Here is a 106,145-nt window from a genome sequence, read left to right as displayed (position 1 = left end):
AACTTTTAAATGTTTTTAAGACGTATTCACCCCATTTGGGGTTTTATTTTTAATTAAAGGCTTCTTAAAACATGTGTGAATATGTGTATATTATACAAAGAGTCTTATATTGTCTGCTCTGACAAAAATAAAGTATTTTTTAGATTTAGGGGAATTGACTGCGTGTCTTATAAATACAAATTGATAATACGTTTGTTTTGTAAAGAGACTTCTTTAAAGTCACGCAAGAATAAAATATTTTAGTTGTAACTGGTTAAACTTAAATCTGTTATTATCTATTTAACTATAAGCTGTATTTTTCTGATAAGACACAAAGTTTTTGATGATGAACTTATGACCGTGTGTGATAGATATTTCACAGCAGGGTCGGTTTGTAATCTAGGTAGAGTCTTTTAAAACTCTAATGGTAAAATGTAATATGGACACTCTGTCAAAAATAAAGCATTTGTTTGTAACAAATTATTTAATGAAATATTCAGCAGTGGTATAGCGATGAACAGTGCCAAAACCACCGGGGACACCAATAACACATTCTTTAGACTAAAGGTTATTTATTTTAAACTAAATAAAAGTTTAATCTTTTCAGACATAGTATTCTGATCACACCATTAGATCGCGCTCCGGCGTTTACAATAGAGAACATAAGCGGATGAGTGTTCATATCCACCGTTAAGAAACTTTTAAACGATTAAAAACACTTTCATATCATTTTCTGAGTTTGTTTTAAATTAATGACATCTTAAAATCAACTGTGAATATGTGTTTATTACACAATAAATTGTAATTCTGTCCGCTCCGGTATAATAGGGGTTTTATTTTAGATTTGGGACTTTCTTTAACCAAGTCTCTGATTAAAACATGTGAATGCGTGTACCAACGTTGCCAGAAAACGTACGCTGATGCGCTCATATATCTGGTGTTAAGAGCCTTTTAAACGTTTTAAGACATTTCACACTCTATTCTGAGTTTAATTCATTAATGTCATCTAATATCCAAGTGTGTACATGTCTATTTACGATAAATGTAACACGGTAAACATTGTCAAAATAAAAGGGTTCTTGAACATGTTATTCCAGTGGGTGTTTCTTGTTTTGCGAGTGTTCGACATATTTATTGATGTGGAAAAAGTTTGTTGTTTGGACGAACAGTTTCAGTCTCTCTCTCTCTCTCTCTCTCTCTCTCTCTCTCTCTCTCTCTCTCTCTCTCTCTCTCTCTCTCTATCACCAGTCCGCTATCAACCAGCAGACAACCCCCCCCAGATGTCTGGACAGAGGGAGTGTTGGTAAAATAAAAGAAACTCAGCCCCCATTGACAAAAAGTAATAGGTTTATTTAGATTTCAGGCTTCATTACTCAGATACAGATTAAAGCATGTTATTTCTTATTCGTAATTTAAAGAAACTTAGAAGTTTTAAGACATTTCATCACACATCCTATGATGACATAAACCCTTGTGTTAGCCCGTAGAGGACAACAAAACGGGTGCAAATATTATTTATCAACGTTTGATGTTGTTATAAACCAGGTTGTCACATACGTGACAACAATCATTGCTTTAAAGACAAAACATTTAACAAATTTGACATTTTGTTAAACATGGTTGTGTGCGTCCATAAACAACAACAGTTAGGACATGGTTCTACATAATATTAAAATCACGGGCTTACGTTAAATAGGTAAAACTTAATTTTTACTAAATAAAATAAAAATAAACTATTTGATCATATTATCTGATATTAGGTTAGGTTTAAGATCGTAACATCGTAAAACCCCCAGCGGATATGGTGTGTGCGTGTGTGTGTGTGTGTGTGTGTGTGTGTGTGTGTGTGTGTGTGTGTGTAATGGCTGTTATCACGTGGTGCGGACCAAACGACCAACGCTGCGGGGGTTGTGAAGCGAAGAATGTTCTGTATAGATGAGAAGTTTTTCCTTCTGAACACAGAATCTTTACCAAAAACGTAACCCCGGATTAACACATCACAGAACAATTTGAACAACCGTGTCGGATTCGTACACACCAGAGGTCTGTTTTATGTTTTGCAGAAACTGTGGAAACTTTTGATGCTGCAAAGGTGTCCGAATTCGCAAACAAACTATCAAACGCAATGCGGCGGAAACAGTGGACACGAGCCTTTTGTTGCTGAGAAGGCGATTGAACTCAGAAACAAACAAGCAAGCAAAGTTGTCTACGAAACTACAGATTCTTGAAAAAGATGGCACAAAGATCATTCGAACGACTACGCAATGGCCAGATGGGGGTATGTGTATGGGACCGACCTTTTTAAAGATATGCTTAAAAAGAACTACAAGCGCGAGATGTCCAATCTACTATGTACTGTGATATACAAAGAGGCCAATGTGTGCATGCCTCCAAACTATTGCGAAGCTAACGCCGAGTGTGTAACCAGACTCAAGGAAAAACAGATGTTGTGAAAAGTATAAATGATACGCTGAATAGCATGGTGCAGACGGTGGTACAGGCCCAAGAGGAACCCAGTGTGATTATTAGAAAGGCCCTAGAGATATTTTATGAATGTGACGAGGTCGAGTTTTACGTTGTCAATATCATAATAATGATAGCATTTGTAATTGATGTATGCATTGATATGCTTGTAAAGAAACGAGAAATTAATGTGTGGGAAATCATAGAAAATGCCGTAGATTTCATGTTTTGAAAAGGGTCTTGGTTCATGCATGCACGTTCTATGGTATCTAGACAATATCATAACGTTTAATAATGATGATGCCTAAAAACCAATCGTGTGAGCCAGTGGCATATCTTACGCAAGTTTTTACAGTTGTTTTTTAGTTTTACCAAAAGTTTTAATCTGATTTTATTTTTTACTCAACATTATGATGGCAAGCCATGTCCGTCAACAAATGTATACTTTAACAAAAACTACGTTCTAGTAGTTTCAATGTATGGTAACTGTTGTTTTTTTCATCATTGATTTTGTATACTGCTTATGTTTTTGTATGTTTTGCTGTACCGGATTCATAAAAACAAAATATACAAGGATTTATGGTCTTAATGTCTGTGTTGTTACCATTAGAACATTTAGACATCTTGTTCAGACAACGTGTGACATTGCTCATTCTTCATATGTTTTTGCAACACCACACAGAGAAACGTGAAAGATTAATAGAAATTACATGTGACTACATCACATGTCTTTCAGAGGCGTAAAATAAAGTCACCAATGTTAGTATGGGATGCTAAAACAGCACAGGCACAAGCTGATCCTAATTTTGATACCTGCCGTCAGTCACATAGTCAAAGCTCATATACTTCATGTCTCTACGAATCCTGACAGAGTTTTAGTTTCATATACACAACACATCAAATGTAAACCACGGTAAACTAAATACATTTGACAGCAAAGAACTCTAATTTTCTGACAACCCCAAAAAAGATGACGGGGTCATCATCAAACATCGCTCACTTTTAAGGTACCGAAAGGTTTTTGTTTATTTTAGTATAACTCGACACTGAAATTTTTGTTAAGCACACAGAAATGCACAGATTTTACGTTTTCAGTATACATGTGTACATCACATTGTGATCTCAGTCTCAACTAGATCGATGATCTATCAATATTAGCCACAAATGTTAGCTCTGATTTCACAAAACATCCATTTACATTCCAAACCTTTTGGATTCAACGCCTTAAAGTCATCAATTTTATTTCGTTCACATCAAACGCACCAAAAATTTTGAATGTGCAAACTGTTTTACTTCGTTTTAAACATGTTTGTGCGTTTTCGGTCTAGATATTTATAGAAAACTTCAGAACATGACACCGTTTTAACATTTACAAAATGATGAAATATTTTACTTTTAAATGGCTCCCATGAGTATGTGTTGCTGTGACAAATACTTTTGATTGTTTGGAAATTATATGAATGCAGAGAAACAACGCAAAAGTTTTGAACTTTAACATAATTTTATATGGGTCCTGATTTTTAAAAACAGTAAGCTGTAATGTTTCTTACACACAAATCTAAACACATCACAAGTCTGAATGTTTATTAGTATGCAAAGGGTTGTTGGCGTATTTTTAGACACAAGCTGTTTATTTTCATCTTTAAACAAATGTGTATGACAAAAGTTGTCCTGCCTGAACTGACACTAAGGATCGATGCCGAAATGTTAAATCTAAGTATTTGCAAAACAACATTCACCGCCATATAGATGTTTTCAATCTAATGGTACCGGTTTTAAATGTGACCAGACTATTTCAAACATTACCAAGTTGTAGTTGGTTGCGTTTTACTTTACAAGGTTTTAACACACATTACTGTTTGTCACGGTGTGTTTCATCGCATTGCTGTTGTATGCAACAGACTCTCAAGTTTTATGTTAAAAGGATTACTAAAAATAAAAACCTAAGCATTCTGTATTATGTTGGTGCTGATGATTTTACAAGTTTACAGTTTCAAACATTTTTTGCTATATTCGCTGTGAAAGATTTAGTAAATAAATCTAAAACATAAACAGTGTTGAAGAGTTACCGCAATCTTCTAGCAACAATTTTCAAGAGATTACCAACATGTATGATGTACTAACTGTCAGGGGATCTGTGATATTATTTTCTGAAGTAATTAGCTATCTAATGGCTACTGCACAATAACTTAAGCGATAAAGAGTTTGACAAATGTTACATAAACTATAGAAACGAAACAAGATAAATTACAAAGTCACTGGCATGAGGTTTACACTTAAATAAATCACGCAGATGTTTAAAGTGCAGTTGTTACCCCTCAGAGAGGAGTGTTCCTAACTCCAGGACTCCTATCTCCACCTATCCGTTACAGTCATTAAATCGGCGCCAGTATGATTCATTCAAACACAATTGCCTAACAAGTTTCAAGAAACTATGGACTCCTACTGCTACACCAACACATTCGCGCTACCCACCCCACAGCAATATGTATATGAGAGAACCTACAGTTGGACCTGTGCACTCAATAAGTCCTCCACAGTATCTGATGGGGGACCATCAACCTACAACAACAACACACCCCTTTGTACGACTCAAGTAATGTCTGATGATGTTCCAATGGACCTGTGTCCCCAAGAAGGATCCGACAAAGCCTGATGAATCGATATACATTGCGTGTATCGATTCCACAGACTGTTTGGTTTCAAGATCATGAAACAGGCTTCGTGATACATCTGTTACAAACTTGATGACAAAAAGCTAATGGTATTCTGTAGAATCTTTAGAGACTATTACTGTGTGTTTGTGTGTGTTTACAATATCAAATAATGATCAAATTGCTGTTTGTGAAATGAACCGGTCGTGAAAAACGTTGTGATATTTCTACACTACAATGATAACAAATTATGTATTTCTATTACTTGATAAGAAATAAAACACATGTACCACTTTAAACATCTGCGTGATTTATTTAAGTGTAAACCTCATGCCAGTGACTTTGTAATTTATCTTGTTTCGTTTCTATAGTTTATGTAACATTTGTCAAACTCTTTATCGCTTAAGTTATTGTGCAGTAGCCATTAGATAGCTAATTACTTCAGAAAATAATATCACAGATCCCCTGACAGTTAGTACATCATACATGTTGGTAATCTCTTGAAAATTGTTGCTAGAAGATTGCGGTAACTCTTCAACACTGTTTATGTTTTAGATTTATTTACTAAATCTTTCACAGCGAATATAGCAAAAAATGTTTGAAACTGTAAACTTGTAAAATCATCAGCACCAACATAATACAGAATGCTTAGGTTTTTATTTTTAGTAATCCTTTTAACATAAAACTTGAGAGTCTGTTGCATACAACAGCAATGCGATGAAACACACCGTGACAAACAGTAATGTGTGTTAAAACCTTGTAAAGTAAAACGCAACCAACTACAACTTGGTAATGTTTGAAATAGTCTGGTCACATTTAAAACCGGTACCATTAGATTGAAAACATCTATATGGCGGTGAATGTTGTTTTGCAAATACTTAGATTTAACATTTCGGCATCGATCCTTAGTGTCAGTTCAGGCAGGACAACTTTTGTCATACACATTTGTTTAAAGATGAAAATAAACAGCTTGTGTCTAAAAATACGCCAACAACCCTTTGCATACTAATAAACATTCAGACTTGTGATGTGTTTAGATTTGTGTGTAAGAAACATTACAGCTTACTGTTTTTAAAAATCAGGACCCATATAAAATTATGTTAAAGTTCAAAACTTTTGCGTTGTTTCTCTGCATTCATATAATTTCCAAACAATCAAAAGTATTTGTCACAGCAACACATACTCATGGGAGCCATTTAAAAGTAAAATATTTCATCATTTTGTAAATGTTAAAACGGTGTCATGTTCTGAAGTTTTCTATAAATATCTAGACCGAAAACGCACAAACATGTTTAAAACGAAGTAAAACAGTTTGCACATTCAAAATTTTTGGTGCGTTTGATGTGAACGAAATAAAATTGATGACTTTAAGGCGTTGAATCCAAAAGGTTTGGAATGTAAATGGATGTTTTGTGAAATCAGAGCTAACATTTGTGGCTAATATTGATAGATCATCGATCTAGTTGAGACTGAGATCACAATGTGATGTACACATGTATACTGAAAACGTAAAATCTGTGCATTTCTGTGTGCTTAACAAAAATTTCAGTGTCGAGTTATACTAAAATAAACAAAAACCTTTCGGTACCTTAAAAGTGAGCGATGTTTGATGATGACCCCGTCATCTTTTTTGGGGTTGTCAGAAAATTAGAGTTCTTTGCTGTCAAATGTATTTAGTTTACCGTGGTTTACATTTGATGTGTTGTGTATATGAAACTAAAACTCTGTCAGGATTCGTAGAGACATGAAGTATATGAGCTTTGACTATGTGACTGACGGCAGGTATCAAAATTAGGATCAGCTTGTGCCTGTGCTGTTTTAGCATCCCATACTAACATTGGTGACTTTATTTTACGCCTCTGAAAGACATGTGATGTAGTCACATGTAATTTCTATTAATCTTTCACGTTTCTCTGTGTGGTGTTGCAAAAACATATGAAGAATGAGCAATGTCACACGTTGTCTGAACAAGATGTCTAAATGTTCTAATGGTAACAACACAGACATTAAGACCATAAATCCTTGTATATTTTGTTTTTATGAATCCGGTACAGCAAAACATACAAAAACATAAGCAGTATACAAAATCAATGATGAAAAAAACAACAGTTACCATACATTGAAACTACTAGAACGTAGTTTTTGTTAAAGTATACATTTGTTGACGGACATGGCTTGCCATCATAATGTTGAGTAAAAAATAAAATCAGATTAAAACTTTTGGTAAAACTAAAAAACAACTGTAAAAACTTGCGTAAGATATGCCACTGGCTCACACGATTGGTTTTTAGGCATCATCATTATTAAACGTTATGATATTGTCTAGATACCATAGAACGTGCATGCATGAACCAAGACCCTTTTCAAAACATGAAATCTACGGCATTTTCTATGATTTCCCACACATTAATTTCTCGTTTCTTTACAAGCATATCAATGCATACATCAATTACAAATGCTATCATTATTATGATATTGACAACGTAAAACTCGACCTCGTCACATTCATAAAATATCTCTAGGGCCTTTCTAATAATCACACTGGGTTCCTCTTGGGCCTGTACCACCGTCTGCACCATGCTATTCAGCGTATCATTTATACTTTTCACAACATCTGTTTTTCCTTGAGTCTGGTTACACACTCGGCGTTAGCTTCGCAATAGTTTGGAGGCATGCACACATTGGCCTCTTTGTATATCACAGTACATAGTAGATTGGACATCTCGCGCTTGTAGTTCTTTTTAAGCATATCTTTAAAAAGGTCGGTCCCGTACACATACCCCCATCTGGCCATTGCGTAGTCGTTCGAATGATCTTTGTGCCATCTTTTTCAAGAATCTGTAGTTTCGTAGACAACTTTGCTTGCTTGTTTGTTTCTGAGTTCAATCGCCTTCTCAGCAACAAAAGGCTCGTGTCCACTGTTTCCGCCGCATTGCGTTTGATAGTTTGTTTGCGAATTCGGACACCTTTGCAGCATCAAAAGTTTCCACAGTTTCTGCAAAACATAAAACAGACCTCTGGTGTGTACGAATCCGACACGGTTGTTCAAATTGTTCTGTGATGTGTTAATCCGGGGTTACGTTTTTGGTAAAGATTCTGTGTTCAGAAGGAAAAACTTCTCATCTATACAGAACATTCTTCGCTTCACAACCCCCGCAGCGTTGGTCGTTTGGTCCGCACCACGTGATAACAGCCATTACACACACACACACACACACACACACACGCACACACCATATCCGCTGGGGGTTTTACGATGTTACGATCTTAAACCTAACCTAATATCAGATAATATGATCAAATAGTTTATTTTTATTTTATTTAGTAAAAATTAAGTTTTACCTATTTAACGTAAGCCCGTGATTTTAATATTATGTAGAACCATGTCCTAACTGTTGTTGTTTATGGACGCACACAACCATGTTTAACAAAATGTCAAATTTGTTAAATGTTTTGTCTTTAAAGCAATGATTGTTGTCACGTATGTGACAACCTGGTTTATAACAACATCAAACGTTGATAAATAATATTTGCACCCGTTTTGTTGTCCTCTACGGGCTAACACAAGGGTTTATGTCATCATAGGATGTGTGATGAAATGTCTTAAAACTTCTAAGTTTCTTTAAATTACGAATAAGAAATAACATGCTTTAATCTGTATCTGAGTAATGAAGCCTGAAATCTAAATAAACCTATTACTTTTTGTCAATGGGGGCTGAGTTTCTTTTATTTTACCAACACTCCCTCTGTCCAGACATCTGGGGGGGGTTGTCTGCTGGTTGATAGCGGACTGGTGATAGAGAGAGAGAGAGAGAGAGAGAGAGAGAGAGAGAGAGAGAGAGAGAGAGAGAGAGAGAGAGAGAGAGAGAGAGACTGAAACTGTTCGTCCAAACAACAAACTTTTTCCACATCAATAAATATGTCGAACACTCGCAAAACAAGAAACACCCACTGGAATAACATGTTCAAGAACCCTTTTATTTTGACAATGTTTACCGTGTTACATTTATCGTAAATAGACATGTACACACTTGGATATTAGATGACATTAATGAATTAAACTCAGAATAGAGTGTGAAATGTCTTAAAACGTTTAAAAGGCTCTTAACACCAGATATATGAGCGCATCAGCGTACGTTTTCTGGCAACGTTGGTACACGCATTCACATGTTTTAATCAGAGACTTGGTTAAAGAAAGTCCCAAATCTAAAATAAAACCCCTATTATACCGGAGCGGACAGAATTACAATTTATTGTGTAATAAACACATATTCACAGTTGATTTTAAGATGTCATTAATTTAAAACAAACTCAGAAAATGATATGAAAGTGTTTTTAATCGTTTAAAAGTTTCTTAACGGTGGATATGAACACTCATCCGCTTATGTTCTCTATTGTAAACGCCGGAGCGCGATCTAATGGTGTGATCAGAATACTATGTCTGAAAAGATTAAACTTTTATTTAGTTTAAAATAAATAACCTTTAGTCTAAAGAATGTGTTATTGGTGTCCCCGGTGGTTTTGGCACTGTTCATCGCTATACCACTGCTGAATATTTCATTAAATAATTTGTTACAAACAAATGCTTTATTTTTGACAGAGTGTCCATATTACATTTTACCATTAGAGTTTTAAAAGACTCTACCTAGATTACAAACCGACCCTGCTGTGAAATATCTATCACACACGGTCATAAGTTCATCATCAAAAACTTTGTGTCTTATCAGAAAAATACAGCTTATAGTTAAATAGATAATAACAGATTTAAGTTTAACCAGTTACAACTAAAATATTTTATTCTTGCGTGACTTTAAAGAAGTCTCTTTACAAAACAAACGTATTATCAATTTGTATTTATAAGACACGCAGTCAATTCCCCTAAATCTAAAAAATACTTTATTTTTGTCAGAGCAGACAATATAAGACTCTTTGTATAATATACACATATTCACACATGTTTTAAGAAGCCTTTAATTAAAAATAAAACCCCAAATGGGGTGAATACGTCTTAAAAACATTTAAAAGTTTATTAACGACATATATAAGTTTCTCTGTCACCATCTGTGCACGTATACACATGTCTTAATCAGAGACTTGGTTAAAGATTCCCCTAAATCTAAAATAAAAGCCTATTTTGCCATAGTGGACAGAATTACATTTATTAACATTATTTTAAAATGGCAGATATGAACGCTCACCCGGCGCTTTGTCAGGCACCGCCGGATCTTTAATACGCGTGAAACTATAGTGCAGGTTATGAAAAGATTCACGGAATTCCTGAACCGTTTAAAAAATTTATTTAGTTTAGACTATCGTCTAAAGATTGTAGTATTGACGGCTCCGAAGGTAATGGCTCAGGTCATTGCTTAAACTATACCCGTATACGGAATATTTAATTAAATAACTTGTGATGTTACAATCAAAAGTTTTAATCAGAGACATGGTTAAAGATTCCCCTAAATCTAAAATAAATTCCTATTTTGCCATAGTGGACAGAATTACATTTATTAACTTTATTTTAAATGACAGATATGAACAATCACCCGACGCTTTGTCAGACACCGCCGGATCTTTAATACGCGTTAAACTGTAGACCAGGTCATGAAAAGATTCCCGGACTTCGTGAACCGTTTAAAATTTTATTTAGTTCAGACTTTGTGTCTGATCAGAAACTATAGCTCGATAGAAAACATCGGCTTTAAGCATAGCCAGGTACATCTAATATATATATATATATATATATATATGATTAGTGATTGCCTTTAAATAAACTTATGCTGTTGCAAAACTTTAGATTCAACAACACACCCGCGGTGTGAAAGTCTGTATTGAGAAGCGCACGGGGCGAGCAAAGGAGGGAGGATGGTTGAGATCTGACATCAAATGTCAATAAACAGCAAAATGTCGAAACACGAGCCGTCATTAAACATGACACCATACGCTTGACATAAAACACACTCAGGAAAAACAATCACTCTAAATGACCGGCAATAAAACCATTAAATACTCTCTGTCTAAAGTTGACAACTTGTACAGATTTTGATTGATGGTCCCGCCCCCCTGTCAAAAGGTCATAAAAACGACCTGTCAGACAGCAACTGTCACCGGGTGGGGGAGGGGGTCATAAAAGTTTGACGAATGCCGGTCCCATACAACTACTTATGAGGCTTTGAAAATGAGAAGTTTGTTTTCCATGCGTATTAGTAATGAGAATCAAGTTATTTGTCTTTTTGATTAAAATTTTTAAATATTATTTTTAATAAATATTTACAGTTATTTCAGTTATAATTATAATAAAAGCAAAAATTCATTTAAAATGCCATTTCCATGTAATATGACTAACTTCTGGTTTAAGACCCGCCCACTTCCGGTTCCATCCGAATACAGATATAGATACAAATAATTTTGAGATTGTTACAGATACAAATACTGACTCCGCTGCACACCCCTATAATGTACTATTAACATAAATAAGGTACACTTTAACTTCACAACTGTGTTTAACATGGTTACTAAACTTTTACCACAAAAAAACATGGTTCATTTTCGTAAGGGTAATATAAGTGTTTGTTGTTTTATAGTTTTTGAGTCAAATGCATACCGCTTTCTGCTGTACACATTAATTTACTTTAACAGTTTTCATAAATGCGTTTCAGAGAAAAGTGAATTCTAAAATTTGATGAATGCATCTGACGTGTGGGCTGAACCCAGCCAACATAGCAAGGTTGGGCTTCCTATGTTGGCCCTGTATGGGTTTGTCCATGGGTTCCACTATGGCCCCACCTGGGTTAGCTCACATTTGATATAGAAACTGAGTGGGGCTTATGTGGGGCCCAGCTGGGCAACGCACAGGGCCCATATTGCCCCCACGTAATGAAGCCCACATGTTATTTACCAGGGCCCAGTATGGTTTTTAATGGGTACTCTACTGGTCCCTTATTATGTAATTATTATACTTTTAATTCTTAATTGTCATTTACTTAAATAATATTTGTTTAAAATTGATAACCGATAAAAGCAAGCAACATAAATTCAGTTTGGTAAATATCTGTTGTCAGCATTAATATTCAACAGTTCATTCATCTATAACATCACAAAACATGAAGGAGGTGCAATATGAGAAATCAAATAAAAAACGATAAAGGTTCAATATATCAAAATACTTTATTGTCATTTTATAACACTTTCAACGCTGAAATAATCAACAACATTTAAAAACTGCTAATGCAGGTAATGACTAACAATTTAACATAACACTTCACTAAGTTTGAGAATTTTCTAAGATGGTCTGAGGACATCGACAGTTTACACTTACATGATTAGAGTTTTAGACAAAACTCATGTTTTCTTATGTTGTGAATCTCGTCACGTGTGTGTTGTGAGAGGCACTTACAGCGAATCAGACTTAAATCATCAATGGATATTCTCCGAACTGTGCTACAGTGTTTCTTATGGAAGTAAAACTGTGCCGTTGGATTTTGAATTCTAAGGAGCCCCTAAGGGGACATAAAATAAAGTTTTGTTTCATGTGCTCACGAAAAAATTTGCTCAGCAAAAGTTTCACGTGAGCGCGCAATATTTTCACGCGAGCACATGAAAGTTTCACGTGTGCACATCAAATTAAACTTTATGTTTTTTTTCTCCAATGTCACCTTAGGGGCTCGGTAGAATCCAAATTCTTAGCACTGAATTTTTCTACATCGAATTTTTAACACTGAATTTTATTTTGCATCTAAATCAGACTTTGAATTTTAAAAGCCATCAAATTTCTAGCACTGTTTTTCCTATGACATTTATTTAATGTTTTAAAAAATTCAGTGAAAAAAAAAATTCAATGTCTAAAAAAATTCAGTGTAAAAAACTGCAATGTCTCAAAAGATTCAGTGTAAAAAATTCAACGTTTAAAAAAATTCTGTGCAAAAATATTCAGAGTCAACATCCGGGGAACCAAGGTGAAGCAATCGATCCCTGTATCAAATCATTCAACATCCAGCCAATCATTTACACTCCATTGGTCATGTGACGCCGAAACGGGAAGGCGGTGAAGTTCAGGCAAAGGGTTTATTTGCATTAACATACGAAATCTCAAATTTTTCACATCTCGCAGATTGGATCATCAATATATCAGGACACAGCATGTTTACATTTATCAACATCAAATTGGCTTCTGTCTCTGTATACTCCGGCTCCCTGCCCTGCCGGCTTCACTCCGGCTCCCTGCCCTGCCGGCTTCCCCCATGGGTTGTTTCTCGTTCTGTTAATAAATTTTATTTATTTCATTGTGAACTCTGCACTTGTGTCCTAACTTCCTCACTCCTGCATCCCAGTCGTAACATTTCCATTTATTCGTATTTGTTAAACCTTCTCCTTAACTCTTTCACCGCCAGCGTTTTTAAAAAAAGTTGCCAGCCAGCGCCAGCGTTTTTCATGATTTTCACCAAAGTTTAATGCCTTCCAGAAAATGTTCTTCTTTAAATAAATAAACATACAATATACCAAATGAAAGAACAGACCCTCTGCTTTCAAACAAAAAAAACCGTTTCATCCTACCTTTAGTGGTTCTTTTGCAATCAGCTTTTGAATATGGGTAGGTTTTTGCAAAAACACCATATTTTGAGCAAAAAGCAAAAATAATTCCATATTTGTGACGGACTTTTCATAGAGATCCGATTCAGAGCGATCTTTAGAACAGACACGGACATGCAGCAGCTTGCCATAGGGCAATACTTCCGGTTTTAAAAAGTTGCGGAAGGGCGCCACCTGGTGGATAATAGTGGTATTGCGGAAAGACGGAAAATCTCGTCATTGGCGGGGAAGCGTTTTCTCTTAATTGACGAGATATCTCGTCAATGGCGGGGAAAGAGTTAATATAATCGGATCATTTTAGTAATTTGTTGTTGTTCTGTTTTAATAAAAAATAATAAAAAAAACCAAATACTAAGCATTCGTAGTAATTGAAAATTATGTCTTTCATTTATTTGTGTTAGAACGCAGATACCATCCGTCGAGTTTGTTTTATTAATAAACAAGCTGTTTAGTCAGTTTGTCATTGTACTATTTTATTGGTTTTGAGTTTTTTGTTAATAATAATAATAATAACAAACATTTAAAAAACTATTTTAATTCAAGAAATGGAAATATTTAATAATCTGACTTTAAAAGCAAAAGTAATCTAGTACAGATGAACATCTTTGCCAAATATATTTCCTATAAAATATGCTGTTTGTTTAGTTCAGAAGGTGGAAAAATCCTTACCTGTATTTCCCTAATAATACAAATACAACACATCTATGTAAGAACGTAAGTCTCCGTGTTATTTTTACATTATGACTTAAAAGAACAATTTGGAAAATGAGATCAGAAGCGCGTGAATGCCGCAATTACACTTGCTTTGAAGGCAGCTTATTTTGTCAGAGACAGCTTATATGGTAACATTTCTTCAGAAGAAATGTTAGCTTAGCGTAGCGTAGCGTAAGTTCTACCAGGAAACTTAAATGTTACGTCATTCATTTCACAAGGCGCAATCAATCACCCTGAGAGTATATAAGGCTCGTACTCATCTGTCTTTGCGTTCGCAGATACTGATGCCAGCATTTACACGCTCGATGTTCAGTGCATATGTACACTAAAGCGTTAGTTACACGCCGTTTCAAATGTTGAGTGATTTTATCGGGCATTCAAACTATTTTCCTGGAATTTTCTCATCTCGTTCGTTTCACCTGGACCATCGCGAGGAGCTCTCACAGAAGGTTAAAGACTTAAAAAGGAAGTCTGTAAGCTTCCTTAAAAGTGTGTAACCCTGCAGTACACAGGGAAGGATACCACAGGCGTTTCTTTTTATGAACAGTGCAAGAACATTTGGATGATCTGTGAAGTGTATCCATAATATTGACTGTCGCACACTCTGAACGCCCGCAGCAGATGTCACTAATCATCATTGATTGGCGAAGCGCTGCACCTGCACGGGTTTGGAAGAATGCCGAAGATTGATATCTTCCTCATCACAGGATCTTTGTCTTTCATCTACAATACCAAATGCTCCACTTATTATTGGTTTTAAACCGTACGCGAATGTTTTGTGAAGCAAAGACATAGAATCGACTTGGATGAACGACTATTGCTCGCGAAAATTTCACGCATTAAATACGGCGTGTATGCAATGCATGACATGCTGCAAACAGGCAAATGACGCGGTCTGATGTTCGTGTGTTTCATTGGAATAAGGAATGCGCAAAGTAAACGAGCTTCATCTGAACTGTCCCTTTTAGTGTTTCCCTAAAACATCACAATATAAGGTACTATTTGTTCAAGTAACAGGTTCTTGCAGCGTCCTATACCTGCTACGGTACTACAATGCAAGTTGCTTAATGCCTAACAGTATTCATGCAAACTATTCATATCAAATGCAAATATTCACGTTAGATCTTCACTCACCTGACCCTAATTACAGACTTTAAGGATACGGGGATACCCTATTTTACGAACTTTAAATCTTATGGTAGGACACACCATTAATATATCATTGGAGAATAAATCCTGGTTACACAGCGTAAAGTTTTCAAGCACACATTTTGTTGCTGAGCAAATCGTAAGTCTGTGTGTGGTCGAATGGCAACAGTAATGCATATTGTAAGACGCCACCCATTGGCCCAAGGAAGGTACCCAATGGCGTGGGCGAAGGGGTCTCGTGTTCTTTCCCTCCGTAGCGCTTCTAGAAGAATAATTCCATTTATTTAATTTGTTTCTTTGACCTCTGTGGTTAAATTATAATCTGACTCCAATTTATTAGTTACCAATGTTATTCTGATGCTGATCACAATTTATATAATTATTATTATATTTTTGTTCTCTTAATTATTTAGAATGAATTACATTCAAATAGAGAATATAATGTATTCCTGGAGGTGCTTAAGGCAGTTCCGTACAGCTGGGTGTAGAGGCATTTCTCCTTCTTAACTTAAAGTTAGAGGTTTATCCAAACACACTATAAAATATGAGGATCCATCTATATTGAGATTGAGTCATTATAACCTCCAACCTACAAAAGTGGGAATTAACTCCAGTCATATTTTCAGTCGAGGTAATTCCTAATCTACCCCCCTCCGGTATATTTATAAAATATAATAAAAGACTTGACAAGGTTTAAAATGAATAGATGTTAACAATTTATTTTGCCAGGCAGGTTACACTTAAATCAATCATTCATCAATCAAAAATATCCACAACTAAAAAGATCAGCACAATGTCAAAATCATACCTGGCAATTAAAGACACACAAAGTGGTCTAGGAAGATTCTTGTTAAAGATTTCTTCCATGATGTTTGAATACACACAGAGTGTGGAAGCTTCTGGGTACAGAATGGCTCCCCGAACATCTAGCCAGGCCACCTTTTATACACAGCGTGAGACAAAGACATCGTAAAACCACAAAGTCCAGTTTGACCTGCACCAAATGATCCTAAAGAACATCTGGTCAAAATAGCCAGAGGTGTCCTGGCAAAAACCCCGCCTCTCGAAGAAATGCATCTTCTATCTAAACCATTGAACCATCTTATTTTAGATATATAGAAATGAGACCTTTTTACTCATCGCACCATGACCTTTAAAATAATATTACAAAACACAATCTTAGAACCACATAATATGTATACATTACATTATACATTTCAGCAGATACTCAGTGATGTGAGCCTAAAGGCTAACAGTTCAAAAACCTTTGTGATGAATAGATTAAGACATCAAAGAGTTGTATATCTGAAGACCGCTTTCATCTACGGGTCAAATTTGGGTTACCAACACCCCCTGAGGTTTAATTGTTTTACAGTGTCTTTTCATAAATACACTTAGTTTATTGTGTTAACAACACCACCTGTTTACAGTGTCTCTTCATGAATAAACTTAAAGTTGATGAATTATAATCCAGTATTATAATATTGTCAATTTTATTGAGCACGGGGTTTAGCATAAATGTTTCCATCTAAAGCTTTGTGCTTTAAGATCTTCAGTTATTTATGCACATGTATAAAGTACGAGAATGCATCAACTTTTAACTGTACTTTTCAAATGAGACTTTATTCCAGATCTCAGTCAACTTCTTATACGAGCTCGGTCGCGTTGAACATCCCATCTATTTATCTGGATTATCTTCTCCTAAATTAAGCTCTTTTGTTCATTATACTGGATTGGCTGGAAGTGCACATTAAATGCTTTTACAACCGAAAGATGGCAATGACCATGTCTTACAGCGCAATATGGAGACGGAGCTGAGGTTGTGTGGTGTATTTAATACAATTAAAACGTGCATTGGTGGTGTTCCTGAGGGCTTGCCGTTGTTTTGGTCGGTGTGCATTCTGCGGATGTCTCAACAAAAGTTGAGCCTGTTAACCCTTATGTTGAATTTGTTTGTTATGCAGTAGACCTCACTTAAAGTTGAGAAAACGCGCGCCTTGCCTCTTCTAGAACACAACAGGTTGCATCAGTTGAAACCATTAAGCGCATTGTGCTTTGTTTGCGACGCAGGCACACAGAATATGCGCATGGGTAGGCTACAGCGGATGTCTGGATACTGGTTAGAAGATGTAATGTGCATTTTAAATCACAGCACGTAATTCCTATTTAAAGTGCTGTTGAACGTTGGCATCATATGTTTCGCCCGAAATGGTGGTGCCACCAGCTATACAGAATACAAACACAATTCCTTCTTGTTTTAACATGGAACCCAATGGAAATAATGTCTAAAAATTTCTCGAGTGGTGTTATGTTCAAATATAGTGGTGTTCGATTATCTTATGTGTTTCAACTATTTAATCTAATCGTCATATGCTGTTTTAATTAATTCCAACATGACTGGAGAACTGGAATGCATCTGAAATAACTTGTTTCTAATTTAATTCAATGTTTCGTTTAAAGCCTGGAATATACCACAGGATTTTTGCACTCTGACAAGATTGTAGCAGCAAACGCATTGTGCGGTGATCATGCTGAATTTCTGACACTGTCAGAAAACTATTGTAGGCTATCTTGGACGCAAGACCAGAAAAACGTCTGTCTTTAAACTTCTCCCACCGTACGACACTGTACCACCGACAAAGAGGTACAATCATAGAATTCGTGATGATGTTTCACGATGGGAATCTTTTGTCTGGGAAAGCCAAAAAATCATGCAGTTATGATTCTAAATGATAACTTTACAAGGAATTTTGTCTGGAATTAGATGCGTACAATCCACTTACTCTGCATCCTCAAGAAAATAGCGAAACATGCATCAACTTTCCATATAACCACATTACACCGGCTGCTAGGATTTAAACCATTATAACAGCGCGGCTGTAACATGAGGCAAGCTGTTTTAAAACTATATACATGTTTTATATAGTTTTATATATATAAAACATGCAGTTCTATAAGTGCTTTATTTTCAGTGCCTGCATTAACATCAGTGCTCATTATCAACTTCCAGGAACTCTAATTGCAAATGGCTGCAAGGATTTGAACATTCATAATTGCTACATGTACAAGAAATAAGCTTTCGTTAGTATTGGGCCATGCGCACTTGCCGCTTGCACGCAGGTTGTCACGTTTCACGTCCACGGTCGTGTATGGTGCAGACTTCGATCGTTTCTGGAATGCCAGCGTGGCGGAGGATCTTCATTAAACAAATGATTCAGAACTTAAGTGCATATCATGTAAGACTGTTAGCACAAAACTGTCACGTTTAATCATGCTATTATGGTTAGTCAAAGTTTAAGCTGTAAACTTTCATCTAAAAGGCTATTACTTTCGGTGTACGTCCATCATCAACTGCACAACCCTACTGATACCGCTCAGTTTTTGGGGGGTCTTAATTTACATCGTAAACGGATAATTTTATAATCCTCTGTGTGTCATGGCGAAGCAGGCAAGACAAGGCAATGGATCCAAATGCAATGGTTTATTTCTTTAAAAACCCAAAAGTGCATAAAGCAGAACCAGAATGAAGACCAGAATACTGGACCAAAAAGTGATGACAGCAAACTATACTCAACAAAGGACAACTGAAACACAAGGACTGTATATATTCATGTGGGTAAACAAGATATCAAGACACACCTGGGAAACAATCTAGAACAAGGACCAACGAATTACAAGAACTACAGACATGGATGACATTACAGAACTTCAAATAAAGAGTACAAGACTGGGCAAACACAAGACACAACAGTGATACCGATCTTTAGCATCAGTCAGATTTGTTTGTAACCATCTAATCTTCTCCCTACTTTTATAATGACAATATAAAAGCATGTATACATAAATTGTCTCTCTTCATCAGGCCTATGCGGCCTATCTCTATCTGGCATATCGTTGCATTCTATGGCCTACGCGGCCTATCTCTATCTGGCATATCGTTGCCTTCAATGGCCTACGCGGCCTATTTCTCTGGCATATCGTTGCCTTCCAAAGGCCTACGCGGCCTTTTCTCACTAGGCATATCGTTGCTTTCTATGGCCTACGCGGCCTATCTCTGTCTGGCATATCGTTGCCTTCTAAAGCCTACGCGGCTTTTTCCCACTAGGCATATTGTTGCCTTCTACGGCCTACGCGGCCTACTTCTCCAGCCTCTCTCCAGCCTATCTCAATCTGACATATCGTTGCCTTCAATGGCCTACGTGGCCTATTTCTCTGGCATATCGTTGCCTTCCAAATGTTAGGAACTACACAACACGGGGAATCCCAGAGCAGAGGGTTTTTAATAGTATGTATAATAGACAAACACTCAATGACTTCAGATATATGTAAAATGTATAAGAGAAAAACACTCTGTGTCCATGTGAAAAGGTGCGGGGAACTGGAAACACTGGAGAGGTGAATCACAGTGATATCCTCTCGTTGGGCTCAGGTGTGGGAAAACTCCGCCGGACTGCAAGACATCCACAATAGTCCGTCAACATAGACGAGCTCCTGGCGGGGCACAGAGAGAGAGAGAGAAGCGGTCAGAGTCTTCAGCAGAACGCGCGCTGGACAGCGCACTGCGACAGTCAGGGTGAAGAGCAGAATTACGCGCTAGAGCGCACTGCGGCTGTCAGCGTCTTCAGCAGAATTACGCGCACATGAGCGCACTGCGGCTGGACAGCGTAAGGTGTAGATATCGCTAGGAGTTTCCTCTGACCGAGAGTATCCGAAGACTTGACAGATGCCACACCAAACGGGAGAGACTGACAGCAGGGCGGGGAATCTAACGGGGCTAAGGCAGCAGAGAGCACGGTGAAAATATACTAGAATAAACTTAGACACAACAAGAACTGGACTCGACAAGAACTAGACAGAGCTAGCGGGCAGGAACACACAAAGACGAACTTGCAAGGAACAGAGGAAACGAGGGGAATTTAAATCAAACCGGATGGGCAAATAATAAGGATCAGGTGTGGGACGCCGGTGAGAAGAGTCGGAGATAATGAGGTCACCAGGTGGAAGGCGCGCACGTGTGGAGCTGTCAAAACATACAACACAACACATGGTGAAACAAAGACAAAGCGGCCAATAAGACCGAAATCATGACAGGACTCCCCCCCCACGACCGCCACCGGGCGGTCCATGAGGGGGCTCACCCCGTCGCCGGCGGAGATCCTCTATCAGCCCAGGGTCCAGGATGTCCCGGGCCGGTACCCAACACCTCTCCTCCGGACCATATCCTTCCCAGTCAACGAGATATTGAAATCCCCTACCCCGGCGACGCATATCCAGTAACGACTTAACCGAATACACAGGGGCACCATCTATAAGCTGAGGGGTGGGAGGGGTGGGGGCAGAGGGAACAGGGTTGAGGTGGGAAAAATACACAGGCTTCAGTTTAGACACATGAAAAACTGGATGAACCCGACCGAGTGCTGGGGGCAATCTGAGCCTGACCGTCACGGGATTAATGACCTTAACAATGCTGTATGGCCCAAGGAATCGTGGAGCCAGCTTGCGAGAAGGCTCACGGAGAGGTAAATCCTTGGACGAAAGCCATACTTTCTGCCCACAGATAAAACGGGGCGCAGTTCTACGGTGACGGTCGGCTGCGGCTTTGGTTCGTCTGGAAACCTGACGTAATGTAAATCTAGCCTTTCTCCAGGTGCGTTTGCAACGACGGACAAAAGCCAGCGCAGACGGAACCCCCGCATCGGGTTCCTGTGATGGGAATTAAGGGGGCTGAAACCCCATGGACGCCTCAAAAGGGGACATGTTAAGGGAAGAAACAGGGAGAGAATTATGGGCGTATTCAACCCAGGGTAACTGTTGGCACCAGGAGCTCGGATATTGCGATGTCAGACAGCGGAGAGCTCTACCTAAATCTTGGTTAGCCCGTTCACATTGCCCGTTGGTCTGAGGATGATACCCTGAAGACAAGCTAGCTGTGGAGCCTATCTGTCTACAAAATTCCTGCCAGAAACGAGAAATAAACTGAGGACCCCTATCTGAAACAACGTCTGTGGGCAGACCATGTAAGCGAAAGACGTGTTCGATCATAACCTGGGCAGTTTCCTTGGCAGTGGGCAACTTGGGCAAAGGGACAAAGTGAGCCGCCTTGGAGAAGCGGTCGACAATGGTCAAAACTACAGTGTTTCCCTTAGAACTAGGCAAATTGGTTACAAAATCGATGGCGATATGTGACCAAGGACGAGAGGGAATGGGTAGTGGTTTAAGCAGACCAATAGGGGCTTGATGAGAGGCCTTATTACGGGCACAAACCTGACAGGCTAACACAAACTGTCTGACATCGGGGCCCATAGAGGGCCACCAAAAACGCTGACGTACGGTAGCCAACGTTCTCCGAACCCCCGGATGGCAAACAAACTTGGACTCGTGACCCCACCGGATGACCTCGGAGCGAAGCGCATTCGGAACCCACAATCGACCCGCTGGGCACCCTTCTGGCACTTCCCCCTCCCGGCCGGCCCGTCTCACCCGTTGTTCTATTCCCCAGCGCAGGGCACCCACCACCCACCCCTCCGGGAGGATGGTTTCATCCCCAGCGGAACCGGGGCTTTCGAACAAACGAGAGAGAGCATCGGGCTTAGTATTCTTGGAACCGGGCCGGTACGAGAGGGTGGAGTTAAATCTGTCAAAGAAGAGCGCCCAACGAGCCTGACGAGAAGATAACCTCCTGGCTGAACGGATGTATTCGAGGTTCTTATGATCCGTCCAGACCAGGAAGGGCTCCGAGGTCCCCTCTAACCAGTGACGCCACTCACCCAAAGCCAGTCTGACCGCCAGCAGCTCCCGATTGCCTATGTCATAATTTCGCTCTGCTGGGTTTAACCGATGGGAGAAGAAGGCACAGGGATGCACCTTGCCATCCTTAGCAGACCGCTGAGACAAAACGGCGCCTACCCCGACATCCGAAGCATCCACCTCCACAATAAATTGAGCAGCCGGATCTGGAATAGAGAGAACAGGAGCAGAGATAAACCGGGACTTTAAAATATCAAAGGCCTCCTGAGCACTGGAATTCCAGACAAACCTCTCCTTAGTGGAAGTGAGAGCAGTAAGAGGTTGAGCAATCTGACCATAGTTTCTGATAAATCGCCGGTAAAAATTGGCGAGACCCAGAAATCTTAATAAATCCTTACGGGAGTCGGGGACTGGCCATTCGGCCACCGCTTTGATCTTGGCAGGGTCGGGACGGATCTCACCGGGGGCAACAACAAAACCCAGGAACGAAACTGACTTACGATGGAATTCGCACTTCTCCGCCTTGACATACAGCTTATTTTCTAACAGCCGGCGTAAGACTCGGCGAACATGCTGAGTGTGTTCCTGCATAGAGGGAGAAAAGATGAGAATATCATCTATGTACACAAAGACAAACTTGTTAACCATGTCTCTCAGAACATCATTAACCAGAGTTTGGAAGACAGAGGGGGCGTTACAAAGGCCGAACGGCAGAACGCAGTACTCAAAGTGTCCGGTAGGGGTGTTAAAGGCTGTCTTCCATTCATCTCCCTCTCTTATTCGCACCAGATGATAGGCGTTGCGTAAATCTAGCTTAGTAAAGAACTGCGCCCCCTGCAGGAGCTCAAACGCAGTAGACATTAAGGGAAGGGGGTACCTATTCTTAACAGTAATGTCATTTAAGCCCCTATAATCAATACAAGGGCGCAGGGAGCCGTCTTTCTTGCCAACAAAGAAAAACCCCGCCCCTGCGGGCGAGGTGGAGGGACGGATGAGAGCGGCACGCAGGGCATCATTAATATACTGGTCCATAGCCTCTCTCTCAGGACCCGATAACGAATAAAGTCTACCCTTAGGCGGAGAAGTGCCGGGGAGGAGATCAATAGCGCAATCATATGGCCGGTGAGGAGGCAGGGAGGTGGCCCGGGCTTTACTAAACACCTGCGCGATATCCGCATACTCCGCCGGGACCCCGGTCAAATCGACCGCCGGAACCTGAGGAAGAGAAAGAACAGAACCAGAAACAGCAGAACCAAGACATGACACATGACAAGACTGGGACCAAGACAAGATAATACTATGCTGCCAATCAACGTGAGGATTGTGCTGCGCTAACCATCCATGCCCTAAAATAATAGGAGATAGAGACGCATGAAGGACGTGCAACACAATCTCCTCACGATGATTACCAGACACAGAAAGACTCACAGGAGAAGTGCAATGTGTAATCCGCGCCATCTGCTGCCCCTTGAGGGACCAGACATCCAAAGGGGATTGGAGAGGGACAACCGGGACACCCCAGGGGCGAACCAGAGCTTCATCAATGAAGTTGCCCTCCGCACCAGAGTCGAGAAGGGCGGTGGACGGATGATCACGCCCAGCGAAGGACAACACGACGGGGAGTTGGGTACTGGAAACAGGGGAGAGTTTAGAGGAAGTGGCGCCCACCAGGACTCCCGTCTTCACAGATGGGCAGCGGCCTTTTAACGGGCAGGTCTTAGCAAAATGTCCGGATCTACCACAATACAGACACAGAGCCTTCTGCAAGCGTCTCTCTCTCTCTCTCTGTGACAGGCGCATGCGCCCCAGCTGCATGGGCTCAGGCACGGCAGAGGGTAAAGATGATGAAGAAGGGGAAGTGGTGGTCTTGTCCGAAAACGCTCGCAGGCGAATGGAGCGTCGCTGATCGCGAAGCAATCTCCGGGCTTCGATCCGAAGAGCGAGGTCAATGATGGCATCCAGTGAGGGAGGAAGATCATGGACAGCGATCTCGTCCTGGAGATCATCAGACAACCCCTCGACAAACTGCGCTCGGAGAGCCGCTTCATTCCAGTGGCAGGCAGCCGCTAGGGTCTTAAAGTCAATGGCGTACTCGGTGACTGTGTGTCTTCCCTGAACCAGATGTGCCAACCGAGCCGCAGCGGCGTCCCCGCGCACCGAACGGTCGAAGAGCTTCTCCATCTCCTCACGAAACTCCTGAAACGACCGACAGCAAGGATCGCGAGCATCCCACACGGCCGTAGCCCACTCGCTCGCCTTGCCAATCAGAAGGGTGATCACAAACGCCACCCGGGTGAACTCTAAGATATAGCGGCGGGGCTGGAGGGCAAAAACCAAAGAGCATTGAGTGAGAAAAGCCCGACAGGAGGTAGAATTACCATCGTATGGAGGTGAGGCTGTAACATGAGGCTCCGTCTGCGATGGCAGGCTGAGTTGGGTGGCATCGGCACTGAGCTGGTCCAAACGTGAGGAAAGATCCGACATACGGGCAGATAAATCCTCAACCTCCGCGGGATCCATACTGGCAAGTTCGTCCTGTTAGGAACTACACAACACGGGGAATCCCAGAGCAGAGGGTTTTTAATAGTATGTATAATAGACAAACACTCAATGACTTCAGATATATGTAAAATGTATAAGAGAAAAACACTCTGTGTCCATGTGAAAAGGTGCGGGGAACTGGAAACACTGGAGAGGTGAATCACAGTGATATCCTCTCGTTGGGCTCAGGTGTGGGAAAACTCCGCCGGACTGCAAGACATCCACAATAGTCCGTCAACATAGACGAGCTCCTGGCGGGGCACAGAGAGAGAGAGAGAAGCGGTCAGAGTCTTCAGCAGAACGCGCGCTGGACAGCGCACTGCGACAGTCAGGGTGAAGAGCAGAATTACGCGCTAGAGCGCACTGCGGCTGTCAGCGTCTTCAGCAGAATTACGCGCACATGAGCGCACTGCGGCTGGACAGCGTAAGGTGTAGATATCGCTACGAGTTTCCGCTGACCGAGAGTATCCGAAGACTTGACAGATGCCACACCAAACGGGAGAGACTGACAGCAGGGCGGGGAATCTAACGGGGCTAAGGCAGCAGAGAGCACGGTGAAAATATACTAGAATAAACTTAGACACAACAAGAACTGGACTCGACAAGAACTAGACAGAGCTAGCGGGCAGGAACACACAAAGACGAACTTGCAAGGAACAGAGGAAACGAGGGGAATTTAAATCAAACCGGATGGGCAAATAATAAGGATCAGGTGTGGGACGCCGGTGAGAAGAGTCGGAGATAATGAGGTCACCAGGTGGAAGGCGCGCACGTGTGGAGCTGTCAAAACATACAACACAACACATGGTGAAACAAAGACAAAGCGGCCAATAAGACCGAAATCATGACACCAAAGGCCCAACGGCTTTTTCTCACTAGGCATATCGTTGCTTTCTATGGCCTATGCGGCCTATCTCTGTCTGGCATATCGTTGCCTTCCAAAGGCCCAAGCGGCTTTTTCTCACTAGGCATATCGTTGCTTTCTATGGCCTATGCGGCCTATCTCTGTCTGGCATATCGTTGCCTTCTAAAGCCTATGCGGCTTTTTCCCTCTAGGCATATCGTTGCCTTCTACGGCCTACGTGGCCTATCTTTCAGCCTATCTCTCTCTGGCATATTGCTGCCTTCTATGGCCTAAGCGGCAATCCCATGGCCTCTTACGGCATACGTCAATGTCAGTAGATAACAATTTCTCTTATCTCTGTTTCAGGAGCCTCAAAGAAACACTGGTGGGTACCGATCATCGTTACCAATTTTTGGTCATTAGATTCTGGCCTGTCTTCATCATCAGACAGGAACCGCAAGAATCCGTGACCCCCGGATTTGAACTATGGTCGGGACCTACGTCAAAGAACTATACTGTGTTACATTCCAACCTTGGTTGCTAACTACTGTTAAATAAACTCCTATCAATTCTTAACCTATCTTCGAGTCTTTCTGGTAGAATTGCTGAAACCTATTAATTTACTGATGTTTTTATTAGTACTCAGCTGTTCTGATCTTCGAAGGGAATAGGGCATAGGGATGATCATTTTCTATTGGAATACGCCCTTTATCTTTTTGTGAGCGGCAGTCGTGTAACCAATTATTGAACAAATTATTAACAACCAATCATAGAACATTTTACTGACCCTAAAGTGTTAAAAAGATTGCGGGAAAATGTTTTGAAATTGCTTTTAATTCACACATTAAAAATCTCATACATAGCCTACATATAATTAAGAAATTAAGAAGGCAGTGCTTATAAACAAAGAAAAAACCTTTAAAGCTAAAAATATAAAGCTGAAAATGTGAATCACGGTTGTTGGGGTTGCTAGTTATTCTCTGCTGTTTGCTTCTCAGTAGAACTGTACAATACTGGAGTGCGGTTACCGTGACAACCCTAAATCATATGGTTAAAGCCAGTTGTAGCCATTTGTGATTGATCCAGCACGTCTCCCCGCACGGGATTGATCCAACCCTATCTCACGGCAAATTCGTAATAATTCAAACGATTTAACCAAGTGGCTACATCGTATGAAATCATACGGGCTGGCTCGTACGAAATCGTACGATTAGTTCATCGCATTTAACACAGCTTCTCTGTGAACTACGAGTCTGTGTAGTAAATGCCGCTCCATCTGAAAGCAGCTGATGGCGATTTACTTCTAATCACGGAACCGGCTTTACTGATGAAACACGCATGAGAATCGCAGACGATTATTTTGCACAGCCCTACTCTCCTACGTGCACACACACACTCACTCACTCTCTCTCACTCTCCCCCTCTCTCTGTTTGTCCATCTTTCAATTTGTTTTGCCTATTTCTCTTTGCATTCTTTCTTTTCTTCAATATGGCATCTTCAGGTTTTGACCAGTTATGCCAGGAAGCTGCAACTATTTCAAAGCATCTTGAAATGAAAGCTGACAATGCTGAACTTGGAGCAGCTACCAGAGAGGCTGAAGAAATTCTACAAATGTTCAATCCTCCACTGGTAAAGTTAAAGGGACACAAGGCAGCATTTTTATGTTAATAAATCATCTTCGTAAGTCGGTATATGGTTAAATGACTCATTACATGACGAATGAAGACTCTCTCGCCCGCCCCTACCGTCTGTAGGAAGAATACCCCACTTGCAAGTTCGCTGTATCCGACCCGGTGTCCTTCAGTCTGTAAAGTCTCAGATATAGAAAGCATTTACTCCCAGACACTAGGGGGAGCTAGTAGAGAAATTATACTCAGACTTGCCTTGTGTGCCTTTAATTATATTTCAGTTTTCTTCTTCATTTGGTTAATTTTTTATTTACACTTAAGTTGCTTTAATAAATGTATATTTTTATCTGTTCATAGATTTTCCAAGTCCTTACTTTCAATCACTTTTAGCATTTCATTTTAACATGTTTATTTCCAATTTTTTTCAGCTGAAAAAGAAGACCAAACGAGCGATTTCCTGGACTCAACAGACACATTGAACTTTGCACTGCATTTCAAAGGTAATATTGGTTATATAAAATATCCGTATATCCACAGAAATTGACTCAGGTCCGTAATAGTGCCAATATACATGATATAGTTTTATAAAATTGATTTTTGTCTGTTGTTACATCTGTAGCCAGCTCCTCAGCCGCAACACACCGAGAACCAGAGTTGAGGTCAATGTACTGCTGAGAAAAGTGCAAGATCTGTTTAACCAAAATTATAGTAAGCATATGTTCAAACACTTTTTAAGTCTTGATAACCTAATATACCTTGATGTATCCATGGCATTATTATCAAATCAATAACTTATTTGTGTCCGTCAACCATACGATTATGACACATTACCAAAATGACTGTTTACAGCCGATACACTGGCTATTAACAGGATGGGAGAGTCACAATTGTCCGACTGTGTTACAATGTGTAACATGTACATGCATGTGTTTGCCCGTGTCTTTCAGAGGATGCCAGAGGTACTGGAAGGCTCCCCTGGTAAATCAAGGCATGACAGTTAAAGTTGCAGGACTGCCCAACAGCCTCACAAAGCCATTCTATTATGGAAGGAACCAGTTAGAGGCCATTTTGCAAGCTGCTGAGGAGATTTCATTTGAAATCAGTAAGTGAGATTAACAGTGGTTGTGTTTCTCCACCTGTGTTTCGGCAGATCATTTGGCTCTATGCAAAGTGGGAAAAATAAGTTAACTAAACAATAATACGGGCCTACATGTGAGTCTTTGTATAGTGCAGCACTGGGTGGGTTAAGTTTTGACCCATAATGGGTAAATATTGAAAAGAACAAATGCTGGATTGTTGTTATGCAACCATGGGGTATAATAACCCAGCAGTTGGGTTAAAACAACCCAGCATTGGGTCAATATTAACCCAGTACTGTGTTCTGTCCAATATTTACCCAACATTTTTGAACCCAGCCATTTTTAGAGTGTGGGCCACTGTATTTCTCCATGTCTCCTCACCCCAACCAGTCGAGGCAAATGGCTGCCCATTCTGAACCATGGTTCTGCTCGAGGTTGCTGCATATTAAAAGGAAGTTGCCATTGCACTCTCAGAAAAAAGGTATAAAAGTTGTACCTTTTTGTCACTGGTACACTACCTTTTAAAAAGGTCCTAAAATGTACCATTTAGGTACAGATATGTACCTATGAGGTACCAGCATGTAGCTTGGCGGTACCAATGTATACCTTTTAGGCAGGGCCGGTTCTAGATATTTGGAGGCCCTAGGCAAAATTTATGTTGGAGGCCCCTCACACCTCTTTAATTTTCAGAATAATCTGAGAAAGTGTTTTTTTTCTACCCTGTAAGAATTCATTTGACCACTACAGTTATTAAACATGTTTTCCCCATTACTTTTCTGTTTTATTGAGTTAACAAATTGATTAAATTTATGTTAAAATGCATAATGTTTTCATGATTTGAAAACTAAAGTGTAGAGGACTTCCAAGAAATACAGACAGTTTATTTTAGGTAACGCCAGTTTTGTTTGCTGTTTGACTTAAATACAAACTTTTTTAACTTGACTATTTTGATATTCAGCTCCCCAAGCGATGCTATCGTGCACATGCATCTAAACAGAGTCAACAGCTCTCAAGTTTGATCTGTCCTGAAATGACGTTGACACACAGAACAAAGCTAAGTTCATTTTTATTTCAAAATACCTGCATCATACACTGAACGTTCTTTGCATGCCGCTTTTGCTAAGCAGGAATCTAAGGATGTGATAGTTGCTTTCAGCGTCACTCAAAGTCGCTCAACTGCAGAGATTTGAATGCTGTTCATCTAGGCTTCTTTAACTTCATGAGGCACTGCAAGAACCAACATGTGAATGATATCAAAGCGCTGCGAGAGCAAATCGAGAAATCATATAGAGGGGTCTGCTTATCAATCGTTCTTGCGTTACTTTGATGTCATCAGCCTGCGGTTCTTGGAGCGGCGGCTCCGCATAAAGTCGAACTCTTTACTTAATACTGTCAGTAATGATTGTCGGACTAGCGCACATGGATTTAGCAGTATGGAGGCCCCCCTCCAAGCTTGAGGCCCTAGGCATTTGCCTACTCTGCCTATAGCTAGCGCTGGCCCTGCTTTTAGGTACAAAAGTGTACTTTTTGAAAAGGTACTGCCCCAATGTCAACTTTTGTATCTTCATGTACCTTTTTTCTGAGAGTTTGTAGCCTAATAATATAAAGAGTACAGTATGGTCTAGACCTACTCTGTTTGAAAAGTGCTGTGAGGGAACTTTGTTATGAATTGGCACTTTAAAAAATTAAATGTAATTCAATAGACCCCTTCACGGTTCAGGTCACAGGCGGTTCCCACTGCGCATGTCGGGGTCAGAAAAGTAATTACAGCAGATTGAGTTGCGTGTTATTCGGTATCGTAAAAATGCCTACTTACGTCGTGGGCTCTGAAAATCGCGCAAGGTCTTCCGTTAAGTTTTCGCGATTCATGCAGAATCTCAAAAACAAAAAAATACAACATCTGCGGCTGCAAGCTATTAACGTGCAGACTGGAACAATACAAATATCAAAGAGGCTTGTGATTGTAGTGCTCACTTCATTTGAGGTAAGTCATCATTTTTCAGCCCTGTTAGATTAAATTTTAAAGCCTCGATTGTATGAACAGTTTGACCCCATGCTGCGCGCGCACCTGATAGTCATTCAATGTTTACAAACCTTGAAGGGGTCTATTGAAACAGATTCAGTTTATAGATTCTGTATGTGTCTATGACAGTTTGTAAGGGATGTAACACTATTTCTTAGTTGCAGTTTCCTCATTACAGTGGACACATTTTCTAAAAAGGCACCTCTCCAGAATATCCTATAGCTGTTTAGTTGAATTTGACTAGTGATTGTGATGGCCCTTGGCAACAGTTGAATTTTATCTATAAAATTATATTTCTTTATTAATACTGCTGTGTGATGCAGAAAGACCAGTTTTTTGTTATGCTTCTAAGTGTTTCTTTTTCCCTATACATTAATTAGATGCAGCACAATGCAACTCCACTGACAAAGCAGAAGGAATGTCAGAGGCGATGCACGCAGAAGGTACGCTGAGTTGTTTTTATTTTATCTTTAAATAAATATATAACATTAAACTTAAGAAGCATAGTTTACTAGATATGTAATTGTGGTCATTACACTGTACATTTCACCACAGTACACATTATTAAAACAATCAAATCAAAAGATAAAATCTGTGTGTGATAGTTTAATATCTTCAAATCAACAGACACAACAGATGTTGCTCAGAAATTTTAGAGGCCATGTGAGAAAATGGTATTTCTTTTCATTGTAATACATTTTGAATGGTATTGCTTAATTAAAACTACTCTTCTGAAAAGTCTGCCATTGACATTGGACACAAAGAGAAAAGCTCACTTGTTTGAAAATTACATTTTATATATACAATATTTATTCAGGTGACATTTAACATCTTTTATAGACCATTTTGCAAGATGTAAACAACACTGGTCCAGAAGCACTTCCTGTATCAGTTTAACACAAAATAAAGTGAAATAAAGAAAACAGTTACAAACTGAAACAGGAAGTGTTTCTGGACCAGTGTTGTTTACATCTTGCAAAATGGTCTATATGGTTGGTATTCTGATAATTTTACACTTTGAATTGGCTGTTGATATTTAGATGCAAACAATGAATGATACTGTATCTGTATTTAACCTACAATTTACTAATTAACTATTGACAGTATAAATGTTGACACATTGCATTATGAATTTGTAATTTAGATTCAAATGTTGTATTAAGAAAGTTGTTATTATGTTTTATGTTCTTTATAGGTACAGAGCTGGAAGAACAGTCCTCAGAAACAGCCACTACTGTAGCTATTGTGATGACTGCAGATGAAGGTATCTTTTCAAATTGTGCTGATTTTTATGTCCCACTGAGAATAATAAGCTCTTCCTCATAGTAGACCAGGCCAAGTAGACCTGGTTTGGAGGCAGCAACATGAATAAAAACAGGTAGTTTCAACAGATTACAATACTTTAACAAGAACAGATATTGGAACAGAACCATAGACCAAAACATTTAAAAAGGGAAACAATCCACTACACAGTGACACATTGTGACAAATCAGCCTCCAAATTTTTCATTTAGGATCTAACAGCATTAAACTAGATTCACTTTGTAAGTCTTTCAAGGGGCAGTTTTCTGTACATACATTTGGGACCTAATGTATAAAAACATCTTAAAGGGTGTTGTCCAGGACATTGTCTTAAAATACAAACAGAGATAGAAGGTGAGCACACCAACAATTTCTTTTAAAATTATGATGTTCCCGTGTACAAGCCTACCTATGACTGTATGAGTTATGGCATTACAGTTAGTTATGCTAAAGCGGTGGTGAGATTTTTTAAATTGATGATTCTTCTGAATCATGTTTGATTTACATACATTTCTGAAATGGAAAACCTAGAGTTTTCCTTGTTTCTGCTTTCTGAAATGTGCCCCAGGAATTCTTCTTTGTTGACCTGCTTGTATCTTATGATTGAGCATCAGCAATACCCACATTTTAATTTGGCAATAGTTACAAATGAATAAACTGCCTTTGAAATGTTACTTAAAATATGCTCATGAGTATTAATTTCAACTAACTGGCTTGACTTAAATATATTTGTTTTGATAGATGGAGGCAATTTGTGCTGTGTCTGCCACGTCCTTTCGATGACAGGAAGAAGGATGCTTCAAAGAAGTGGCGTTCATGGTCACAGTGCACAGTGTGCCAATCATGGTCACACACTGCATGTGGTTTAAAAAAAACATGTGCCTTAAATGCCAGTGTCAAGACACCATGCAAACAGCCTGTAGCGCTGCATCAGTGATAGGAAACATGCTAGTTACACAAGATGTTTTATGTTTTTACTTTGAGTTGTTTTTACTTTGTTCATGACCCCATCCCTGAAAACACACACACACGCATTTTTTTTATTTTTATGTATTAGGTGCCATTTCATCTTTTTCATGCTAATTTATTGTAATGATTACACTTATAATAAAACAGATTTTTCATTCACTCTAATTTTTATTTATTGTTGTCATTTGTTGGCACCATAAGTGTGGTCCCTTTACCTGGGACATGTGGGGACCAATTCATATCTATTGTACTGAATTTAGGCCACAGGTTGTAAATGATAAGTAGCCTGATGTTTTTATCTTTTATCAATGGTTCGGTAGGTTGGATGTTGGCAAGGACCTCACCATACTTTTCAATACAGTGAGTCAAAGTTTTATTTCATGTTATGATTAAATACTTTACATAACTTTCACTTCTTTTTCGCAGTCTTGCTGTCACTGAGGGGTATTTGGCAAATTTGATATAGAAAAGTTGGTTTATGTCAGAGCAGTAGTGATACTTTGATATACAACTGAACAGTACAATTAAACAACTTTAAATATAATGGTTGCTATGAATGATGATGAGGATGATGATGTTATGTGTATCTGCTTTATCAAAGTGATTTTCCTCCATCATACAGATAAAGTTGAAGCAAATCTCTATTACCACATTTAATGTTATAAATGAACCATCATGACAGAAATATATATTTATATATGAATTGAAAGTAATATAAAAAAATTGAGACCAGAAACACATCATGAGTTAAAAAACTGGCTATGCTCAGTTGTAAGGATTTTTTTGGAATGATTAAGTAATTTCACATTTTGTGTTAAAATTAAAGTGACAACACAAGTAACAAAATGTGGTGTACTTTTATGTGGGCAGAATTTTTATGACTGGACACACCTGGTCCACATTCACACTATAGTTTGCATACTTCTCAGGCCTGTCTTTCTGCTAAGAAAGAAGGAACATGAAACAATACAGGCTTCCTATACTGTACACATAGCTGAAGCATTCAGTTTCTCAAAGTGACAGGTTTGGAAGGAGGGAAATGGTACTCTAATGGATAAACTAAATAGGCCTGTTTACAATTTTTTGTTGAGCTCAAAAAGAAACATTTAAACAAAAATAAATAGGCTACAAAAGATGCAAGAGAGCATACATTATGTACATTATGTAGCAAACATTGTGTATAATGTTTGCTAATTTGGGTTTTGACAACCAATAGGCCTAATAATCATCTACTAGCCTACAATCGGAGATGACTACCCATCAGACTATGATCTTATTTATTAATGGTATGTTTTTAATTATCATAGCAGCATTAACATAAATAGATAGTCTATGCATATAAGCCCAAACAGAAACGCACAGTTTGTGTGTGGCCAACACCAGGTATTCATCAAGGTGTGGGGTCTGTTTACACAGCCAGAAACAAACAAACAGCTTTATTTGATCTAACCCTAACCTTATTGAGCCTTCAAAGTGCTCTCTGAAACTATACCTGAGATGGCTTGTGTACTTGAAATGAGAACATGAAAAGTTTGTTGTATACTCAAAAAAATAAAAAGTTGGATTTACTTAAAAAAACTTCGTCAAGTGGGTTCCACATAGCTTTGTTAAGTAATGTCAACAAATAAAATGTAAGTTGTATTTACTAAAAAAGTTTGTGTAAAATTGACAATTTAAATGTTACATGGACTAAAGAAATCATAGTAAAGTCACTATTATGAAACATTTAATTGATGAAAACTATATATAAAAATAATGATTTAATAACTCCAACACGAATCAATCAATCAGAGTGCAGCCGCTCAGTACAACCTTTATTTAATTACAGTTTATCAAACATATCACAAACATATTTGAAATGCAATGTAACATTTCAAACCATTTGTTGGTTTGTTTTGTTCTAAAATATATCAGAACAAGTTAATTAACTAATACTTGGCCACTTATTACTCAGATACCTATCTAATCGTGCTACACTTTTGCAAGAGGGTAAAACAATTCTGCCAGAACAACAATTTACCCATAATACACTGCAGCATCATCAGCCAATGAGATGCAAGTCTGTATTGGTTTTATTAATCTGTTACTTTTACGCAACAATGTTTTATTGGCTGAACAAATAATTTTGAAGTAAAGCTGACAAGACACAGTCTTTTGTTGAAATTACTAAGTTAAATTAATCATATGCCGTTACTTGTGTTTGTTAAGTAAAGTGAACAAGAAATTATGTAGTAAAACTGACTCCAACCAAGTTCATTTTTTTGAGTGCTAAGCCAAATACATCGTTAGAAAGGTCTTGACCTGCAGAATAACATATGTCAGTATAAAGAATCTACATGACTCTGCTTTGAAATACGGACCTTTAAAACATCACCTTGGTGCATTTTTGAAGGCTTATAATTAGGCAAAAAAAGGGGCTATAGACATGGGACAAACTGTTAATGAGAGCTCTTGACTTCAGTTAAAATGTCAATATAGTCAACAACTTGGGACTCTACCAAATATGGTTAAAATGTATTTAGACATATTTAGCAATTAAATATTTAAAATCTGATTGCATAAGTGTGTTAACAATCCCCCTAAACACCTTACTGTACTCTCAACTCACTATTTACAACCTCTAATTATAAGAAAAACACAAATGTTTTAAAAAACTACAATTCCCTACATGTGTGCAATGCAGCTTGATACAAATCAGCACTAAAATTGTAGTTTTTCTGGTTTGCAAAGTAGGGCTGTAAAAAACATATATCTACTGAATATATACACACCTAGTTCAGGCAAACTATTAATTAGGCTGCATCTAGATGATCTACGTTAAGAAAATGTAAAAAAGTTGTTTTTTAAAGATACTTTAGCAGAAACAGTGTTTTTTGCTAGATGGGATACAGCTACGCGATTTAGGGTTAAGTTTGGGGTAGAATTCGGATGGAAACAGCGGATCTGTCTAGATGTGATACAACTTGTCTTAAATCGCGTGAAATGTTTGGTTTAGGGTTAGGTTTTGGGGATAGGATTAGGATAATAACAGCGCTCATCCGCGAGAGTTTGCTGTTGCTGTATCCCCTCTAGCCACAACGCCGAAACAGCAGAACACGCAAACCCCGCATTCAACACAATGCACTTCTGTAACCTTCTGCTACCAAAAAACTAATTTCTCAGATCGAATTAGAAATTGTTCAAAATGATTATATTGTTGAGTTATCAAGTTTTTGTTTTCTGTAGGAAAATGTTGAATGTCATTTAAAAAGAAAACACGTCATGCAAGCTGGTTTCAGTGATAGCAGCCTCATAGCAACCCCCATAGCAACGAACTATATAATACTAAATATAATGGGAAGAAAAAAGTATTAATCCACATCAATTTAGTTCGGGAGAATTTCAAGCCAATATAATGGTTATGTAAGAACCTACTGTATGTGGCAGTCTGTCTTGTGGATTATGACTGTAAAATCATTGTATAAGTCATTTATTAAGTTAATCACTATTCATTCACCTCTAAAGTGTGCTGTGACAATAGCTGAAATCATGACTATAACTCATTGTGGAAAACATTTTATTCTTTACAAACTTTTACAGTATTTGTTTCAAAGGATTCAAGATTCAATACTTTGTCATTTCAACTTAGCACACAAAAACAAAACACCTTACACACATTGACCACATTTGTACATTACAGTAAATAAGTAACATCACAATGGTAAACACACAATTTTGTCCTCACACAGACTAGTGTGAATATGTGTGCTTAAAAACAGTACCTACGTTCTAAAATAAATCAGATCTAGTAAAACATCATGTTTGCACAAGTAAGGCGAACATTATATTATACCACCATAAAGGTTTCTATGATATGTTGCAACATATACTATACATTTTACATCATTCTTTTTACAGAATACAATATCAGACTAGAAATTAAAAAAATATCTGTAGTGCTAGTTATCATATTTATCCACATTGTCATCATTATCACTCTTATCATTGTATACCAGTGTCTGTATGCTTGGCATGGGGAGGGCCTGACACATGTGGGTGTTGTCTGCAGGAACGAAGTCTGATACATGTGGGTGAAACATCACAATGGCTTGATGTAGTTTTCTTTCCAGCTGTTGGAGGCGTTGAATGAGAGCAGCTTTTGCATGAGTCTTCATATGTAAGGCATCAATCCCTCGCTTTTTTAGACTCCTCGAAACATCATCTTCTTCAATCTAGAAGACAAAAGAAAACTAAATGCTATGTTATGTTACCAGGTGGTTTCTAATATGATTTGCAGGTAGTTAGTTTGTTAGATGGTTACTAGAGTGACTGCTGTGTGGTTACTAGGGTTAAGTAATTATACTTACAGTGTCATCAAAGCAGAAGTAGACATGCCAAGAGGGATCACATGATTCCTGAAAATCAATTGTCGCAGGTAAGAAGCTCATCTGCGGTGACCATTGAATGCTGTTGTATTCTTTTATTGCCTGTCTCAGTCTATTGTTGGAGCTGGCTACCTGCTTGGAGAGTCTAATGGCAATGCCTTGCCCATCTGAAGCAAAGCTAGGAAACAAGCATGCAGAAAAATGAATGTATTAGTTTGTATTATAGTCCTTTTTAAGTTCAAACCTAATCTACTTATCCACTTATAGCACTATACCTGGATATATTCTTCTCAGGTGGAGGACTGCTCTCTCCCTTGATTCAGTTCTAGCCTTGCAGTTGGATTCTGAGCTCACGGTCCACATCTTTAAGGGTAGACTGGAAGTTTGAATCAGACTCTTGCCATCTTCTCCCAATACGGTATTTTTTCTCAATGTTCAGCAGAGTCCTCAATTCTAATATCTACACATTACAAAAAGTACGGCACAAAAGTTCAGTAGCTAGCAAGCAGAAAGCATTACAGTGGTACACCTGACCAAACATACAGTATGTTACAAGTAAGGCCTTGGTGGTAATAGATTACTAATTACATTACATGAAGATTTGCAATAATGCTGCAATATTTTAATTTATAACCACTGGTGACAGTTTCCTTCAAAACTATGCAATTTCTATAATCACACATTGAAGCACATCAGCAAGGCACTTAAAGGAAAACACCACTGTTTTTCAATATTTTACTACAGGGCTATTCAGATCTTACCCTGGAGGGCCAGAGCACTGCATTAAGCTCCAACCCTGATCAAACACACCTGAGCAAGCTAATCAAGGTCTTGATGATCACTAGAAAATCACAGGTGGTTAATGGTACATAAACTCTGTAGTGCTCCAGCATTCCAGTGTAATATTTGAATAGCCCTGTTTTACTATGTTCTTACCTCAACTTATACAAATTAATACATACCTATCTTTTTTCAATGCGTGCACTTTTAATCTTTGTACAGCGCCATGTGAATGTATTAACGTTTAGCCTAGCCCCATTCATTCATATGGCTCCAAACAGGGATGAATTTAGAAGCCACCAAACACTTCCAGGTATTTACATGAGTAAGTATGGTGGCACAAAATAAAACTTTTGTTTGGAGCCATAGGAATGAATGGGGCTAGGCTAAATGCCAACACATTCATGAAGTGCTTAACAAAGACTAAAAGTGCATGCATTGAATAAAGATAGGTATGCATAAATTCATCTACGTTGAGCTAAGAACATAGTAAAATATTGAAAAACGGTGGTGTTTTCCTTTAAAGACGTCTGTAATTACCATAGTCTTACATAAAAACATTAAACTCTTACTTGAACTTGTAGAACTGAATCAGTCTGATGATGTAGTCCCTTTTCCATCTACAGACAGTGTCTGAAGAAAAGACGACATCACGCTAATAAAGTAATTAATTTCATGTTACTTCTAATAAAGTAATTAATTTCATGTTACTTCTGTTTCTTTGCTAATAGTATTCATGACATTCTTACAGTATTTAAGACTTTAACTTCAGTTCCTTACTTATTGGTTTCTGTTGGGCTAGCTTTTTTTCCATCTCTCCATGTCTCCTTCAGAAATCAACACTATACAACAACAATAACAGAAAACAAGACACACATCAATCCTAAATACTCTTGTGCAAAATGCACTTATAAATGGAATGTAATATTCTCCCATCTACAACTAATTGTTACCTGCTTCTTATGTGCATTGTTTACCTGGTGCCTCTCTGATGACAGATGAAATATCTTCTTGAGGAGCGAGAATCAATCCGTCTGTGAGCCCAAACCCATCAAGCCATCTGGTACTGTACTTGATCTATTATAATAATAATAATATGTTTATTTTCTATAGCGCCTTTCCAATGCTCAAGGACGCTTTACAAAGTACAGTTAGAAAACAACAGACATTCAGCACTTAAATCGAACATAGAAATGGGTAGTAGTCATTTGCTACAGACCCAAACTTCAGCAAATTGCAGTTGCACATTGCAGAGTATACAAGACAAAAAGCAGAAAAATTAGAAAACATACATTATGACTGGTAATACTGAGCAAAAAGATGGGTTTTAAGATTTGACTTGAATTCTTGAAGTGATGTTATTGTTCTAAGGGCCAGGGGCAGCGAGTTCCATAGCTTGGGAGCAATAACAGAGAAAGACCTGCCACCCATAGATGATAGTCGGAATCTGGGTATACACAGAAGCTTGCAATCTGAAGATCGAAGAGAACGGGGAGGAGTATAGGGAGAGAGCAATTCAGAAAGGTAGGGTGGAGCAAGACCATTGAGGGCTTTAAAGGTAAGGAGGAGTATTTTGAATGTAATACGTGAGAGCACAGGTAGCCAGTGAAGATGGTAAAGGACAGGGGTGATATGAGAAGAGCGTTTAGTGGAAGTAAGCATTCTTGCAGCGGAGTTTTGAATATACTGCAAGCGGGAGATAGACTGTGCTGTTAAACCATAAAATAGTGAGTTACAATAATCAATGCGAGATGTGACAAAGGCATGAACCAGTGTCTCAGCATCTTTTGAGCTGATGTATGAGCGGAGCTTAGAGATTCGGCGAAGTTGAAAAAATGCAGCTTTAGTGAGGCTACTAATGTAGGGATCTAAGGACAGGGAGGAGTCTAGAGTGATACCTAGATTTTTGACAGTGACAGATGGTGTGATAGATGTACCACAGAGATTGAAGCTCGGAGAAACTGTTATGTTTTTTGTTAGGGTTGGGGGGCCGGTTATTAAGATTTCAGTTTTTGTCAGGTTTAGACTTAAAAAATTTGAAGTTAGCCAGGTCTTTAGCTCACTGACACATGCTGAGAGTGATGTGATCTGGTTAATGCAGGCCGGTTGGCAGGCGGTGTAGATCTGAATATCATCAGCATAGCAGTGGTACTGAAAACCGTGGCGGCGGATAATTTGGCCAATAGGCATGATATAAATGATGAATAGTAATGGTCCAAGAACTGAACCTTGAGGAACACCTTGTTTGAGTATGGCAGTTGGGGATTTGTATTTATGCATAGAGATAAAATATTGCCTGTTTGTCAAATAGGAGGAAAACCAGGACAGTGCTGCTCCAGAGATACCAAGTTCTGAGAGGCGCCCCAGTAATAGTCTGTGGCAGACAGTGTCGAATGCTGAGCTGAGATCGAGTAATAGTAGTAATGTAATGTTGCCTGAATCACCAGATAGGAGGAGATCATTAGTAACTCTTACTAGAGCTGTCTCTGTACTGTGATTGGGTCGAAAACCTGATTGAAAAACATCAAAGTGGTTATTGGTAGCCAGAAAAGATTGAAGTTGGGTGGCCACAACCTTTTCAATTATTTTTGAAACAAACGGTAGGTTAGAAATTGGGCGGTAATTAGCAAAGTCGGTTTTGTCAAGGTTTGGTTTTTTGAGGACAGGTGTAATAGCAGCAGTCTTTAAAGAAATCGGAAGATTAGCAGAAATAAGAGATGTGTTAACAAGATGTGAAATAGGTGCAGAAATGACATTTATACAGTGTTTCAGAAGAAATGTAGGTGCAGGGTCTAACTGGCAAGACGAGGAATTTGATTTTTTGATTATAAGACTTATTTGAGTGGGGTTTGTCAGTGTAAAGTTGTTCAACAGATGAATAGGCTGAGCTTGCTCCAAGGAGGACATGGTCGGCTCTATATCAAAAGCCCCGCATAGGGCATCTAACTTGTCTTGAAAATGGGTCAGGAAGGAGAAACACAAGTCATCAGATTCCTGTAGACTGGTATTATGGATGGGTGAGTTAGTTAACCTGTTAACCATGTTAAACAGGGATTTGGGCCTGTTGTTAGCTTTATTAATGATATTGGAGATGTAGGATGAGTGGGCATCAGCTAAAGCTGCCTTGTAATGGTTTATATGTTCGGAAAATACTTGAAAGTGTATGGTTAGGCCCGTTTTCCTATAGAGGCGTTCAAGTTGTCTGCCTCTTGCCTTCATAGCTCGAAGCGCAGGATTAAACCAGGGACAGGAGCGGGACACAGGGACAGACCTAGTCTTAACTGGAGCAAGCTCGTCTAAAACATTAGCAAGAGCAGATTGATACAAGTCAGATACCATGGCTGGACAGGTGTAATTGAAAACATCAGATATAGCAGATGAAGCAACAGAGTCAGTGAAAGTGACAACATTGATAGAATTGATTTTACGATAAGAGATTTTTACATTATTAATACACTTCATAGGACTGATTAATGTGAAATCGAAAGTGACAAGCCTATGATCAGAGATGGGAGTTACAAGACCACTAATAGAGAGTTTGTTTAAACCTGATGTACAAACCAAATCAAGTATATGACCATGTTTATGGGTTGGAAAGGTGACATTCTGGTTAAGATCAAAGCAGTCCAAGACAGACTTCAGCTGAGAACTATAGGTGCAGGTAACATCAACATGTATATTTAAATCACCAAGTAAGATGACTTTAGAGGATGGAGTACAAGTTAAGGTTAGTAGTTCGCTGAGTTCAGAAAAAAAGTCATTATGCTGCTTAGGTGGCCTATAGATTAGGATGATTATGAGGGGACATTTTGAGCCCACCTTTAAAACCATGTATTCAAAAGACTTTGTGCTATGGAAGACTAACTGGGAGAGTGATATAGAGTTTTTATAAACAGCCGCAAGGCCACCTCCTCGGCCAGATAAACGCGGTTGAGACAAGTACTGATATCCAAGTGGCGTGAGCAAATTTAGATGTAGAAAGTCGTTCGGTGTTTGCCAAGTCTCAGTAAGAAATAACATATCCAGATTACAATCAGTAATTAGTTCATTCAAATAGGTGCCCTTGTCCGTGATGGAGCGACAATTAAGTAATGCACATTTGTTTTGCACCTCGATATGACCGGCTGAGCTAGGGTCGGACTTATTTATGTACGTAAGAGATCGCGGTAGATGAGAGTCAGTTTGTAGGCATTGTGATTTAATCCCAGCTCTATTTTTTGACCAAATACATGGAATCGATGTTGGCGTTGACTGGTAGACATCAAAAAGCCTGCGAACTGATCGGTGCACATAACGGGGTCGACGGAGGATCTCAAGCGACCAACAACACTCGTAAGTCGCAGGGTCAAGCCGTGGGTGTGTGTTAAGTGCTTTAAGATCATACGCCAGGTAACTAGCTGCCATGTTGGGGAGTAATCCAAAGGTAACCGGACCCGGAGAAAAGGCCAGTAGTGGCACTTTTAGCGTATTGACATTAGTCACGAGAAAACCAGCTATCAGCAGGACCACGTTAGCCAGAACCGCTGCCATCACAACATCTATAAAAGCTTACGGAGAGGAAAGCTACCCAACCAGACAGTAAGCTAGGAAACGACTGATAGAAGAGTGTTAACTCACCTTGCAGTCAGTTAAGTTAGATGGAGGACAGAGAGGAGAGGGCTCGCAGCGGCCAACAGCTGAGAGATCCACAGCAGCGACTGAATGGAGACCGGGACGAGTAATAAATCAAATCCAGTATAGCGTAAAAATTAAATCCAGTTTAGCGTAGTCCAAGATGCAAAACAGACAGAGAATAAGTCCAGAAATCCGAAAAGAACTTTGCAGGCCAAATAAGAATAGTGGAACAGTAAACAAACAAACAAACAAACAAACAAGTCCAGCGTGGAGCGGCAGCCAAACGCGCACAGCGTTCCCACAACCGGAAGTCATTCCCACAACCGATTATTAAAGCAAAGTGGTAAAATATCACATATTGTACACTGACACGAAGCATGATCCTACTGCTTATAGTGATCTTATGTTATTTTATCTTTTACTGTAATTTGTAAAAATAGCAAACTGTTCTTTTTATTACTTTATTATATTAATGTAATTATTATACAAATTAGGTAATCTGCATAAAAAGAAACAAAGGAAACCAATTTGGTTATAACAATCCTCTGCTTATAGTGATTAGTTTGACCCAGACAGATTTGAGATAAACGGTTTCCACTGGATTGTCTTACACATTGCATCTCTGAAACAAGTTTAGACAAATGTCAGGTTGGAAAAATGTTAGATTAAAGATTATTTTTAGGCATTTCTGGCTAATTTCAGCTTTGCAGTGCATAGACAAGAAAATTTGATGCCAAACAGGGAGTGAATGATGTGTGTTACATGTCCTGATATCCCTATAAAGTCAATGAATTACCTGGCAAGGCAATTTGTGTCCATAAACATGAAATGTTGGTACGACTAAGGAGATGTTGTGTGGTATGCCCCCTGATTTCTGATTGAATATAGTATGACATAATTTTGAGTTAAAGGTCTTTTCTCAAAATAATAATTTAGTTTTACACAGAAAAAAGGGTACTTACCTGCAAATGTGAGGCAACAACACAGGCAATGTCTAAGACTACTCGCAGGTGTATGTTCTTATCCTCACATCTTTGAAGTATACTAGTGCATCAGTGACATACAGGGGATAGGCTAATCTATTTCAACACAAAAATGTGAAAGATAAAACACTTTATACTGTGGAAAAGTGAAAAATAATTATACAATCTCAAGCATCACATTCAATACCTAAATACTCAATAAGGGCACTCAGAATAATTCTAAACATTTTTCATGTTTTCTTATATAAGTGAATATTATAAAATTGCTGAAAAGTTTCACAATTATATTTGGTGACTAAAAAAATTAATAAAATATGGCTTATGTTAGGGTCATGCTATTATATAAACATAAACTTTGTTTGATTTACCATGTTAATAACTGTGAAAATGCATCATCACAATCTGTGAAAAAGACCATTATAATACAAAGAGCTTTTCAATTGGTAAATGCATGTGTACAAATAAATACCTCTTACAACAGCCTCATAAAGTTTCTGCATGACTGGTACTGAGTGATGCCTCTGAACGTTGACATTTTTAACAAAAACTTTTGTGGAGTGATGCTGGCCTCTCTGCGTTGTAATAGAGCATTGGGGAGAAGTCCAGTAATTCCATCTTACGAAGCTGAGAAGAGAGAACAAAATGTTTTAAACAAGAGTACACAGTCAAATAAAAACTATGCTCTTATCCACTATCTGCTTAAAATAAATATTTGTTTTTTTGTTTACTGAACTGAATTGTAGTTGTAATAATTATAATAAATAAATAAAAATATATATTGTATAAATGAAACTTACAAGCAAGTCCACACAGTTCATAATTTTGTTAGAATTGGCATGTTTTTTTATTTGGCTGCCCACTGATCATCAAATTTTACTTTTGGGGCTTTCAAGTTTTTCTTTTGTATAATCTTTACTCCACAGTTTTTGCAGGTTTTGGAGGCACCGCCAATTTCTTTGTAGCAAGCACTACACTGGCGTGTTCTGGATCCAGGTGCCTTGTGTGTGTCAGTGTGTGTGTGAGTGAGTGAGTGAGTGAGTGAGTGAGTGAGTGAGTGAGTAGGAGAGTGAGTGAGTGAGTGAGTGAGTGAGTGAGTGAGTGAGTGAGTAGGAGAGTGAGTGAGTAGGAGAGTGAGTGAGTGAGTGAGTGAGTGAGTGGGAGATATTTTTTTAAATTCTTTATTTACTAAACATTGTATGTGTATAACTATTTACAACAAACCCCTAGATTTGCCCACTATCATAAGACTATATAATAAGATAAATAAATAAATAAAACGGCAATAGAATAAAACTGACCAAAAAAGAAAGATCTGAATGTCTAAAGATTTCTGAATTGTACATCAAATGTATTAAAAGCATGTTGTTGTTGTTACTGTTTTTTACTATGTATGAAAGGGCTGAACTACTGTGGTTTGCTGTTACTGTACTACAAAATACCACAGTAGAAGTAGACTAACTGCGGTAAAAACATGGTACGATTTGTGTACTAAATACACACAAAATACACACAAATACACAAAATACCACAGTAGAAGTACATTGGTAGTTAACTGTTAATTTCAAAAATATGAATATAATAAAATGATCGAGGATCTGTCACGTTATGAAATGGTGACTAACATAACGTGACTAGCTTTTAGAAAGAATGTAATATAGATGACCAATACATCCCAGCGAACATTTAGAAGCCGATCTGGATTAAAAAAGAACATATAATGAATTTAATATTGATCAAACAGACACTTTATGGTATACTCACCGAGATGTGGCGACGTTTGTAAACGGATGATAAATATCGCGATGATGTGCGAACGAGATTTGGGTCACGGCAGGGGCGTAGCCACGGGTGTGCCGGAGCCACCCACAGTAGCACACCTAAAATGGATGCAGAATATTTATTTATAGTTTCAATATTTTTTTTACCAAACTAGGGCTGTTGTTGTTTACTTGGAAAATATATATATTTTTTAAAATCAAGCCTTTCACGCGTAAGTTAAAAATATTTTATCTGACCCCTTGTGTCCATGGCGACGGGTCATGATTGTCACGTGACACACCGCAACAACAATAATGTATGCTATTAGTTTTATTTCCTTTTTCCTTTTTTTAATTAAAAATATTAACTAACTTGCTTACCATGTCAACTATCTGATATTCCAATCCTTCGTTTAAAGATCTTTATAAATTATCTTGATCTATAATGAGATGAGTCCTGTCCACCGGATTTACAGCACCTTTATTCCCCAGCGTTTCTGGTTATCTTGCCTGCCTGTGACACACGCAGATTTTCAGATGCACACCCAGAGGTTTTTTTTTGGCTATGGGTCACGCTTCTTGAATGCGATGAACAAAATCGTATGGTATAGTACGATTTAATCTATTCGTATTAATTAGCACGAAATCCCTGCAACACAGGGCTGTGTTAAATGCAATGAACTAATCGTATGATTTCGTACGAGCCAGCTCGTATGATTTCATACGATTTAGCCACTTTGTTAAATCTTTTGAATTATTACGAATTCGCCGTGAGATAGGGTTGAAAGTGCAGTGTTCTCTGATTGGCCAGCCGACCCAGTGCATTGTTATTGGCTAAATACCTCAAATGTGTGGTGGAAATATCACGCCCCATACCATATTCGTCTACTTCTGGACTGTTTATGATGGAGATGTTAACCCCGGTTCTAGGCATGGGCAGGGGTGGGCTGGGCTTAGCCCACCTGAAGGTCAGCCTTGCCCACCCAGTTAGAATTTAGTCAAAGACATCATTCATATTTTATTTTACTATAATTTATACATTGGTTAAAAGCAATCTGAGACGGCTATGTTGAGAGGTTTGAGGAAGGGGTTTAGACCAGTGTTTCTCAACCCTGTTCCTCAAGGACCCCCTTCCAGAATGTTTTAGATGTCTCCTTAATTTACACACTTCATTTTTAAATTATTAGCTTGTTAGGGAGACATTCTGGAAGGAGTCTGAAGAGTTAGTTCATGTGTTTTAAATTAGGAGACATCAAAAACTTTCTGGAAGGGGGTCCTTGAGGACCAGGGTTGAGAAACACTGGTTTAGACTGTCCTAACCAATCAACAACAGAAAATGTCAGTATTTTTCTGTTTTTTGACTCATCACAGACTGTCACATGATATAGTATGTATAGTTATTGTTATTTTTATAATGTGAACAACCCTAATGCCTTGTTTGGGATCGTTTAGAGCCCTTTGAATCTGCATTAAAACTGCAAATTTTAAACTGCATTGAAGAGTTAATTATCAGGATTTTTTTTAAGAAAGTGGAATATTCCTTTAAGTAGTGCCTCAGAGCTCGTGGGCAGTGGAAGCATGTGCCCTCATGAAGACCTACGAGTGTGAAGAGCTGCGCATCTACCTGGGTGACCCCACTGAGCAAGAACACCGGCAAAGCACTTGAGTATTTTAGACTTAGCTATACTTTTATTTATTTCTACTAACAACATGTGTTAATAGTACATTCCTATAATTTACAACAGACAGTGTCTCCATCCCAGACGCAAGTCATGACAATCTCACTCTATCGTGCAACCTATTCACCCCTCACCTCCTACACCCATGTCTTTCTCCGTAGGCCTCTGTAACTGCCAGTCAGCTGTCAACAAATCTGTCAAAATGGACTTATTATATGCCTTTGCAACTCAATTGGCCTTTAATATCCTTGCTCTTATAGAGGACTCAGCCCTCGCATCAAACTATTCTTTCTATCACTCTTCTCACCAAACAGGCCAGGGTGGAGGCACAGGATTGCTCATTAACAATAACTGGAAGTATACTCCCCTCACTTAACTATATGCACAAATAACACTTTTAAATACCATGCTGTTAACATCACCTCTCCTACTTAACTTCAGGTGTGGTTGTAGTTAACCGCCCTCCAGGTCCACGTTTGAACTTGATAGAGGAGCTTAATATGCTGCTCTTCTCATTTCCTGAGGACGGCAGCCCTCTCATAGTACTCGAAGACTTTTATCATCCGCAGCTGTACTAAGGACAACATTAAGGTCATACCTCTCCATCTATCTTACCCCTTTCTCATAAATTTTAACATGCACCTTCCTACGACCCACACACCCAGACCGCCTCCAGTACATTTGAGGGGTAACCTTTGCTCTTTCTCCCATTATAACCTCTCGTCATCCTCTCTTCCATTTCACTTTTTTTCTTAAGGTCTCAGTTGCAGAATCTAATGCTCCACACTAACATCATGTTAAGATACTCTTTGCCCTCTGTCCTCCAACCACTTCATGCTACTCCCTCTTGCACCTATATCTGACATTCTCTTTGAACAATGGACTACACTCAGGGTTGCTGAAAGGAAATGGCAAAAAACTAACACCCTGCTAACCTCTATCATTACAGTCACTGCAGTCCTCTTTTTTCAGATAGCGTCACTACAGCTAAAATATCCATTACTTTACTTTAAGGAATGCACCCAACACAAAGCAGCTGTTCCCAACACAAACTCTCTCCTCTTTCCCCCTTCTGCTCCACCCATTCCTATTTTCAGTGGATGACTTTGCTGACTTTTTCACCAACAAAACATCAAACATTAGCAACCAATTTTCTACATCACTAACCTTAAATCTATTAACCACACTAAAATTCTTTATGGTGTCTGCATGTCTGAAGGAACACAATATAATTATATGGTATTTTTTTAGTAATGAGTTAAAACTCTTTTTTTGCCTGTGATCCCAGAGATAAGTTAGTGTCCTGCAGACAATAATTGTTCACCACACAAGTAGGCTTGGTACTGTAGACTTACAGTATAAATGTGCTTATACCTCAGTCCTCTCTTTAACTGATCCTCACCCTGAAACCATTTATAAAACTCTGTTTATCTATCTACACCTACAGTAACACTCACTGTAAAAAAATTCTGTAGAAATGACAGAATTACGGTCAGCTGTTTGCCAGTAATTTACTGTAGATTTAAATGTATGTTATTTACTGGCAACAGTTTGTTCATTTGTGAACATGTAACAAGTCTTTTTTTTATTTACAGAATAAAACTATAAAATAACAGCCTCATGCAAAGCATTCTGGAAACCAAAATATGAAGGAAACAACAGAAAAAGTTGATGAGGATTTCTGGTTCCCAAAATGCTTTGCGTGAGGCTGTTATTTGATAGTTTTATTCTGTAAAGATAAAGACTTGTTAATGTTTAATGTTCATTAAGCTTTGAACAAACTGTTGCCAGTAAATAACATACATTTAAATCTACATAAGTTACTGGCAAACAGCTGCATAACTACAGCTAATTTTAACAGTGTGATAATAAACCAGTGGTTAAAATCTCTCATCCTCCCAGGGTTTAACATGATGACTCTATAACACACACAATTTGCCATCAAAAATGTTCTGAGTAATAATGGTCAAGAATATATGTAAAATATAATTTTACACAATTATTACTTGTACTCCTGTAAATTCAGAAATGCAGATGCTGTTCACCCACCATGCTTTTAGTGACCCCATGTTTTTCTTTCAAGAACAACAGTTCATCTGCAGGAGTAAAGCTGTGCTGCTGATACTGATAGATGTCAGTGCTCTCCTCACTGCCAGTCAACATCATTGGCAGCTAACATTATGAGATTAGACACTTCTAGCATATGATTATGCTTAAATCAACTACACTTCTTATGAACAATATATTTATGTTTTATTTTTTTTATTTTCACCTGTTACTTTTGTTGTCCACTCAAGTTGCTGCTTTTGCGTCGTGAATGTGTTAGCATTTAGCCTAGACCCATTCATTCCTATGGTACCAAACAGGGAAGCCACCAAACACTTCCGTGTTTTCCCTATTTAAAGACTGTTACATGAGGAGTTATACCAGTAAGTATGGTGCCAAAAAATAAAACTTTTTTTGGTACCATAGGAATGAATGGGGCTAAGCTAAATGCTAACACATTCACAACGGGCTGTACAGTGCACGCATTGAAAAAAGATGGGTATGTATTAATTCGTCTAGGTTGAGGTAATAACATAGTTTAATATGGCAAAAGGGTAGACTATTCCTTTAAATGTATTAAAATAATTCATCTGCTAAATATTTATTATATAGGTAACTTAGTAGCCTACATATTGTCTTTTAAAAGTTAAGATCTCTGTTATATTTAAAAAGTACAGTATATAAAAATACAGAAAAAGTAGAAGCAAAATAGAGCCACACAAGCATTGACGGGGATTAAACCTGGATCACTGAATGCGCTCTTAAGAGCACTGACCACTAGGCTATCATTTCTGACGTTGTATCAGGCTTTCATGTGATTGTTTTAATATATGACAATAGATTTTAATTTAGTTGCTGCATGAAAGGATTTAATCCATAATGACTTTCCGGCTATTTTATGGGTTTGTTTATTGCAGCAGTATTATAATTTTCAGTCAGTAATAAATTCTTCATACATTTTTATCACGAATAACCACTTTCTCTTTAACTTTGATCGATTTCAGGTTAATTCAAATCAGGTTTGTAACTTTAATCCTCGCTTTTCTAAGCGAGTTTTATGAAATAGCCCTCTGGTCTTAGGAGGTTAAGTAATGCTTTTCAAAACACTCATGGCGCTGTTTGAGTGCCAAAACGTTTGTAAATTCTTTATTTCCTGTTTGTACAAATAAAGTATTTTTAGAATACAAAAGTTTTCTTTTTACATCGATTACACTGATTATGTAGGCTATCCATACATTTACAGCAATTAAAAGCCTGCTAATTTTACTTCCACAACTGAAAGAAAACTACTTTTAAAGATAACCACTGAATAACAATTTCAATACAAATAAAAACAATGCAATGTTTTAACATCAATCTTAAACTGGTGGTCTTCTTCCTCAGCTTAGTTTTTCAGTTGACAAATCTAAATAGGGAACCGGCATGGCGGGAGCCAACTGGGGCACGTTCAAGTTCAAAACGGTGTGCAACGTTTTGCTCTGGTTTTTGATTAAACATCATGTTTCCTGGAAACGGTGTGCACCGGTATGCAACAGCATAGATATGTATAATAAAGGCTAGATGTCTTACGGCGGAGTCTCTAACATCATCACCTGGTGGCCATCTTACCTCAGACAGCTCGCTCACTCATAGCATTGTGTTTAAAGGTGCATGTACTTTTAAATTATGATTTTCAAATGGTTTGATTTCTTGGCTATAATTCTGGATGCTTCAACATGTTTAATGAAAATTATTCATAAGAATGCAGTTTCATAGGTACATCTCTGATATAACAAACCAAATCATTTGAAAATCTGTAGAAAATTGAGCAAGTTATGATTATTTAAAAGTACATGCATCATAAAACACAATGCTACGAGTGAGCGAGCTGTCTGAGCTCAGATGGCCAGCAGCACGGGCAAGCGCGGGTTTGAGATGTGTTTTCTTTTGTTTGGTGGGTGTGTCAGAACTGCAGTGCAATCAACAGCAACATAAAAATTAACCACTCGGCACTAAAAAGACAGCTCACAGATTGGGTTTAAGTTGTAATTTAGTCTTTCCTTCTGGACAGCAAGTACAGTGAAGAATGGCCTTTCTTAACTACCGTAGTTGCAACTCTTTCTTCATTAGAACAGTGTGATCAAAGCATCACCGTCTCTGTTTAAAACATTGTGCAACATTTTGTCGGGGCTGAACGCAGCCCTGGCTTTTAAAGGGGATGAGAGATGAGACTTTCATTGGTTTATTGCATGTTATGCCCAAAACACACCTATTACTCATTACGAGAATAGGAACAATTATTTTAGACTGTGCGTTAGGCACGCAAACCATTTTTCCCATTGTTAAATTAACAAAAGTGGATTCGGACACACCCTTTAAGACTGCGCATCGTGCGCTTTATACCATGCATTTATATTATAAAAATAGGGCCCAAAAATGTACTATTAAAATAAAAAGGTTGCTATATATGACAAGCTATTCATTAACCATAATTATGATGAAATAAACTGTCTGAATTCTTAAGTCTTAAAAGTCATAAAACGTAAGTAATTTCAAGAAGATATTATAATAAAACTATATAAAAATGCTATGAAAAAAATAAACCAAGTTTTAAAACATTGATTTAAAATTAAAACCCTATTAAATTCATGTAAAACCCACTGAACAAAAGCTGTATTGTATTGTGTTTAAACAAATTCTCATTACTTCATCCATTTGAAGGTACAATAACTGAAATCAACACTTACATAAAACAAAACAATACTAATGCTCAATAAACAGTGAAAGAAGTTTATTCTGACATCACAAGAACAGATTACTGATTGACAAAACCAACAACAATAATATAGAAACAACTTTAAACAGTCAAACATGCATCTTTATTTATTCCTTAATGATTAGTAAAAAAGACCCAGAAAATGAGTATGCTCTAGTTTCTTCATTTGGAATTACTCCAGATGATTCCCCCCTTAACCAAAATAGATTAGATTTTAATATAAAATGTTTTATTGAACCAAAAGTGGTTTAATAAAATAAAAATAATATATTTAAAATCTTGCTGATATTTACATTATCCCTCAGACAGCCACCTAATGAATATATATATATATATATTTATTTACTTATTTATTTCAGGGAGGGCAGACATATGATAGAAACATGTTCACCTCATTAGCAACGATAACAGGACCTGGGTGAATGTTTTCACGCAGATAATGACAGGAAGTCATCTGCCAGATGTCCATGTAGACCACTTGATTAATATCACTGAACATCTCCTTCATTACTGTGTTCAACTGCAATGCAAGCCAGTCACTTTGAAAAATGTTCTGGAACAACAAAAACAGTAATAAATAATTAGCCTGGGCTTATAAAGGAACACTTCAGACCAATGAATTGTTATTATTTCCTTAAATATTATTTACTAAAGTTTATTTAAGTTCTATTTAATGTTTTACTTGCGTGTTGTGTTTCATATGGTTAAGAAGTGGTTGGGTTTATGGTAGGATGAGGTAAATGCTCCAAAATATCTTTAAAACCATATATGTTTATAAAACTATTTCTAATTTCACAAATGCTGAAATTTAAATGCTTCTAATGTAAGGCATAAGGCAGAGGTTTTCAACTTTTTTGACTTATGGCCCAGCAATGATTGTTTAAAAACATTCAGAGGACAACCTTACCAAATATGATAGTCTGAACACAGAATAAGATAAATGTTTCTTGTCATCAGTTATAACAATTATAAATTACATTACAAATGTAAAATAACAAATTAAGACAAAAGTGTTTTAGTTTGCAATAGATTGTTTAACATCTTTCTCATCTTTAAACGTCTATGCCAAACGATCTGCACAGAATGTCAAGAAACCAAACAAACACAGAGCAAAAAAAAAAACAAGCACTGTTTGACAACTGAAGTGCCCAACAGAGTTAATATTAGGCAATTATTTCACAACTTTTGTATTATGTACATGTCATACAATTCCTGAGGTCCAATACCAATAGTCTGTGAAAATCCTCGGCGTGACTGATCTGAACCACATGTATCAAATAAACTTATAATGAGATAATGAGTGGGATGCCGAGCAGACCAAGAGTATAAGAGGGCATCCCAAATAGCACACTTGCTTACCTAGTGTTAAAGCAAATGCCTACAGTGATGCAGGAAGACGCATCTCGTTCAGCCTCTCCCTTCTCAGGGAACGTCTCGGTTACATATGTAACCCTCGTTCCCTGAAGGAAGGGAACGAAGACGTCACGCCGTGACCGACGAATTGGGAACTCGCTGTCTGCATAAAGCCCTCCGGTTTCACTTAAGGAGATGGAGAATAGGATTTAAGGCAGAAGGCCGGGCACTAGATGTCTTTTTAACCCCACAGTAGTGCCAGCGACTGGGAAGCGCCCTATCTGAGTGGGATGGGAATGCTGCGGAAGCCACCGCCCCATTAAGGGCTGATGGTGGGCGAAAGTCAACTGTAGTTGAGAATAGACAGCCGTGGCTGTGTAAGCAAAGCAGTGCTCTGCTGAGGAAAACATGGGCTAGTAGGATTAACCCCACGGAAATAGAACCACAAAGGAACCCGGTGGGACACAATGTAGATGCCCGAGCAAAACACATACGTTTGCGAGGATGCAGCTAGTGAGAGGCTGACAGCGGAAGCTCCGCAACATCAGGCTGCCAGGGCAGCGGAGGAGTGCCAATCAAACTATTACGCATTTTGACTGGATGGCCTTCCATACTGACAGCATTGTGTAGCGTCAGTCGGAGGCTTCAAGCCGACATGCGAGCCGGTGCTTAGTGATCTCCCAGATGAGGAGAGAACATGAGAGGAGACCAGCTCGACACAAACACTGTAAAATCTAATGAACGTATTAGGTGTTGCCCAACCAGCAGCTCTGCAGATGTCTGTTAGCGAGGAACCACGAGCAAGAGCCCAAGATGAAGCAACACTTCTAGTGGAGTTTGCTCTCAAATTAAGTGGGCATGGGGTGCCCTGCAGATTATATGCAAGGGCGATGGTGTTTACAATCCAATGAGACATCCTCTGCTTAGTGACAGCTTCCCTCTCTGCTGACCACCGTAACAGACAAAGAGCTGGTCTGAGGTCCTGAGGCTTTGTGTGGGATCCACGTAGAGGCGCAGCGCGCGTGCAGGACATAATAAAGCCAAGGTTGGGTCTGCCTCCTCCAGGGGCAGTGCTTGCAAGCTCACCACCTGACCTCTGAAAGGAGTGGTGGGAACTTTGGGCACGTAGCCTGGTATAGGTCTGAGCGTTACACTCGAGAGAGCAGGACCAAACTACAGGCACGAATCGTCGATGGAGAATGCGTGTAGGTCCCCTACCCTCTTCACAGAGGCCACTGCGAGCAGGGTCAGAGTTTTTATTAATAAAAACTTCAGACTCACAGACTGCAGAGGCTCAAATGGAGGTTCCTGTAGGGTTTTCAGCACCCAAGGAGGTCCACTGGAGGAATAGAGGGAGGGTGCGAAGGGTTCAGCCTTCGGGCTCCTCTTAAAAACATAATAACTAGGTCTTGCTGGCCGACCGATCTGCTGTTTATTAGAGAGTGATGTGCAGATATCACGGCAACGTCAACTTTAATGGTGGAGGGTGACAGCCTACGCTCCAACCGGTGCTGAAGGTATGAAAGTATGACATTAATGGGCATTCCCGGGGTCTTCGTGTTGCGAAGAGCACCAAATGACGAACAGGTTCTATTAAAGCATGTACGCGTGTCTAGTAGACGGCGCTCGTGCTGCAGTGATGGTGTTAGATACCGTTTGCGATAAATCACCTAAACCTACTGCACGCTCAGCGACCAACGTGGAGATACCACAGGTCGGGGTGCGGGTGCCAACATGCCCCCTCCTCGGGAAAGAATGTCCTTCCTCAGGGGAATCTGCCAGGGAGGGGCTGTCGAGAGGAGCATCAGCTCTGGGAACCAATTCCTGGTCGTCCAGTAAGGCGCAGCCAGTAGAAGGCTCTTCTCGTCCTGCCTTACTTTACACAGAGTCTGTGCGATTAAGCTCACTGGAGAGAGCGCATATTTGCGCAAGCCCCGCGGCCAGCTGCGTGCCAATGCGTCCACGCCGAGGCTGCCTCGGTTAGTGAATAAAACAGGCGACAATGGGTTGTGTTTGGGGACGCAAACAGATCTATCTGCGCTCGACCGAAACGTTTCCAAATTAGCTGAACCGTCTGGGGGTGGAGTCACCATTCGCCGGGGCGCGCTGCTCGTAAAGCGTGTCTACCGCTGTGTACAGGACAGCAGAGAAGATGCAATTGGCAAAATGTGCAATTGGATTACTGCCCGGTGTGCCAGATGGCCAGTCGCCCCTGAAGCCGACGTAGATTTAAGCAGAATGCGAACACCGCTCTCTCTCGGGAGTTTTAAAGCCATCTCTAACACTTTCGTGGAGACACAGGGAGAGAGAGACAGCTCAAATGGAGGTACTTTGTATTGATATGCCATCCCCACGAACGCAAAACGAAGAAACGGCCTGTGGCGAGGGGAGATGGACACATGAAGTACACGTCTACAGGTCTAAGGCTGCAAACCAATCTGAACATTGAAATACGTGCTTCGGCTTTTAATATCCTGAAGGATCTCATTTGGAGAGCCGGGCGCGTAAATCCAAGACCGGTCGTAACCCGCCGTGTATTTTGGGTACTATGAGATAAAGGCTGGAAAACCCTATCATCATATCGGTAAGAGGGACCGGCTCGATACTTCCCGCTGAGGGTGACGGTCGTCTGGTCTCCTGCGCGTAGAGTGCAGACTCCTGAAAAACACCCGCTGGCGATAGAGGAGGAGGAGGGTGAGCTGGTGTGTGCCCGCTCAATGCTCTCTCGATCCTCAGGAGACCTGGAGAGGGAAGAGGAATGCACTCTTAGTGTGGTTATGTGGGTACCGGCTGGACAGCCGGTGGAACAAAATGAAACCAAAGATTTTCCACCCGGCCCTCTTCCGGGGGAGGGAGCGCTGCCTTTACCATCTCCCGAAGAGTGATCCTCTCCAACTCCGGGTCGCCCGACTCGGGGCCGCTTGAACCTCCGTTTGCCACGGGTAGCGGGCTGAGCGGGTGTGGTGAGCTGCTGACGACCGGTTCCCCTGCGCTGCCGAGGTGGAGGTGGCCGCTGCAGGACGCCCTTGGCGAGAGGCAGACTGAGGAGCCGACGTTGGTGGACCAGGGCAGCTCTCTTCTGACCTAGGAGATCGCCTCAGTCTGCGTCGTGGAGCTGAATGACTCACGGACTTGCCGAAGAGGCCGATCTGTGAGACAGGAGCATTCAGGAAGAGTCCGTCGCGTCAGCCAGACACAGCCAAAGGTGGCGTTCTTGGACCACTGTGGTGGACATCGCACGACAGAGGGTCGTGGCCTCCCTCGCGCAGATCTCAAGGCCTTCGCTTGGACCTGCACAGCCCCATGGCATGCAACAGATGACAGACTCCAGACCCGCAAAGGAAGGTTTGACCTGTCCTTCCAGGAGGCAGCGGGGGCCAGACACAGTTGCATCGCGACCCCCGCTCACCGAAAGGAAGCTGACATAACCCTTAGCGGCTCCATCAGCGAGGGAGTTGAAGGGTGAAGGCTGAACGACCAAGAATTCCATGTTCGAGTCAGCTCTTCGTGCCCACGGGAGAGCGCTCCGAAGTACCAATCATGCAGGTGGGACGGTTCGGGCGGAGGGGGGTTAACCCCTCCAACCCTACCGTTTCCGCCGCTCGAGCGGGCACGGCCGGCATCTCCGGGACGACTCAGCCTCAAAGGGAAAGGGGGCTCCCCTCTGATGCTGCTGAAGTGACGGGACCAGAAGGAGGTCCAGCACTGAAAGGGCGCGGGCGTCGTTCCCGTAGAAACGACTGTCGCCTTCGCAATCCAAGAGGGTTATGCTCTCACAGAGAAAACCTCATCTACACTTTATCCTTGGATGCTGTGTTTTTATTGGATGGAGCAAGCTAGAAAAAAAGACGAGAGTTTTTATTGATGACGGCGAGACTGTTCCTGCCGCGCAACGGTGCACGTGCCAACAAAAGGTCAGCATGCTTGAAGTTATGCTGGGACAGATCGCTAACTACTGCCCAGTGATTTCTTGGTAAACTATTCTTAAAAACTTCACATGCATTGATTACATATGGCAGACAATCAGACTACATTTTGGGTTCGAGTCGACCAGTGCACACTTGGTGCACACTCAAGCCACAGATACCGCAAGCCCTGTTTTCACTACTAGATGAGCCACAGTCATCAGAGGATGAGTAAATGCCCATTTCTGACCCCGCCAGACAGAGCTTTCATTGCTAAGGCACGACAGGTTGCTGGCTCACCATGTTACTTTGAGTGTGAACCTGAGTGTGACATGTTGCATAATCCCAAGGCAGTGATGCGTGTCCACATTATGCAGTCACCATGCCTCAAAACCTTTCACAGCCACTTCCCCATTAGGTTAACCATCAACAGCAGTGCAACAGAACATGATAAGGGCAGCTTACGCCAGCAGACTGGGTTTTAAAGTCTTCAGCAGTACACAGTCAGCACGTCAGGCAGATGGCTCCTCATCATTGAAGGTGGTCAGTGAAACACGCAAGCATTTTCAGAGAGACGAGCACAAGCTCTTTTTTCCGACGGACTTGTGGTGGAAAAATTGGATTTGGACATTCTTGCCGGCATCCCCTTTATGGAATGTAATGACCATAAAGCCCTGCTAAACGTCATGTCTGTGTGGGGTCAAACACTAATGAGTATGGCGACAACTGGCTGTACGGAGATGGACATGCTATTGGACGTGCTCATGTACTTCATGCCACTTCATCTAAAACTGTGTGGCCAGGGGACTTTGTCAAACCGGAGCTTCCAGCAGAACTAGCATACGTTAGTGAGCAGCTCGCTATCGAGCCACATGAGAGCTGTATGCACAGGCTTGCCCTGTCATTGTCTGTGGGGATATCGGGTAAAATCAGAATCCCCAAGCTAAAAAATGTACTGCAGGGCAACAAGAAACACGATAATGTATGCCGCATTCGTGTGACCTACATTCCAGACTCACAACCCATGTAGGCCATAGCAGAAGCTCTTCAGGCTTCCAGTGTTAAGTCTGATCCGTCCAACCCAAAAAAATTCTCTGACCAAATCTCATTAGATCCTAACAGCATCATGACAGCGGACATTTGAGAGAAGTTTGAAAAGGTTTATAAGGAATTCGACGAGGTCTTTACACCACAGTTTAAAGGCTATAATGGAGCTGCTGGCCCCTTTCAGGCTAGGGTGAACATGGGGCCTGTCCAACCGCCCCAACAGAAGGGAATGGTCCCACAGTACTTCAGGGGCCAATTACAACATCTGCAAGCTCAGTTTGATGCGTTGGAATCACTAGCCGTTTTCCGGAAGCCCGAAGACATTGACATAGATGTTGAATATGTTAACCCATCAATTCTCATCAAAAAGCCTAATGGGGGTCTCCGTCTTGTCACAGCATTTGCTGACATGGGTCGTTAATTAACTAATTAATTGGCTTCCGTGTGAAATTTAAGCATTGGCTATATCCGCTACCCTGAGGCATTTTGGTCCTTACATCGTCCAGTCTTGCAAGCCTTTGAGAAGATGTGCAGAGGAGAATTCTCTGCAAGCCAACGTTACTACTTCCTTGTCTACTCCTAGCCGTTTCCAAGCATATGTTTGTCATGTTGCACAGTGCGACAATCCCACATGTCAGGTGTAACTTTTTCCGTGAGTCTATGGTCGCTGTCGTGTGCCGTACTGAAGTTGCCGACATCTTGCGGGGAGCTGCAAAAGTACCCTTTGCCAATAGACCCACATGGCTGTCTATTCAGGCGGAGTGTTCTCGCAGGGTGCGTGCTAATCTTCAGCAGGGCACATGTCCTTCAAAGAAAGTCACCAATGTGAGAGATGTAAAGAGATATTTGAACACTGTCACCATGGCCTGTTAGTCGTACGGCATAATACATCGCTATAAAACACAAAACTAAGCATACTACAAACTTCCAAGCAGGTGTGCTGAGGTAAGTTGGAGCAAAACTCTGCAGGACACCAGCCCTCCAGGACAGAGGTTGGGCACCTCTGAAGCAAAGAAACGATTCAGACAGTGTAAATATGCTTTCAGTTGAGAAATGAAGTCTGATATTGTATCAGTGTTATACGCCCCACTACAGTGCGCACACATAGTGTGCTCCAGTCCAGCGCAGTAATATATAAAGTTGATCATATAAACTCTAAGAAAGGATGTGTTCTTTTTTGACACATTTTTTGTGTTATGCTATTTAACACATAATATGTCATTTTGAGTTGTGTTAAAAGTTGTGTTAAAAGTAACACAAAAAGTGTTGTTCCAATAATAACAGAGATGTGGGTATTCTGGGACAACGCATTTAGTGTGTTGTCCCTAAACTTACACTGATGGTGTTGTTTTTAACACCTCTGTTCTAAGAGTGTGCGTGAATCTGTGCCGAAACCAAAAAAATATTTGACCTGTTTAGATTCTACAGAGAATGTTGTATATTGAATCTAAAATTGGACTTAAATAGACTTTATTTGGATACAACTGTGGCTCACAAGCTGTCAAATTCTGTCAATTTGTTCTTTTTTACAAAATAGGGTCTATAGTTCCAAACTGACTTCCTGTTTCAGTTGAAACTAATGGCTGCATCCCAAACCAGCTGACATGTTGTCTTGCTGGCTCATGAGGAAATGATTTCAGCGGCCTTTAATACCAATAGTTTGTTCCAATGTGTAAGTCATTTACAGTATCTTTTACACTTTAGATGTGTTCTTATAATTAATATAACCTGCTACAAAATGTGATAAATCATGGACACACAAATACTTCTTGACCAACTTTACCTTAAAGCCTCCAGTATTGCCAGACTTGATAATCACAGTAGTCTCTGGTGCTCGGCTCAGCAGTGCAAGAACAGCCTGACGAATTTTGGCCACTTCATAGACATAAAATGTTAGTGGGTGAAAAACCAGATGGGCAAAAAATGTGATGACAACGACAGCATGAGCACCACCAGCTATTTCATCAATATCATTGCTGATATAATGCAGATCGGTAATTAACATTTTAGTGAATCTCAAGGGAACACCATGTGGCTTCCAGTGAACAATGATGTTGTTTTTTAATTCTACAGCCATTAGGGGTCCACCAGTGCGAGGAGTGTGGAGGTTCATTCGTTTTAACCCTAAAGAAAGAAATCAAATGAAAATTAGATTTTTTTTGTTATTGATGCATTATTGATAACAAAACTTAAAACTGAATTACTATTATAAAAATGATGCCATTTCTAAAAACTAATTGAGACCATTTAGCAATTACCAGCTGGTGCTAAACTGGTTAATAGAGGTTGTAGGGTGACCACCTGGTTCCCTTTCAGTCTGTTACTACGACGTCACGTCATGACCGACGAATTGGGAACCACTCCGCGGCGACCTATCTACTTTGAGAAACTATAAAAACGGCAATGAACTTGGCATGCAGATATTTGTATAATGCAGGAGCCGCCTCGCTAGGTGCGTATATAAGCCGCAGATGCAAAATACCAAATTAGCTTTATTGCTTCAAAAGCTGGCAGACATCTGCTCATGAGAAGAGTATCGGATCTTCGTAGATCCGGTTCTGGAAAAAAGTCACTGCTTGCCAGAAGTTGGTTGGACTTAAGGCACCACAGCGTAGGCTCGCAGTTTCTCTCTCTTTCTCTCTCTCTCTCAATTTAGGTTTGAGTTCGAGTGAGTGTGTTGCCTCTCCCTGTGTGCTTCATCAACTGGCACAAAGAGTGATTTCCCTAAAAGAGCAGCATGTTTGAGCTTTGTGTCTTTTTTAAGACAGCCACTCACTTGTGTCACGGTCGGGTGCGTCTTTTTAAAGATGGCATTCCGTCCGTGCTCCGTTTCTGGATGCGGTGTGTTGAAGAAAAAAAGGCGGTCAGGGGACGAGTAGGCTTCCCGCGGGTGCTAGATAGGTATGGTAGGCGCTCAGGTGGACGAATATGCTTGCACTAAATGACGAGAGCTCCCCTAGAGGTGTCCATACCTTACCTATGCGGGAAAAAGGCCACTTACCCATGGTTAGGCCGAAAAATCCCGGTCATCATCCAAAACGGCAAGTTTTGGACATACACGAAAGGTGTACGATCCATCGCACCAACTATTGGTACGATGGCACTCTTAATGAATGGGCTCAACTCCCACAAAAATTCTAGATTCCCTTGCACATATCGATTCTCCCCCGCACAGGCCGTTTCTCCACTTTGCATTCGTGGGGCGAGAATATCAGTATAAAGTCCTCCCATTTGGGCTCTCTCTCGCCCCGTGTATTCACCAAAGTAGTGGAGGGGGCTTTAAAACCCCTGAGAGAGAAAGGTGTACGCATTCTCGTGTATCTAGATGATTGGCTCATAATAGCTCAAACGCGTCAGCCGCTTTGCGATCACAGAGACTTAACTCTGAAACACCTCGCTCGTTTGGGTCTTCGGGTCAACTGGGAAAAGAGCAAGCTTTGCCCCGTGCAGAGTATCTCTTTTCTCTGTATGGAACTGAATTCTGACTTGCCTGAGTACATTCAAGGCCCATTGTCGCCTGTTTTATTCACTAGCCAACTACCGACTACGATTCGTGCCTTCAGTTCGGGCCCGCTGCATCCAGCGTAACACTGAGAGCTTTGGGCCCGGCTTCGTGCCCAAAGTTCCCAACACTCCTTTCAGAGATCAGGTGGTGAACCTGCAAGCGCTGCCTTTGGAGGAGGCAGACCCAGGCATGGCTTTGTTGTGCCCTGTCCTTGCACTACATGTGTACATAGACAGAACGCAAAGCTTTAGAACATCAGACCAGCTCTTTGTCTGTTACGGTGGTCAGCAGAAAGGGAAAGCTGTCACCAAGCAGAGGATGTCCCATTGGATTGTGGATACCATAGCCATTGCATACCAAAAGCAAGACGTGCCTTGCCCATTAAGTTTACGTACTCACACTACACATAGTGTGGCATCATCTTGGGCACTGGCTCACGGTTCCTCGCTAACAGACATTTGTAGAGCTGCAGGATGGGCGACGCCTAATACGTTCACTAGATTCTATAGTGTTTGTATCGAACCGTATCCTCTCGGGTTCTGTCTTTAAATCAGTGAAGAACACTGAGTGACGGCTCGTATGTCGGCTTTCAACCTCTATCTTGGTGCTGCACATTTGCACCATTATGGAAGGCCGTTAAGGCAAAAAGTCACAAAAATGGTTTTTGCTCTCCTCCACCGCCTCGATGGCAGATGTTGTGGAGCATTGGCTGTCAGCCTATCACGGATGTATTCTCTGTAAACCTGTGTAGGCAAGGCGCCCACATTGTGTCCCCTACGTGGGGTTCCTATGTGTGTATAGTTCGTGGGGTTAAAATCCTCCATGTTTTCCCTTAGCAGAGCCTGCTCTGCACCTCTCTGTCATACCATGTACGGTTCAGAGACCCCTATATGGGCACCCCTTCGTTTGTTTCGTATTCTTATGTCATCCAGTTTACCTTCTTAGGGGATGGCTTCCGCAGTGTTCCTAACTCCGCCCAGTTTAGGTCGCTTCCCCAGTTCGCTGGTTCACTATCTTGGGTTAAGGACCAAGTAGTGACCGGCCTTCTGCACTTCGCCCCAGGTTCCGCCCCCCACGTGTCTTTTGCAGGCACTGGAAGGGTTTATCTGCAGTGGCATTTTGGTAGAGATTCCCAATTCATCGGTCACGAAGTGACGTCATAGTGACCGACTGAAAGGGAACTTCTTGGTTACGTATGTAACCCTTGTTCCCTGAAGTAAGGGAACGGAGATGTCACGTCCCGTCGCCACAGTTTGCTGTTTTATTGCAGTTACCAGGCCGGGCACTGCTACTTGGCTTTCTCAGCAATAATATAGCTAATTTGGTATTTTGCACCTGCGTCTTATATGCGCACCTGGCGAGGCGGCGCCTGAATTATGCAAATACCTGCATGCCAAGTTCATTGCCGTTTTTATAGTTTCTCGAAGTAGATAGGTCGCCGCGGAGCGGTTCCTAATTCGTCGGTCACAACGGGACGTTTCCGTTCCCTTCCTTCAGGGAACGAGGGTAACATACGTAACCGAGACGTTACGTTATTGTTCTTTTGTAGGTATGCAGATATGCTGAACAATACAGGACACAGGGAGATAGGACTTACTATTTTTAGACTATGTTATATTGATTTGTAGGCCAAACTAGTATTTCAAACTAGACAAAAGAAGTAAATAAAGTAATATAAAAATCTTTTTAAATAAGATGTAATGCAAAACATGAATTTTTAAAGGTTACGTTTTCCTGATCTAATTTTTAAACTTTAGTTATTGTTTAATGTTGCTGTTACAGTATAAATAATACCTGCAAAATGATGAAGCTCAAAGTTCACTGACAGGCAATATATTTTCTTTAACAGAAGTCCCCTTTCAAAGCCTACAGCAAATGGCCGGTTTGGACTACAGCCCTCCACTTCCCAGTTGAATGACGTCAAAGCAAGAGTGTTTAACTAAACTCCGCCCACAAGAATACGTCAGTTGACAGCTTTGGCTCAAACGTCTCTGCTAAGCTAAGCTGCTGTTGAATCACAACACACTAAACAATCTACACAATCAGAACTCAATATGTATTTCTGAAGGAGGGTCTTTATAGAACAAGGAAGACATCAGCCCATTTTTAGGACAGTAAAAACAGCCACTGAATTGTAAGTCAATTTTGTGAAAAAGAATACGCTTTTTTACACGTGAAACATGAACACGTTATTAGAGCCGGACAGTAACAGAGTACATTTACTTGAGTACAGTACTTAAGTACAATTTTGAGGGATCTGTACTTTACTCGAGTATCATTTTTGGGGAGTACTCATAACTTTTCTCAAGTACATTTTAGAGGCAAATATTGTACTCTTTACTCTACTACATTTCTATACATAACCGTAAGTACCCGTTACTTCTTCTAAAGAAGAAAGGAAAAAGAAAAATCTCGGAAACCCTCAATTTGTTGTTTCCCTCAACTCAAACTTGATTGGATTGTGCAGGCGCCACTGATTGGGACAGCCAATCCGCAAGTCACCATGGTCAGATTTAGATAAGAGACGGAACCATGGACAAAATAATGTATTAAAACGCAGCAGGTCTATCCTGTGCCAACCCGTGGCCCCACCCCATGATAGTTTTTGCTTCAAGTGTTTGCTGTGTTTACCAAATCAAAAATTCAACCCCTTGAGCGGCAGGGATCACTGAAGAAAATGTACTCTTGTACTTTTAATACTAAAATTTTCAGGATCCTGTCGGAATCATGTCTTAAATTATATCTAGTCTTTGTGACAGGGTCCTGGCAGTACCATGTTTTATGTGGGAAATGCGTGGTTTTAGTATTGGTTTATTCTGACCACGCATTTCCCGGGTCTCGTCACTTTTTACCCGCTCCCTTACTTGTCATTGATTTCAGCTGTGTCCCTCATTAGTTGTCCCTATTTATTGTCCTTGTGTTTGATGTTCTGTGCATGTTCGTCTTGTCGTATTCCTGTGTAATTTATCTGTGAGTATTGAGAGTAATCTAGTCTAGTCTGTTATATGTTGTGAATAGTTTATTGTTGGGTTTATGTCTAGTTTAGTGTCGGATTAGTGTTGCATTTACCCTGTCTTGTTTTGCCCCCTCGTGGGTTTAATTTTTCCCTGTTTGTTCAATAAATTCCTTATTTTTCGTCACGTCTGCATTTGGGTTCGTTCCTTGTCTAATCCCTCACACAAATAGTTTTAAAAACAAGTACTTCAGTACCTTTACTTAAGTAGATATCTGACTGTAGTACTTTTACTTGTACTTGAGTAAAATTTAGCAAGGGGTATCTTTACTTTTACTCAAGTAATGAAGCTGTGTACTCTGTCCGCCTCTGCATGTTATATTGCGCACTGTAAACACAATCAACGCTTTGAAACACAGGAAGAACGGGACCTTTAAGTATGTATAATGTTATTACATTCCTAGGTTTATTCCTTCATTATATAGTATACGTTTGTTAATTGAGAGAAATAAATAATTAGTCATTACAATACCAAATAAATAACTTGCCTGGCACTTTTTTTTCTAAATACTCAAACCACTGCCTGGTGGTAGAGTCTCCAAACAGGTAAACAATCTTGTTTTTAAGACACTTTCCCAATTGTAAAGGACTGAATTCCTGAGTGTTACATACAAAGGACTTCCAGACATCTTTAAAAAAAAAACCTGCAGGTACTGGTGTAGTCAAACCAGATCTGCATTTCACTGTTTTGCCTAAAAAAAGAGAAACAATGCATTTAATTTAAGGTGTATCGCAATTATGAAAATGCTTTACTATAAAATAATTGTACTTGTACCATTGCTTGCAGTGTTCTGAACAACATTTATGCTTTGATTGTCTCCAGAAATACCAACATTTGTTAATTTTCTGTAGAGGTTAAATGATTTAATAAATTAATGAACAAATCAAAAAATTAATGAATTAATTAAATGCATAAATATGCTTTTGTAGAATTGTGGATTTTTTTAAACTGTCCCCTTACCTTGAAAAAAGTTGTTGTTCAAATTTATTTGATGGGTCTTTCAAAGCCCCTCTTTCATGATGCACCCATTTGTCACAGGAAAGTTGCTTTGGTCTCTCACACTGCCATTCCGTTCCTGTTTTTACATCCTTATATTCACAGCAGCAGTTGCCTTTAATCCAACTTCCATCTGAGCCCCATTTAAGACCACAGTCTACTTTTTCTTTAATCCTTATTCCTTTTGGTCCTGACCCTTCAAAGTAACCATAATAAAGGCTCCGTGGGATTGAGGAGTCCCTGTATTTTTTAATAATATGCACAACTTCGCTGGAGTGGACCAGTCGCACAGACACTTGTGCCTGACCTTCCCAGGGTAGCAGAAGATCAACAGTGTACGTCCCATTGCGGTGATCATCAATTTTCCCATAAACACTTGCCTTTAAGAAGAAATTAATGTTTAATAGGTAATCTAGTAGACATTTTGTAAATGTATACTGTAGGTACATTCAGCCTTAAGGTTGTTATGATTAATGCATTTGGTAATTACTTTCACCCAATGTGACAGATGGGTATATACAGTACTTTATTAGTATGTGTGTTCCTTAGATATCACTCCATAATCTCCTGTAGGGATGCACTTAAGTTAAAGGGGACAGAGAATGAAAAACCATTTTTAACTTGTCTTTGTTGAATAATGGTATTATTCACGAACATACAAAAAGTGCTAGACATGCTAAACATCTCAGTCTCATAGAAATTCCTCTTCTAGAAATGTCAGCCAGAAAACGGCCCAATCTGAAAAACTGATGCTTATGACATCACAGGCATCTAACTGCCCCTCCAATAATTGGCTACATTTTTTGAGTGGCAGCAAAGTCAGCCACACTGTAAAAAATCCAACTTCAGAATGTTCTTTCAACAAAGATAATTAAGTAACTTGAACAAAGATTTTTGTTGAAGGGGATCAATTCATTATTTTGTGTTCACTGAATGAAATGAGCATAATCATCCAGCTAAAAATATTTTTTGTTGACTGGACTTACATATAAAAGTTTTTGTCCAATTAGTTTGCCCAACTTACCAAACTGAGTAATCTGAACAAGCAATAAAAAAAAACAATGGTCGGAATGTTCACTTCTTTGGTTAATATTTACTTAAAAAGATGACTGTTTTAATGTGTTCTGGATTTATTTATGTTGTTAATGTTAGCTATATGTTGTAGTTAGAGTTATTTTAAAAGAATAATGTTTGTCCATTGTTACCATGATTGAGAAGTGTGTGTTCAGTGTAGAGGATGGCACAGTGGGTACTTAGCGTGCATCATTATTGCCTCACAGCAAAAAGGTTTCTGGTTCAATGCTTACTTGAACTGTCAGATCTTGTTTTGGTAGTGGTTTTGTTTTGCATAACAGGCAAGTTCATATGGATTTAAAAAAATAAATTGTAATTATCAGAACATAGTGTGTAACTTATCTGACATGAAAAATAGACTTTTTGGCCAACAAGAAAATTGTATTAATACATTTTATTTCAATTTGGCCCCACAAGCTATGTTTAATCAAGAGACAATATTTAATTGACAGAACATTCTATTTTAAATTCAGTCTACATGCTGGGGTAGTCAGCCCAACACAAAAAAGTTTGTTTCCCCAACCTAAATTGGGCCAACTAACAATTTTAGGTGTAACGGGTCACTAGAAATTTTTATGTTGTAGAGGCATATTTTTTTTTTACAGTGCAATCAGTAATGAGATTGCAAGTTAAGCCAGTAGGGGGAGCCAAATAGGTGCAAAACCACTTGTTTTAAATCACCCTAATAGAGCTATCTGAGAGAGGTTTTTAGGAAGCTTCTAAGGCATTACAGACCCAAACAAAAAAAAATTTGTCTACATGTCACAACACAGAATAAGGATAAATACCCCGTTCAAACATTCTATGTCACCTTTAACTTTTTTAAGCCCTTCCATCACTAAATTTCCTTCATCTTGTTTGCCTTGTTTACTTTTCACGAGTGAGGTCTTAAGCACTTGATCACTGAAGTGGATCAAGTGCTAAATGAATAAATGAAGTGGAATTATTGCGTGTTTGACCTCATCCTGTAATGTGCTCACCGATTTGTACTTATATGAAATAAAAGAGACAAAAAAACTGTGCACACCTTGCGAGTCTCTGTTGTGAAATCATAATTGTATTGCATTGTCTATGGAGCTGCCTAAAGCGTACATATAAGGTTCTTACATAATAGTTGAACACACTTTAAAACGACAGCAGAGATTTCCCCTAATGGAAGACTTAGAAAAGTTTGCAAGTGGTTGTCTATAAGTGGACTTAAACGCAGCCCAGATATTTAAACATACCTTTAATTTGGAGTTGAAAAGCTTTGCTTGGAAAAAATCGCCTCCATATGATTTCAAGTTCGTGTTGTGATCTCTCGCTGTAATAATAACATGGATCTTTTCTCCAACTCTGTAGGTTTTATTAAGTCCCATAATAGAGAATGTTGTGTAAACTGGACTTGTGCTCAGATTAAGCTCAGTTATTTCTTGATTTGAACTTGCCCAGTCAAGAGCCTTTTGGAGTCTATCCCACTCCTCCTCACGGATTCCCATGTCAAGAACTAAATTTGTGGATGACACATTTGTTTGTATTTGTCTTGTAAGTAAAAGGGCTCTTGGACTGGGGGGCAGATATGTGTTTATCCAACCACCATCCAGATATCTCCATACAGTCTGAAAAAAACAAGACATTAGTCAAGATCCAGTAATGAAAGTTGACATCATGCAGTGTGACACACTATACTTCAGTTTAACTCCATTTAATCTCCTCCTCCTGCTTTTACTTTTGTACACATCTTTTAAGCATCAATTGGGGCACACACTGTACAGGTACATTCTGTATGGTTCATATGTTCTTTTTATACATTCAATGTTTTATGTAAATATTCAGTTTCATCAAACGCTCTTCTTGTTCTGTTTTGTCTTCTGTTGTTGTTTGTGAAGTCGGAAAGCTGTGCAAATGATTAAGACTTATTCAATAAACCATTTTGCTAGAGTGACCTACTATTTTTAACCCCAGGTTATTCTAAGCCACAGGGCCGTATTTATAAAAAATCTTAGTTCAAATAGTTGCTGATAGTAACAAAATTCTAAGAAAATTCCTAATGTGTGTGTTCCCCTTAAAATAAAGGAAAATATCCTAGTAAAGAAAAAATAATTCAGAAAGCATCTTAACCATTAAAGAATTGTTAGGAGTATGGATGAGGACTTTTAAGAGGCATAAGAGTTTCTTAAGCAGCAGAGAAAGTGAAAAAAAAATAGAAGAAGAAATGTGTTGCACACAATGCATGACACATGTGTGACACAGCACCAGTAAAAGAAGCAATCATTACATTAACAGTAACATGCTATTGTCACAGGTCGGGGCGGACCACAAACTGTGTGCGTCTCGCTCCTTCCCAAGTTCCAACTCGAGGAGGTCCCAAAAGCACCCCAATGACCAAACAACGAGAGATAAGTATATTAAAACAGTAAGCTTTATTTAAATTATTTTAAAGGTAGTAGGGAGTAGGAAAAGGGGATCTAAAATATCGCTTCTCGCCCTCAGGGGGAACACTACGGGGCCAGGGACGTTGGAGGGGACAAGTCTTCCTGCGGGACCAGGGGATAGCAGGGCAAGGGCCGGGCAGAGCTCCTTCGTCCACGGCCCACCTCCTGCGTGGAAGGACTTCCCGTGGCACGCCTCGTTACTCCTGAGGGCAGAATAAACACAATGTAAGTTCTACGTTGGACACAACGCCTTCCTTCTAGGTGCCTGGAACAGATGGAGTGGACTTGGCAAGGACTCAAGACAAGGTACGTATCTCTTTCTCACCAGGTCTCTAGAGTGGGTCAAGGGACTTCAACTTCAGTCCGCACGCAGGTAAGTATGATCTTCCTCTACAGATTTTCTAGGGCAGGGGGGTCGTTGCTGAGCAAGTTAGCTTGGGCTCGTGATGAGGCAAGTACCTTTCTCTCTATACAGGCCTTCTAAGGCGGTGAGTCGTTGCTGGATAAGTTAGCTTTAGCTCGTGGTGAGGTAAGTATCTTCCTCTCTATACAGGCCTTCTAGCGCTGTGGGTCGTTGCTGGGTAAGTTAGCTTTAGCTCGTGGGGAGGTAAGTATCTTCTTCTCTATACCGGCCTTCTAGGGCTGTGGGTCGTGGCTGGGTAAGTTAGCTTTAGCTCGTGGTGAGGTAAGTATCTTTTCCTCTATACAGGCCTTCTAGGGCTGTGGGTCGTTGCTGGGTGAGTTAGCTTTAGCTCGTGGTGAGGTAGGTATCTTTTTCTCTATACAGGCCTTCTAGGGCTGTTGATCGTTGCTGGGTAAGTTAGCTTTTAGCTCGTGATAAGGTGAGTACCTTTCTCTCTATACAGGCCTTCTAGGGCTGTGGGTCGTTGCTGGGTAGGTTAGCTTTAGCTCGTGGTGAGGTGAGTACCTTTCTCTCTATACAGGCCTTCTAGAGCCGTGGGTCGTTGCTGGGTAAGTTAGCTTTAGCTCGTGGTGAGGTAAGTATCTTTTTCTCTACACAGGCCTTCTAGGGCTGTGGATCGTTGCTGGATACGTTAGCTTTAGCTCGTGATGTCGTAAGTATCTTTCTCTCTATACAGGGCTTCTAGTGCTGTGGATCATTGCTGGGTAAGTTAGCTTTTAGCTCGTGACGTCAACACAAACTCAACTAGGCACAGGAGTACAATCGAAACTGAAACCCATACATCACCATCACCATCTAATGCAGCAAGAGGCGGGGGGGCCTTGTCTGGCACACGGCCGGGGGCTGACACAATAACTTCCCGTTGAATATATTCCAAGCGGCCAATGACCGCACGTCCTCTTCCCTAGACAGGCGAAGATCTAGACGAAAAACAGTAGTTGTCACACAACGTATGTATAGGCACCCAGGTCTCCCCGATCACCCTCGACTCTTCCTCTGCTGCTAGGTGGGCCGATGTCGCTACAGAACTCCTCACAGTACCTTACTTGGTGTTTCCGTCAAGCTCCTGCTGGACACAGTTACAGGGCGTAATTTGTTTGGCTGGGCACGCGCCGTCGTAGCAGCTCCCGATGGCATCCACAGGGGTTTAATCCCTCCTGAGGTGAGTACAAACAACAAGGACACGGCACAACACTTCAAAAGCTTTGTGTACTCACGTCAAATAGATCACTCACTCGTTGCACAGCACACACTCCAGTGAATAGGTTAGGGTCCGTACTCCTCTCCTGGCGGGACTACGCCTGAATCGGGGAGTGGGATCGTACTTTGCTACGTCGTGCAGTGCCTCGACCGGTGGCAAAACTCTCGCTGTCCAGTGTCAGCTCAATACACGTCTCCCGGCTCGCCCACCTACCACACACACCTGGTGGGGCCGCTTAGAAACAAGTTACACTCTCCTTTAACAATGTAAGCATTCAACATTCACCACTGATCTACGGTTACTCACGGTTGGCAGAACTCTAATCAATCTCTCTCTCCTTATTTCCTCCTTTTCCAGGACATACGCCAATGTAAACAACGTCTTCAATGCAGCTCACCCAGTCCTTCATGCAGACAACAATAACAAAGGTGTCAATGTGTTCCTTTCACTACAATGCTCACTCTTACTTGGCTTTGAACGGTGCTTTCTCTCTCTTCACAGATCCCAGAACGTATCAACAGTGACGTACTCCAGCATCAAACGAATCAAACCCAGCAGGTACTCACAGCGTCCATCCAACGCAACCAAACTCCTCTCCAGTAACTTCTGCTCTCTCCCTTTATATCCCTCTCTCACGCAGCTGTACCTTATTACAGCAATTGCGGGGAATCCCCGGGTTTCCCGGAAGTGCCGGTGTCTGTGCAAACCTCTTCACTCTACTTTTGGTTCCGCCCTGTCCAGTCACTCCGTGACATCCTCCCCCACCAATCAGTTCTAGTCCCTAGAACATCCTCTGTCAGTCCACTCACCATATCTTGCCGGAGGGCGTCCTCGGGTCTCCCGTTGGGAGCGACATGGTGGGGACACTGGCTCGGCCGGAGCGGGTGCTAATGCTGGCCTCCTAGGGATCACTGCCCATCCACTTACCCATGGCGTAATGGGTGCAGCCTGCCTCGGGGGTTCCACCGTTGGCCAGGGGGAAGTTCGGGCAGGGTCGAACCATATTTCGGTGGACAATACGTTCTGGCCCGGTCTTCCCCTCCGGCCTGATGGTATATACCAGTTGTCCTGGTCGTTGTTGTGACACAATCACGTAGGGGGTACTCTCCCAGCGATCACTGAGCTTGCCTTTCCCTTGGCGGCGGTTATCCCGCACTAGGACTCTCTCTCCAGGGAGTAAAGGGGCCTCCTGGGCAGTGCGATCGTAGAGCCTTTTGTTTTTCTCCGCTGCTCTTGTAGATGCTTCGTGACCTGTTCGTAAGTGAACCGTAGATGCCGGTGGTGCCGATCCACCCACTCTGTCACATTCGTCTCTCCTCCCAGCGTTGGTGCTCCCATCATCAGGTCAACTGGTAACCTCACGTGCCTGCCAAACATCAGAAATGTGGGGGCATACCCCGTAGTGCTGTTTACACTGTTATTATAAGCCTGGATCAAGGCAGGTAAGGCACTCACCCAGTCTCCTTGGCGGTCTCGATCCAAAGTCCCCAGAAGCCCAAAAAGGGTCTGATTAAACCTTTCGCACCCCCCGTTCCCCTGGGGGTGATAGGAGGTTGTATGGGTCTTGGTACATCCGTAGAGCTGGCACAATTCTTTCACTACTCGGGACTCGAAGTTCGCCCCCTGGTCGGAGTGCAAAAACTCTGGACAGCCAAAAGGCTGGAAGACGGTCCTCCAGAGAGCCATGGTCATTGTATGGGCGGTCTGATCCAATGTCGGGATGGCCCACGCATATTTCGTGAACAGGTCCGTCACTACTAAGATGTTCTGATAGCGATCAACGGGCCTTCCCAAGGTCAGAAAGTCCATTGCCACAATATGTAGAGGGGCCCGTGCCTTCAACGGGGCCTTCGGTTCCCGCCTTGCCTTGAAGAGCGTGCAACGGGGGCAAGCCTGAATAGAGGTACTCACTGCGGCCTCTAATCCTGGCCAGTAGAAGTGCCGGCGTACCAAGGATGCCGTTTTCTCCTTTCCCTGGTGCCCCAGCTGGTCGTGGTAAGCTGTAAGCAAGGCCTGCACCTCTCCGGCGGGCACCACCACCTGATGGACCTCTTCTTCTGTCCCTTGTTTGGAGACCAATCTACATACAACCCCATCTCGCAACTCCAGCCGTTCCCACTGCCCCAGCAACTTACGGACCCCTCCATCCTGGGTCCTCCTCTCCTCTGGCGTCGTCCCTTGGCCCTGTTCCAGCCAGCTACTCACAGTCCGCACTCGCTCATCCTTCTGCTGTCGTTCCCTCCACCGGGCGGGGTCCCACCCCCAACTTGACGGCACTGCCTCCCGGTGACTTCCTGGGGCCTCGATTACGCCCACCAAGTACCCATCCTCCGGTACTGGGGCCTCCCTAGTCGACTCTTCCCCAGGGGTCCGTCCCTCGGGCAGTCGGGACAACACGTCCGCATTCACGTGTTCCTTCCCTGGTCGGTACTGGAGCTGGTAATCATAATTGGCTAGCTGCGCCACCCACCATTGCTCCACTGCCCCCAACTTAGCGGTTTGTAGATGGACCAGAGGGTTGTTGTCAGTAACCACCCGGATCTTGGCGCCCCACAGGTAGTCTTTAAACTTCTCACTTAAGGCCCACTTCAGGGCCAACAGCTCCAGCTTAAATGAACTATAGTTGTCGTCATTCCGCTCTGCGGGATGGAGACTCCGGCTGGCGTACGCAATCACTCTCTCAGCTCCGTCCTGCCGCTGGGCTAACACAGCCCCCAGCCCCAGATTACTGGCATCTGTATATAAAATAAAGGGCAGGTTAAAATCCGCATAAGCCAGAATAGGGGCTTGCAACAGCTCCTTCTTTAGTTGTTGGAACGCAACCTCACATTCAGGATCCCAGGTTATTGAGGGTGACCCCCGGCCTCGGGGTCGTCCTGTCCCTGCCAACAGCTGATTCAGAGGCTTGGCAATCTTGGAGAACCCCTTAATGAAGCGTCGGTAATAGCCCACAAACCCTAAGAAAGATCTAACCTGCTTCACCGTCGCCGGGGCACTCCACTCTCGTACGGCGGCGACTTTCTCAGGGTCCACAGCCACTCCAGCCGCACTCACCACATGGCCCAGGAACTTTACCTTCCTCTGTAGTAGGTGGCACTTGTCTGGTTGTAACTTGACCCCATATCGTTCTACAGCCTGGAAAACTTCCTCTAGATGTTTGAGATGGGATTCAAAGTCAGGTGAGTATACAATAACATCATCGAGGTACACCAAGGTCGACTCCATCAACCGCCCTCCTAGGCACCTCTGCATCCTATCCCACTCAAAAAGGCCGAATGGGGTGGTGAATGCGGTCTTCTCCCGATCTTCTTCCTCCACCCGCACCTGCCAATACCCACTCGCCAAGTCCAGGGTCGAGTACCATGCGGATTGGGTCAAGCTGGCCAGAGAATCCTCGATCCGAGGCAGAGGGAAGGCGTCCTTCTTAGTCACCTGGTTCAGTTTTCTGTAATCGACGCAGAACCGCCAGGCCCCGTTCTTCTTCTGCACCAGAACGATCGGTGCTGCCCAAGGACTACTACTCTCCCTCACAATCCCTCGGTCCAGCATGCCCTGTAATAACGTACGTACCTCTAAGTACAAGGTGGGTGGGATGGGTCGGTACCTTTCACGGCTGGGCCCTGCTTCCCCAGTAGGCATCTGGTGTCGTACGACATCTGTACACCCATAGTCCTCATCATGGGTGGCGAATACGTGCTGCCAGCGAATCAACAATTTCTCCAATCTCTGAGTTTGAGCCTCCTGCAATTCTTCTCTCAACGAGGTATTCCTCAGGTGCCTGGCCACTTTCTCTCCTGTCTCTCTCGGGGGCGTGTCTACCTGGGTTAAAACAACTTCGACCACAGTAGGTCTAGGCCACCCGCCCTGTGTCCTCCCGATCCATCTTCACTTTGGCTGTCTGGATTCGCCGACAATCGGCGGCGACCCTCTTCCACTCCTGTTGCTCGGCTCTAGGGGCAGTCTTCCCAGGTCTGGCCCAAAATAACTCCTCCCAACATTCGGCGATGATATTCATTCCCAGCAAGGCTCGATGTACTCCTAGGCAGCGATTCTGTACCACCACTATCCCCTTCTGGGGGACGAGGATCCCTCCTACTTCTATGTCGGCCACCACGTAACCGATATATGGGATATCCAGCCCATTTGCACCCCTTAGGGTCAGCCACTACGAATCACCTTCTTCCATACTCCTTCCCTTGAACACTTCTCGGGACAGGCTTTCAGAGAAGAGGGTGACTTGGGAGCCAGTATCCACTAAACATGAAATACTCACACCACCAACCTTTGCCTCTATGGTGGGACTTCGTCCAATCAAGGCTTCTGCCGATTCTTTTCTTCCAGGCGGGTCTCCCAAAGGGGAGCCGACCACATGACCCACTGTGGCCAGCCGCCTTAAAAATCCCCCATCGAGCCTCTTCGGGGGCTACACTGTTCAAGGGCAGTCGCCTCCTTCTTTAGGTCTTTGAAGGTGAGGTCTGGGTCCTGGCGGAATTGTACCCGCAGGCTCTGTCGCACGGGGCCCTCACGCAATCCCAGCAGAAACTGATCTCTCAAAAGCGTCTCACCATCCTCCAGACCATGATCCGGGCATTTTTGTAACTGCGTCCGTTGCTCCCGTAGTCGTAGCGCATACGCCCGAATGGGCTGCCGGAGCCCTTGTTTACACCTAAAGAACTGGGCCCTCAGGACCGCGGTGGGGGTGGTATCGCCATACTGCTCAGACAGAAAGTTGAACACGGTCTGCGCTGTGGCTCTCACTGCCTCTGGCGCAGCCTGTACCTCCCGACGCGCTTCTCCCTCTAAGGAACTGTGAACAAATTGTAACTGCTGGGCGGCAGTTAGGCCCTGGAGCCCGGCTAGGTATTCAATCTGGGCCCGCCATCGGACTCGGTACCACAATACTTCTGGATCCAGGGGTTGCCTAACAACACGGGCATGATGCGGGGTGGGACTTCGGGCAACTCGTTGTTGGCCATTGAGGGACCTTGGTCGCTCCACTCGAGGTGGACGCCCTGCAGACTACGCCAAAAATCTGTCACAGGTCGGGGCGGACCACAAACTGTGTGCGTCTCGCTCCTTCCCAAGTTCCACCTCGAGGAGGTCCCAAAAGCACCCCAATGACCAAACAACGAGAGATAAGTATATTAAAACAGTAAGCTTTATTTAAATTATTTAAAAAGGTAGTAGGGAGTAGGAAAAGGGGATCTAAAATATCGCTTCTCGCCCTCAGGGGGAACACTACGGGGCCAGGGACGTTGGAGGGGAGAAGTCTTCCTGCGGGACCTGGCACACGGCCGGGGGCTGACACAATAACGTCTGACACAAATAAGATCTAGACGAAAAACAGTAGTTGTGACACACGGGGAGTGGGATCGTACTTTGCTACGTCGTGCAGTGCCTCGACCGGTGGCAAAACTCTCGCTGTCCAGTGTCAGCTCAATACACATCTCCCGGCTCGCCCACCTACCACACACACCAGGTGGGGCCGCTTAGAAACAAGTTACACTCTCCTTTAACAATGTAGGCATTCAACATTCACCACTGATCTACGGTTACTCACGGTTGGCAGATCTCTAATCGATCTCTCTCTCCTTATTTCCTCCTTTTCCAGGACATACGCCAATGTAAATAACGTCTTCAATGCAGCTCACCCAGTCCTTCATGCAGACAACAATAACAAAGGTGTCAATGTGTTCATTTCACTACAATGCTCACTCTTACTTGGCTTTGAACGGTGCTTTCTCTCTCTTCACAGATCCCAGAACGTATCAACAGTGACGTACACCAGCATCAAACGACTCAAACCCAGCAGGTACTCACAGCGTCCATTCAACGCAACCGGACTCCTCTCCAGTAACTTCTGCTCTCTCCCTTTATATCCCTCTCTTTAGCATGGCTCGCCCAATCGTCGCTCGCCACGTTGCTCACGCAGCTGTACCTTATTACAGCGATTGCGGGGAATCCTCGGGAAACCCGGAAGTGCCGGTGTCTGTGCAAACCGGTCCGGGCGGAACCTCTTCACTCTACTTTTGGTTCCGCCCTGTCCAGTCTAGTGTTGTTTTTGGCGGCCTGTTTTAATTTTAGTTTTAGTCTAGTCTTTGTGTCAAGCTGACATTTTAGTTTTTATTAGTTTTAGTCAGTTCATACTCTTTTTAGTCTAGTCAAGTTTTAGTCGACTAAAAGTCTGGGCATTTTAGTCTTATTTTAGTCAGAATTATCCTTGACTGTTTTTGTCTAGTTTTAGTCAACGAAAACTGGTGTCATTTTTAGTCTAGTTTTAGTCAATGAAAATTGTATTTTAGTCTCTTTTTAGTAATGCAATTCTTTTTAACCCAGTTATAAGTACCTAGCAGTAGTATAGACAAAACCAAAATTTTCTTTTAGCCAAACCTATTAAAAAAAGTTATCTTGTTATAGTATACCTTATAGATATAAGAATACATCCATTTCAGACATGGAAGATGCTCTGATTGAAATTTACTTGATTTGAAGATATATATTTTACTTAATTTTATTTAACCTCTGAGTGAGTGAGTGACTTGACTGTAGGTAAAGAGTCTACATCAAAGTCTACATCAGTGGTCACCAATCCTGGTCCTGGAGGGCCAGTGTCTCTGCAGAGTTTAGCTCCTACCCTAATCAAGCACACCTGAAGCAGCTAAGTAAGGAGTGTCAGGTGTGTTTGATTAGGGTTGGAGCTAAACTCTGCAGAGACACTGGCCCTCCAGGACCAGGATTGGTGACCACTGGTCTACATAATCAAAACAGAGTAGTCTAAGCAGAAACACACACACAGGGCCACTGCTGGTCAGATGGGTGCCTTAAGCTGACTTTTACGGTGGTGCCACCTTTAGTTAAAAAACAACAACAAAATCACAACTATAGTAGGCTATGTGTGAGAATAGCACTTTATTAAAATGTTATTGTTATAATTTATAATTGTATTTTGACAGCAACACAAACTACAATTATACAAATATGCAATATAGTATATCTGTTTGTGTAGCTAATGGCACTATAATGTGACAAAGCTAATTTTACGTGTCAGTATAAATCCAAGCAATTTTGGAGAATTACTAAATATCTTTCTTGTAAGTAAATTAAAAGCCAGCTTTAAGAAACATCAGATGTCTATTAACAAAAGCAAAAGTTTGTATGTATGGTTATGTTCTTAATAATACAGCTGTTTGATTGATTTAACACTCAAGCATTCAGTTAAGCAAGTTTAGTTAATTCAAATAATAAATAAGGACACAGACCCTTGTTGTTAGCATATAAGTTATAAAACAACGTCTTTAGCATATATATATATATTTACCATGCTTCAAAACACAACGCAGCACATGTCATTTAAACGATTGAAGATGCAAACTGGTACATTGTTATATTTTTTAAATCACACAGATGAGTTCGCGGTGCCAACAGTCAACGCTATACATATTAACAGGCTTGTGAACTCACCTGAAAACGATGCACGGGTTTAATTTTGAAGACTTGATGCGGCGGTGTACTCGCGGGCGCAGCTGGCCATCAAACGTGACGTGTCGCGTGTTACTGCGCAAACGGATTGCGTATGATATCAAAGAATCGCGGGAACAGACTGCTCTGCATGCTTTCTAATCGCTCTTGTGGTACGTTTACATATTTCTGCGGATCGATTTGCAGAGCGCCATTGAACACACATGATAGGCTTGTTTGAGATTAAGCTTGCCTTGCCTGAAATTCAGACGAGAGCAGACGGCTGCAGTGAGGGGAGGAGTGAAAAAAGAGCTTTTAAGTCAGACACTTCACCAATCTCGCCGTCCAGTCGACTACAAACGTCAGCAGAGGCAGAGATCACGTTCGCGTATTTTATCGCGGATTAAATGGATGCAACTGAAATACCAACAAATGCATTTACATTAAGATGTTTATAAGGAGAATTAACAAAGGTGAACTGTTCATTACTGGAAAAGGCTTCTTAGTAAGTGTTGGGATGTAATCTAAGTCCAGACGTAATACAAATTCGTTTCTGTGTGAAATATAAACAGCACACAGTACAAATAATACAACACCAATACAAAAAAAGTGTAAAGGAATTCATTAAAAATATGAATGTCATAAGTCAAGAACAAGTTGAATAAATATAAAAACTACTACAGGAAGTCGAGTTTTAAGAATTAAAAAGTCATCAGCTGACATTCCCAGGCAAATGAGCATTAAGCTGTGTCGTCAGCAAGTCTTTTCCCATCGTGCTTTTCGTCAACGCAGTCGGTGGAGAGCAACTGCGCTCGGCTGTAGAATCCGACGAGCCCGCCTCTCCATCGCGAGAGTTATTTTGCACACGTCAGCATGACATCAGAGCAAGTTGGACGTAATTCGGACACTTTTCTAACCGGAATGCATCTTGCGCTGATCACCGGTGATCGATTCTGCGCAGAATTTGCTCATCTCAAACAAGCCTGATAACTTGCAGGCAGGTGGCGGGGTGCCAGGAGATGGCTAGATGAAATAACGTTATAACATTTCGTCTCGTTTTGGTCAACGAAAATGAAGACACATTTTAGCATAGTTTTTATTTAGTAAACCACTTTTAGTCTCGTTTTTATTCGTCAAAAATATTGTATTATACATTTTATTATAGTTTTCGTCACATGACCAGCATTTACGTTGCGTCTCGTCACGTTTTCGTCACGTGATAAAGGTTCATTGACGAGGATATTTCGTCATACTTTTCATTGACGAAGCAACACTAGTCCAGTCACTCCGTGACACTATTTGGCAACTAGAATAAATGCATTGCGAAGTATTGTAAGTTCAGTCAGCAACCAATACAGGGCCGGTCCTAGACAAAATTTATGTTGGAGGCACCTCACACTCCTCTTATTTTCAGAATATTATGAGAAAGTGTAGAAATTATGCAAAACCACGTGTTAAACATTTTAAGGCAGGTCAAATTTGTTGTGGATGCAGTATTTTTTTTTAAAAACCATCTTTTATGGATAACACAGGATAAACACCTCTACATTGCAAAAACCCTAATTGTAAATAACTGTACAGATGAACACCTCCTAGAAAACTTTTATTTTTTTATATAAGCTGGGTATGAAGAGGAATCCCCCTCTCAATATAAAGTATAAAGTTATCTATTATATTATGCATATATTCATATTTATTTCAATACCTTTTGATACCTTAAATATCCATACAAATCAGCTGCCACTGGAAGTTAAACACACAAACTACCAAGCAGAATATTTTTTTTTCAAGAAATATGCATCATGTTTTCATGATTTGAAAACTAAAATAAAGTGTAGAGGACTTACAAGATATACAGACAGTTTACTTTAGGTAACGGTAGTTTTGTTTGCTGTTTGACTTTAAATACAAACTTGCTATCGTGAACATGCATTCAAAGTGTCTAAACAGAGTCAGCAGCGCTCAAGTTTATTTTTAAAACGCATTATTTCAAAATACCTCCATCATGGGCTGAACTGTCTTTGCATGCCATTTTGCGAAGCAGAAAACAAAAGCATGAGGGCGTAGTTCTTTGAGTGACGGGCCGTTTTTCAATGTCAATGATACTACAAGTCACTTCCTTGAAAGGCTAGGCGAGGCTCCTCTTAATTAACCCTGCATTCCAGTAGTGTTGTTTTTGGCGGCCTGTTTTAATTTTAGTTTAGTCTTTGTGTCAAGCTGACATTTTAGTTTTTATTAGTTTTAGTCAGTTCATACTCTTTTTAGTCTAGTCAAGTTTTAGTTGACTAAAAGTCTGGGCATTTTAGTCTTATTTACGTCAGAATTATCCTTGACTATTTTTGTCTAGTTTTAGTCGACGAAAACTGGTGACATTTTTAGTCTAGTTTTAGTCAATGAAAATTTTATTTTAGTCTCTTTTTAGTAATGCAATTCTATTTAACCCAGTCAATATAGTATAAGTACCTAGCAGTAGTATAGACAAAACCAAAAAATTTTTTTACCCAAACCTATTAAAAAAAGTTATCTTGTTATAGTATACATTATAGATAATGAATTTACTTGATTTGAAGATATATATTTTACTTAATTTTATTTAACCTCTGAGTGAGTGACTTGACTGTAGGTAAAGAGTCTACATTAAAGTCTACATCAGTGGTCACCAATCCTGGTCCTGGAGGGCCAGTGTCTCTGCAGAGTTTAGCTCCTACCCTAATCAAGCACACCCGAAGCAGCTAAGTAAGGAGCTTCAGGTGTGTTTGATTAGGGTTGGAGGTAAACTCTGCAGAGACACTGGCCCTCCAGGACCAGGATTGGTGACCACTGGTCTACATAATCAAAACAGAGTAGTCTAAGCAGCAGTGTTAATTTCGTTGACGAAGACGAAAAATTTTCGTCAACGAACCTTTTTTCACGGACGAAGACTAAATAAAAACTAAATAAAAGTCAGATATGATGACGAAGACTGTAACGAAATATAACTGACACTTTAGTCAACGAATAAAAATAAGACGAAAATGTTAGGGAGGGACGAATGGAGAATAGATCCAATCAGAGCTACTCATTTTGTGGGGAAAGTTTTGTGGGATCCAATCAGAGCGAATCTTTGAGGGTAGGTTGATCTACAAAGGCAGCAGGCAGTAGAGGCATTTTAAAAACCCGCGGCAAAGTTCGTTTTCACAACAGGTTGTTTACATTATATTTAGTTGTACAGTCTCCGTTACCCAGCTTTGGCTGATTTCAGTTGACTTCGCTCGTTAGCAACACGCTAACGTGTTGCGGTGCACCCTGTCTGAAGACATGTCTCATTAAAAACAACGTCAGAGCTAGCGTATAATCTGATCACACTACAAATATGACAAGACGACAGCCTGTAAAGACGACTCATCCAGAAAACATGCGAAGGTAAGCATACACGCTAAGGTTATTTTATAAGATAAACCACAGTGTTTTCGCTAATCTTGGAATAACATAGAAACAAATGGAATACACATCTGAACTGTATTGATTGTATTGGATTGTCTGAATTAATACTGAGTATAAATATTCAGTGTCCTCAAATTGAATGAAATGTGTAACGTTACTATTATAGTAGATGTTGTGGTTTTACATGACTGGACAAAGTGCGTGTGTAAGTGCGTGTGTGTGTCTCTGTCTGTGTGTCTGCGTGCGTGTGTATCTGTGTGTGCATGTCATTTAGGGAGAATGCATATCTTTTTCAGGGACCATGTATATTTTTTAGGTAGAGCGGGCCTTATGCTTATTTTATGTGATATTATCTTTTGTGAAAAAGCCACGGTCAGTTTTTTTGACATTAAGAATAAAATAACATACGTGTTTTCTTTAACAACCATTAAATCTGTCTCTGTATTGCATATTCAAACCTTAATACCATTCCATAACAGACTAAAAAACTGAAGACTAGACTAAGACTAAAACTCTTATGATATTTCGTCGACTAAAACTAGACTAAGACTAAAATATTTAAGATGACTAAAATAAGACTAAAACTAAATGGTGTGTTATTCAAAAGACTAAGACTACATCAGAATTTGCTGCCAAAATTAACACTGCTAAGCAAGCAGAAACACACACACAGGGCCACTGCTGGTCAGATGGGTGCCTTAAGCTGACTTTTACGGTGGTGCCACCTTTAGTTAAAAAACAACAACAAAATCACAACTATAGTAGGCTATGTGTGAGAATAGCACTTTATTAAAATGCTATTGTTATCATTTATAATTGTATTTTGACAGCAACACAAACTACAATTATACAAATATGCAATATAGTATATCTGTTTGTGTAGCTAATGGCACTATAATGTGACAAAGCTAATTTTACGTGTCAGTATAAATCCAAGCAATTTTGGAGAATTACTAAATATCTTTCTTGTAAGTAAATTAAAAGCCAGCTTTAAGAAACATCAGATGTCTATTAACAAAAGCAAAAGTTTGTATGTATGGTTATGTTCTTAATAATACAGCTGTTTGATTGATTTAACACTCAAGCATTCAGTTAAGCAAGTTTAGTTAATTCAAATAATAAATAAGGACACAGACCCTTGTTGTTAGCATATAAGTTATAAAACAACGTCTTTAGCATATATATATTTACCATGCTTCAAAACACAACGCAGCACATGTCATTTAAACGATTGAAGATGCAAACTGATACATTGTTATATTATTTAAATCACACAGATGAGTTCGCGGTGCCAGCAGTCAACGCTATACATATTAACAGGCTTGTGAACTCACCTGAAAACGATGCACAGGTTTTATTTTGGACTTTTCGTTTCCATTTGAAGACTTGATGCGGCGGTTTACTCGCGGGCGCAGCTGGCCATCAAACGTGACGTGTCGCGTGTTACTGCGCAAACGGATTGCGTATGATATCAAAGCATTGCGAGAACAGACTGCTCTGCATGCTTTCTAATCGCTCTCGCGGTACGTTTACGTATTTCTGCGGATCGATTTGCAGAGCGCCATTGAACACACATGATAATTTGCAGGCAGGTGGCGGGGTGCCAGGAGATGGCTAGATGAAATAACGTTATAACATTTCGTCTCGTCTCGTTTTGGTCAACGAAAATGAAGACACATTTTAGCATAGTTTTTATTTAGTAAACCACTTTTAGTCTTGTTTTTATTCGTCAACAATATTGTATTATACATTTTATTATAGTTTTCGTCACATGACCAGCATTTATGTTGCGTCTCGTCTCGTTTTTGTCACGTGATAAAGGTTCGTTGATGAGGATATTTCGTCATACTTTCTGTTGACGAAAGCAACACTACATTCCAGTTAGTTTTTTTATGACCTTCCCTCGCTAATTTCCCTCAGTCTCCTTCACTCGGAGGTACGTCATTGCTTACGTTGTATGAGTGCCCACTACTGCTAGAAACCTTGAAGTGGGTTCAAATGGATCGCCCTAAGCCCTTCTTCACATGGAAAGTGAAGACCGTGCCCTCCATCAATAGAACTGTGCAAAGCCCAGTTAAAAAAACCAGCATACCAGCAAGACTAGCATATGTTGTGTTTTGGTGCTGGTTTGCTAGTGAACACCAGCTTAACCAGCACCAGCATTAGCATCAGCTAAACCAGCACCAAACCAGCATTAGCACCAGCTTCCCATGTTGACCAGCATATGTTGTGTGTTGGTGCTGGTATGCTGGTGACCACCAGCTAAACCAGCATAGAGCAGCATAATTCCCATGCTGGTTTGATGCTGTTTTTTTCAGCAGGGAGCGCGAGTTGCTGAAATGACGTCACAATCGTGTTGCATTGTGGGATATGGAGCTGCCTGAAGTGTACATATGAAGTAGACTCGCTCCCTCGATTTTGACCGGGTCTGTCCATACAAACTTCCCTCGTCCACTTGAAGAAGTGGAACGCACTTTAAAATGGCAACAGGGATTCCCCCGAGGGAAAGTGTTTAAGGAAGTTTGCGATTGCGTGTCTAAAACTGTAGTGAAACGCAGCCAGGCATTCGGAGAACACGTAAATGGAACAGGCTAGCAAGTGCATGTCATTGCGTCAATGAAAGGTGTGCTTTCGGCGATGCGGGCATAGGATTGTGGGTGATTTCAGCGCGCGAAGAGCACGAAGGATACACATATGAATCCTTTCCTATAAATGGGATATTTCTTGAACGAAGGACATTGGAACAGTCCTTCGACGGATGTCGATGACGTAGCATCCTCAAAATTCTGGCTTTCGAGGATCCTTCCTTGACATTGAGAAACAGCCACGACTTTCAGCGTCACTCAAAGTCGGCCAGCTGCAGAGATTTGAATGCTGTTCATCTATGCTTCTTTAACTTAGCGAGGTGCTGCAAGAACCGACAGGTGTATGATATCAAAGCACCGCATGAGCTAATCGAGAAATCATACAGAGTACTCTGCTTATCAATCGTTCTCGCATTACGTTGATATCATCCGCAGTTCTTGGCGGCGGTGCCGCATAAAGTCGAGCTCACCTCAAAACTTTATTTATTGCTGACCAGTAATGTAGCCAGAAAAGAGACTCTGGGTGTGCATCTGAAAATCTGGGTGTGCCACATTTATTGTCATATTACTGTGCAAAATTATTAACCATATAGCATATAACCATGCTGTAATGGCACCATATAGGGGATTCTTATTTCTGTGCCCTGAGAATCTGATTTAGAATGTTCAGTGATGTCACAGAACTCCCAGCCATATTGAAACTGCTTTTGTGCGTTGGTTGGCGCTGAGCCAGACGGACGTGCTCAGTGCTTGTCATATATCCAGTGGCTGAGCCGCAGAACTTGACTTTTTTAACGGGGTGGCAAGGGGGTGGCCCAGGCTACTTTAAGGGGTCCATAGTACATTAAAGAAAATTATGTTTAACCATGTATCAAAATGTATCTTGCATTACTATGTAATCATAATGTAAGGGTGAATTTTAAATCTTTCTATTGTATTTCTTACATCTGATTTACTGTCTGTTAAAGGGATAGTTCACCCAAAAATAGAAATTGTTTAATTTACTCACCTTTATGTTGTTCTAAACCTGTATACGGTTTTTTATTATTATTATTTTGACAAACTCAAAAGAAGGATATTTTGATAAATAAGCACAGTTGATTGTAACCATTGACTTTCATAGCAGGTAAAAATATTATGGAAATATTGTGATAAATATGTGTGTTCATCAGAAAAAGAAATTCATACAGGTTTTTAGAACAACATAAGGATGAAAAAAAATTATGACAGAATTTTAATTTTGAGAGAACTATCCATTAATAAACCTAAATATTTAACGTATATTCCAGTAAAAGTTTTTCAGGAAATCTAAACTCCATGAAAAACCTTAAACTTTACTTCAAATAGCAGAGCTCAACATGAATATGGATTAATCTTTATTGCGAAGTTACAAAAGTTAGTCAGGAGCAGCGAGTGATTTTCTTTTCTTTTGATATTTAATTAACTTTGATGACAGACTTCACAAGGTTAGGGTTATTATTATAAGACCAAATGCAATAAAATGTTTATTCGTTAAAGACATACAGTAACTAATTGTTTACTATAAAATCACGGAGACATCTAAAGACGCGAACATAAAGTTATTTAAGCTCTGGCCTGTGTATCCGCGCTATTGGTGGGTATGATGCACGTTGTGCTTTCAAGTTCAAGGTGGCAATCCAATCCAACTAATAATCATACAGTAGCCTATAGAGATCACTTCAAGAATAAAAAAAAACTTGTTGGGTTTTGTGTAAAAAGAAATCGTCCCCTAGGAATTATAAGGTCTATCTGCGTTCTGAGCAGTTTTGAGATATTGAGCTTTAAAGTTTTTGCATTACATATAGGAAAACTTACATGGGGAACAAGTTTCTTTCAAACATGAAAATAACAGGGCCCCTAAATGTATTCTAAATATACAATATCAAAATCCTCTCAAATTTGTAAATGGGTGTTTTTGGAATGGGTCAAATGCAGTTAGAACCTTATAATTCTAAAAAAAAAAAAAAAAAAACACTTTTGGCTAAGAATTATAAGGTTCTATCTGCCAAAACATTATTTGAACATTAAATATAAAATTAATGTTGTAACAGTGTCTCAGAAAGGATTACATTTTATTTTCTAACACATTTTATGGAACTAAGGAAGATATGTAGCGCTCCAACCAAAGAAGTGTACTTAGTTATAAGTCCATGTACTTCAGGTGCGTGGAGCCAAACAAGTAATTGAGTAAAGAGAGTGGCTAACCGCACACTGATCCACTTGTGACAATAAGTCTACAAAAAGTCTACAAAAACTATAGTTTTTATTTGTAAAGTGCAAAGTGCAAGTGAATATAAAAACAGACAGGGCGAGCAAACGTTTCAGCTCTTGCTTTCCTCAGTGCTCGACTGACAAACAAGATTCACCCTTTTTGAACAAGTCAGGAATTGAGGTCAAACAGCTGAAAGCAATTATCTCAAATAAGTAATTGGTGAACAATTATCTCAGGTCAATGATTACCTCATTAATTACTTAAGCAAAATTCACAACCAGTTACAACAACATTTAAAAGGAAATATGAGACATCAACTGTAGAGAATGATTGAATTTTACAAAAAACATGATAGTTCAAGTTCTTCATTCATACCCTCAGGAAATAAATAAAGAAGTCTGCCATCAGACCCTACGACTCAGTTTCAAAAGGAGATTGAGAAATGTATTCAGGAAGCACATGCTCATCAGCTAATCTCTGATAAAGAGTTGCAATATTTACTGAATAGCTCTCCGACCAGACCTGTTTTTTACATCTTACCCAAGGTACATAAAAGTTTGGTTGATCCACCGGGACGACCCATAGTTGCAGGAAATAATAGCCTGACTGAACCACTCTCTAACTTTGTGGATTTTGTGCTGAGACCTTTAGTTACTTCCCTTCCTAGCTACTTAAGAGACACTGCTGACTTTTCACAATGTATAGCAACTCTACAATATGTTCATTGTGATGTTATTCTGGCAACCATGGATGTGACCTCACTTTACACTAACATTCCACATAACGAAGGCCTTTTGGCTTTAGAACATTTTCTTAACCTGCGTTATGATGATGAGGGCCTTCCGACCAAATTTATCACTGATATGCCCAAATGGTGCTCACTAAAAACTACTTTCTATTTGAAAACACATACTATTTACAAGTTGAGGGCACAGCCATGGGGGCCACTATGGCTCCTGATTATGCAATTTTATATTTGGGTTTTTTGGAGGACTTGTATGTCTTCAATAACAATCCTTTCCTTGACTACATTATCTTATTCAAGAGATACATTGATGACTGCTTTGTTATTTACAAGGGATCTGAAAGTGACTTTGAAGCATTTGTCCTATATATGAATTGTCTCAGGCCCTCTATCAAATTTACCTATCATGTGGGGATCACAGATGTCAATTTCTTAGATACCACTATCTCAATTGTAGATAACCATATAGTCTCTTCCCTCTATAGAAAAGATACAGCTAAGAACAGTCTTCTCCATGCCAATAGTGCTCATCCAACGCTCTTAAAATGTGGCTTACCATATAGTCAATTCTTGAGACTCCATCGTATCTGTTCCAGGAGAGACGACTTTGAGTCGAAAGCCAAGACTATGTACATGGACTTTAAATCACGGGGCTATCCTAACAAGTGGCTGGATATTGCTCTTAAGAAGGTCTCTAAAATACAAAGACACGAGGAGACCAACTTGACCAAAGATACAAAAAACAAGAGTTTTTCATGTACTTTCAAATCCACATATAGTCCATTGAGCAATGATATCAAAAACATCATCAAGAAACATTGGCATATTATTCAAAGTGAACCTCAATTATTGAATATATTTTATGATCAACCGCTTTGTGTTTTCTCCAGGTGCTCTAATTTGAGGGACAAACTGGTCCATGCTGATACCCATATCTCATCTCCAACCACTCACATCAATGCCCAAGGCAACTTCCCATGTCACAATTGTTCTTCTTCTACTAAGTATGTTAAATGTAAATCATTCACACATCCCCGTACACTAAAAACATACAAGATTAGACAATTGATTACCTGCAAAAGCACACATGTGATTTACATCATCGTTTGTCCATGTTCACAACTGTATGTTGGGAAAACTACACGTGCATTACGCACAAGAATAATTGAACACACTAGTGCTATTCGAAGACAGGATGATACATCTTCAATTTCTCGTCATTTCAAGTCTGCTAACCACTCTCCAGCTGACATAAAGTTCCTGGACATCGAGAGGATTCTCCCCCACAGGAGAGGTGGTGATAGAGACAGTAAATTACTCCAAAGGGAGGCTTTTTGGATTTTTGAACTAACACATTTTATGACATGTATTTCATATTTATAGCACTTCCATGTATTTAGGACATTTCAAATTAAGCAAGGTAGGTCTAAATAGTTTGTCTAGTGCAGATGTTAATTTTTTGTACCAAATTGGTGGGTATGTAAACACATTATTGCAGAAATTGTTACTTTAGTCTTTCTTTTGTTTATACAGATAGCAGCTACTGTAATACATCTGAGCAGGACTTTATTCCATCTAAAGTGGGCCAGGTAAAATGGCTTTCTCACATCAGTATGGCTGAAATAACATGCTAACATTTATTGTTGTAATTAAGACCCTGTCAGGATTCTGTCAGAATCTTGTCTTGTTTTAATCTCTAGTTCTATTTTGACAGGATTCTGATAGTACCATGTTCTGTGTGGGAACACGTGGCCATGGTGTGTTGATATCAGGCAACAAGGTGTGCGAAAGTATTTTACATTTATTCAGACCCAAATCTAAGGTACGGATAAAGCACGCACGAGCGAGAGATGTGCGAGTATGCACGCAGAATAATATTTTCGCGCATCTTCGCGAGGGCACATATAGGCTACTTCATGAGCGAAACTCTACGGGAAAGCGCACCTCTGCTCAGCCCGCACAAATGCAGCCACACAAGTGCTGGAATGAGCGCTCGCTCGACTCTCTCTGTGTTCTCATAACCGCACAACATTCACTCGATGGTCAAGTTTACTTTAAAGACTTTGGGCTTCACACCTGTGATTGGTGGTTTGGTTTGATCAGTGACACGCATATTTTGTTCCACGCTTTCTCGTAAAGGTATAAACATGAAAACACCACGCAGGGATTTAAATCACATCGAAAATACATAAATCATATTCTGTATCTCATCATTGTCATTTAAATCTCATCTTTAGTGTATGTCTAGTCTATATGCTTGTATCTCACAGTAAGTTTGTTTTTGCAATATGAACATGAGAGTTATGTGATTCCCATCCATAAATTCAAGCAATAACCAACTTACAATGTTGTTTGCTTGTGTTTGTTAGTTCAATTTGTTAGATCAGTCTGAATCATAATCTAATGCTTCCTCTTTTTCCTCATTTAGTTTTTTTAGTAAGATGTCAGTAACTGAAGTTGCAGAATTAATTACATTGTTTTAAATACATCCTATAAGACATTTGCAAGCAAAAGATATATCTGAGGGGGGCATGAAAATTTTTTTTAAACCAAGAATTTTTGTCATACCAAGCTGTAACAATTTAGTGTTATTTTAATCAGTGTAAAACAAAATAAACACGGTTTATATATATCTCACTTAATTCTATATACTGAATATTATTGTTGTGCAATTCAATTGAAAAACCTTGGGCAATGCTGGGGCATGGGGAACCCTGGTTCTTGGACTTTGCATAGGGCCCCAAAAATAGTAAACACGCCACTGCTAAAATCACTACAAGTTTGACTCGTTTATAACGTGCATTTAAAAAAGCAACACTCGTCAAACACAATCATTGGAATCATCCTGGAATAGTGTTGGTAATGCTGCTCCTTCTGTGGCACAAATGGTGTTTCTAAGCGAGAGCGCCCCCTGGCTTTTGGATGTGGCTGCATTTCACCGTAATTCATTCAAATTCATTAATTGAGAAAATGCGCATTTGCCCGATTAATTGTCACAACCCTAATACACACATTCCAGCCTATAAACGCTGAAATCATGTATTAGCAATGTACAATTTCACTTACATAATTTAAAAGTTGACATTCCAAGTAAATTATATTCTAAGTAAACAACAATAGCCCAAGTTTAGTAAACATTTTTATTGAGACTATAAAAATTAGTCTGCATCCATTTTTAGGTGTGGGTGGCACCGGCACACCCTGCACACCCGTAGCTACGCCCCTGTTGCTGACAGTAGTTATTGTCGGACTAGCGCACATGGATTTAGCAGCACATGGATTTATGGAGGCCCCCTCCAAGCTTGAGGACCTAGGCATTTACCTTCTTTGCATATAGGTGTCGCCGGCCCTGAACCAATAAATAAAACGACACGAAAAGATGCGCCGTATAAGTGAACGGGAAGGACTGGCGTTTATATGCACGCAAAAAAGAATTTGGTGCAGGGACGGACTGGGGCTAAAAAACAGCCCTGGACTTTCTCCCAAATAGGCCCATCATCCGGCCATTCACCCCTAGCCGTGCGCAACAGACACAAGGATGTCCTGATACTATGCCACAATACTGTCAGACTATCAGACTATTTAATATTTTGTCAATGTCATATTACACTTTGATGTATAATAAGGCTGTGAAATAATGAAAATGGCTATGCTCTATTAATTTTGTCTGTAAAACTTTCACAAACAACCACCAGGTCTTTGCAAATTTCACAATACTAAACACAAATATGAAGGACAAAGAAAAACTGCACTCTGATGGAAGACAGACAGAAAGTGCAAGCTAGGATTTTTTGGTTAAACTAATATTTGGTCAGTTATTTAGCCCCCTTTCTTGTATATGGACCATTCTACTGAATCCGTGCAAATTGCTGTCCCGGAACCAAAAAACTAATTTAAAAAGCATTAACGTAGGAAAATTTTTGATAATAAACAAATATAAGCAAATAGCAAACAAAACCCAAAGTAATATTTGAGGTAGCTGCAGGCTTTATATACACTGTAAAAAATTTCTGTAGAAATTACAATATTACTGGGTATTACTGGCAACTAGCTGCCAGTAACTTACTGTAGATTTTACATTTATGTTATTTACTGGCAACATTTTGTTCAAAGTTAAATGAACATGAAACATTTTCAGACTTTATCTTCTACAGTAAGTTACTGGCAACCAGCTGCAAAATTACAGCAAATTTTTTACAGTGTATAAAATATCATAATTTATACAGTATGGTGCTTTCAATTGAGAGGTGGTTGTCCCAAACCCCAAGGTCTGAATTTCACCATAGAAAAAAAAATATGAAATTATTTTTTTATATTTTTTTATAATTTTTTAAAGAAGTACCATTTTGAATACTTTTGTTAATTAAAACCAAAAATATATTTATTGGATATTTTCAGTAAAAATCATGAATAATCATGTAAAAAAAACACTGTCCCGCATTTTCACGTCACTACCGAAACATTGCATAGTTTGGTCAATAATATAATACTGCTTTAAGCCACTCCCCTACATTTTGAACCAGAAACTTTGTCTGTGCCTCACTCCCTCGTGGTGGCATGGTGATTAGATCAGTCCCATGGTTTTGAAGTAAATGTGATCAAAAGTTTGGAAATCAGTGTGTGACATTTATCAATGTCACTACCGATCACACATTTTTAATTATTAATAAAAAATAAAAAAATTCTACTGGTCATTTAGGTTTTACTCATGTTTCAATGTCGAGAACTGTGCTGGCTAACTACGTACTAATTAGCATCTTAGCAGTAAGATCAAAGTTAGCTTAAATTGTCACTACCGAAACAGTCACAACCGAAACATGTGTTGACTTTTCGGTTGTGACGTGATTGTTTCGGTAGTGACAAAATGACACTTGTTTCTTTATTTTAATAAATAAATAGAAACTTTCAAGTGCACATATATTCTTTTTCAGTACAAATAATTTGTCAGTCATATTTATGTAATGTTGTATGTGATTTGACTAGGACTACAAACTAAGATAAAAGGAACTAGGCCAGATTAATTTAATTAATTCATAGTAGCTTGACTCATTATTGATATAAATGAAGGCTATATGATTCTACCTCTGGTCTCTAGGAAAACTTTCTGCGCTAATTTAGCGGGACTTTGACTGATTGCTTTATATAATTGATATAACAGATAGCACATAGTATCATAGTAAATTGACATGTCATTGTTAAGTGTAGACAGGGCAGGCTCACACTAATAATGTAAATGTAAATATCTTTGGTTAATTTGTAGAGATAGCTACAGAGAGAGAGGAATTGCCAATATGCATAGACGGAAAGATGAAAGTAGAGCGGACAGACTGAGAAAATAAAGATTGAGGGAGGACCCAGAAAGATACCAAGAATACTTAAAAAAGGAAAGAGAACGAAATCAGAAACGCAGGGAAGAAGGGATGCTGAAAAGTATCAAAGAATTATCTGACAGGGAGCAAAGAAATGTCAGAAAAGAATGGAGGAAAAGACAGGACAAACACAGGAAGATGATTAAAAGACAGTTCTGTGTGTATAGTTCTTTTTAGAGATCGACCCATATGGATTTTTTTGTGCCAATGTCGATACCGATTTTTGTTTCATCAGCCTTAGCAGATGACCGATACAGGCTGCCGATTTTCTTGAGCCGATACTTGGAGCCGATACTGCTTTTGCTCACTCAGTTTACATTATAAATGTCTCAATTTAAAAAAGTAACATTTATTGAACTTAAAAAATATATATTTAACAAATAGTAAAAAAAAGGTGATGGTTCTATGGAACCATGAACTGCACTTTCCACAATGATGAGAAACTATCAGCAAAGGATATTGATTTCTAGCACTTTACTACTACAAATATATATAAATAAAAAAATTATATAGAAATAAAAACCCGCTTTGTCCAGTTATGATCAGCTGTTAGGCCGAGCTTTCAGTGTTGTCATGGAAAGGTTGTTTGTTTTTAGTCACATGACCTGCAATCGCTTGTGGCTTCCAGCACTCTGTCTGTAAATAATGCCAGTGATAATGTCGGTGAACACAGCAGCCACATATTGGCCAATATACACATAGACACATAAAATATACACGATACACATAAAACTCGCAAAAATCGGCTAAGGTCTGAACTATCCGCCATCTCTTTAGCGTAATGTCAGTGCAAAGTGCTTTTATATGGTGTTGCTTTAGATATTTTTTGTACTGTATGTTTTGACTTAATAATACCAATCATTTTTGACTAACTAATTACTTTTTTTTACACAAAATATGGACAATCCAATATGGTCGTCACTACCGAAACATTACTGTCACGACCGAAACAAATAATGTTCTAGAAAAATAAAATAGGTTTTGTTATCAGAAAAGATTACATAATTTTATTTAGTTAGATAAAAATTTAAACTAATGAATCCTTGAATTTCAAATCTGTATCAGTGCATGTATGGCAATTACAGAGAAATATTGCTTTCAAAATGCATTTCATTTGATAAACCACTCTTATAGTTTTGTTAAAAATATATTTCCAATCAATATAACCATGAAACTGTCTTTAAAAAAAATAAAAAATATATTTAGAAGATTAATGTACAGAAAATCAGAATAGGCTATTAAAAACCTATGCCTGATATTTTCCTGTTTAATTCAATACCTTAGTCTTCATTGTAGCAGAAAATGTGAGCTCACTACAACCTCTCATATACAACAAAGTCAATGAAAGATATGAAAACCAATGCAATACGATGAATGTCCACCCACAGACTGTTTTAAATGGGGTTGGATAAATCTTTTTTGCTTTGGTGTGTGTGATTTTGGTTAGACGACAGTTGTAGGTTACAGTTTGACAAGAGTTTACAGTTTGACAAAAGCACAATGTTTTGTTTTATTGCGACTGTAACGTTACACAAATATAAGCAAACACTTTGCAGTTTAAATGATGTCCCATATTAACAAAATGACGGAGTATGTATTGTTTTTACGTTTTCACTGTTCAATCGTGCCTGCGCCTCTATCTCTCTCTCACAAACACCCCCCCACCCCCCCATAATAAAAAATAATGCATTACCAATCTGTGGAGTTTGTTTCTGTACGGAATCATATTAATCAGTACATATGCATATAAATAAATTTATATAATACGTAGGCTATAGACGTATTGTACCTCATACAATAATAGTTAGATCATCCAATAGTTTTCTTTATTTAATGTACTTATAAAAGACAATAAATTTCAAACTGAAGTTACTGAACCAATCATATTTTTATTAATATAAGTACATATGCATATACATTTATATAAAACTTATAGAAGTAGTTTTTTTTAACACAGTGCCCAGTGGCGGATGCAGAACGTGACATATGGGGGGGCATGGATTAAGTCCGGGCGGGCCTGAATCTATGGGTGTCACTTTTGAATAAGAAACTATAACAAGTCTATAAAATTCGTCAAAACTTCAGGAATCACAAGCGTATTGGTGAGAACACTAATTTAAACAGCATACACACACACCCGAACTGCACGTCACATTTTTGACATTATTGATATACTTTAAATTGTAATGCAACATGACATTAATTAAGCCTTTTTGGTAAAAACAAATTATTGGGGTGTCATAGCCTACAAAAACGAACCTGCACACGTGACAAGAAATATAAATAAACACAAAAAAACTAATACTTTTTAAAATAGCCTATTAAAACTGTTTAAATAAATTAAGCTACTAAATGCTTAAAATGAAGCTTCTAACATCATATTCTCTTCATGCAAATCACTAAAAATATATTTTCGTTCTCATATATTTAAAGTAACTTACTAAATAAAGAAAGAAAAAGGGAATTGCTAGAATAGTGTTTGACTCTGAGGTTAAACGAAATGACAAATAAATAAACATTTAATATACTTTTTGATGAGCATAAGAGCAAGCGGGTAGCCTACTCCTGAAGAGCGGAGCCGAGGAGCGCGCATATCAGACGTGAACACGAAAGGAATAATAGGTTTAATTATGCTTTCACTTCATTTCCTGACAGTTTCACTTGTTAGTGGGGATAGTAATGACTAACAAGATGACACCGAATTACATACAATATAATTACCTAACTAAATCTGAGAGAATGCCCGACGGGCAGGGCGCAGATACATTTTTGTAGCCCGACAGGAATTCGCCATAGCCCCGGGATGTCTGGGTAGCAATTTTGCGAGCCCTGCATAGGTTTGTTTTGTAGAAAGACTTTCTTTAAAGTGAATTTCGTTTTGTATAAATTGTATCTTAATATTAATCAATGTTTAATCAAACAATTGCCTTGATTTAATAAATCAGAAACAAACCAAGAACGTCTGTGGTGTGGATTGAAGTGAACCCACTATATTTCCGCAGCCTACGTCTTTCTGCTTTTAATGCATTTCTTAAATTAATGTCTCAATTACACAGTAGGCTTATAGGTTGTTATGATAGGCTATTTGTTGCTTAAAAGCCATAGGCTATATTGTATAAAGTGTAGCAATAAACGTGGCGTGACTTATAGTGCTGGTAGGCTATATCAAACAACAACACTGTGATCAGATCTTTTCTTTCTATTTTTTACCCCGCTATCATATTTGTTGTGTGTTTATGTTATTGAAAGGAAAGCGAGCAGCACATATTGATAACGTGTTGTTATTCGAAATACGTTTTCCACTTGCTTGCAAAAAAAGTTCTCAAAGTGATCATAGCTGAAAGCTGCTCGGGAATATTTTTCTCATAAGAACCATAATAAAACGCAACATTCAACTTCTTTATAATAGTTTTTAAATAGTTATCAGGCTTACTTATAATTTTACTGTTTTTAACATAACATGCAATAGATAAAATACACCATATGAAGTAGTATCCATGTCTAACTATACAGAGTAGTATTTTTTTACATTTCTGATTGGGCGGGCCAGCTGTCTCCGCGCCTGACAGTGCCTCGCCCTCGACCAATCTGACTCCTTCACGTGACTGACTGTCACTTCCTGCACTTTCAACTGTCCTCGCGGCTGCTGTAACTTTCACTCTCTTAATCTACTCTATAAAATAAAATGAGGACAAAAAGCTCATATTGTATTTGTGCATATTGACAAATTAGATAAATTAATAGAAACAATACAACTTTAAATTCACACTTGAGCTATAGCCTACCGAGGTTGTGGAGGCTCGACGCCATCGGAGGTTTTAACTGCAGCTAGCACTCCCGTGCCTTATCAGTGCATATCTTTATATTCGCCTTCAGCCTACATAAAAAACAAAGATGCTGCAGCCAATGAGCAGCCGGCGGGGGCTGGCTGCAGGATGACTCAAACTCCTCGTGCATATTTTATCAGACAATAACTACTCAAGATTTTACATCAGTATAATTTTTAGGGAAATTAGAGCAGGATTCGAGATTAAGATTTTGCTTCAGTATAATTTTCGGGACAATTAGAGCAGAATTCGGGACAGGAGCTTAGATTTCGGGACTGTCCCTAATTTTTCGGGACGTCTGATACCCTACGTTAAATGGAACAGGCTAGCAAGTGCAGGTCATTGCGTGATTGAAAGGTGTGCTTTCGGTGCTGCGCGCATAGGATTGTGGGTGATTTCAGCACGTGAAGAGCGCGAAGGATACACATACGATCCTTTCCTGTATATGGGATATTTCTCGAACGAAGGACTCAGTCCTTGGCTGAGATTTCGAGGATCCTAGACATTGGAACAGTCATTCGACGGACGTCGATGATGTAGCATCCTCGAAATTCTGGCTTCCGAGGATCCTTCCTTGACATTGAGAAACGGCTTCTGTCTGTCCCTTATCATGACCAGGCTGTGGATGCTCAGTCTCGCGAATTCCGGGAATCCGTGGACCAATCACGTCTAGTAGGCCGACTCTTCTTCTTCGTTTTTTTTTTACACGTAGCAGCATATAAGTGATCGTATTAGTGCCCCTGCTGTTGGCTGTACATGTTGCGTTATTAGACTTTTTTGCCCACGGCCGGGCGACGGCCCTCCGTTGAACAGCCGTTCTGGACTTTTCCAGAACGCACAGATTGCCAATCCATGTATGTACTGCGTAGCCTATTGCACGAATTTCACACTGCTTGCTATTATACGCATTTCATGAGAATGGGTTTTATGAATAAACAGACTTGAATAATCATAGATTAAAGTAAAACATGCAATCATGAAAGAAAACAAAAGAACAGCTGTTAATTCTTGCTCAACTTGTTCATGAAAATAAGGCAACAGCCATTTTAATATTGTTTGGGATTTGGTAGTGACTTCCGAGTCCTCTTGACTACCCATAACTTTTAACAGATTTAGAATCTATTTTTAGCACTAAAACTTAGAGCATTATATTAGGACTGACGCATTATTTTTAGCAAGCTATGAGCTACCTTTAGCCTTAAGATGCTTAAAATCTTCATATGACAGTCCTGTTTACAACGGCGCCCTTAAATATTTCGATTTTTTTGTGATGTTTAAGTTTCTTTCTAGTAGCATTTATTTCATATGAGTTGTTTTATCATATTAGTTATTGGAGTATTAGGATTTGATGTCGGGTCCCTTCATAATATATAAATGTGAAATTAATGTCAGATTAAATGCATGTAATAATGTATATTTTTTTCATATTGTAAGATTTGTAAAATGGTAACTTTAAAAGTAATGTTACACAACAAAATCAACGAGCTATTAAAAGAATGAGTGAAGGCAAAAATATCAAAATGTAAAAAGTTACACAAATTAAACACATTTTTCTGTCACATTTATTTAAATAAATTTAACCCAAATCGTTATTTTGATAATAAACCAAAGTCACATTCCCAAAAAACCATAAATTATTTTTAATAAATCTTTAATAATTTTCATGAACTTACAATCAAACAGGTCAGTGTCCACAGCAATAGCGCCACTAGACAAATTCCACAGACAGTGAATCTGAACCTGTTAACTTAAAATACACTGTATAAGTAAGAATTTGCGGCTGTAAATAGATCTGTTTCTTCCTTTTCTCATACATAATTTTTATGTTTTTCATGTAACTCATTGACATTGATAAAGCCATTTTAAATAATAATCTAATTTATTTAAGTTATAGTGTTAATAAACTGTTTTTCGGAATTTACAATGAACAAAACGTCAAAATTGTCAAAACTTTTAATCATATATCTATAAACAATTTACCTGAAGAATTAGTTGAAGGTGGAATAGACATGGTTAACTCCCTTTGCTTCCTATTTAGATAGACACACTAACACGTATGATAGTGGTTCACGCTGTTTTACTAGGAGGCGTTACCAGAATGCCTACCTTCTTATATACTGTATGTGTATAGTTGTATCTTAAGTCTTTTTGTTTCTGCCCTAACAAAATAACTCTAATCATTTTGTACTACATTATATTTTCGCTCCGATGAATAATTGTTTAAAATGTATTTATAAAAGTTTTATTATAGAAGCACACATGCATTTACCACTGAACGTCTGGGTTCTGTTCTTTTCTTATTACTTATTTAACCCCCTGTCTATATCTATGGTTACCTGTGATTTTCACCTGTGCTGTGCCTAGTTTTCCTGTGAATTTATACTAACTGTTTAGGATGGGAAACAAAGCACTTTCATGTTCCAGGAAAAGATTCAAAGCTGAAATTTAGTAGAGATAGTAGAGTAGGCGGCTGCAGTGAGAGGAGTGGTGAAAAAAGAGTTTGTAAATCGGAATAGGAAGGCGGCATCCTCCGGAGGTCGCATATGCAGACTGCATACGTCACCAAGCCTGGTTATTTCAGTTAACTGAGCATTACATTCGCAAGTCACAAGCATATTACAACAATTTACGATTAACTAAGTATAATTGTAAACTTCATAACTGTTAATATTCTGAATAAAACAGTCTTTATGACGTATGCAGCCTACAAATGCGACCTCTAAAGGTTGCCTATGCCTTATCACCTACCACCTGCAAGATTTGATGATGTTTCCGGATACATTGCTAAAGTTTTTCAACTCATTCTTTAGCAGCACAATTAAATAGGGTTTTCTGTAGCAGAGACCCTGGATTTCGTATTTGAAATTTGATATTGCTGCAATGATACGGTCTACTCTCTCGCCTACATTGTATTTTTATTATAACACAATTATTTGTCCGTAAGCATATGATGGTGTTACCCAAAAATGTTTCTTTGTAATTCAGGAATTTTAACTTGTGATTACTAAGACATTAGGTTTGTTAAAACAATGTTTTATAGATTTCAGCCTATTTACAAAATGCGAGTAAAACTGAAATTATGTAAATATAATTGGTATTTTGACTCCATCAGATATCACAAAAACTGTGTTTTTTTAGGTTTGACTGTGTTTCAATGAGTGTTATTAACTATTTACTATGAAAATCATGTTTTAATGTGTTTTGCGTGAAAAAAAACACATAAAAATGCTTATTTTACATAATAACCTTAATTATCCAATTTATTTATTTAAGTTAATCAAAAATAATTCAAGTTTTATTGCATAAGTGGCCATAATTAATGCAATTCGCTGCAGCTGCGCTACAATTGTGTTCCCAGGGGAAGTGTAAAAACAATTTTTGGCTAAAATTATTCACAGAGAAAATTAAAAATGATATTAGCCTAATGCTACAATAATGCATGCATCTAGCTCGAGGTTGGATGAGAACCATAAGACTTTTATGAGATTAAAATAAATTAAAGGATTTTAATTGCGAAAACACCAGTAAAGAACTACAGTACCCACAATCCTGAAGTGGGATCCAATCACGAGCGGTGGGGGATCGGCCATTAGGCTTGTTTGACTTCATGCTGCGTCGCAAGAATCGACAGCCGATGACATCAAAGTACCGCGAGAGCGAATTGCAAAATAACACGAAGGATCCTGCTTTTAAATCACTCTCGCGGTACTTTGATGTCATGCTCCTGTCGGTTGTTGAGGCGCCGCATTATGTCATACACACCTATAAATTATTACTAGGACCAATGTCTGTCTGCTCTAATAAGACTATTCGAAATTATCAGCATCATACCATCATGCCAGGGTACGGCGACTGCAAACGCTGCCACTGGTTGATGTCATTCACTTAATAATGATGGTAATATTGAAAAGTCTTCACATCAAACGGTTTAAGTAAAGGCGGAGAAGTAATAAACACGTTTAAACTTACACTGCCCGGAAAAAATATGCTTGCTGTTAGATAAAGACAGTTTTGCAGCTGGCTTATATGTTTTAAATGTTTAAGCACAAGTAATTATACCTTCCTCCTTTGTTTTAAAAACAAAAGGAACCAGTGAAAGAACAAAATCATTAATACAATTTTAATTAATTAATAAAATACACTGTTAAGACACAATTAAATACAAGAGAAACAATATTTCAGTGCAGTACAATTAGGGGTTGGGAAAACATAAACATTACTTAAAAGGATACTTAAATAATAATAAAAAAATGCACAGGCTACACTTCTGAATGTATAATGTTTAAAATGTATTTAATTGGGAATCTTAAAAGACAGATGTTAAAAATAAGCCCTTTAACAATTTTTGACTAAAACTAGATATTCTTCAAAATCACACATAGGCTACAGTAGCCTGGCTACTCTTATCAAAATCATGACAAAAGAAAAAATACTTCATTCATGGGTTGGGGAGTCGAAGTCCTTTCACTGTCTGTGGAGAAGGGGAGGGTCTTTACTACCCCCGAATAGAGAGACTCAGAGCTAGATACCGGAGCTACATCGAGAGAAAGAGACGCAAAATCTCACAATTAAAAAGAAAATGAAATCTCGGTAAATGTTTGAAGAGTAATGAACACATTCCGACGGCATTCGATGACGTCGATCGAGCGCACAGCTCTTTTTAATAATACTGTATATTAACGGTCATTCAGCCGTTATAGCGCTGTTCATATAGCGACAGCTACAATATTGCAACATAGCAACGGTTGCAAATAAAGGCTTCTAGCGGACGCGTTTGATGGACGACGCCTCCGATGTTTTAAATATAAGGTAATAATATTGTGAACATTTGCATTGTTTTAATGCAAGAGCATTGCGCACTGCAGTAAAGTTACATTCGAAAACACACGTTTATCAACTGTGGATGTGATGGATATCGCACATATGTCGTCATTAGGGAACATCACCTTTGGATTTTTATTAAGAAAAGTTTTTTGCACGAGAACACAATTTTATTGAAATTCTTTTTGCTGTTGCTCGTCTAGTGTGATTGAGTGGCCAAATCCACTCTGTCCTCCAACAGATGAGAGGCTAACAGTTTCTGCAACTTCAGTCGCCTGCATTGGGGGACAAGAATGCTGTGTATGACAAAAATCTGAATCATACCACGAAAATAATCGTACAGCCTGGGATCGTAATGAAAGTGTTGCGGAGGAAACAATGTGTTCTCTTTATAGCATATTTTCTGCTTTTAGTTCTCACCATGCTGAACTTGGCTAACTACAGGTGGGCTAAAGAGCCTCAACAGTGTAGTCTTCAAATGAGAAGCACTTTGTATCAGGACAGATCAGACATCCGATTTCTTTACAGGCCTTCTATTGCTAAGAAGAGGCAGCTAGTCTACATTTTGACAACATGGAGGTCAGGGTCATCATTTTTCGGAGAGCTATTTAATCAACACCCTGATGTTTTCTTCCTGTACGAACCTATGTGGCACATCTGGCAGAAACTGTACCCGGGTGATGCCGTGTCCCTACAAGGAGCAGCAAGGGACATGCTTAACACGCTTTATCGCTGTGATTTTTCGGTTTTTCAGCTGTACAACAGTCCGGGGAGCAAAAATTTTACCTCTCTTGGACTTTTTGGGGCCACTCTTAATAAAGTCATCTGTTCGTATCCTCTTTGCTCTGCCTATAGGAGGGAGGTGGTTGGGATGGTTGATGACAAAGTGTGTAAAAAATGTCCTCCCCAAAGCCTCAGGCTCTTAGAGGAAGAATGCCTTAAGTACAACACTATAGTCATTAAAGGCGTGCGTATTTTGGATGTCAATATTTTGGGCCCCCTGATGGAGGATCCATCTCTGGATCTGAAAGTGATTCACCTCGTGCGGGATCCTAGAGCCGTGGCTAACTCCAGGATCAAATCTAGGCATGGACTGATTCGTGAGAACTTACAGGTGGTCCGAAGCAGGGACCCCAAACTTCGCCGGATACCGTTTGTGGATCCCGGGCACAAAATAAGCAAAAAGGATGGGGCAGATTATCACTCAGTTGGGGCTATGGAGGTGATATGTGATCGGACATACAGAAACTTGAGGACCGCTTTAAATCCACCCAGCTGGCTGAAAGGAAAATACATGGCAGTGCGCTATGAGGATCTAGTGGATAAGCCTGTCAAAGTACTCCGGAACGTTTATCAATTTGCCAATCTCAGTGCTAACCTGGACATTGAATCATTTGCTCTTAACATGACCAATGGCACAAGCTCTTCTTCAAAGCCATTTACTGTGTCGGCCAGGAATGCGACTCAGGCTGCCAGTGCATGGAGAACAGTGTTGAGTATACAGCAGATAAAACAGGTTGAGGAGTACTGCTATCACTCAATGGCCATTCTGGGTTATGAGCGAATAAGAACAGCTGGAGAGGCAAAGGACCTAAGGAAATCTTTACTGACTGCCTCCAAACTGTGACACAGCTTTCCCGGCAGAGGAAGCTAACAAATATCCAACAAAAACTGCGCAGTAGCTCAGTAATGGGTTTAATCCCAGATCAGGTGTTTATGAAGAATTGTAAAAACCCTTTCTGGAATGTCATAGTTTTTTTTAGGTTACTTTGTGGTCATTTAACCTTAGTAAATGGCCTTATGAATGTTGGATTCAGCAGCTACCTTATGAACCATAATTGGAAAAATCTTTATTTTTCAAACCAAATTTAAAATTAAACAAATTTTGTTTTGAATGACACAGGTCAGTTTTTGAATTTCAGTTAATTTGCTCTCTGTACAAATTAGGAATGAGAAGTTATAGCAACAAAAATACTGATCAAAACTGTTATGCTAAGTACAGGTGATGCTACTTTAGTTCTAAATCAATCAAATGACAATCATTAAACTTTACGCACTGCACATACTTTATGAATGCCAGGGTTATGTGATATGTATGGCATATTTTTCATTCTACTAAATAAAAGGTCATATAAATGATTTGCAAAATCTTAACGGTATTAATTATTATTGTTGCATAGTTCCAGGCCGGTTTTGCCAATAAAGCTTTTCAAGAGTTTCATCATCTATATTCAGGAACAAAAACTAATAATTACATAATACTACATAATTAGCATATCAATGTAAAGTCACAAAGTGCATTAGCCTACCATAAATGTATCACTCCACAATATTTAGGTTACATATTGGTATTATAGCATCAATAATAGGTTCTGCTGAGTGGTACTTAAATGCACATGTTTAACAGACAGTATGTCCAAAGCCACTAAATGTTGAGGCCTGCAATAAATACTTGCCGACAGTAGCCTCTATACCTCCTGATAAATAGTATTCAGACTTTAAGCGTACAGTATGAAATTACAATTGTATGAATAAAATGACATTAGATGCCAAGGAGGACAGCATATGCATACCTTTCAAGAAAAACTATGCACTGTGCAATGCACTGTAAGTTACATATAAGTGTCTGCTAAATGCATCAATGTAATGTAAATATATAGTGTTTTTCACTATAGTGTTTTGCATACTTTCTGGTTATCCATACACATATGATTTATGTATGTGATTCAAATTTAATGCAAATATGTCAAAGATGAGATTGAACTCAATATGAGCACAATGGTTAAAGATTTGGGATGGCAAAAGAAACCACAGGGAACACGTATGAGATTTAGTTACAGAGATATCACTATAATGCATAACACAAGGCTTCCCTTTATTTGTCCCATAGTGACTATCAACACAATTCTTGTTCTACAAGTTGCTTTTAATGGAAACATCTGATACAGAAAACATCAAGCAAATATTTATACAAGACAACAGCATATTTTATGGCAAGGAGTCATATAGCATCAGTTATTGTTATGTGAACTTTGAAAATGTGATATTTAAGATCTGGCCACATCTTATTTATTGGTTAAACTTCCAAACAACATATTTGCATTTGAAATTACATGCAGCCAAGGTTGCCATGCCATGTGTTGGGAAATATAAAAATTAAAAGTTTTTTGATTCGATGCGGTGTTGATTAAAATGTCTAAAATGGCAACACAAAGCACTCAAATGTTTAACTGTGAGTTTGTTCTGTAAATTTGTTAAGTAACACACTTACTGTCATTTTAAGAAGGATATCTTGTCAGAAATGCAAAATAATATACAAAACTATATTATCAAGGGTGTATAAACACCTTTCATAATGACCTGTTATGTTTTTATTACCTTAGAATGAGACATTTTTATCTACATACCGAGGGTCTGCTTACATGGAAGTCGTCATTTTTTGCCACCATGTTTCTACAGAAGCCCTTAACTTTTTTTTACTAAGTTGTCTCCGAAGATGACATGTTTGTCCGGTGGTGGCAACCATAGCTTCTCTATGCGTTTTAAAAGTGAGGGGTGTGCAGTTAACGAAGCCATTGGTTGCAATTCGCAACCTCACCACTAGATATCGCAAAAATTTACACACTGGACCTTTAAATTGTCTAGGTGACCGTTAAACTAAACTCTCACACCAGTATTAAGTGTTTTATACAAATACTAAAGACATATACAGAAACAGTGTAGCATTGAAGAATACAATGTGGTGATCTGCCAGTAGTTTGAATTCCAAATTTGCTGTTCCTTAAAATAGTTGCAAGCTATTTTTACAACACCACTGGCTGCCTAAAGAAAAATAAAAGTATTGCATCCAGGCAGCACATGTTTTGTAAGTAGACCATTATGCAGAAAAGAAACATTAAGGGGTGGGTTCCTGGACCAACCCTGTATCATGAAATTACATACCTATAGTCAGGTAAATTTGGGAGTCTTTTCCCTGACACGTTATTTCTGTTTACATCTCACTGTCATTTATTTGTTACTTAAATGTTTTGTCCTATTTTCAAACCATTGTTGCTTCGGTTTAGGGTTAGATTTGGTGTTTGCGTTAGGATGTCACTTTATTGGTTCATACCTTTTTCGTGATTTTATTTATATTTTATGATTTTTAAACTATTGTCACCTGGCATTAGGGTTTGAGTTGGGTTTGGGTAAGGATGTCATTTTATGTAAATCTAACCCTAAACCGAAGCAACAATGATTAGAAAATAGGACAATTTGTTGTTGAGTAACAAATATGTGACATGTTCACACACAAAGGCGGAAAAACGTGTCAGTGTCACGGAAAAGACTCACAAATTAATGTACATAATTTCGTGATAATGGGTTGCCTGGAGAAGGCTTATTCCAGTCCCAGACTAAAATACATGTTTGAGCTGCCTTGATTTAAAAACAACTTGTTTTCTTTCTGCTGTTTACAGCATTACATAAATACTGTATATTCCAACATCTTGCAGCTTGCGTCACTGTTGTTTTTTATTTTTCCCATGACAGCGTGTTTGGTAGGATTTGGTTAAGATGATAACACATACTGTATTCTTATAAGGATATAATGTACACACTGTAGTGTACACTGGAAGTGTGTATGTAGGCTACATAATGGCTGAATACCACAGCATCTCTTTTCTTGCATTGCATGATGTCTTGTGGAGTTGCCATGGCAACAGCTCAAGTAGTTGCTGCTATTATTTGTGTATGAAGCAGAAGCTATGGGTGCAGGTGTTGGAGACTTGTGAAAAATAGACAGAAAAAGGAAAATATGATACATGCAGCCAGCTCTATGTAAGATATACATTAGTAATCTTATTATAAGATTTGAAGAATCAAAGTTTGATTTCACAATGATTTCAGTCTTTGATTATTCAGGTATTATAAAAATGTTATATTTTCATAGAATGCCGTTTGTATTATGTAGGATGATTTTAGAAAACAGAATCACTAAATTACTTTTCACAGAATAGAGCACAAATGTAAAATATTATATATTTGGTGATCAGAGTTATGGTATGTGATTAAAAAATATCAAATGTAAAACTTTACCTTAAAACCTTCATTTTT

At 39.7% G+C, this 106,145-nt stretch overlaps 2 protein-coding genes and 1 long non-coding RNA gene across 9 annotated transcripts; 2 read left to right on the top strand and 1 right to left on the bottom strand.

Annotated features, from left to right (window-relative positions):
- The first annotated feature begins 27,101 nt into the window (after nucleotides 1-27,101).
- On the top strand, nucleotides 27,102-31,672 carry LOC135747947 (uncharacterized). Its single transcript, XR_012335788.1, has 6 exons — nucleotides 27,102-27,307; nucleotides 27,735-27,806; nucleotides 27,926-28,014; nucleotides 28,254-28,408; nucleotides 30,789-30,851; nucleotides 31,610-31,672. It is a non-coding gene; the product is annotated as an uncharacterized lncRNA (long non-coding RNA).
- Nucleotides 31,673-36,295: 4,623 nt separating this feature from the next.
- Nucleotides 36,296-98,288, bottom strand: LOC135785325 (NXPE family member 3-like). Of its 7 annotated transcripts, none has more exons than XM_073813186.1 (17): nucleotides 98,211-98,288; nucleotides 97,904-97,977; nucleotides 67,778-68,149; nucleotides 65,442-65,857; nucleotides 65,256-65,326; nucleotides 64,969-65,172; nucleotides 59,746-60,086; nucleotides 52,049-52,210; nucleotides 45,182-45,297; nucleotides 43,890-44,044; nucleotides 43,400-43,516; nucleotides 38,801-38,900; nucleotides 38,604-38,665; nucleotides 38,396-38,478; nucleotides 37,319-37,503; nucleotides 37,026-37,221; nucleotides 36,296-36,890 (listed from the first exon to the last, which is right to left on the bottom strand). In XM_073813186.1, the coding sequence occupies exons 1-11, from the start codon at nucleotides 98,239-98,241 to the stop codon at nucleotides 43,512-43,514; spliced, it is 1,947 nt and encodes a 648-aa protein (XP_073669287.1). In that variant the 5' UTR covers nucleotides 98,242-98,288; the 3' UTR covers nucleotides 36,296-36,890; nucleotides 37,026-37,221; nucleotides 37,319-37,503; nucleotides 38,396-38,478; nucleotides 38,604-38,665; nucleotides 38,801-38,900; nucleotides 43,400-43,511. The 7 variants fall into 7 exon arrangements, with proteins under 7 accessions (XP_073669287.1, XP_073669289.1, XP_073669288.1 ...); XM_073813188.1 differs by having other exon boundaries at nucleotides 37,319-37,496; XM_073813187.1 differs by having other exon boundaries at nucleotides 38,396-38,456.
- Nucleotides 98,289-100,726: 2,438 nt separating this feature from the next.
- Nucleotides 100,727-104,236, top strand: chst2b (carbohydrate (N-acetylglucosamine-6-O) sulfotransferase 2b). The gene is made up of 2 exons (XM_065295010.2): nucleotides 100,727-101,039; nucleotides 101,255-104,236. Exon 2 carries the CDS (start codon nucleotides 101,407-101,409, stop codon nucleotides 102,676-102,678), a length of 1,272 nt encoding a protein of 423 aa, XP_065151082.2. The 5' UTR covers nucleotides 100,727-101,039; nucleotides 101,255-101,406; the 3' UTR covers nucleotides 102,679-104,236.
- The last annotated feature ends 1,909 nt before the right edge of the window (nucleotides 104,237-106,145 follow it).

This window comes from Paramisgurnus dabryanus, chromosome 22 (genome assembly GCF_030506205.2).
Source record: "Paramisgurnus dabryanus chromosome 22, PD_genome_1.1, whole genome shotgun sequence".
Lineage (NCBI taxonomy): Eukaryota > Metazoa > Chordata > Actinopteri > Cypriniformes > Cobitidae > Paramisgurnus > Paramisgurnus dabryanus.
Note: the sequence above shows the minus strand (reverse complement) of the source record. Positions and strands in the feature narration are given on the sequence as shown.

Excerpts from the sequence above, each read along its gene's own strand:
- chst2b (XM_065295010.2), top strand. The coding sequence starts at position 101,407 with ATGAAAGTGTTGCGGAGGAAACAATGTGTTCTCTTTATAGCATATTTT.
- LOC135785325 (XM_073813186.1), bottom strand. The coding sequence starts at position 98,241 with ATGTCTATTCCACCTTCAACTAATTCTTCAG. Across the intron at positions 65,858-67,777 it reads TTTTCAACTCCAAATTAAAG|GCAAGTGTTTATGGGAAAAT; the intron begins GTATGTTTAAAT and ends TTCTTCTTAAAG. Across the intron at positions 60,087-64,968 it reads TTTAGAAAAAAAAGTGCCAG|GGTTAAAACGAATGAACCTC; the intron begins GCAAGTTATTTA and ends TTCTTTCTTTAG.